The 144179-nt window shown below is 39.8% G+C and overlaps 6 protein-coding genes and 1 long non-coding RNA gene across 13 annotated transcripts in view; 6 read left to right on the top strand and 1 right to left on the bottom strand.

Moving 5' to 3' along the window:
- Window positions 1-14638, top strand: part of LOC114573744 (triadin) — a 15112-nt gene extending 474 nt beyond the window's left edge. The window contains exons 2-6 of the mRNA XM_028606064.1: window positions 7503-7701; window positions 9891-9932; window positions 13371-13418; window positions 13574-13735; window positions 14394-14638. Coding sequence (XP_028461865.1) covers window positions 7515-7701; window positions 9891-9932; window positions 13371-13418; window positions 13574-13735; window positions 14394-14416 — 462 coding nt within the window. The 5' untranslated portion in view covers window positions 7503-7514 and the 3' untranslated portion in view covers window positions 14417-14638. The remainder of the gene's footprint in view (window positions 1-7502; window positions 7702-9890; window positions 9933-13370; window positions 13419-13573; window positions 13736-14393) is intronic.
- A 13542-nt stretch (window positions 14639-28180) lies between these two features.
- LOC114573323 (uncharacterized) lies at window positions 28181-33105 on the top strand. Of its 4 annotated transcripts, none has more exons than XM_028605458.1 (8): window positions 28181-28409; window positions 28516-28584; window positions 28787-28908; window positions 29041-29098; window positions 29236-29445; window positions 29617-29694; window positions 31461-31658; window positions 31912-33105. In XM_028605458.1, the coding sequence occupies exons 2-8, from the start codon at window positions 28524-28526 to the stop codon at window positions 32283-32285; spliced, it is 1101 nt and encodes a 366-aa protein (XP_028461259.1). In that variant the 5' UTR covers window positions 28181-28409; window positions 28516-28523; the 3' UTR covers window positions 32286-33105. The 4 variants fall into 4 exon arrangements, with proteins under 4 accessions (XP_028461259.1, XP_028461260.1, XP_028461258.1 ...); XM_028605459.1 differs by having other exon boundaries at window positions 29038-29098; window positions 29617-29685; XM_028605457.1 differs by having other exon boundaries at window positions 29038-29098.
- Window positions 33106-33779: 674 nt separating this feature from the next.
- On the top strand, window positions 33780-74134 carry akap7 (A-kinase anchoring protein 7). Of its 2 annotated transcripts, XM_028605681.1 has the most exons (11): window positions 33780-34418; window positions 34535-34781; window positions 35515-35673; window positions 35781-35932; window positions 36940-37076; window positions 38587-38747; window positions 41032-41144; window positions 41801-41847; window positions 42317-42417; window positions 67102-67131; window positions 71675-74134. In XM_028605681.1, exons 1-11 carry the CDS (start codon window positions 34245-34247, stop codon window positions 71893-71895), a joined length of 1542 nt encoding a protein of 513 aa, XP_028461482.1. In that variant the 5' UTR covers window positions 33780-34244; the 3' UTR covers window positions 71896-74134. The 2 variants fall into 2 exon arrangements, with proteins under 2 accessions (XP_028461482.1, XP_028461483.1); XM_028605682.1 differs by lacking the exon at window positions 67102-67131.
- A 2097-nt stretch (window positions 74135-76231) lies between these two features.
- LOC114573047 (uncharacterized) lies at window positions 76232-100016 on the top strand. The gene is made up of 3 exons (XR_003694856.1): window positions 76232-76417; window positions 78224-78304; window positions 99634-100016. It is a non-coding gene; the product is annotated as an uncharacterized LOC114573047 (long non-coding RNA).
- On the bottom strand, window positions 99178-116244 carry med23 (mediator complex subunit 23). Its single transcript, XM_028604939.1, has 30 exons — window positions 116021-116244; window positions 115522-115553; window positions 115308-115395; window positions 115091-115215; window positions 114593-114704; window positions 114219-114317; window positions 114025-114126; window positions 113854-113923; window positions 113522-113634; window positions 113335-113430; window positions 107911-108117; window positions 107322-107465; window positions 106985-107130; window positions 106591-106836; window positions 106247-106389; window positions 105781-105955; window positions 105164-105327; window positions 104876-105000; window positions 104573-104778; window positions 103915-104095; window positions 103660-103830; window positions 103264-103480; window positions 102983-103092; window positions 102651-102777; window positions 102014-102179; window positions 101783-101855; window positions 101458-101672; window positions 101111-101231; window positions 100463-100594; window positions 99178-99835 (listed from the first exon to the last, which is right to left on the bottom strand). Exons 1-30 carry the CDS (start codon window positions 116069-116071, stop codon window positions 99626-99628), a joined length of 4167 nt encoding a protein of 1388 aa, XP_028460740.1. The 5' UTR covers window positions 116072-116244; the 3' UTR covers window positions 99178-99625.
- A 706-nt stretch (window positions 116245-116950) lies between these two features.
- On the top strand, window positions 116951-123263 carry il20ra (interleukin 20 receptor, alpha). 3 transcript variants are annotated; one of them, XM_028605306.1, is made up of 7 exons: window positions 116951-117314; window positions 118305-118409; window positions 118827-119026; window positions 119171-119346; window positions 119463-119607; window positions 119862-119998; window positions 120517-123263. In XM_028605306.1, exons 1-7 carry the CDS (start codon window positions 117247-117249, stop codon window positions 121486-121488), a joined length of 1803 nt encoding a protein of 600 aa, XP_028461107.1. In that variant the 5' UTR covers window positions 116951-117246; the 3' UTR covers window positions 121489-123263. The 3 variants fall into 3 exon arrangements, with proteins under 3 accessions (XP_028461107.1, XP_028461108.1, XP_028461106.1); XM_028605307.1 differs by having other exon boundaries at window positions 118286-118409; window positions 119207-119346; XM_028605305.1 differs by having other exon boundaries at window positions 118286-118409.
- Window positions 123264-125248: 1985 nt separating this feature from the next.
- Window positions 125249-142877, top strand: ehd3 (EH-domain containing 3). The gene is made up of 8 exons (XM_028605033.1): window positions 125249-126644; window positions 129818-129994; window positions 130584-130681; window positions 138947-139088; window positions 139250-139349; window positions 139872-140042; window positions 141226-141390; window positions 141492-142877. Exons 1-8 carry the CDS (start codon window positions 126418-126420, stop codon window positions 142017-142019), a joined length of 1608 nt encoding a protein of 535 aa, XP_028460834.1. The 5' UTR covers window positions 125249-126417; the 3' UTR covers window positions 142020-142877.
- Window positions 142878-144179: the final 1302 nt, after the last annotated feature.

Raw genomic sequence — 144179 nt, 5'->3', positions numbered from 1 at the left:
GTCGCTCTGGCTGAACTTTCTAATAATGATCTGATACTGCATGCTGGAGGTCTACGTAGTTATTCCTTCTTATTCCCATCTAAAATATCTACTAAAGGTTAGCTGCTAAGGATATACTGCCAAACTTTATAAGGTGGAAAACAGCAACTTTAATGGTGTTTAAGGACTTTTAATGATATGGTCAAATAAATCAAAACTAATGAACATTTGTGTTATAATCTACATGTTAGCTACAATGTCTTTTCTCCCTTGGGTGTGCTGTACACATTACTTAAAGGGGCGCTATGCAGTTTTGGCCATTTCTTTCGCATTTCTTTCGCTTTTTGCGCGCTAGTTTCTCTATAGAGCTCCCCCTACAGCTTCGGAATAGATATTTGGCAGCTCCTATGTTTACTTGTGTCTGACTCCTCGCACGGTCAGTCTGCCGTTTCCTCTTTCTCTGTTCCTCCGACAATGCTGTCCTAGCTTTCTGCTTCATTTTTGCCGGCTCAGCCATGACAATAGTGTGAAAAACTCCATCGCTACCTTGTTGTTCCTGAATGGGTGTATGTGTGCAGTGTCGTGAAGCAATTCGTTACATCGCAAGACCTGATATCACGCGATACTTCCTGACGCCGAGGCTGGCGGCTCGCCGGCCGAAAGTTGCAAGGGTGGTTTTTCCGCTCACAGGCGCTAGGGGGGAGCGAGATGACCACCATTCAACGCAAAAAAAAGTCATATAACCATTCCAATGACCCCGAAGTTGTTCAGTTAAGGTAAATTAACCTAAAAAAATCTGCATAGTTCCCTTTTAAGTCTCATTAATGTATCCTTAAGTTGTGATTTTTTTTTTTTTTTAGAATAAATAAACTGGCAACACAGTGTCAGTGTAGCTGTTTCAGCGGGTTCAGACAGGATGCTGAAACTATCGCTGCAGATCGCGATGAATGGCCTAATTGGTTAACATGGTTAACATACAGTAGATCCAGAAAGCTTCTCAGTGCTTCCGCCTCCTGTCTGAACCTGCCGTGAGACTCTAACAGGTATGGCTGAATCTCTCCAGTGTTTCTATTATAAGTAGTAATAGTGCTTCCAGCCCCTTTTCAGAGTTTTTAAAAACTTTTATGTGGGAAAACCATGTTAAACAACATTTAACATTTAACAACAAGCAGATATATATTTGCTTATTGTTATGACTACAAGCATATCAAGTGTGCACATGAGATAAAACATTTTTAAATGATCAGTTGAACATTTTTGCTCATAGACTCACTCTTCATTCTCGTACGCACCTGTTAAACCGATGGCTTCCAACCTGACCTGTACAGTACTTGTGCTTCCTTAACACAGATTAGGGCACGTGGGCATGATTTATGAGCCGTCCAATCAAACACTAGCCTAATTGTTTCAAGTTTTTAGAGGCTTGAAGAATTGAAAGTATTCAGTATTTCATGAGAAAGAAATGTTATATTTTTTCTTTCTTTTCCCTTGTATCATCCTGGGATCTCTCAGGTGTGTCTTGGGATCCCCCAGGTTGGGAACAATTGCATTTGAAAAAAAAACTTGCTTTGATGTGATCTTTTGATGATCGATTACCTATTTTCTCTCTTTTTTATTCTTCTGACAGTGCCATATGTAATTTTTCAAATATAAGGAAGAGACATGGTTGGTATGTAATTCCCTGCTTTCATTATCTGTGCCCATAAGCTAAGAATTCTTTTATCCGCTTATTCTGTAACAAAAAACCTGCTTCATTGATTTTAATTTAATGCCCAGCTGATATTGTACTCTCAAGTAATGAAGAAGTATTTTTATCATCAAGAAAAAGTATCAATAAAACAATGCAAAAATAAAAAAAAAAGTAAAAAATCTTGCATTCAGAATCCTACTTCGGGAGAAGTATATAGGTACTGTAAGCAAAATGTACTTAAAGGTCCCATGACATGGTGCTCTTTGGATGTTTTTATATAGACCTTAGTGGTCCCCTAATACTGTATCTGAAGTCTCTTTCCTGAAATTCAGCCTTGGGGCAGAATTACAGCTACTAGAGCCAGTCCCACAATGAGCTTTCCTTTGGATGTGCCATTTCTGTGTCTGTAACTACTGAGGAGGAGAGGGGGGGGTAAGGTGGAGAGTGGGGGTGTGGCCTTGACCAACTGCCACTTTGCTCGTTTGAAAGCCATGATGTCTCTCTCTCATGGGTGGGCCAAATTCTCTGGGCGGGCAAAGCAGAGAAAGGAGAGGTAACTTTCTAAAGATTCCAGATCGGCCCATCTGAGCTTTCATTTTCTCAAAGGCAGAGCAGGATACCCAGGGCTCGGTTCACACCTATCACCAATTTCTAGCCACTGGGGGACCATAGGCAGGCTGGGCGAATTCATATTAATGTTAAAAAACCTCATAAAGTGAGATTTTCATGCCATGGGACCTTTAATGTATCAAAAGTATTTCACTGTTGTAGTTGGTCGAGGTGGAGCTCCTTTCATTACTCTACAGTATATACAGTTTGTAGTTCACAGTGGTTCCCAACCTAGGGGTCGGGGCCCTCAACAGGGTCTCAAGATAAATCTAAAGGGTCGTAACAGGAAACGAAAGAAGAAGAAAAAAGATGTGCGGCAGTAAATAGAACGGTCATATGTGGCGTTTTTGGGAGTCTTTAGAAATCAACCTATGATGTGGTTTAGGTATAAGGATGTGTTGAATGACTCACACTCTCCACACTGCCTTTGTCGCCTTTCATTTGCCCTCAAACACCAGATAGTAGCCTGCGCCCACATCGTTCTAATTCTGTTCATTCCTTTGGTGTGGAGGAGGCAGCAGCAGCAGTTGGTGTCCTTGTGGTGTGTGTGTGTGTGTGTGTGTGTGTGTGTGTGTGTGTGTGTGAAGATCAGCTCAGCACTTAACAACAGGTGGTTTGGGTCATCAGGACAAATAAATACGTACTGCGAGGGGGAAATGTTTGCAGACTGTGACTCAAGCTACGACAGTTACTATAAAACATGGGCTATGGAAGAGAACTATACTGTAATTAGATGCTTTGGAGAATCGTGGCGAAGTGGATGATAGCAGCTTTTTCCTCTTCGCTCTGCTGTATGACATTCAGACTGTGCTCCGACCTTCTGTCATTGGAACATCGTGACTGTTTTACCTGCTGTGGATCAATGTGTCGGCCTGACCAGCCGTTGCCAGGCCTTCACTAGATCAATGCTCAGCACACACACACACACACACACACACACACACACACACACACACACGCTCACTCACTCACTCAGCTCTACTTCTGAAATGACACACGCCTGCTGTTGTTCACCAGATCAATGGTTAGCTTTCTTGACTCGAATGCACATTCGAGTGTGCGTGGGCAGAATTATGTTAAATTGATTTTGTAGTTTATCTGAATGCAGCAATAGAAAGGTCAGCCTGAGACAACCTGCTGAATCAAAACACATCAATTGTTCTCAATATACAACATATACAATATACAACCATCCTGGATCACATTGTACAGTCGATGGATAGATTTTTTGCAGTTCGTATACAAGAAATCAAAAACTAACAGAAAGTGATGCAATACATGTGCCATGGGATGTCAATCAAACTGGAAGGCTTCTGCCAATTAAGCAAACTCTACAAATAAGAGGCACTTTTTTTCACGTGAGTTTCCTCTTTGCATTGCATTGTGGGACACTAGAGGACTAAATATTTACATATTTCAAACCTCGCTGCATTAATTTTCCATTCTTTCTCTCTCTCTCTTTCTCTCTCTCTCTCTCTCTCTCTCTCCCTAAGTCCCCAACTTTATGAAAGTATTGTAACAGTGACGTCTTGTCAAAAATGAGCAGAGAAAAGTTTAGAGGCATCCATTACTGAATATCAGCTATATCACTTAATATTACTTGTGCTCTGAAGAAGGCAGAGTGATGCCAAAAATATATAATTTATTAACTAATCTTGTGGTCCTGTCTTGTCAAGGGGCCCTATTTCAAAATCTTGTTGTAAGACTTTATTATTTTAATTTATATTGTGCTCATTAGGCCATTAATGAATAGTGTAGTTTAGTAGTCATCCACTACTCCCCAAAAGTCGACGAACAGCAATCTTGCCAAAAACATGAATGTCCACAGATTTCATGAAGTTTATGAATGTTATTTGTTTATTGAAAAACATCAATAGTGGCTGACACACAATGGAACAAGCTGTCATAAGAACACATCTTATAAGAAAATAGGCTATAAACAGTGCAAACTAAATTAGAAAAATTAGACTATTCACCACAATGAAATGCCATAATGAAAGTGCAAAAAGAGAAATAATCCAACGTCTGTGTGTCCCTGATACACAGACTGATACACTGACAGTTACTCACTGTCGCTACAGCTAACCCCAATTTGCACTCCTGATTAGCATTCTAGAAAATGTCCGCTGCTTTACCGCTGCTTTACCACCTTGCACTGCAGTGTCTTCAGTCACACAGAACAACTATGACTTGTTTACCCACACCGTCCACTGCTGCATATCTGATGTAATTACATGCATATCTGAGACATTGCCTGTACATCATTACTGCACCAAATTAAAACCACAGATGAACCATCATGCGACAGTAATGCGCGTGTGTCGAATAGTAGTTTTGATAGTCGAATATTTGAATAGTCGACTATTCTGGAGTACAGTACTAGTCTCAGGGCATATAATTTAGCTGCCATGTTTAGTCTCATCCATGCTCCGTCATTGATGGGAACTTGGAGGTATACATGCATAGAGGGCTGGTTGTGGGTTGATGGAGGGTTTAACCCTTGTTAACCCTCCAAAATTGAAAATTAACAGTTTTTTTACGTTTTTTTGTCGTTTCTTTCCAGATGCTTTTGAGACCTTTTTTAAACCTTTTTGTCACTTAAATGCAACACTAACACTAACTTCTTACCACAAGTTTTACACTTAAAACTTAACACTTAAATTTATGGTCAACAAACCTCATTTATATGAAATTATATCAAATTTTTTTGTTAAAAAAGCAGAAATTATACATTTTTTGGACTAATAGTTAAAATCAGAAGATGTTCAGTGGCTAATCACTGACTGGTATATGTCAAATATTAGCCAGGATATTTTTTTGAAACCATTAAAACATTTTTTTTTTTTAAACGCTACAAAATTTAATAGAAGACCCAACATCTTATGAAGGTAATCATTGATTTTACCTGAAGAACTTATAGAACCATCCATGTTATTTTGGGGCAATTTGGTTCAAAGGAAACCCATATTTCTGTATTAAAAAACTTTGAAAACGGGTCAAATTTGACCCAAGGACAATACAAGGGTTAATAGGGGTCCAACATCGACGCTTTGCCATTGGGCCCTCTAACGGGTTATTCCAGCCAAGCCAAAGTACTCTTGCTTTTTGCATCTAGCTCTTATACTTGCTGCATTCACGGTTTAATAGTCTTGTGCAGTTGAGCACACCGCCTGGGTTTGAGTGCACAGGCTACATAATAGGCTATAATGTGGGCAATTTACTCATCGAAGCATTGAGAGTAAGTCTGTATAAGTATAATGAAGAACGAGGGGTACATTGTTACCAGTCTACACTCGGCTATTAATTGACAGTGAAGATGAGAACCATTAGAGGCCCAACCGCCACCTAATTGTGTCAACGAGATTGTCATAATGACTGCTGTTAAATGCCTCAGCTGGACCAGCACGGAGCACACAGGACTCACGTGGATCTGCATCCTTCAGGGCCTCATTAATAATATGGAGAGGGGCATATATATCAGTCCCTATTTGAATTCCAATCTCCACAACAGTGTAGCTATCACTTTGTAGTTGCAGATACGCTGTGTGTGAGGCAGGCAGAGAAACAGAAGGAAAAATAAATCATCTCAGGCGTTTGTCGCAGCACGCCGTATAATGAACACAAACAACCTAACGCAGGCACATAATCATGTTATGGCGCACGGCCCCGCCGCCATACAATGATGAAAACTTTCTTTGGAGAAGTAATTTGTCTTGTAGAGCAGATTTTTCAAAGTGAGATGGAAATTAATCTCCTCATCACCTCGGGTATCTCTCTCTGTCTCTTTCTCTTCATATCTCTCATCCTCATCCTCACATAAAGAAAAACATACTTGAATTATTCACTGAGCACAGCTGTTGCTGTGGGCATTAATCAAAAAGACATGCTAAGATGAGTGCAACAGACAGGCATGTTGTACATACTGTAGATGCTACTCACATTAAGCACAGATTACAGTTACACAAATTGGGTTTAGTGGTGAATCTGGTGGGAAGATATCAATATCAGGACATTAGTATCAATACCACCATTGGCTGTAACCTTGTGTTTTCATACCAAAGACCTCATGGCAAAGTAGACCTTCCAACCCCACAATTTCTCTCATTTATTTAGAATTTTTCAGGTTTGTTTTAATGCTAAAGACAATTTTAATAGTGAGATTGGCAATTTTTTAGAGAACTTGGAAAACTTAGAGACATTGCAGAACTCAGAGAACAGTCATAGTGACAAACAAACAGAAAATGATCCACCGACCAAGCTCTACGTAGCTTTTTTAGTGTTGCTCCAATCATTACTTTGGTTTTCAGGTTGGTAACTTAACTGTTTTGGTTAGCTCCCACCGCAGCAGGCAGCTGTTTTCAGCAAAAAAATGAATGCTGATTGGTTGCTCTGCATGTGCTAGATGTCTAAGTTCGCCATATCAAGTTTAAAGGTGATAATATGTTAAAGTAGTGTTGCCTTGATCAACTACCACTTTGCTCCTTTGAAAGCCATGATGCCTCTCTCTCATGGGTGGGCCAAATTCTCTGGGCGGGCAAAGCAGAGAAAGGGGAGGTAACCTTGTAACCTCGTAATTTTCTCAGAGGCAGAGCAGGATACCCAGAGCTCGGCACTGCCAGGTGCTCTTGAGCAAGGCACCGTACCCCCAACCGCTCAGGGCGCTGGTCCAGCACTGGCAGCCCACTCACTCTGACTCACTCTGACATCTCTACATTTGTGCATGAATAGGTCCTGAGCATGTCTGTGTGTATTTCAGGCCTGTGTGTAGTGATTTCTAACAGAGTGTAAATTGTAATTTCCCCACTGGGGATCAATAAACAGTATAAATTATTATTATTATTATTTACACCTATCGCCATTTCTAGCCACTGGGGGACCACAGGCAGGCTGGGGAACTCATATTAATGTTAAAAAAACCTCAGAAAGTGAAATTTTCATGCCATGGGAAATTAATGACATAAGTGTTATGTCATAAACGTTTACGACTTGTTTATAATGTTTGTGACACGTTCATGACAGTGTCATGTCACTCTTATGTAGATACCTTCAAGTAAAGTGTAACCCACTTTTCTTTATGGCCCTCTTCCTTGCTCTCTTCATTATCTTCCTTTCTTTTTCGTTGTTGAGTCCTGCTGTTTCAAACTTCCCTCCCTTCTCTCTCTCTCTCTCTCTCTCTCTCCCTCTCCTTCTCTCTCTCTGCCCCGACCCCTCTTCCTGTCCTCAGCTCTCTTCACCAATGAACAGTCAAGCCAACGGCAGGGAGGCGGTCCCTCCAGCTCGGACCAATCAGAAGACATTTTTGGATGATGTCATTTTGACCTTTAGTTCACCGATGGCCTGGCTGCTGGTTGTGGCTCTGGTCATCACATGGTCGGGAGTCGCCATTGTTCTTTTTGATTTGCTCGACTATAAAACTCTGACAGGTAACGACTCATTGTTGATTATTTCAGTTTTTATTGTCTTTTTAATCTTTTTATAGATTCTTTGCATTTCAAGTGAAGGTTTGCTATCAATTTTACCATTCCAAGATGATTATTATTCCATCATAATGTGATTGTAATATGCTTGTTATGTTTTATTATGCCTAATGACACTTTCCTTCAACTCATTTATACCCATTCTTCACATATCATATATTAAACATCCAAATTGCATCTGAGCATTTTTCAACAACCTTTCAGGCATTTTTGAAGCAGACTTCAAAAGTGGACGTGCTCTAATGAAGGTCGTCATTTTCAACGTCCGTGTGTCAAGTTAGGGGAAACACACGGCTTATTTTTCCTTTCAGCACATAACATAATAATAACATGGTGATGCTGGTTGTATTTAAAGTGGTGTGTTGTGTGTTTTCCTTCACTTGACAGACGGATTAATTAAAAATGACACACTGTTTTAAGAGTTATCACACTCACATCTTCACCTAGACTCTAAAATTAGCCTACCAGTTGATAGTTTATGTACAAGTGTAGAAATACAGCTGTGTACATACCGAGGTCTATCCACTCACTCCCATTTTCAATGTCATCACCGGTAGAATGGATTGAAAGGGCACTTCCTGTTGTTAACATGCATACTAATAACACAGTCACAGGGAGTTATCAGTCATCATTTAAAAAAAAAAAGAAAAATTTAGTTATCTAATTTAAAGTTATGATTTCTCTGGTTGACATGTACTACTTTAAAATGACATACGTTGCCTGCTGCACTACAAAAATGAGAGCAGCTTTGTTTCGTCATATATTTCCTATCTTATCTCCAGCCCATAAGTTAATTGTCTTGAGTGATCAAGTTTCATTTTCTGTGATCACACTTAATTCCTTCATTGTCATGAGATATCAGAAGATACATTTCCCTGAGAACGCAACTATGTTACTGATTAATTAAAGTAAATGCAGCAGTCAAGATCTCCTTCAAACATTTTCCATTCTGCTTAAGACTGCCTACTCACTGGCATTGTGATCAGGCTTACAAGGCTCTGCTCACCCATTAATTTATATCTTGAGATAAAGAGAAACGTCTGATTGCAGCACAACAGGAGAAATCAAGAGAGAACAAACGTGCTGCACTCTTCAGCATGCATTTTGTTCAGCAGCCCAAAATCTGGGACGCTAACTAGCCAAAGAAATGAAACCCCTAACTATTTTTTTTTATTTAGGCGACTTTACACCTAAAGCAAAAGTTGATTGTCAGTTCTAGCTCAGAGGATGTTTCCCAAATCAACCGGAGTTTAGAATTTCAAAATAAAGAAAGCGGAAGGTGAGGGACCTAAAATGAGGGACATCTGGCAAAACTTGGGGCGTAGCACACAATTCTGGGCCCTGTAGAAAGGTTCTCTCCTCACATGAGGGCCCTGGGCACCCATTTCCACCCCCAGTGTGTGACACCCCTGGGAGGAACTTCCGGCGGCACCGGAACAATAACCGTACATAAAATGTCGTTGATGTAGACTATTCGGCACTAATTCTAGAAGAATATAGACAGTGTTCAATCGCTATAGACACAATTATTTTCCGACGTGTCAGATAGAAAATGTGTCTTCATGCAAGCATTGAACATTTACAGTACAGGGAAATAAGGTTTTCAATAATGAACGAATTGTTATATAAATTAAGCTTTTCTTCAGGGACATCCCTACTTTCTCTATATTTAGTAACAAATTCCATTGCTCTATTTGTTGGAAATGATAGGAAAATGTTTTAGAAAAATGGATTTGTAAAATAGAGCATTGGCTTATAGTCGCATAAGCATAATGGTAAAGCATTAACATTGTAGTGATCTTAACAGACCGAACACACAAAGGTCAAACTGCCTCCGATCTTCCAACCACACAACAGGAAATCAATCCCTTAAATTTTTTTGTGAATTCCAGTGTGTGGTTAATTTACTGTGATAATGACCTCTCTATCAATTCTACTGCTCCTTATCACCCCCACCACTACTACACATCAACATGTAGGCTGTTTGGACTATCCTACAGTGTAAGGATAGTCCTGCCTCACACATCCAACACACCCATCTTTAACTCCTCTCCTGACTCTCCTCCTTCCTTCAACCCCACCCTTCACCTCTTCTCCATCCTCATGCTGTCCATCACCTGCCATCCCATCCAAAGAATACACATCATACTGTGACGACCCCGTGTGTTTATCTTCTGGTAAAAACAACAACAGCAAAACCACTAACAGTTTGACTGCACTGCTTGCTTGTACTAGAGCGTTGCTTGCCCCAGACCAGGGATGATGAAGTTATACATGATCGTTGTCTAGTATGTGTCCAGTATGTCAAACACGAGCCTCTGTTTGTAACATTTTAAAGGGTAAATCAACACTAAAGCAGCACATATAGCCTGGTGATCTCTATTGGTTGAAACGTATCATCAGCACGTTTTCCACCAGCTGTCAACTTGTGTTCAGGGATGATTTACCCTTGAGCATTGTTACCTGATGTAAAACTTTTGTTAACTTAGTTACTGACATGTTTGATCTTGCCTGCTGTTAAAATGCAAACTGTTTATAAGCCTATCAGCTACAGATGGATGGCATATTAAAGGAAAAAAGAGTGCGCTGTCTGACATTATATTCCTCAAAAATCTCCCATAGGTTCACAATTGGGTAAATTGGCATCTGTGTGACTGTTCCGTTTCACTCATTTATTCGGGTTTTCCTTTAATTTGTTAGCAGTCTGTGTATTCTCCATCCCTGTCTTTAGGTGCATGACAACTCAAAATGTGTGTCTGCGTTACTAGCGGGAAATTGCATGTAGGCTACATCTGTGTTTCCTCTACCTGCTACATGACTAAGAAGCTGTGTGATACACAGGCTTGAAATAGACATAGGTAGTGGGTTACGACTATTGTGTCTAATGACGACATAAATCTGTCGGCCTGTTGGGATTGAGTCACTCAATGACATTTTATTTATTTCATGCAGAGATATCAACAGTAAGAGTAAGAAACGTTTCTCCCAGGGGATCTCCCTAAGGATAGTGCTGAGCTGAGGAGTAAAAGCCCACAAAAAGCAACGCGTCCCCTATACGTTGTAGTTATCTTCCATTTTCTGAAGCAAATGTGCAAGTTGACAATGACAAAATGCTGGGCTGCATTTTTAATCACAAGGCTTTACTCCCATCATGACATTTCAATAAAGGCCAGTGTGTGTAAATGAAACAGCAAGGAGACATTCTTGGACAATAAAGAAGTGCAATTCTCCCTGTTGTGAAAGAGCTTGTGTGTTTGTTTGTGTGTGTGTGTGTGTGTGTGTGTGTGGAGAGAGAAAAAGAATAGACAACATAGCATCAGAAAAGAATAGAAATGGTGAGAGAGAGACACACACACTAGGCCAATTAAATCAGTTTAATCAGTCATCTCATCAAACTCCTGTTCCTTCTTTATCTGACAGAGAGGCATGAGGCAACTTCTTACATAATGTATGTGATTATTCTAAAATGGGAACCTACTTAGATTGAGACAGATGGAAATGTTACAACCATCCAGTGTTTATTTACTCCAAAACAATCAAACAAAACTCTGCATCATTTAGCTTTTCTTATCCAGCTCAGATGCATCTCTTCCAGCTACTTTATGCTCTTTTCTTCTGAGAGGTTTTTCAGAAGCCCCCTGGTTTTTTTTTTTAATCTCTGCGACACAATTTGTATATTTAATCTCTTTTCTTTGTGTTTTATCATTTTGATGTGGCTGCTAAACTGCACAAAAATAAAAGGTAGAGAGAAGTAGGCAGACGAAAAAGAGACACAGGATGAGATCATGGAATAAGACTGAGACAGAAAATAGATTTTTTTAGAAAGAAGAGAGAAGAAGATACATGAATAAGAGGGATAAACAAAAGAGGACAGAAGGTAGAAAGGTAAAGCGGAAGAGAGACTGAATGAATAAGTAACGGCAATGAAAGGACAACAGAGAGTTAGCGGGGGGGGGAAAGCTGGCCTTCTATTCCTGGTGTCTCGGTCTGGAGTGCCAATCAAAAGAAATGTCAGTGCATTAATCAGCTGTTTATGAGGATCATTTATACGACTCCTCCACATTGGGCAACAAACAGGCGCAAAGCGTCTTCCACCTGGGAGAGGGAATATAAAAAAGATAGATTAATGAGAGCAGCCGCTGGGACAAAGCCGTTGTGAATAGCAAAGAAGTGTCCATGTAGAAAAATTAAATAATCATAATAGTTTTAGATATAATTGTGTAGCTCGGTTCTGAAATGCCTCCTTAAAGATGCAGTAGGTAAGACTTATAAAACTAACTTTCTGTCATATTTGCTGAAACTGATCCTATGTTCCAGTAGAACTACATGAAATAGGTCATTAAAAAAAAATCCAGCTCCTCTGGCACCACCTACAGCCTGTAGTGCAATTTGCAAAAATCCACCGCTCCCTGTTCAGATGCAGCAATTAGGGCCAGGGGGGGTGTCTACCTGCGTGTCAATCACTGCTCATGCACACGCATTCATTCTCCCTTGTGGGGGGAGGGGCTTAGGAGACCGTTTTGGGCTTTAGCGGACAGGGGGGAAGTACTGAGAAGTTGTTGATGTTCGAATTTTTTGGCTAAGTCCTGGATCTTTGCAATCCTACCTACGGCACCTTTAACCGTTGAACCCTGACCTTACCCACTGTTTCCCTTTATGAAGGATTCACAAGTTGTAGTTGACAGCTGTATTACTAATTAATAAAGCATTTATTAATGCTGTAAAGATCAGTCATAAGCCATTAAAAAGGAAGAATGTTTGGGTTTGTTTTAAAAATCTCCATGCCTGGTTAGACATTCATTGTCAAGTTATTATTTAATTGTTAAGGTTAACTTTTGAAGACAGCATTGAGTCTAAGTTATTATTTAATTGTTAAGGTTAACTTTTGAAGACAGCATTGAGTCTGTAGTTGTTAATGGTGTTCTAAGTCATCAATTAGTATTACAGGTTTCAACAACAAAGCATTTGTAATTATTAAAGTTATTAAGTTAATGAATACATTTGTATGATTAGCCATTAAGTCTGCACTTTTAAATTGTAATAATTCATATAGCTGTTGGGGGAGGAAGAACACAAACCTGGCAACCCCAAATCCATTCTTAATATTGTCTTATAACTGATTTATAAAGCATTTGCATTTTTAATTAATGATTAATAAAGGTATTATTTCCAACTTATAAACCTTTACAGAGGGTGTGAGTTATTAGAAATAGTGTGTTTTTTTGGGCACGTGTTTGAGGTCGCAATTTCAGACTACTGAAGTTATATATAAATGCTGCTGAAAACTTGGTTGAGTTGTTGCCGTTTCTTGCCGTGTTCTCATCCAGCATGTCCTCCGCCTCATCGAGAGATACAGTAAGTTCTGTAAGTTGGAGTGTGTGTTGTGTGTGATGTTTATTTATTCCTTTTTTTTATCATGTTTGTTATAATAGCAGCAAAACACATCTAAAGCTGTAGGTGGCTGCGAATGATTGAAAATATGAAGCTTGTTCTTCTGTGTGACTGTATCTATCTTTATGGATTCTCTCGCCTGTGTGACTTTTCCCTCTTTGCATCTTTTTCTTTGTCCCATCATCATGATGTCTCTGAAAACGTTTTGTGTCTCTCCCCCTCAGGTCTCCCTCCTCCGTCTGCCATCGCTAAGAGAGGTTTGAAGGTTAAAGGCAAGCAGAGAGTTCACGTTTACTTTCTCGAGTTCAATTTTACTCGTTAAAATATCTTCTATCTAAATATTTCATTATATCCCACTATACTCCGCTTTACAATATATTAGTTTTTTGTTTTCTGATCTATTGTTCTATTTCTTTATTCATTTTAGGTGTTTTTCGTCCAATAAAATCAAGCCCTGCTGGAGTCCCAGTTGATGTCACGGCTCAGGAGAGCACCGATTGGTTGGAGATGATATGGACTTTTGCAGCCAGTTTGGTAGCTCCTGATGAGGAGGAGGAAGGTATTCACCAGCTAACTGAAACCATCACATGTAAGAAAACATCCCCTCATACTAATTAACCATTTCATGACAAAGACGATTCATTGTGAATAAGATGCTTATCTCCCTGACATCTTATTTGAGACAAATAATACATAAAACATTTTAATATTCTGAATTAGGACTGTTAATCAGCATGGAAATGTATTGAAAAGCAAATGATATGCCCATCATTATAATCCAGGCCGTGCAGTTAGATGATGGAGCTGTCAGAACGTAATCACTCACTGACTAACAGTTATAATGAATGTGACGCCCTTTTAACCCGCTTAATTGTGGAAATATATTAGGCATAAAAATAAACTTCCAGTCTCATCTTCTTCATTCAATTATCAGAACCAACGGCCCATTAAAAATACTGCTAATTAACTGTAGTGAAAACTTGAACTGGAGCGCTAATGTAGTTCACAATACTTCAACAACACCTAATAGCTCTTATTCAGATTGAGTAGCAGAAAGATATGTTAGTCACAGTTATTTTAAACTTACAGAGGTACAAGGTCAAAACAACAGCAGAAAGACAGAAGAAAAGATAATTATGTTACGCGGGCAACTTAATAGTTATTGCTTCCTACAGGTTTGGGGTTTAATATTCATACCTGCAGTAACAGGGCCTGATGCACACGTCGTTCTCTTTTCTGAACTTCAGCTTTCCACTCCGAGGAGCTCTGAACAAGAGGAGCGTGAAGGAAGGACAATAATTGACGAGTACTGTATGAAGAGCCGGAGAAAGGAAGAGAGAGCCAAAAGAGAGGAGTGTCTGACTTAAGTGGAAGGGAGGATGTAAAGAACTGGAGGAGGAAGAGAATGTATAGTTTGTCACAGTTATGTTTCTTTATGTCTGTCGTTGTTAACTGGAATGTGATCAATAAAAACTGACCATTTAAAAACGTAGCTTTGGTTTCTATCTGAATGTAACACCATTATGGTCTTTAACCATATCTGTTTTCTGCACACGGTTTTGGGATTTTCTTAAAAAAAAAAAAAAAAAGTACTTATCTTTTAAATCAACAGTGTGATAATAATGCACATTACAGTGTTCCATTCTGTATACTGTTAACTACTGTGGAGCCCTGAAACTAACACAATATCAAAAGAAATGTATAAGATAAGTAAATTCTCTTGTTAGTTAGATGATAAAAAAAAAAGATACATCTTTATGTTTATCTTTTTTCTTTACTAATCAGTTAATAAAAAAAATTGAAGCTTGATTGATTTTAGTCTTGTTTTTTGTATTTTTTTAATCTTTCCCAGGCTCATTTTATTTTTACACTCATTTTCTTCACACATTTAATTCTATATTCTCCCCATGCTCCATTTTCCTCACCTTGTTTCAGATTTTCCCAATGGGAAATGAGTTCAAAAGAAACATAAATCATTATTTGTATTATTATTTAATTATAGAGTGTGGTCTAGACCTACTCTATCTGTAAAGTGTCTCGAGATAACTATTGTTATGATTTGATACTATGAATAAAATTGAATTGAATTATTTAGAATCAGTAAAAATCATTATTTTCTCTTTTTACACACCATTTTTAATTATTTTAATAACAATATGATTCATTAATGTAATACTTTGTATACAGTTACACTTTTTGTCTTGTCTGGTCCTTTTACTACATTTTGCCAGTTTAGGTGCTCCATACATACACTGCATTGAACATTACTTAACAGTAACTTAACAGTAAGAGTCTGAATGGATTTTTTTTTGTTATGCTTATGCATTTGCATATACTGTAACCTACCAAACATACAAACACATAAAATCACAAATACACACACACACACACACATTCTTATTGTTCCTTTAAAAGACTACATTCATCCCCTTGATACTTAACTCTAACTCTAATTTTAACCAAACCCTCAACCATAATCATAAATTAAACAAGTCTTCACCCTAAAATGTCAATTATTAATATGTTTGTCCCTGAATAGGACACATACGTACATACACATGACACATCATTTTTGAGCTAGGCTTTTCCATGCGGGCCCTTTAGCGCACACTGTGGCATCCCTTCATTTCCCGTCCTCCCTCTGTCCCGCTCCAGTCTTTCTATCTGTCTGCACACGAGGTGGTCTGAATTGGAGATGACCAATGAATAACAAGCTCCCAAGTTGACACCAGGCAAGTGATGAGGTACAGTAACAGCAAGAACCTTCCGGGAAGAAAGACAAACGCATAGATATAGAACAAAACAAACGGTTATGCCAGGAGGAGATGAGGATCAACTCCCCTGCAGTGACCCCCTCCGGCCTCAGACAGCAGGGAGCTAGAACATTAGAAGAAGAGGACGGTGGGCGACAGAGAGAAAACACAGAACTGCAAATTCATAATTCCTTTTGAGATAAAGAGGACAGTGAAATGTAGTTTAAAGAAAACAGAACTAAATAAAGGAGGTGAGAACATATAAAAATGGACTGTAAGCCTGAGCATGAGATCACCACCAAGATATACCCCTGGATAACCTCACATACTGCAACCTCAGAATGCTCCATCTTGATGTTATATTATTATATTATTGAATCATTATTATTGATGTATTACCATGCAAGCAGCACTTCACTGTTGTAATTTTACATCTTTTGGGTAGTTTGTTTAATGCTAGTCAACTGGTCATATGTTTTATATTCACGCAGACAGTCTGACTGTACTGGAATAAAAATGGATGATAACTGTAGTAAATTGTCGTAATTTCCTAAACAAATATATTTCTGCATCTGCCTCTTCATTCCTGATCATCATTATCTTTGTCTGCAACCTTAAATGCAAGCATTTGTATAATTTACAAAATGTAAATAGGAAACATTCACGTTCAATTAAAATGAGGCGGCTTGCAATCACTATTCTGGGAATGTGTTTCAGGTGTAATGAAATCATAATGAAATCATAACTTTATCACAGCTTGAATGGATTTTAACCACATTTTAGTGAACATATCAGTGTAGCAGAAAATCTCCATGACTGTTCAGGTTATGCTTCTCAGTGGAGATGTTAGTGAAGGGCCAAGATTCGTCAAAGCAAACAGAGCATCCTCTCCAATACACGCTGTCTCATCAATGTTTAAGTAAATGAACGGCAAATGAACGCCGCTTTCCCCAGGTAATGGGTTGTTTGGGAGCTGAGCAGCATCCAGGAGATGATTTAGCACAAAACTATGAATTATTTTTAATTAAATTGTGTGGTTTTATACCATAAACAAAATTAAACAAAGGATATAACATGGGGAACCGTATTGCATTTGTTTAGACTACTGTAATAATCAGACAGACAGTTAAATGAGAAGAATGATATCACTTGACAGCACTCTTGTGTAGCTACTGTATGAAGCCACTGCCATCTGCCGCTTAGCTTAGCTTAGCACAAACACTGTGGGCAGTGAGAAACAGCTAGCCTATTAACTTCCTGGAGTCTTGCAGCCTTTTTACACTTCACACAGATTAAACAAATAGGTTGTAATGTGTTTGGAGGTGTTGGACGGCAGATTTTGTCACCTGCAGAGAAAGCCAGACTTCCTGCTGTAACAGTTAGCTTCATATGTACCTGATAGACACAAGAGTGGAATTGATCTCCTCAACTTACTCTTGGCAAAAAATGCAAATAAACATATTTCCCAAAATGCAGAAGTATTCTTTTCGAGTAGAAGCTTAGGAAATATAGCCTACTACGGAGCCCCTAAAGAGACATGGGGAATTGTTTTTCATTTTCTGTTGCGCACAACATACTTGTGAGCATGCAAAGGTATCTTATGCTCACAAGAAACCAATCTAAGGCTAGCAAAATGATACTAACAAAGTACTGTTAACGTTATGTGGCTAATATTTCACATTCACAGAATGAAATTGGTTAGCAGGCGAAAGCTGCCTCATCATCTTAAAGCTAGAGTGCGCAGTTTCTGTCGCCCCTATGAGGAATTATAAGTACTGACAACAACACATGATACAAGCCTTATGTGATCGCGCACACGCCCCCACCCCTTCTCGATGCAGTTGCTAGCAGCTAAGGAGGACACGGAGGATTAAAAAACATGATGGACTCTTCAGGAGAGGTAATTATCTTCACTTGAGTTTCTGCGTGGGAAAGACACTGGACGACACAATCTTCTGAACATAGCCATACTGAGAAATACAGGCGGAGTTGTGTGGAGCTGATAGTCTTAATTAGCTTTGTAGCAACTCATTTGGCAATGGCTTGAATGTAACGGACATTCATTAATATGTAAAAGTTACGCACTGAAGCTTTAAGTTTGTTGATGACACTATCAGGTTCAGGTTGTTATTTGAGGAAGATGAATACGTTCTCCTCGGCAGCCATTCCAACTGTTACTCAGATTGGTTTCTCGTGAGCACGAGATGGTTTACATATGAATATTTTCATTTCAATATTGAATTTACAGCAGTAGAGTGACTCACAGTGGAGAAGAGGAGAGCCAGGATGGTGTGGTCATGTGTAAAGAAGGTTCCTGTTGGAGATGTACTAACTACATGCTGGGCGAGATCCTCGTACTGACTTGCTGCCAGAATTATAACTCAGCTGACCTAGAAAAGATTGTTGCAGCTCTCCTCTGCAGAGCGTTTCATCTCAAATAGCATTTAACCTTAAGAAAAATCTTAAAATCAGATTTAACAGAAATTATTGGTTTCTCGAATATTTAAAAGATATTCTGCTAGAAATAATTTCTACCCCCCCCACCCCCGCATGCTGTCTTCCTTTGTTTACTGAAAGGTGATTGCTGATGAAAGGGAAAATTGCTGTGTCAGCTTTCAAATGTTTCTCACACAAGAATCTCTCCATTTATGCCACGAAGAAACTTGTTGTGGTTTCCATTAGTGGTATCAAAATGTAATTGGTATTCAGTTTCCTCAACAAGATAATGTGATGGGGTAAGGGTGGTTAATCTTTGAATAATTGAAAAAAAAATACTGGCACAAGCATACACACACACACACACACACACACACACACACACACACACACACACACATATACACACACACACACACACACACACACACACACACACACACACACACACACACCTGCCTTTAGATTCCCGGCAGTAAAAGCCATGAATAATGGATCTTAGTTTTCCCTGGCCTGAGGGAGAAGCTTTTAAACATAATTTGTTGCTTTAATTTATTTACACAACCTGGCAACCCTGGCCTTCAGGCTAGGTGCATTACACACAACTGAACTACCTTGGGAGGGGTATGGCAAATGCACACGTGCACACACACACACACACACACACACACACACACACCCACACACACACACACACACACACACACACACACACACACAACATGCTCAAGTGCAACATGAGTTGATCCAAAACATCTGAGGATAAGAACCAGCGTTCTGATTAGAAGATCACACAAGCTGATGAGACTGCAGCTACAGTAAAAGCCATATTAATAGTCCATCCATCCATCCATCTTCGTCCGCTTATCCGGTGTCGGGTCGCGGGGGGAGCAGCTCCAGCAGGGGACCCCAAACTTCCCTTTCCCGAGCAACATTAACCAGCTCCGACTGGGGGATCCCGAGGCGTTCCCAGGCCAGGTTGGAGATATAATCCCTCCACCTAGTCCTGGGTCTTCCCGAGGCCTCCTCCCAGCTGGGCGTGCCTGAACACCTCCCTAGGGAGGCGCCCAGGGGGCATCCTTACCAGATGCCCGAACCACCTCAACTGGCTCCTTTCGACGCAAAGGAGCAGCGGCTCTACTCCGAGCTCCTCACGGATGACTGAGCTTCTCACCCTATCTCTAAGGGAGACGCCAGCCACCCTCCTGAGGAAACCCATTTCGGCCGCTTGTACCCTGGATCTCGTTCTTTCGGTCATGACCCAGCCTTCATGACCATAGGTGAGGGTAGGAAATTAATAGTGTGCAGTGCATATTGGCGAAATGCAGCTGTCACTCAAAAAGTGTCAGTATTTGTCAGTAAGGGGAACATTGTATCTTAAACAGCCTCAGCAGCATACCTCCTCCTCCTTTTTCATTCTTGAAAAAAAAAAACAATTTTACATACAGGATATATCATGAAACCACACAGGTCTCTAGTTATGTTTTGAGACATCAGCCTTTTTAACGTCTGATATCTTCCATCCCGGGCGTGCCATAAATCCAAAACAGATTTCAGGATCAGCAGTGCCACCAACCTTTGATTACACTCACTCCATGATGAGTTTCATGTTGCCAAAAGTCCAGAGTGTGTTTACAGACAGTGTTTACAGCACTCCATGTCTCTCATGATCCCGCTGACTAATAATCATAATCACAATAAGCTGTTTACTGTGCTGTACACGCATCTTCAGATCCCCACCATTAATCATTCTTGAAACCGTAATATTACACAGAAATCAAGCACCAAGCACAAAAGCCAACATTTGACTGGATCATGAGTTTGCAGGAGCCTACAAGCTGGCCAATGTTACAGTAGCACACCTCTGCTACTGTTATTTCTTACCCAGCAGGAATCTAAGAGCTTTTCAGAATTGGATATGGCCTTTACCAGGTTATTGCACAAACTTATTAAAACCGTATATATCATTCTTGAAATCCCAAATTCAATTTTAATATTAATGTAAGTGTAAATTCCCATGGTTCTTTTGTGCAATTGCTTTTGCCCATGCTGTGACACAAGAGAGGAAGGGTCATATATTCCGCCATCAGAAACAACGTTCTAGTAAATCACAGCACAGAATGGGAAAGCATTGAATACAACTCTGAATCACTCAATAAAATGAGCTAAACTGAATATTACTCAATACAACAATCTATCAAACCACAGACTCTGCTGCATATGCAAAATAAAGCATTTTCAAAAAAGTGTTTGTTCCATCTGTTTCTGTGGTTATTTTAATTTGAAGGGATTGACATTGCCTGGTAGTATCATATAATCAGCATCCTTGTAGTTGATTATAATTTCGCTGCCAGAAATTCTTGTGCTATGTCAATAGTTTGGGGATTCATTTTAATCTTCTCTCAGCTGAATTTAACGTAGTGGCAATTTTTTTTCTTCAAAACACAACAAAGCCCACAGCACTGTATTCTCTATTTTAAAAAAATGGAATAATAAGACCGATATTGTCAAATTATTTAGCATTATAGTCACAAACAAATTCAATTCAGCTCCCCATACAACTCCCAGTGTTTGTCTGTGAAATGAGAAGGATATTAAATTTACTGGTGAGGTTTGTCAACCTGAGAGAGCGCTTTTTCAGCCACAGCAGCTGTGAAAGGTAATCTGTTTCTCCATGCCGCTGTCATGATCAAAAGGATCACACTCCCATGACTATCACACACAACAACCCACACAGACACGTGCAAAGACACAATATGGATACACACCGACACATATGTGCACGCAGCAACAAACACCCCTACAGACATATAAAGGCACACACTAAATTCAAACGCATGAGCACAAACACAAACACAGCGACTTACATTCACACACACAAAGCAAATCTCACTACCGCTTGATGTTGTGTATTTTCTTTAAGAAGCTTGTCTTGTGCTGTGAAGATGGCAGTGTGGGAATGGACACACACACACACACACACACACACACACACACACACACACACACACACACACACACAAACACACTCTCTCGCAGCACCAACACTCAAAGCAACAAAAGAGTAAATGATCAGTAGAAGCTCCCACAGCCACACATAGACTTGTAACTCTAATGCTGCTTTTAATGTTCCTTTACTTGAAATAAATGAAGATGTGGCTCATGCTATGGCTCCAATATGGCGTCAAAAAGTGCACAGCTGACAGCCTGAAATATTCAGTATTTCCACAAACGCTGGATTTTTTGAAAGCAGAAGGATTTTATTCACCAGCGAGGCATTTCAATGTTCTGAAGGCTGCAGCTAAGCCATAGAAAATATGAGACGAATACAGAAGGTGGTTGTATGTTGGTGGTTGTTTCATGGATGTTTTCGACCAGCACACTATTGTAGATGTGCTGCTGCAGGTTTGCAGTCTACACCATCCACTGTATCACACCCCCACCCTTTCCCTGTCGCAAGGGACTCTACCCGACCCTCCTTTCATGCTTTAGTCATCCCGCCTGGGCTGCAGCAACATCCCTCCTGGCTCGACTCCCAAAGCACTCTTTAGCCCTTACATCCAGAATTCCCGACACACACACAACACGCACGCACGCACTCACACAACACACACACACACACACACACACACACACACACACACACACACACACACACACACACACACACACACACACACACACACACACATCCTGCAGTCCCTGCACTGGCTTCACAAGGCTGTTTGCATTGAATACAAAACTCTGTTGCTCAAACCTCCAGGCCACAGTGTAGTAGCGCACGTCGGCCTGTGATCTGCATTCTGTCGTTAGCTGCCACTTAGCTTTTCTCTCCCTGCGGCAGGCTGGTTATCGCTCACCCTCCACTCCCCTCTACCTTCTCCTCCTCCTCTTAAAGGTGGAACTATAACTTTACTCCAGTCAGATCAGCAGAGTGACTCCCTATGTTCCATCATAAACCAAACCAAACCAAACCTGTGTCTTCAATATATATATCATATAACACCTTTGACTTACATCTCCTTAAATATATATATTTTTATCCTCTCTGCTACCTCCCTCTTATATTTTACCTACGTGCATTGGCATGAGGGGATTGTGCACTGAAAGGAGGTGAGACCATAGACAGTACAATTAATGGACAAATCGACGCCGTAGGCTTGCAACAGAGAGCAGTGAAGTCTATTAGAAGCATTTGTCGGTGATGGCTGAGCGTTACTGCGCAGCCTCCAACTGAGCTTGAAGACGTATATGTGACGTGAACGTCTTCTGGTAGCTGTGCCAAGAGAAATCTCAATCATTCCCAATCTTGCAGAGACGGAGAGCGTATATGTATATGTAAGGAGATAACATAGGCACAGGCTAATTATTGCTAACTAAAATGCTAGTTAACATTAGTAATTAAACTTAAACAGCTAATGTAAGTCAAAACTGCCTGCAAGCTTCTCCTGTACTGTACGGTAATGTGTCTATTATGCAACAGAAGGTCGCGCAGTTATGACACAATCGTTAGCCTATTTTTACAACAACGTCTGCTACGGAGCCATAACGTGAGATACAAGGTAATGGAGCCTTTTATACATTGTTGTGTTTCTTAAGAAACAAACAATGGACAAATAGAGTCTTTAAACGCATCAGATGTAAAGTTATTCGCTGTCAAAGTGATGGATGGCAGTCAATGGAATGCTAACGGCAGGTGATGGCTTGATAGCATCAAAATGGCTCCGTAGGAGGTACACTTTGTGGAGGTTCGTTTACCCCCTTGGGTAAGACTGAAGTCATTTAACTCTTCTTCCTCTCCTTCCCTTCCTTTCCTGGTGACTTCAATCAAGAGAAATGCGTGGTGTGACTGTTTCTCCTAACTCCTCATGAGAGCAGGTGACGAACGCTGCAGGGCGAGCGAGAAATACTGTCGGCAGAGCTACAGACTGAGCAGTTTGATGTTTTCTGTTCAACCAACCAGGTGCAGAAGTACCTCAAATAGAAGAAAATAAAAACCGCAAAGCCTGCATTTACTGTCAGCAGGCTTTCAGTGTGAAATTTCCATTTTACAAATTGTTCAAAATGTAAGTGATTTATGTGGAAATAAAACAAAACTTATCTTTAAGGAAAAGGTTAGTGACCCCTTGATTTATTTTATATTATATTAGATTTTCAATGTGTCCAATACTTTGGTTTATGACTAGAGCAGAACTAGTGAAATTCCAGTCAGCCTCTGCTGTAGGCTTTTGTGTCTGGTGCTAATTAGCAAATGTTAGCATGCTACTGTAACATGCTACAGTAAATTGGTCACAATGGCATTCTGATGTTAGCAATAAACTCAAAGCACTTATTCTCAATGCGTTTGGATCACAGAAAGAATGCATAATTAAACATACTTAAAAAGGTATTGCTGCATTGTGTAGTGTGTAAACAAAAAAATGAAGTGAGAATGAAACCCCACTGTTTCTATGCTGTTGCCTGATCCATCCTTCAGCCCCGACTCAGTTAGCGAGGGGAGGGGGTTGCTATTTAATCAAAAAAAGTGTCACATTAATTCAGACAAATTCAAGCAATCTAGTTTTCTAATAAAGCTGTCATATTTGCATCCGGTGACTTACACTCGCCATCGTTTTAGATTAATTCCCGTCACAACCTTTTGATTTATGAATGCATAATAACTGAGGGCAATGTCTGTAACTGTGAGCAAGTATGTGTGTGTGTGTGTGTGTGTGTGTGTGTGTGTGTGTGTGTGTGTGTGTGTGTGTGTGTGTGTGTGTGTGAATTTGTGTCTACAAAGCCCTGACTTTTAATCTAACATGTTGCTTGTGCCTCGATGAGAGAAAATCACATTTTGCGATAATTGAGCAAGTTAAGAGGGAAAGATGAGACTCCTGGTGTGAAGGAGCATGAGTTGCATCATCGGTTCCCTGTTTTACAGCAGCAGCTTCTCATCTTTCCTTATCTCACTGCCGTTCATATCAAAGGACCTAATGCGTTCCCATTTCTTCTTCTTCTTTTTCTTCTTCTCCACTTAACTTTGTCTTTCCATTCCTTGCGTAAAACATCCAAAGGTATGCACACACAGGAATAGGAATTGATTTCTGTAATTTCCGATAGTATTGTCTCTTGTTTTGGCAGCTGTGTGGTGAAATTGCAAGGTAATCTCTAATTTGCACAACTGTAGAGGAATGGCAATGTTATTCATAAGTCACATTTTTAATTATCTTTTGGATTTGTATTTCTTTAGTTGTTTGTTGTTTTGCTATCCTGCAACTTGTTTCCACCTCCCTGAAGGAATATTATAAACATTTGACTACTCCACTTTGTCATCTCAGGGAACGCTACGGACAAACACCCACACCTGTTACATTGTTTGCCTCCATACTGCTGTTTTCACTTCACTGCTGCAGAGTAGAGTTACTGAAGTGCACACAAGGGGCTTCACAATGTATATCATGTTGTTATCATGACTCAATCCAAACTACACAGGAGTCCTCTGATCATACTGTCGGATTCTAAGCTCATCCACAAACATTTCTGCCAGTGTCAATTTTGCTTGGTATTTACATTTGTGTTCCAGCATCCAAAACCAACTCTGCACAGTAGAACAGATGATGCAAGCAGAGGTTTTGATATTAACTGAACAAACAGAGTTTTGCCAGCGAATCTGCTCTCTGTATGTCGCTGTTTGTGTCACCTCATGAGAGTCATGGCAGATTTGAGATAATACGAGTCTTGACAATGTTAACCAGGCACTACATGGTGAGGTCTCTGAGTGCATTTCTGAATAGTTAAAATGATAATTGTACGTTACTATCTTTGCCCCACATCTTGGTGTTTTGTAGATGGTAATTTAAGTTTTGAGCAGCGTACGACAAAGCTTGTTCAATCTTGTTTTTATCATCTTAGAAATATTTATAAAAATATCCAATCCATCTGAAGTTTTAAAGACCCAGATATCATCCGAATGCTTTTATCTCCTCACACTTTGATTATGGCAACTGACTTTTTAACGTTCTGAATCGAAACCCATCCAGATGCAAAACGTGACCACATCACACCTGTTTCAGCCTCCTTGCACTGGCTTTCAACTAGGGCTGGGCGATATGGAGAAAATCAAATATCACGATTTCGATATCGATACCGCAACGATATTGTAGTGTTGACTATTGGTGCTTTCACAAAATATTTACACAATGAGATTTTAGATAAATAATCATCAGTAATGTGGATATAATGACTAAGTGGGTAAAGGCAAATAATAGAACAGTTACAACAGTCTTAAGTTCAGAAAATGACATCACTTTACTGTAATGCAGCCTTTTTAAAACCAGGAAAAGACAACACTTATGGCATATTACGATATTCAAAATCTAAGACGATATCTATTCTCATATTACGACATCGATATAATATCGATATATTGCCCAGCTCTACTTTCAATGTCAAGAAGAATTGATTTTAAGATCTTATTTATTGCTGTTAAAGCTCTTCGTGGCCTCACCTTTATTTCTGACCTTTTAGAACTATTCACATCGGAACATTGAGATTCTCAGACAGACGTCTTTTGTTGCAGACACTCAGCTTAAATCTCTTCTCTTCTTAAATCAAACTTTTATCAAGGAACTTATACTGACTTTGAAGTTTTTTTAGTTGACCCAATTTGTCTTTTTATTTCTTTTATCTTGCTGGAATTGGGTTACTTTTTTTATTTAGGATTTTTGTTTTATTATTTGTTGATTGTAATGTGTGAAGCACTTTGTAACTTGGGTTTGGAAAAGTGGTCTGTTATTATAAATCTTGCAATAGTTTACTTCTCACTGTTATATTATCCTATTCAGATGGCTTTAGCTTTGTTTCATTTTGTTGCTATAATGTTTGTAACTATCCTGCCGGCTTGATATTTTGTTCTGAATGTTTTTATTGTGAAGCACTTTGCTCCATGAATAAATCTTTAGCCTCTTACTCAGAATCAACCATGTTAAATATAATCTTGATAAAATGAGATCAGCAAGTAGGACGAAGACATCTGCTTGTGTTAACTGTTGGCTCTGTCCTTAACTCTGCACTGCAGAGCTGGCATGATCTAAAGATCAGGCTGGAGGCCAAATCACTTCCTGAAACAGACGGACTTCTGATATGTGATTACCATCTTCTGGCTGATGTTAGTCACTGCTTGTAAAAAAAAATGGTGAAGACCACTAAACCAACAGTTACGGTTATGTAACTTTGTATTTATTTATTTATTAAAGCCAAAAAGCCTGAAAATATTGAAACACTTTAGCTGTAAACATTGTAAATAAAGCTTTAATCCCTCTATTGACATGATTAATGTTCAAAGATTCCACTGAACTGGCTTCAAACGACTGCAACACGACTGTCATATCAAATCCATCTCGGTTGCCTCTCTTAAGCTGTTGAAGGATAAGTCGCACATGTTCACTGTCTCCAACCGACTTTGCATGTCATTACACAGAGAGTGCTATGGTACACAGTCAGAGCCGCACAAAAATGTCTTTTCTTCCACCGTCATACATGAAGGAGACTAAGCAGAGCCACCAGGAGCTGTCTCGCCCTCTGCAAAAAGGCACACGACAAAGAAAACCACTTCACCTACTGTCAGTGTCTGCCAACAGTTTCTGCTCCCAGACTAGACTCAGCTTCCAACACCTGCAGACAAACTGCTGAATGACATTGGACACCACAGGTGAACACACAGTATACTTTTCTTTATATTTCAGCTTGTCTGAGGGGAGAACGTTGTGTAAATTCAAACTGAACTACCGTGTTGTTTGTGTTTGTGTCACACACACACACACACACACACACACACACACACACACACACACACACACAGACTGTGGAGAAGGCAACATGCTTAGATTGTAACTTTTGTTCCACATACCAAATACCTGTCTACTTTATTCATGACTATGCAGCACAAGAAAGTTCTTGATTTTGAATTTGATTTTTTTTATTCAAATCATAATGATATTGTGCATAGCAGCAGTTGGAGTTGTGGTGAGCTTTAATAGACCTAATACCCAACCACATCCTCTCGTCCTCATTAACCCTTTAAAAGCAGAATAATATTTAATGAGCTGAGAGTATCTATATCCATAATAGGTACTACACAGCTGCCGGATTTAATTGAATTAAATGAAACTGAGTTTTGTCCTCTGATTCTAACTTCAGATAACGTCTTACTGCTGATATCCTGTGGCATCCAAACTATTGATACGCCCATACAGAACAGAGAAGATCATGTTACCAAATGTAGAATGTCTTCATGTAACTGAAGTGGTATGAATTACAGTAAGTTACAGTAAGATGTTGCAGTGTGGTGATAAAAGCTGTATAGTGCTGCTCCCTGCTGGCTTGAACATGCTGTGGTACTGAAACATGACGCCACTTTTTAGGCTGTGACGCACAGCTGGAAGGCTCTATAATGATAAACCACTGCTCCATTTAGCAGCATCCTGGAGTTCAAAGGAACTGAACTAAACAAAAACTTGGTCGCATCTGGCAGGCAAAATAAACACTTATTCTGCTATAAATAAAGTTTGACATAGATGATAAGCATTATAGTTAATTGTGTGTGAGTCTGTGTTTATGGACCAAGCACATGCATAAGCTATATGATGGAAAATATAGTTTATATAGGCCTATGTAATAAATAAATAAATAAATACATAATAAAAAGCGTTATATTCTTTTTTCTTTTTTTTTTATCTACCGGGTGCGTGAGCAGGGCGGGACTACAGATGTGTCACAACCAGATCTGCTCCAGCGACCAATGATCGTTTGAAGAGCCCTCTACGTCACCTCTTGATTAAACAACTCTTTTTTTTAAGTTTCACTTTCTGTTTTCTGTAAACGTAGACTACTGGATTTACGAAAGTAAAGCGGAAATACGGTCTCGAAGGTTTTTGTTTTATTTCGGTTAGGTACTTGACAGCTATAACTGCAGCAACTAATTTACCATAGTATTGACTCTTTTCATTTCAGTCATCTATCTTGTGTTCGATCAGATCAAAGATCTCTTTCTCTTTCCTTCCTTCCATCTTCGCGCTCAGCTTGTCCACACAGCAGGTTTGTTCCAAATCTTTCACACGGCATGTCAAACCAACAACAAGAAGATATATACAGTGCAGTATATATATTGAAGTCCATGTTATAACTGTGCCTTTTTCTACAGGAGACGTCATGTCACGATTATTGGATGAAATAAGGCGCAGCAACAAAACAGCCGCTGACGTGTTGGAAAGTAAGTAAGCAGTTTTAGAGAAGGTGATTAGTGCAAAAAAGAAGAAGCCTTCAACACCGTTACAGTATGTGGCTTCAGGTTTATAAGCAGGTCACTGTTAAGCTGTCATATTGGCGCTGGGAACTTAAAAAACAACTGTCTAAAAATGTGTCAAACAGAAAATGTTCCCAGTGCTTACCCAACACCACGTCTGTTGTTGCAGAGGCAGACTTACGCACTGACGCTGACATCCAGTCACTGACTCGAGAAGAACTGCACGAACTGTTTCCTGAAAATAAGAATTTCAAACTGAGAAGGACCATCTTTGACATAATACATAAACAGGTGAGCTACTGTAACAAGTTGAAATGTGATTGGAGAGAGATTTAAATATAGATAAATAGCACGGATCAAACCGTATCGTTAGGAAAGTCAAAATTGAAATAATGCTGTAATATAATATGTTTGTTTCAGAAGCCAATTGATGTGATCCTAAGAGAACTGAAAGAGTTCATCCCACATGAATCTTTCAGGAGTATGTACAGCCTTTGCTAGTATTACTTTCACTTTCACATGTGACAGCTATTTGGTCTTGGAAGTAAATTCTAACACATGCACAACCTGATTCTCTCTCTCTCTCTCTCTCTCTCTCTCTCTCTCTCTCTCTTCCAGCTGCTCTAACCAACAACGGGGTCTTGGTTGATTACCTCCATATCATGAAGGATATTAAGACCCAAATAAATAATGTCCAAAATGTCCTTGATGCTCACATCGCTATTCTGGAAGAATTCAGCAAAAATCCACCAGATCAGGAACCAGTCTCCTGTAATCCTGTGAAGCTCCCCAATGGCCAGCCTGATGGCCGTTCACAAGGAGCACGAGGTGAATCTCACTCTCTTCCATTTCACACTCTCATGACATGTTAATGAGGAGTATTCAGTTTGCCGTTGAGTTATAACTTAAAATGTCACTTTTGAAGTTGATTGTTTAAATGACATACTGTAGGATTTGGAGTCAGTAAGTGCATTGATGCCATTTCATGTGACTTGCCAGGTACAGGTACCTCGGACACCAGTGGTCAATTGATGCTCCATACTGGCCAAACTGGTGGCCATCTACAAGTTCCTCAAAGTAAACCTAACTTTTTTTTTTCTCTTCACACTCAAAGCAGATTCAAAGCCTTGACATATTTTTTATCTGTACACTTGTGTTGTTGATGTACACATAGCAAAAATGCAGAGATCAGACCTGAGCCCAGTGATTCCTTCTGTGGAAACCCACATCTGTTTCAAAATATTCAAAACTCAGGGTTCACTTACCAGCTTTTTGTTCTGGAGCTTTTAACCATATGCCACTGCCTTATCCAGCATACAGTATGTAACTTGCTCAGTTGCCATCTAAAAACTCACTGCAGTGAGAACATCTAGCCAATAAGCACTCACCACTAACCATTCAACACATACAACCAGCTGTTATCATCACAAGACTGAGATCCTGTACTTCTGGCTAAAGAAGGCTGTTTGATACAGTCAAAAGCTCTAGAAAAAGCTAGTCAGCGAATCTTGAGTTTAGAATATCTCATTACAGACTGTGGCCTTCTGGTTGCAGGGTAAACCTCTGTCCACTGTGGTTAATCAATTTTATATGTTTTTTTTAAAGTGCTCATATTATGCTTTTTGGCTTTTTCCCTTTCCTTTATTGTGTTATATATCTTTTTTGTGCACGTTGTAGGTTTACAAAGTGAAAAAGCCCAAAGTCCACCCAAAGGGACTTACCATCTCCAACAGAAAACACTGTTCACAAACTGCTCCAAACAGCTCTATTGTAGTCCAGCCTTTACTTCTGACGAACGTGCGTCACTTTGTAACGTTATAATGCTCACCTAGCTGCTAGCGTGGCACGCCCTCATACTCTGCTTCTGACTGGCTAGTAGTCCTTACCTAGCTACTGCGCATGTGCGACTCCTAACAAAGATGGAACAGAAGTGAGATGCCTCACTCTGTAGCAGAGAGCTCAACACACAGGGTGAAAAGAGGAGCTGCAGCAATGTGCAGTACAACAAAAATATGTTAATACAATTTATGAACCTGAAAATGAGCATAATATGAGCACTTTAATAATATTTGGTTGATTTTATGTGTTTTGTGTACAAAAATCTTAATTTGTAAAGTAACTAGTAACTAAAGCTATCAGATTAATGTAGTGTAAAAAGTATAATATTTCTCTCTGAAATGTAGCAGAGTAGAAAATGGCATAAAAAGAAAAAACTCAAGTAAAGTTCAAGTACCTTAACATTTGTACTTTAGTGCAGTATTTGAGTAAATGTACTTAGTTACATTCTTACTTTCCATGACCAGATTCACTCAAATCAACTAACGTTGCACGTGCAGCAGGACCGGCTATCAAAACAAAGAACAGAGAAACTCGTATTACAACACACGCAGAGGGAGCGTGACTTCTTTCTCTGCTCAGATTTGGAGTCAGTAAGAACATTTATGCCATTTTATGTTACAGACCCTTTGCCTGGTACGGGTATGTCAGGCCCCCGTGGTCAAATGGTGCACCATACTGCAATTGTCTGACTGAATCTGGTGTCATTCACTTTTATATTCTATTATAACTCAAAAAATTTAAAACTCTGCAGGAAACTGTGTCAGACCATATTGAGAACTAGGTTTTTACTCCATCTATCTCAGTGTGAGGATAATAGGTCTTGTGAGACATTGTCACCGTTTCTTTTTTTTTTTAAAGCTCTATCAAGTTTTTTTCTATCAGGATTTTTAGGAACCACATAGCAAGAGTTTTTTTTTAAAGAGTCATTTTATTAAACTGTTTGGTTCACCCAATTCTTGTAAATGTATAAATCTGATTTTGCACATCCATTTTTCGCTCTATAGACACATTGGAGTACAAGGTGATTGTTGGCGGTAAAACCTTTGGTGCACATCGACAGCTGATGGAGAAAGTTCGGGATCAAGTTCAGGATCAGGTTCAGCTCATTGAAAGCAGTCAGGATTACAAGCTCACTTTTGTCTTCTGCCCGATCTGTTCACGCGTTGCATCAGATATTGAGGCAGCCATGACTTATGTTACAGGTAAGGGAAACAAATTTGTGAGATACAAGTTTCTTTCTGACATATATAATCAAAGTTAAGACACACCAATATGTTGGGAAAAGAGAACATTTTGGTATTCATACAATTAAACAACAAATATATATCTTTTGATTATCATTTATGTTCAGTCTCTGAGAGTCGCCTTCCACACTGAACCTTACTGTTTAAGCTCCAACCTACAATATTCCTTCCTAACTATCTCATTGTCCGTCCTCCCTTTTGGTGTCCTCAGATGATAAACCTGTCATTCTGGTGTTGATGCACCACGCACGGGAGGTCAGGTACACAACATCTATGAGAACATGGTCTGACCACGCTAACGTTGTGTTGCATGTCAACGTTTTCTACCATGAGACAGTGCATGGATTACTGAAGGATCAACAAAATGATGCTGCTGTTACCCAGATACAAAACAAATTACTGGAGTGTTTTGTTCCAAAAAGTGAATATTCCAGTGGAAATGCTCAGGGTGGGTATGCTGCAAGTGGTTTGACTTGTAGTACTTCTGTTAGAGGTGGTGGTAACAACAGGGCTTCTGAAACTGACGGTTATAGCGGTGTTAGTACACAAAAAGGTGGTAAATCTCGTTGGTGGCAATTGAGTTGAATGTGATGTGAATTGAAGTTCACATCACAAGTAAAACAATATTTAATGGATTGCATCAACAGCAAAAATAAATCAATAAAAAAATATAGATTTAGACCATTTACTGTTTGCAGAAAACATGTAATCCTCCTTGGTAAAATAAGATAATGTAAGATAAGATATACTTTATTGTCCCCAGAGGGAAATTTGTTTTGGACTCTGTTCCGCAGCTTTACAAAAACAACACAAAATACAGAAATAAGCATCTCTCAACACTAAATAAGATCAGCTACTGATTGTGGTCTAATGGTGTCATGTATTCATGTTAATCATGGGTGTAAATACTGTAGCTAAACACAGTTCTCTGTCCATTTCCTGCTATTGTGTTTCTAAAGCTACATCATGTGACTTGTGGTTTGGTAACTGTTGATGCAAAAAGTCAACACTTAAAAAAACTTTGACTTATTTAAAATGAGTCATACTTTATACTGTAGATGTGCTGTAGAAAAGAAAAATGTTGACTTGAGTATTTGAGCTGTTGTTAACCATTAGACATTTTGGAGAGTAAGTTCAAATGTGACCATATAATAAAACAGAATTTCTATAATCAAATGTCCAGTGTTCAGTTCTCCAGCTGCGACTGTTGTTTGTGTATACTAGTAAGACTTGAATGTATGTTAAAATAAAGAATAAACATTAAGAATTTTTTTTGCATTAAAGCATGAATGTGCATTTTTGCTTTACCTTATTGCAAAATCATGTTGCAGGAAGCGTATGTAAGATGTGATGATTACTATACCTAACACTTACATGTAACAATAAACTGCAAGTATGGGTGTAATCATATTGTCAGTGATCCTTTATTAATAGTCTTTCAATATATATTTTTGGATGGCATAAATATGACTAAACAACATAAACTTGGCTCCTGTATCTTTTCAACGTACATACTGTTAAAAATAGTTTGGCTCCAAATTTACTTTGATTTTATTATTATTTATACTAAACTAAAGTTTAGTCATCAAGGCACAGTTCATCTCACTATAGTGTCTCGTATTGCAAGACCTATTTTCACAGCACTACACTGAAGATTTTATGTCAAAACACTTTTGTACACAGCATTTGGACCAAAAGATTTTTAGAACCACCATGCATTATCAAATTAGTAATTAAGACTGTTTTGCTGTATGGCTGATCGACGAGGGCCTACAATCTTATTCAACTTGGCTTGAAGATGTCAAAAAAGGTGAAATAGGAATGTTTTGACGGACAGTATTCCATGCAGTAGAAATTACATTTGAAATGTTTAATGTTGAATTTGTGTAAATAACGTCCAACCTAGTGGGTTACATTTATTAGGCACATTTACCAAAACTTAATTGAATTCCTCAAATTAATAATTACTTGTGTGCTAATGTTTTAATAGATTAAAAAGTGACCGATATGCTTTTATTTTGGAAAGATAAAAATACTTTTGCTCTGAAAAACCGTGCCGGAAAATTGACATTGTTTACAAATAGTAGCTGCTTCCAGTCTGCAGTCCGTGTTAGCGCGTTCTGTGGAGCTAAATGTTATTCTAATTATTCGTTTGGATTTTTTTCTGACAAGGACTGCCAGCGGTGACAATTTTGCACCAACGACATAATGACAAGTTATCATAAATGACATTCCGGTTATTTTTGTTAATTAGCTGCACAACAGTTAGCTAACAGTTAGCTAGCTCAACAGATGTTCTGCAGTATGGCTGTTTGATTCATTTCAACAGGTGTTAGCTACAGGAAGGCAAAGTCTGTCTCAAGAGGTTTCTCATCGGTAACTATCCCGAGGAGAGTTGTAAACTAATATTCTCTGTTGCGGCTAGTTTAGCTTAACCGTAATGTCTGTTCAACTCATCGACGTTCAACTGGGTAGCTGTTAACGTCAGTTGTACGTTAGCTAAAGTTGGTCAAACTTAGTTGTGAGATGAGCTAACTGTGTGTCATGCTTATCGGTCGTGTCCTGTTGAGTCCGATCAGATCGACGTGTTCAAAAATCGTGTGTTTACAGAGGGTTGTTGCCTTCACTGAACTATCATTTCGGCTGCATGCCATATCAACCAGTCACTGTTGTAACGTAAGCGCACTGAAGCCATCTGCACACCGGTCCAGACTTAAGGTAATGAAAAGAACGTCTTGAAAAGAAAAGGAACTCATGCTATCCTCAGCCACGTTTACAGAAAGTGCAATAAGATGATGGCTGTGACCCGTTTATATCATTCTTCTCTGTTTTAGGAACAGTCCTGTCTGTATAAGCTATACGTTTGTGATATGCAGCAAGCCGATATCTCATCTGGCAAAGAGACCACTGCTAATGCCTCAGATGATGACGATGAGGAGGAGGAGGGTGGCGGTGAATGTGTGGTTGTACAGGAGAGTGGGGCAGAAAATAAGGAGTTGAAGAATCAGGTGATGATTCCAGGTCAGGTGGATGCAGTCACCATGGAGGTCCAACAAGACCCTGGAGCCTCCACAGTGTCAGGTGACTACAACTGACTGCCTGAGATGCTCAAGTGATCACTGTGATCACTGGGTTTGACAAAATTAGATTCAGCACCTAAACTGGGTACGCTTGAAAAACCCAACTGACACAGTGCCACATTGTTACACAAGTGATGGGTGGATGAACCCTATGAAGCTTAGGTAATCTCTCCCTCATTTGTGTGGAAAAAAGATTTAAAGTTCAGGGCTTTGTGGCCAGGTTGGCTCAGTGGGTAGAGCAGGCGCACATATACTGAGAGGTTTATGCCTTGACACAGAGGTCCAGGGTTCAAATCGGACCTGTGACGGTTTCCTGCATGTCTTCCCCCCTCTCTCTCCCCTTTTTCATATAGCTGTCCTGTCAAATTAAAGGTGGAAAAGCCCCCCCCAAAAAAAAATCTTTAAAAAAGGCCTTCAAATAAAACGCATACAGTGACATCTGGTGGCTTGCAAAACTTATAGCAGCGCCAAGACTGGGCCCGGAGCACTACAACAACTCTCTGTTTTTAATGGTTTTAAACTTATGTATGGATGTTTTTATGCAATATGTTATTAAAATAATGAACTAAGTGAATCAATATTATAAGGAATAGACGTGGAGAGTAAGGAGGTTTACTGTGTTTCTGAACCATGTACTGTACATGTATGACTGTTCTCCTGAGTGTGTTTTTGTATTCATGTTCATACATTTACAGTATGCGTGTTGTATCATAATTTATTTATTTTCTTGGCAGCTCCAGCAGGATCGAGTGAGAAGAAGAACAAGAGGAAGATGAGGAGGGAGAAGAGGAAACTGATGAAGAAACAGCTCAAGTCTGCTGATACTTCAGACAATTTCATGTCAGAGCTTCCATTTTCTCTGACCAGCCCCTCTACATGGAAAGAGCTAGGATGTGTGTACATTTTTGAATCTTTGACTGATTGAATATTTGAATGATTTTTTTAATTATAACTTTCACTTCTTTTTGTAATGTAACGTATGCTATCCCTTTCTCTCTAGTCTCCAGCCCAGAGTCAATCCAGAAGAGGAAGAGGAAGAGAGGAGACATTGAAGGGCGAGTGGACAGTGAAGAGGATGCAGAGAACAAGAAGAAAAAGAAAGAGACCAAGCGACCCAACTACTTTATCTCCATCCCCATCACTAACACACAGGTAAAACATTGCAGAACTATTCACTTACTTGTGTACTTTAGGAATCATGCTGGAGTTTGTGCACATTGAATCCCATTTATAACAAAATTGCAGATTCTCTATCAAGATTTTTGCCAACTAATTTTCATTCAATCAATGTTATCGATTAATCGCTCAAGTGTTTCATCTCTAATTAGGTACTTAATTCACACTATCATTTTTGCAACATTCATGTTTGTTTGCAATTCAGCCAACTTCTCAGAAGACTTATGAAAACAATCTGTGCTTCGATCTCCATAACAAAATCGTTGCAAAACAAATTCAACCTATCATCAATTTTTAATGTGATGGATTGTCTTCAGTAGGTTTCAAGTCTGTGCAAGTTCATCTCCACGCTGCTAAAGTAGATGGACATTTGTGGCTGCATGGAAGGTTGTAAATGGCATTTAAAAGACTAAAGCTATGATATGCTTTGGACAGTAGGCAGTAAATTGATAAAGATTTGTAGTACATTGACTTAAGAAATACAAAAACCACTGGCATGATCCTTTGTGGGTTAACTATAGTAGTAGTACGTAGTAAAATGAACTATTTCAGAAACCCTTTTAACTCTCTGATTGTAGAGAAGACTTTATTCTGTTCTTTCCAGATTAATAATAATTGTAGTCTTTGACACTTGGTCACGGTCAGTGTAGCTCAATCTATACCGGGAGACAGATACAAAGTTCAAGATTTAATTACCTGACGGATGATGACACTGAAATCTTAATGAGTATTGACCAAAAAGCTCCTCTGAATAAACATTGATTTACCCCATGGTCATCATGTGTTGACGCCTCATCTGTGTCATTTTGAACTGCGATCGTTTCCCCAGTGTCTCATCCTTCTAATCGTCCCCCATGCATACCAAGCTAGTTCTCGGAAAGAGAGGAGGAGTGGTGGTGAAGGACGAGAGAGAACAAGCAGTGACTGTATGTGACGGCATCTGCCGGCTGCTGCTGATTGACCGTGAATTTATCCAATGACAGATCAGTTCAACCGTGATCGCGGTCCAAGAGGCGGTGCTTCAGCAGGAGCGCCGATTGGCCAAAGCCATGATCCCTGTCCCAACTCTCCACATCACACTATTAGTCACTCATCTCGCCAGTCAGGAGCAAGTAGACCTGTGAGTGGATGCACATGCACACGTAAACACAAACATAAAAAACAAACCCAGCATACACACAGAATGTTGAACTGAAGAGGAAAATGTCTCCTGTCATTTGCATAAATCATGCATGATGAAGAGCTTTCAGTGTTAACTGATTTTTCAAGCCAGCTGAGATGAAACATGGAAGCATGGAATTTGTTCCCAACACACGAAAAATGTGTCATTATTTGAATGCCAAAATGCTCAATAACTAAGGCTTAAGGCTGAGCCGCCATTAAGCAGAACAGTTAAAAGTTTAAATATTCATACAAAATCTATTCCAATACCGGTGCTAGTGCATCAATAAAAAGAATTGCAGAAAACCATATATATTGCAATATGGATTTGTCCCTCCCCTAACGTACACACAAATGTGGATGGATACTGATCAGCTTTTTTGACGTACACACACAGACCTGTGCTGCACATTATGTATTTCAGAAGTCACTGTTCGTTATGTGTAAAATGTGATTTAGGATAGAATTAAATAAAATCTCTTTTGTCAACTCTTTTTTTTTTTTTCAATTTTCCATATTGCTCTCCCAGGATTTAACACACACTAAAGCTAAAATACTGCACTTCAATCATACAGAGCACCCCTCAAATTAGTTTACTGCCACAACCATATTTTCACACCCATTCATTCTCTATGATGCTGCTCATTATCACAACATCAAATAACCAAACAAGGTCTCCTTCATGTTTGTTGTAGTAATACAGTTTCAGGCAGAAGTTACTGCTTGGGATGCAGGGTTCTGAAATGACTAATTACCAACATGTCACGTTAGATGCTGCTTCCTTCTTATCTCTTCCTCTCAGCACTTCCAGGAAAACTGGTTGATAGGCCTATAACGTTTTTAAGGTTTAGATTCCAATATGAGCCTTAAAAACGCTGTAGAAGGACGGCAGTCCCTGAAGCTATAATAAAGTCTGACGCTTTTTATTCCAATTAATAATCAGAATAAGACGTTAATCAGAATAAAATGTTTTGTTTAAACAGGCTTTCCATTGCAATATCAAAAATATGTGTCATGTGTCCAGTTAAGTTAAGCATCACATTGTTTTCATTTGTAAGGTTCAAATGGCCCATATAACGACAGACATTGATAAACCAATGTCATCAGTGAAGGGAAAAATGTTGGAGTATTTTAGGTTGACTAAAATAAACAAAACAAAAAACAACTATTTCCCACATTGAATATGTGGTTCAGATAAGTACATTTCATATTCTGAAGTTCTCATTCTAACATTTCATGACCAGGGCTTTTAAGTGACCCAACTTCATGCAGCTCTGGAACGTGCCAGTCATGTTATGTGATGATACTGATGCTTAATCTACATCAAGTAAAAGATTGTGTGTCATTAGTAATCACTAGATTCTCTTGTTATGTAATATGAGAGGGAGAGAGAGGATTAAGTGTGTGTGTGTGTGTGTGTGTGTGTGTGTGTGTGTGTGTGTGATACTCATGTGTATATTTCCTTATAGGGCGGCAACCGTTCTGGCTCAGGTCGAGCCGTCATTGGCTGAGCTGCTGGGTGGGCGGGATCTGGTGCTGCCCTTCTCAGGGATCAGTCATTTCAGGAAGGAGGTGGTGTTTGTTGGGCTGACCCCCGGACAACACAGGCACACACTGGACAGTCTGGCAGGTCGGTGACAAACATTTAGCTTTTCATTCTCTTTGTCATTTTGTCATCTTTTCTTCTTCTGTCCTCCTTCAACACTTCTGACTGTCTTTATCATGTAGTTTATCCAAAATGCGTCTCGTGCAGTGTTTTTTTACAAGGGGATACATTTCATTACAGTGTGTTAATGTGATACAGTACTTTCTCTGTGGCCTTTGTGTCCCTGTGGAGGGATTTCTGAACTTGGGGTCCCTGGAGCTGATTGGAGGATTTGTTGTCTTTCATAAGGACACTTTAACAGGGTCGATGCTTGCTGTCGTGGGGGCTTTGCTATGGGAGATCAGAGGTTAGACAGCTTTTGGGAACGTAGGGTATAATCCGGGGGGATTGTTATTGGTAAACTAAGTGTGCTAACTCTCACATTCAAAGTTCATAAGCGGTCTAAGCCTGACTTTTGTTGTGGAGTGACCTGGGGAGCAGCTTTAACAGTAGACTTCTCTAACTTGCCATTAGGCCCTGCAGTGGGGCACAAAATGTAGCGTTTAAAAATGTGGTTTTGATTAAAAATAAAACACCGTAAGAACACATCGTGTGTCAATGGATGTAAGTTCTAGTTCTGAGTAGTCCACTACTTTGCACTGATTTAATATTCAGTGCAACCACATCCTTTTTCTTAAAACTGTGTAAGTGGATTTAATCGAACAATATGGTATTTGTTTGATTTTTCTCTGTGTGTGTGTAGCTGCATATTGTATTCACGCAAGCATCTGGGGTTGTGCGTGTGATGCGTCTTCATTTATTTTACATTTGTCATTTTGCATCTGTGTACAAGTGTGGGGGTGTATGCAGAAGCATTTGCGTGTATGTTTTTGTGTTGTGCCTTTGGCAACAACACTAGGCCAACATTCCTAAGAGGATTCTCGCTCCATTTGCCTTGCGACACTTACACATACACAAAGTAATAATTGGTTAATAATAAATATACAGTGATTTGTAAAAGTAGACACATGCATGTTTGCACAATCACACGACAGGAAATGATTGATTTTTTTCTCATTAATTTGCGTATGAGCCACAAGCTGGTTATTCTTTTGTGTGGATTTCCTAGCTGCTTGTGTATTAACTGCTCAGATCAGAGCAAATACTACATTCGGCATATTACTGATGGCCAAGCAGAGACAAATCCCAAAAGTAATTTCATCTGGGTGCTTGATATAAACAGGAAATGCAGTAAATGAATCCTTTAAAGAGAGAGAGCTACAAGGGCCTAGGTTGTACAAAATGACCTTGGCTAAGTTTTGTGTGTAATCTTCATCATTAGATGAGGAAGTAGTGATGAGCTTTTTATACCAAAAGACCAGAGAAGGATGTGGTAGTGATGATGGAGGGCGTGTGTTCTTGCTTAGACATATAACGTGCAGCTTCAAAATGTAAAAATTTGGATCAAACTGAGCCTCTAAGCTGACATAAATAGATCAGACCCTCCACAGTTGACCCCATCCTAACCATTAAACGGTTGAGTGTGTGCTGCAGCAAATGTTAAGCGTGTTGAGAAAGTATTAATAGGAAACGTTTTGCTCAATTTCTCGTTTCATCTTGGCGTTTGGGTATTGACATTTTGCCTTTACTGCCTCAGGTGAAGTATGGCAGTAGTTAGGCTTTAAAAAAAAAAAAAAAATACGCAAGAACACAGCAACACATTTGTGTATTCTGATCACAGTTAGAAAGTCCATATTATAGTTCTTGGAAACGCAGTATAAGGATGGAAGTCGGACTCTCCTGTCTTCTCGTCTGCTCCCTCCAACACTGTTATTGATTATATACTAACCTTTCTCTCTCTGTAGAGCTCCTCTTCTAAATATACTTCTATGGTTTCCCTCCAAACTGTGTGTGTGTGTGTGTGTGTGTGTGTGTGTGTGTGTGTGTGTGTGTGTGTGTGTGTGTGTACACATCTGTCCATCTGTCCTTGCAGAATGTCTACTGTATGTGTTCGTACCTTTGTTCATGTTATATGTTCAAATGACATAGGATAGGAAAACACTTTTTGTGTGTGTGTGTCTGCATCATTTTTTATAATTGGCTTTTCCAAAGACCATTAAAGAGATTGGAAAGGGTTAATTAGAAAGAAGTAGATGATATACAGCTTATTCATGATGTTGTGGGCTTCAGTCCATCTCTCTGCTGTCTGTTTATGGTAACGTTTTGCATTGTGTCAACTGACAAAATAACTGACATTCGTCTTTGGCCTCATCATTAGGTAGTATCCGGTTGCTTCTATAACTTTTGGTGTTGTGTATGTGTGTTGCAGAGTTGTTGCGGAGCCGTTTTGAGGAGCAGGGTCTTCTGCAAGAAGGAAATCGTGGGTTTGAACCCCACCTCACCATTATGAAGCTATCCAGAGTATCAAAACTACGATCCCAGGTATACACACATGTCCACTTTTTATGTAATTGATTTTCTAACTATAAGACCAAGTGGTGATTAAGTCACCATACAATTGAAATGTTAACTTCAACAATTGTTGTAGTTGCATAATAAATAACATTTTTAATGAATAAAATAAAAAAGCATAATGTTGTACTGGCACAGCATGGTTTTGTTTTTAATGGATAATCTCAACATAGATTTGCATTGTATTACTCACTCTAATTATACTTTAATATACATTCCTAAGTAGCTTGCTTTCTTTTAACAACTTTATGAACTATTATATTAGGATTGACTTGGGGGAGAAGTTAACCAGGAATTAAAGACTGGTATATGAGAATCGGAGAGAGAAAATGGTGGAGTGATTGACGGAATGGGTATGAAATGGATTAAGATATAAATAAGAGGGTGAAGGGGGTGAGGATGGAAAGATAAGCAGAGGTGAGCGGTAGTCAGGAGGGGAGAGACAGAGGAAGGACAGCATCTATCTTTTTTCTCCCCTTTGACACCTGATGACATCATATCCTGACTGGCGTCTGCTGTGCGGCGTCCTTGTCCTCCCTCAGTCTGTGTGTGTGCGTCAAGATGAATGTCCTAAAAAGCGTGATGAACATGTCATAAACAGTGTTTTCCCTTTGTTTACCTCACAGGGTATAAAGCGTGTGGACCCAGCCCTCTACTCCAACTATACAAACAAGTAAGGGCTTGTTTTTTACATACAACAAAGTATTCAGCCAACCAGGTACAGGATTATCTTTTTATGATCAATACTCCACGATATGTGCACTGCATTCTATGTAATATAATGTTTTGTGTCTATACTGCATGCTTACTGCTGATGTAAGCACAACATTTTTAGGCAACATATAACAGGAAAGAAGTTTGCACAAATCCAGTTCTAACTCAATTCTGTGACTTACTGGTGTTTTGATTTATATATTGTATAATGTTTTGTTTCCAGTTTTTTTTTTTGTGTTTATGATGAGAGTGGACACATTGGCCAAGTATATTGAACCATGGAGCTTAATTTGGTTGTCACTTTTAATTTAAGTGATCATTGCTGACAAGCAACTGTGCTGGCTGACATTGGCCTTTACTATCTGCTGGAGGCGTCACCCTCTTGCACTTTCTCACTGTCACTTTGGCTCTCTCACTGCAACACTCAGGTTTTTTGGAGACCAGACAGTCGAGCGGCTGGATCTTTGTTCCATGTTGAAAAAGAAGCAACAAGACGGATATTACCACACCGAGACTTCACTACAACTTGGTTAGTACGCACGTGCGCGCACACAAACAGAGCCTTGTTGTGTCTATACTGTTTTTTTTTTTTTTTTGGCTATCAGGTGCAATGTTAAGCCACCAGAGGGCGCTCGCTGCTCACAATCAGGGCAATGAGTTTCTCCACTTATCTTGTTTACATAGTTGTTGCAGTGGGGCACATTAAAATATTTTGGGGTAATACATTACTGTAATTTTTTTTTCTCTCTGCCAGTGATGTTGGATGAGAGATCTAAATGTTGTGTACATTTGAAAATGACTTTGGAAAGGTTAACTATTTTCATACCAGTTAACAAAACTGGGAGTGCTGGTGGTATTACTGGGAGGTCAGTTGTTTTATTATGTAAAGTAGCAACATCAGACTTAATGTGCTTACATAAGAGGCAAATGGGACTGTCAAACACCATGGGGATACTCAAGAGCTCATTTCCATTTAAGTCATGGCTGCCCAGTTTAGACATTACCACCCTGCCAGTTCTTTCTAAAGTTGGCAGCGTTGTAGAATCGCAGCTCTGTAATGGCTGCTGAATGAATGCAATGCTGATTGGCCTGAATATGTTGCAGTAATTAGTGAAAACAATTGAATGTGAGTGGAACATGTATTATGTTCTGATGTGCATTACCTATCTAGTAGATATTGTTACTATGTCTAGCCCCACATGGACTCCAGACGGCACTGTGTTGACCACTGTAGGACTTGGGTTGAAGTCAGACTGGCAGTATCGATGTGCTCTTAATGTCGCTGGAGGCTGAACAGCATACCTGGAGCTAACTGAGCACATTAGCTCTCAAAGAAAGAGGATTGATTTTGTTAATGTATGTCCACAGATAAATCAATTTGTCAGAATCAGATTTTGAGCAGCCAGCCACTCTTTGTTCCACAGCATCTCATCCAGTTTTGCCACAGCAAAATCAACAGAGCTCCCAAGGATGTGAGATGCAACAAGTGCTGGGGCTTTGTGACTGTTGTAAGCCAAGATCGATAGGCAGTGATGATAACAAATGCGATGTCTACTGTTTCCTAATGAGAAGTGTCTGGAAGCGATGCAAAACTCATTGTTGTTTATTAAATTGTTAAAGTGCTTTGTCATGATTCAAAGAGGCATGCCCCCGCAGGACCTACGTCGAATTTTGAAGATAAGAAGGATGCATTGTTCATTTCTGAGACTGCACAGTAACCGAATATATTAAAACCTGATCAGTCTCTGCTCCCAGTAAAATAGCATATTACTGCTGAAATAGCCGAGCAATAGTGTAACAAGGTGCGCTTAGATTGGAGGGAAAAGTGATGGCTTTTTCAGGGTCTGTTATTCAGGTGCTTTTTGCAAAACTGTTAGAAGACAGGAACCATGTCATCTATTTTCAATTGAGTGTAATGACATGAAATCAGTGGTTCTGTCTGCCCCGGAAAAAGGGTAACTTGTAGACTCCTGCTTTGAACTACTAGTTAGCGTGGTCTGTGGTTATATTCAAATCAGCCTTCTGATGATCGTAACCCTATAAGCCGACAGCCAAACTAAAATGAAAAAGATTTTCACATCTACCTTTAGCCAAAAGAAAGCTTGATGTTGTGCTATTATGGCTTACATTAAATTAAAGAGAACCTTTTATAATATTTGTTTTAAAATTAGCAGTGTCAAAGGAAAAACCACAAAAAAAATCATAGTGACTGTGTCATGTAGGATACTGGCTTTATGTGCATTTGTCTTTCAGGATCACCAATATCCACGTACACAAGAATGAAATAGTCACACTGTTACCATGGAGTTAACAGGATTATTGTATACCTCCAAGTACACATAAGCTACTTGACAGGGACTCCCTATATCCCGCTGTAAAGTAGCGACAGTGATTGCATGCGTGCGTGCGTGCATCCATCTGTGCGTGCGTGCGTGCGTCTGTGTCAGCATCAGTGGAACTAGGCTGTCACAATGTTTTGTGGATCACTGAGCTGTCTGTGAGAGACAAAGAGAGACAGTGTGTGTGAGTGGGAGTTAGTGACAGAGCAGTACAATGTTTACCTCACTCTTCTCATCATCCAAAAGCTTGTGTTTTTGTCAAGTGTTTTTTTCACAACAATATATACATATTTATAAATGCACGAAAGGCAAAACTGAGCACTACATCTAGTTCTCTGATATTATAGTGCTCTGTCGACCGCACCGTGTTGCTATAATCCTCGCTGTCTGAGAGTGAAGTGGTAGGGATTGAGTATCTGCCTCCCCCAGGCTCATATGTTACATCAACTTTTAAAACCAAGACTGTACATTTGGAAAGAAGAAATGGACAGCAGGCCAAACTATACAACAAGGTGCCTTCTGCAGCACTGGACTTATCAAACTGTGATGATACCTCAGGAAAAATGCTGTGGAGTTTTGAATTGAATTAAGCATTGTCTGGCATTTATAGAGCATGTATGTGCGTAATGTAGACATGCCAGCTGTCTCTATATATCTCCCCACCCAGTTCTTTTTCCTATGCTTGTCTGATTGTTTCTGTGTAGGGAGAGTTCAGGCTTTGTAGTTTATCATATAATAAAGAAATCATCTTTTTAGTGCTGAATATAGACTTAAGACAAAGATTCAGTTTATCCGGTTCTGAGGTGGTAACTCTGGGCGTCACCAGGTCATAGCAGATGGGAAATAAGACATAACACAAGGTGTTGCCATGCACACACAGCATCTATCTAATAAAGTGAGACGTATCTGTATGTATGCGTGTGTGTCCGTGTTTGGGGGGGAACCTGCACGTCACATGCAGACGCCACATGAACGCTTTACAACAGCGGGGGAAGGCGGGGGGCAGGGGCACTAGGCACTAGGCTACATGATTGCTGGATATACCAAACTTACTTTTCTTCACTTTCCTGGAGCACGAGCAGATAGCTGAAAGGAACATCGCGACTGTTGGCGAAAAAGAGGCGCTGCGCTTTTCAGTGTCTATTGATTTTGCTAAGAGGAAACTCAACAAAAAGCCATTCATTCACCACTTCTAACCAGAGGCAGAACATAATGTAATCTCACAGATTATTCCTTCACAGCGCTGTGCAATGCAAGAGAATCTTAGAGCTGAACCAGGCAGACACAGCTGGTAATTTACAACACTAATAACATTACCGTCGCCAAAATCCCCCCGCAAATCAAATCCCCTACTTCACCGTTAACCGCCAAGCCACTAAACCTGAATGGAATTTAATACCTCTGCTGAAGTGTTGAATTTGTTAACGATCATACGACACAGGACAACATCTCTCTCTCTCTCTCTCTCTCTCTCTCTCTTTCTCTCTCTCACACACACACACACACACACACACACACACACACACACACACACACACACACACACACACACACACATAAATCTGCAATCTGAATGGAAATTAACACCTGCTGAAGTGTTAAATTTGTTAACGATCATACGACACAAGACCACACCATCTCTCTCTCTCTTTCTGCACACACACACACACACACACACACACACACACAAACAAACAGTCCGGTTCTGGTGGTTGATTAACGCAGATAGGTGCTGATTAGCTCTCATAACGGGCCAGTTGGGTAGCGCACCGCCATGAGTCCATGAGGCTAATGTCTGATTACTCCACATTTTCATTTTGATATTTTGTGATTAAATTCTGAATCTGCAACGTTCTCTGTCAGGTAAATAAAGAAGTACAGTGTATTCCTCTGATGTAGGCTATACAGTTGCATATTAAGTGGTTCGGGGTCCGTCTGTAAGTAATTTTGGGGTACAATTTGGTTTTGAAGAATTCTACAAGCAGCAATACCACAGGCCAAGCAATCGGCCCGTTCCAAACAGGCACATTTTCAACGAGCACTGTACTAGTGTTATTAAATCATTGCAGAATAATTTAAGTCTTTGAGGTGTTTCATGGGACACGCAGACACACGCAGGTGTAGTGGCCACAGTGTCAGAGCATAGCTTTGCTGACACATGAGGCAGAATAGAAATCTATAAGGAGAGCTGAAGCAAGGTGGAAAAAAACACACCAGCAGGATAGACAATCTCCTAGACCTAGATGTTTTTATAACTGACCTAGTAATTGCAACACTGACAACATGAAGAAACACCGGCAGTACTTCCAAAGCATGCAGTAGTTCTTAGATTGATAGACCTTTCAAACGAATGGAAAACAGCGGCTGCATGAAAGGTAGGGAAGCCCATTAATCAATCTCGAAAACCTATGGTTTAAGAATGGTAGAGCTTTAAATTAATTAAAATAGTATAATGCCATGATGAGCAGAACATCGCTGCAGTGCCAGCACTCAACACATTCATGGGTTTATGTAGACAATGATGCACGGGGAATTAACATTTAGCAAATTGTATAAATTACAGCAGAGAAAGTAACCTCTCTTGGTTAGTTATTGCAGGGTTTATCCTCCTCTACGTCAGACTGAGGTTCAGTGTGCATTTTCCGGTGGTGCACAGTGTGATTATGTATGTATGTGTTAATCCCATAATCCACAGAACAACATAATCCACAACAGAGCCTCTGATATGCAGGCTGTGTGGGATGGGGGAGGGGGTCAGAATATACTGTATATAAGACAGCGAGAAAAGAAAGGGTAAACAAAACCAAGAAGGGAGTTTTCTTTGGATATATTGTATGTGATCTTCTCATTAAAGTTATATTCCCTAAAACTTCAATACTGGCGGATTTGGCAACACCCATAGTTACCGTGGTAACAGATGTGGTTTAATACGATGGGTCCCAGAGTTCTGGGGGCAGCAAACACTCCTCGAGCACAATGCCAAATCATGTTGTTGTTTTTTTAAAGATTATTTTGGGGTTTTCCCTTTTATTGACAGTGGATAGACCGAAAAGTGGGAGAGAGATGGGGGATGACACGCAGCAAAGGGCAGCAGGTCGGATTCAAACCCGTGCCGCTGCAGGACTCTGCCAACATGGGGCGAACGCTCTTACTGGTTGAGCTAGAGCCCCCCAAATCATGTTTTAACACAAACCGCGAAGTGAAAAGGAAAAAAGTGAGTTTAATATCAGTAAAATATAATAATCCTGGATTATATCCTGCATCGTTTTTCTGTGACTCCCTCGTGTATAGAAAGGTCATTTTGATCCAGTGCTGAAATGGCGGACTCCGCCACTAACAATGAAAACTACTAATGACGTAATTACAGAATGGAAATGCATTAAATGGCAGTTTCTGGTGGCCAGGTTGGGTCAGTGGTAGAGCAGGCGCACATGTACTGAGAGGTTAATGCCTCGATGCAGAGGTCCAGGGTTCGAGTCCGACCTGTGACTATTTCCTACATGTCTTCCCCCCTCTCTCCCCTTTCTCACCTAGCTGGCCTGTCAAGAAATAATAATAATTAAAGGCGGAAAAGCCCAAAAATAATCTTAAAAAAAAAGAGATATATATATATATATATATCTATCGTAAAGCAACACTGTGGTTGTGAATTAGGATTACAACTGTTTTGACAGGTGTGATGTTTAGACAGGGGCATGAAAATGTATATCTTGGAACGAAAACACACGCTTGAGTCCCATCTCATTCTTTTTTCACACACTGCTCTGTCTGATGGTAGTGTAAGCATAAGAATTGAGGTATTTAAAAAAAAAGAAGTGTGTCTTTGTGAGATAGATAAAAAAGATCCGCGCTGCGGTGAAAAGTCTCCTTATCACTTGTCATGCCACTTTAGAAAGGTACTTCAGGGAAAGTGAGTAATGTTTAAAATCCTTTCAGTTATTCGTGAAAAGCCAGTTTGCAGCAAGCGGGTAGTTGAATGATCCAAAACAAACAAAAAAAAAATGTTGAGAGAAAATGTGGTGACTTTAGTAGCACATCCATACTTGTTTGTGCTTTTTCATACTCCAAAAATAGGTCAGAGTGACATTTCCAGTTTATCTGTAAAGTGGAGATACTGCTCTTTCAGTAGACTGGTGAAGCGCCCGTCGTGGCCTTTTGGTATTTACAGTATCACCCACGGCTTTACAATCTACAATATACAGGCCTAAATATATGCACACACAGAAGCCCACAGACGCAAACACAAATGCACAGCACTCCAACAGCAAGGTAGTCTGTTGCACTGTGACCTTTTTGTTATTTTATCCAGATAAAGTCACTCACTTCTGTACAGACTGTGCTGCTGGGCTTTTCCTACAAAACAAGTCTTTGGCAGTGCTTGTTTTCCAGTCGCCAGCCACGAGGGCCAAATGATGCAATTTGCTTATTTACATGTAAGTGGGCTAACAGCTCTGTGGAGGAAAATTAAAACAGGAAACTGCAGCGTTTAAAACACCAATATTGAGGAGTTCCGGCTGTTGAACAGCATTTAGGGATTATTGAGGCCTTCACTGTAATAAACCATGTCTAGTTGAAGAGGGTTGGATTTGTTCAGAGTAAATACTACTTTATTTTGCTTTGCTTTCGAAACTGAAAGAAACATGGCAGGGGTGAAAATTGTATTAAATTGACAAAATTAATTGGATTAATAAAAATCTGTGTGAAAAATGGATTTCTTTAAAAAAAATACAATTTCTCTTTCCTTTGTATGAATAACAGCATTTTCTGAGCTGTGATTGTTATATGAGGACCTCTTTTACTGTGAACAGCAGTAAAAGTCCAAGTGCTTTTTCAGCAGGAAGTACAACAACCGCAGTGTGCATTGGGACAAAAACTGGTAAAAAGCCATCCCTCATGAAAAGATTGGCACGGTCTCTGTTTCTAATAATTAATTGAATAGAAAAAAGACTCTAAAACTCCCTCTAGAGGCATAGTGAGAGAAACAAAGTGTCTCCCCTTTGCTTTCTGACCACGGTGGGAAAGTTAACCCTCTCCTTGATTTCATGTTGTTTATGGAGAAGGAGAACCAGGTAATGAGTTACTCAATCTGAGTAACGTATTCTGAATACTTGGATTACTTCCACATTGAATTGCGTTTTAGTGTAGGAATGCGGCTATCACATCCAGCTTACTAAACAGGCCTATAATGGTGTGTTCTTTTTATTCCAACTAGCTGAATGTGTACCTGAACAAGCAGATAGATTATTGTATTGGTAGTCCCAAACTGCCTACTACAAAAATCTAACCGCGGTCTAAGCTACCACGAGCTAATTTTAGCTAACGTTAGTTAGCATGTCAAACGGGGCTAGTCAGTCTTTAAATGGCTCCGGAGCTAGTAAATCAGCACCTAGGAGAATGTAAAGTCGCACGTCAATGTTAAAATAGCAAGGTGACCAGTAAAACTACAGCAGACGACTACCCTTGGCTAATTAAAAAAATAATTTACTTTAAGATGCTTCTTTAGGTTGGAGGTGGAGTAATTTGGACGCTGAAAGGAGGTTGGTTGCTGGCAAGCAGAGGCTGCACGGCACAGTTAGCTGTATTTCATTCTCCCTGTTCGTTCTTTAACTTGCAATGCTGTTTGAATTTCCAAGATAGAAACTTATTGCTGCCCTGCTCGGTCATGCCCGTTCCTACTCCACTGTGACTGATCACGCAAATAGCAATTTTTTTCTATTTCATATCGGGGCTTCTGGAAAATGCCTTAAGTTGCCTTAATTTATTCAGAGTGAATAAACTCGTGAAACAGAGAAGAATTGTCATGTAATCCACATTTTAACAATGTAACTGTATTCTAAATACCAACTATTTAAATTGTAACTGTAACGGAATACAGTTACTCATAATTTGTATTCTGAATACGTAATGCCGTTACATGTATTCCGTTACTCTCCAACACTGCGTATAATTGATTCAGAGAAGCTTTATCGACCTAAACAGCTGGGATGAGCAAATAAAATTACCACGGAGCCGTGATATTCCAGCCAACAACTAACTGAATGTTAGTTTGTTCGCTGGAGTGAACACTGCAGGAGCATGAATGCATGTTCTGTCTGTCTGTCTGTCTGTCTGTCTGTCTGTCTGTCTCTGAGAGGGAAGTGTTAATTTAAAGAAAAAAACAGGCTTTTCATGATACTTGCATGATACTTTTCCCACCCAAAGCTACAGCTATAGTCTAACTAAAATAACAATGGTATTCTTGTTGCCCAGGTAATTTAATGCTAAACATTAGTACCAATTTATAATGCAATTGGAAAAACATACCTTTTGCTGAGTTGAACAATGGAACCACCACATTGTGTACTATAATGTGTATAGTTATTTACCAGTTCCATTTGGTTTTGTGTTAAATCCAGGCTGAAATGTGTGATGCACATAAATAATCTTTTCCTTTGCCACTTGGATCAAGTGTCCTATGATTTCATATCATGAGAAATGCTACTACTCCTACTCTTGGCAACACCCAGAGAAGAGCAGTAACCTGTATGGAAAATCTGCACCTCTTTGACAACTAATTATCATTTGCTCAAATCTGAGCCTCTGAAGTAGGAAATAAAGATGGAAAAATAAAAGTAAAGCAGTTGTAATTACATTGGGAGTTTCCTATAGCTTCAACAAACACGTGTGGTTTATCATACTAGTAATCAGAATAACCTTCAGGTGTGTATATGGTGATAGACGCGCCTTGGTTTGATTTGTGTCAGTTGGAATATTAAAATACATGTCCCGGTACCAGTACTAAAAAAATATCACATGTAGCAAAGGTAAACCGTAACTGGTGTACATGCAGTTCTGTGAAGTTAAAAGTGTTTGTAAATACCAATGGCATATCTGAAAAAAAGTCTAGTAGAAATGCTAAAATGACAGGCATGTCACACACAGTCTAAACATTATTTATAACACACACACACATATACACACACACACACACACACACACACACACACACACACACACACACACACACACACACACAGCTTGTTTTTGTTCTTGTACATCATGGTGTGTGCATTTATGTGCATATAAGTATTCTGATAAACAGTAAGCCAAATACACCAGAGCTGACTGTAGCTGTTATCTGCAGCATGCAGCTATCTCATTCTCTGTGTGCTAAGTCTTATGACTTAGTACTGAGGTACTATGTGTCGACCTTCAGCTAAACAAAGTCAACAATGTTGCAGTGTTTTCTTCAGCAGTCTCTCACTCTCTCTCTCTCTTTGCATTGTAAAGCCTTTTATGAAAGTGTGCTGAATGTGGCTCCTAAACGTGTTCACCAACTTGCACATTACACCATATAACATAAATTCCTAATGTGTTAATTAGTCCCCGAGCTGTTTTATAGTTGAACTTGCATGAAAGAAATGTGCACGAGAGAGATCAAATATCTACAAATTACATGTTGTTTATAAAAGCGCTACCTGGTTCTGATTAATGGGTTTGGATATTAACAATAACTTGAATTGTACCTATACCACTAATAAGCACAAATCAGTTAGATTCTGTCTGTCCCTGTTTACACAGGGTGATGTGTTCATGTACACATGTGGGTATAGTCTAGTGACCATAGCAATTTTGGCCTTGTCACGGCCTAACACTTAGGCCCCACAAATAACGTGTGTGTGTGTGTGTGTGTGTGTGTGTGTGTGTGTGTGTGTGTGTGTGTGTGTGTGTGTGTGTGTGTGTGTGTGTGTGTGTGTGTGTGTGTGTGTGTGTGTGTGTGTGTGTGTAAAGAGGCAGCTGTGAGCTAAATGCTACTGTGGGAGACAGGCCTCTACTGTCTACTCACACAGCTGAGCTCAGTGCATGATGCACTTCAATGTATTTGACGTGCTTTTGTATTCACTCTTCACAATCCCATCCCCTTATCCCATGTTTGTAATCCTCAATTAGCCCTGGAGAGTAGAGTACGTGTTTTTTAAACAGGCCTCTTTGAGGGTGGTGCACACAGCTAAAACAAAAAGCATCCCTGGAACTGGTGGAGATCTGTTGTTTTGTTTATCAGCAGAGTTGCTGAAGGTGGGTGTGTTGAAAATCAGTGTCTTTCATTAGCTTTCTACCTGCATCCTCATCATTTGATACGTTGCTACCATAGCCTGTTAATATTAATGGACAAAGCATCCGGTTCGGCGAAGTGCTGCAAATGCGGAAGTGCCTTAAACCTGCATTCTATCTGAATTCCACCAGGGGGCGACACATGCAGTTGGAGTTCCGTTTCTGTAGAAGTCTATGAGAAAGTGACCCACTTCTCACTTGATTTATTACCTCAGTAAACCTTTTCATAATGACTTTATGGTCTCAATCGCTAGTTTTAAGTCTTCTGCAACACAGAATGATGTTCATTTTTTGAATTATGGTCTCGTTGATTTTAAAAACGGCGATAAAGCAGGGGGGTTTTTAGGGCGTGGCTATGATGTGATTGCCAGTGAAAGTGTGTAACGTAACGTAGAGTGTAAGGGTTCTTCCCTCACTCCTCCCTACCGTCTAAAATCGTCACATCTGCAACCAGGATGGCTGCGCCCGTAACGGCAAACTCGTCGATTCATTGCAGATCTCCACAAACCAATGGGTGACATCACACATGCTCTGTCCACTAATATTAACAGTCTGTGGTTGCTACACATTGAAACATAATAAGTGTCCTGTATATATCTGATTTTTAAAATGTATCTGTATTTTTAGTTGGATGTTGTTTTTCTTTATATCAGTTGTTCCAACATTTGCTCACATTGGGATTATAGCCTGGACCAATAGAATTTTTTTAGGCCAATCTTGATATTTGAGAGTTTCAAAACTCTAACAATGATACATTTTTATAGCTTGTGTAAAGAAAATTACACAACTCATAACATAAATAAACCTATTTGATGAGGTTCCTTGAATTATCTTTTTTTTTTTTCAACAGTTATAACCAAGAAATAACTGGCCAGGATGTTCCAGTTGAAAAATAATGGTTTCACTGTTTCAAAACATATCTTTGGGGCATTTCTGTACTACATTTATCAGCTGACACATATGCTGATACTGATATATATCAGCAATGAGCTAATAGCTAACTGGCATAATTTTATTATAAATTGAATAATTTTACATAAGACAAAAAAAAATGCCTTCTTATACAAAAGGCATGTGATAATTCATTTATGACTAGTAATGCTTGTACATTTAACATAGTTAACCCATCCAGATAGGACATTGTGTGTGTGGCTAGAATGTGAATGTGGAGCTGGGCAGTAACAAGTTGTTTTGTTCTCAGTTTCATGTGCTTGAGTAACTTTATTGAATAAATTGTCGCTACTTTATTTTGTTTTTTTTTTAATCAATGCAAACTCACAGACTGATGGTCTCTATGGAGTCCTAGTTAGCTACCATCATAACTAAACAATGGTAGAATAATGGATGAAGCTTAGCATTTTTTTTTTACGTTCCTCTGTCAGAATAGGGCTTTCAATCAGTGCTAACAACTAATGCTGCCAGACTAAACCCACGCTCTGACGGTTAACGCTTGTTTGAGGCCGTTATGTCACTGAGTTAAGTGAGATCAGGGAAGTAAATTTTTTTAAAGCACCACAAGATACATCACATCAAAATTGCTTTATGCAAATAACAAAGCAATACTGCCAACACGGTGCAGTGGGATTAAACATCATTCGAGGTATGATGATATGAAAAACTGCTCATGACTAGTCAGTTCTGGGTTTGTGGTGTGTATGGCTGCACTAAAACCCTGAATTATTCGCTGTTTATTTGTAACACAGTGCCATTCCTGTGATTTAACTAAATGTGATGAGGCATTTTTGAAAGGTGGTGTAATTGGACCAATCGATTAATCAATTATTAAGTGTTGCCGAAGCATTTTCTGTCAATCGACCAATCGTTTCAGCATTAAGAAATATTTTTAAAGCTTCAACAGCAAACTAAGAAGTCACTAAACACAGGCACGTGGTGAGAAGAATATTTTCCATTATTCACGTGAGTAAAAAGGAAACCAGAGCTCATTCAAGGCAGGCGGAATTACAGAAATAGTCTCAACTGGCGCAAGGCTCAGTTAAACTCACAATGTAAATACTACACTGGAGTATCTGTTATAAATTCACATTTGCATCATTTTTTAAATGACTGCAGCATACAAGATAATATGAAATATACTGAATCTAAATGTGAAACTGCTGACAACGAGTCTCTGTATTCCCTTCGCCTTGGGATATTCATCTTCTCCCGGGCATCATTTTAACCAAAATCCATACATAACCATGAAATTGACCTATTTTTAATATGGCATTTTAACAGGGTCTTTTTCTTTGGGGATATTTGGCCAACACTTACTGGTCTCATAAATAACACAGATACATGCAGGAGCAGGCAGCAGCTGCTGACTTTTCCACAACCATTATTTAAGCTCCGTTGACGAGGGGGGTGGAGCCTGGCCACCCGCCCCTCCCCCACCCCTTCCCCACACACACACACACACACACACACACACACACACACACACACACACACACACACACATATATATACACGCAACACACACAGTAGTGTCTGCTGACTCCTTGTGTATAGCGCTCCATTTTCCTCTTCCACACACTTGCCACACTCGTAAGCATGCTCACTCTGTCTTGGATGTACAGTTACTGAAGCTTGCTCACACATCACACCCCTCCCACTCTGTCCCCTTTCAGTCTCACACACACACACACACACACACACACACACACACACACACACACACACACACACACACACACACACACACACACACACACACACATAAATGCACACGCACCATTTTTATCTTATACATACCCCTCCTCTGCTTTCCCCACTTCAAACACATGAAAGAATTACACTCTTTTTGTTTTCTCCTGCACACACACACACACTCCAGCTCTCCCATTTTCTCTCTCTCTCTCTCTCTCTCTCTCTCTCTCTCTCTCTCTCTCTCTCTATCTCTATCTCGCTCTCGCTCTCTCTCTGACACACACACCCCTCCTCCCTGTGTCAGTGCAAAGTAGAACGAGAGCAAGGAGCCACTCGTTTAATTTTTTTCCTCGTCTGCTGACTTGCTCGGTCTTCCTTGGGCTGCACGGAGGGGAAGGGAGGGAGTTTTTTTTTATTCCCTCCATCCTCACCGGGTCCGTTTGCCCTTTGAGGGGGGGGAGAAAGAAAGACACGGAAAGGGAGATAAAGAGTGGGAGAGACAGAGGGAGGAAGCAGGACTCTCGCTCCATTAATCTGCCTTAGAACAAGGGGGAGAGGAAAAAGAGGGGCAACAGCGGGGAGAGGGGAACAGGAGGAGAGGGAAGGAGGCGCCATGGGTCAACTGTGCTGCTTCCCATTCTCCCAAGCGGAGGAGAAAATCAGTAAGTGTCTCCAGCTCCGGTCTCCATGCGTGGGTGTGTATTGTTAGAGAAACCAACTGGATTGATGTACTCAGTGGTGCTGTCTATGGAGAAGCACTGTATGCATGTAGTGTGGGAACATACTGTATACTGTGTGTGTGTGTGTGTGTGTGTGTGTGTGTGTGTGTGTGTGTGTGTGTGTGTGTGTGTGTGTGTGTGTGTGTGTGTGCGTGTGTGTGCGTGTGCGTGTGTGCGCACACAGCTAGCTACATCCATGATTGTCTGTGACCTACAGATGGACAAGGAGTGTTCGCGTGAGAGAGTGTGACCATGCGATTCCCTGTTCCTTGTGTGCAGTCTAGTATTGTGTATGTCTATTTGTAGACAAACGGTCATATTCCAGCTGTGTAATTCTTCTTTCATTGCTGAGTGTCTGGCTTATGATTCCTGAGCTTCTGCAACGAGATAAATCAGTTGCCGTGTTAAGAGCCCTAATTTAAAGTATGTTCTTAAACCTTCTACTAAATTAGCCCCCAGGCAACAAAAACTGAAGGTGCTCTTTGGAGTTTTCTTGAAAACAAACAAACGTGTGTACATTCAGTGTTTCTCACCAACAACACTGTGTATCCTTGAGGTCTAACAAACCCTGTAAAGCGTTTTATCATAAAACATTTGTAAAGCCAATTTTCAAAATAATTTAAGCCATCTATCATGTTTGCTAGCTTTTCTTCTTCTCTGCCTTTGTTGATGCATTGCTACGCTGCTTCGCGTGTTACTGGCGCTGAACGTCGATCAGCGGAGTAGCGTTAAACCGGCAGGTTGTGAATTGCATTTGCGCGTACGTGCACAACCTTGTGTTCGTGATGCAAACAAAAAAAGGGATTCACTCCTAAAGACATTACGCTGTAGCGCTTCTAGTGGTCAAGAACTTCACAGGGGAACTTTAAATCACACGTGAGTGGCCTTTTTAAAGAACGAAAATGATTAACGGGCAACATGCAAAACTGAAACTTGAAAGCAACTTTCTGTTTTTGGTTTTGTGCATGTTGATCCAGTCAGTGTTAGTATCCTTAGTCTGATTAACAGTATGATAAAGTAGTATTTTCTTTGTTTGTGTATGTTTGGAGAACTACTTTCTTTATCAGGTCTTGCTGTGTTGCTCCAGCATTTACACTAAATGGGCTAAAAGCTACAGGATCCTCTCCAGACACGTTTTTAAGATAATCAGCTTTCAATAATAATCTGACATGGTTACTGTTGATTTCAAAAAGTTTAATGTCTGGACACAAGATGTCTCCTACATTAGTGTCTGTGTGCTGAAAGCTTCAAGTTTCAACGTCGTATTAGACCATGACTGGCTTCCAAACTAGTCCTGATGTCACAAAATCCTCTTCATACGAACATGTCTTAGATGCAGAGTATGCATACAAATGAGCACTGAGAAACGTTCCTCGTTCAACAGATGAATGTGAAAACAGCCTTCTAGTGTCAAACATAGTAAAGCTCAAACATCAAACCAGTGAAGTGACAATAATCGGAACACATTTTTGAGTGGAGGGGGACTTTAAAATGACTTGTAAATGGCTCCTCATGGCTTGTCACACTACTCTCCTTTGGTACATGACCATGCGGCACAGTTAAGCCAGATATCTCCACATATCTCTACAACCACTACATTTTCTGGATAAGTGTTGTTTGAGCACTGATGTAAGGAACAGGCTGCTCTGCTTCAGCTCACATGACGTGAGCTCTAGAGGATCATTTCTGATGCTGCTTGTGGTTCGATTACAGCTTTAAGCAGCGATTTCTCTTTCATTATTGTGTAGCTGCGGAAGTCTGGTTTCATTTGGGTTTTGGGTAAATGTTTGGGTAAAGTAAACTTACTTACTTACTGCTCTGATGTTGTCGTAAAAAAACAAGATGATTCATTTTATTTTCATCCATAAGTGTAAGTTAGAACAATTTAACATTTTAATCACGTTCATTACTAGCAACTTATCCTATTATTAAAGTAATTAGACTCACATGTCGACTGCTGCTGCTACAGTGTGGTATTAGCTTTAGTGAAAGGGAAGGCCTCGGTCGATTGGGATAGAATTCAGTTTCCCTTGTAATTTCTGAAGGGAAGTAAATTGGATTAGTTGTGTCCCAGTTTTCATTCTAGTGCAAGACATTGCTCTTGTTAGATACCTAAACCAATAAGAAATCTGCCTGATTGCCATGCAACTGCCATGAAACAGTGTTTTTTTTTAAGTGTCAAACAACCTAAATGCTAGTTTTCTAATCTGTTATTTAACCTGTTAATTAAAGGTTTAAAAAAAAAAAAAAAAATCCAGTTTCTTTGTATTAACACTGCTGCTAACCTGTTGGTTGGATTATTGATTAACAGTGAGACAAAGTAATAAAAGGATCCCATGATTGGTGGCCTGCACAGTGCATGCTATAAATAAGATCTTGATAATGCTGATCATCCTGTCATAGACGCAGACTTTGACACTGGCTGTGTGTTTGTGTGTGTGGGTGCCTGTGTGCTCTTTTGAAGCACTGTACTGGTAAAGAGAGAAATATTAAACTGGGCTACACCTTACTGTGTGCACTCTCTTCCTGCTTCTCTCTGCTTCTCTTCCTCCTGTGTTTTCCCTCATGTCTCTCTCTCTCTCTCTGTCTCTCTCTCTCTCTCTGTTTTTCTTTCTTTCTTTCTTTCTTTCTCTCTCTCTCAATTTCAATTTGCTTTTATTTGCATGACAAAATCAATACATCTGTGTTGCCAAAGCATAGGAACAAACAAATAACAAATAGTAAATACATCTGATATTATTATTATTATTATTATTATTATAATAATAATAATAATAATAATAATAATAATAATAATAATAATAATAATAATAATAAAAGTAAACCGAATAATGATGATATAACTGCATATAATAAACAAATAACGTGCATGTCTCTGGGGACATGTACATAAGAAATGCAATTCTGTTTCGATGTCCTGGTGGCAGTGTAAATGTCGACCTCTTTCAATTTACAGCTCATGGTCACTGACTGTATTTTCTTAAAATTTGTTTTTATTTAGGATTTTTTGTTTAGAGATATTTGGCCAATTTGATATCTCTGTTCTCGCTCTCTCTCTCTCTCTCTCTCTCTCTCTCTCTCTCTCTCTCTCTGTTCTCTCTCTCTTTCTGCCTCTCGCCGCTTGCAGCTGCATTGCTATAAACAGTCGAGCCACTGTGCCCTACTTCTGATTTGAGAGAGATGGAGGGAGAAGGGGGAAAGAGCGATGCAGGGAATGAAGACTAATGAGGGTAAAATGAGGGAATGGGCTCTAAAAGAAATGCTAATATTTAGACAAAAGCAGAGGCAAGGACAGAGGAGGCAGACAAAGAGGAGGAGTGTGTGTAGGTCAGCTACTACCCCCGTGATGTGGTGACAGACCTTCTCGTGAGCACAGCAAGACGTCTCTGTGTGTCTGTGTTTCTGTGTGTCTGTGTCTCTGTGTATCTGTGTGTCTGTGTGTGTCTGTGACTTCAACTATAACCAATATGACAAGGTGTCACAGTGGTGTTAGAGGTCACTGTGGGTGAAAGACACGCTCAAGCCCACTACTTGTCACAACCAAGTACTTGCACTCACTTTTATTATCCACTTATATGACAAACTAGTTGCAGATGACCGTTTTGGAAATGGTGTTTAAAGTGTTGGAAAGTCTGAGAAAGTGGTAGTGTGGTAGTTGTGTTGTGCCAAAAAAAATCTGCTTCTCATGTAGGTCTGCAGCTAACTGTTATTTTTCGTTATTAATTAATCTGTTGATTATTTGTCGGATTAATTATTTAGTCTCCAGAATGTCCAAAAAAAGTGAAAAATCTCTTTCCCAAGTTCTGAAATCCCAAAGCGATGTCTGTAGATATCTTTTCTTGTCCAAACAGTCCAAAATTCCAAAGATATGCAATTTAAAATTATATAAAAAGCATAAAAGCAACATATCTTCACATTTAAGGAGCTGAAACCAGAGAATATTTGGTTGATTAAACTGCTGTAACAAATCTCCTTTTAAAAAAAAAAAAAAAAAAAAAAAAAAAAAAAAAAAAAGCTGATGATGATTTTCTCCTAACAGTTGAGGAATTATTCAGAAAAACAAAGTGCTTCATAAATGAACATGGGGCGTGATCTGCATTAAAACATTTTGAAAAAAAAATGGATTTGTACCGGGTTTAATTGAAATATGTTGAGCACCTTTTGAGATTGCATGCCAACTATCAGGCTAATAAAGTGGCAAATGGGACTTAATACATTATAATTATTCTGTTCCATCATTAAGCTACATAAACAGTCCAGTCACTAAATTGTGATGTGTCTTGTCCCTCCCTCACTGTTCCTCTCCTCATATTACCTCGGTCAGTAGGATCTCCGTTGACTGAACAGATTTTAAACATTTTGCTTGGAAGGAATATTATTAATAATTTGTGCTAATGCACAGTGTACCCTGCTGATCTTTGTGGGTTACCTTTTTTTAACAAATGTACAGTCCTTTCATAGCATTGGCTTTTATTCACACTCTTATCACTATATATTTTGCCCTTCTACAACAGTTAGATAAAGGCAGCTTTGCCCCTCACAGAGTGACACAGCTTGCTTGGAATATGCAAATGAAGGGCGGCTCAGCCTCTGGTTGGCCAGGCATGAGCTGTTTACCTGCATTACAGTACAGCGTGTAGCAACAGAACAGACATGACCTCAATCAGGCAGGAATAATTTTTTTCCTTTTGGCTGTCAAGGTTTGCGCGATCGCGGTATCACAAAATAAATATAGTTTAAAAATTCAGCTATATGGCTCACAAATACACACAGAAAAGAGTAGGGAGAGTGCTGCACAAAGAGAGAGAGAGAGAGAGCTGGTGAAGACAGCAGAGTCCACATGGAAGGAAGAGAGGGAGAAAGATGAGAAGAGTACAGGGAGGAGGAGATATAGACGAGGAGGGAGCAGAGCGAGAGGAGATTCATGCAGCACTGCTTCAATTCATCCTTTTTATTTCTCCCATTCAGTTCTCTCTGCCGAGTTTTCTTCTTTCAATACGGTGACTCTCCGTGTTCCTTTCATTACCATGCAGTCTCTCTTTATTTTTTTTTTTAAATATATAAAAACACTGGAATGTTCACATTCTTTGTCCGTGCTCTAAAATTCCAAAAGGGGTGTGTCTGTCTGTCTGTCTGTCTGTATAAGTGTGAGTCTGACAGTCAGCTAGAGCTCAGTGAGCGGGGTCAGTAAGCAGCCAAACTTGAATACTGACTGCTTTCGACACAAGGACCTGGCACAGAGGAGGGCAGGCACAGCTGGGTTTAAATTACGGCCCATATGCGTGATGCTTGGCCAAGGGGAACAAGAGACTAAGGTCTCGTTGTGCGAAGACAAATGGAAACAGCGCTGTGTCTGCTTTTAAAAGGTCCAATCAATAAGAGACCTCTTTAATGCTTGGTCTCCACACTATTTGATGGTGCCAAGGTCTCATGGATTACAGTCAGTGCTGACCACCAGACACTGTTCAAGCTAGACATACTTTAGAATGAGGCCAGAAACAGCCAGTGCTCTTTATAAAGATATACAGCACATAATAAAGCTGCAGTAGGTAGCGGTTATAAAAAAGAAAAAGAAAAAAAAGAGGGGTGATGCTAGGAGGGAGAGGCATGTGATCCCTTGTGCTGCTTTGATTTTCTGAAATGATTAAGAGATGAAAACCCACCGGGCCCTGTACAGAAACCACACTATTTCACATTTAGTCACAGTGGGGCTTTACTGAGCTGATAGAGCCAAGTTATGCTTTGTTATGCTTTTGTAAATTAGCTAACAGACTAGGTTGCTGTGACGCTTTGTTCTGTGACACCAGAGGAGAGGAGCGAAATATGTCAAATCAAAGCTCAGTTTTTCAGCCTCTTGACCATTCGCAGTAGAAAGGTCGAGCCAGTAGTTTGAGCCACGGTCAAGCAGCGTTCACAGGCGACACACCTGTCCGGCTGCACAGCTTTAGCCAAATAACCAAATGTTCATCATGTGGCACGTTTTTTTTTTTTTTTTTTTCTTTAATTGAAAGAAGCAATGCTGAAACCATTACTTGTTTTAGCCTTTTAGCTGCATGGCTCTAGGGATGGCAGTGTTGGCTGATCAGTCTCCCACTTTGGTCCAGATTGAATTATCTCAGCATCTATTAGATGACATTTTGTACAGACATTCTTATTCCTGTCAACTTCCTCCATAGCACCTCCATCAGGTGGTTCAGAGTGAAATGTCTCGATAATTCAATTATTGGATTGTTTTCTACAATGTTTGGTACACACATTCAGGTTCTCCTCAGGATGGATCGTAATCACTTTGGTGATCCTCCATCTTTTCATCTAGCAACACCATCAGGACAAATATGACCAAATTCTTGCAGAACTAATGATATTGCCATAAGCCTCAGCTGTACTTTGTGTTTTGTGCTAATTAGTAAAAGTTAGCAAGCTGACCCGCTCAACTAATTTCCACCTAAGAAAGTTAAAGATATGTTGTACTTTGTACATCAGTCAAGGAATAATTGGACTGCACTAGTAGGTACAATTTCTCTGAAATCGCTTTTAAAGCAAATCAGACTCAAATAGTTATCTTTTCTTATTCCAAATTAGGGTACCTTTTTTTTCGGTACCTTCCCTCTGTAATAACAAAAAATTAATTTCAGTTGTAAACATAATTCCAAAACTATTTACACTGGAACTTATTGTAGGCTATTTGTATCTTATTCTATTTTAGCCTGTATTTTTTTCTATCTTTTTTTAACTGTTCTTTCATGATTTATGTAAAGCACTTTGAATTGCCTTGTTGCTGAAGTGTGTGTGTGTGTGTGTGTGTGTGTGTGTGTGTGTGTGTGTGTGTGTGTGTGTGTGTGTGTGTGTGTGTGTGTGTGTGTGTGTGTGTGTGTGTGTGTGTGTGTGTGTGTGTGTGTGTGTGTGTGTGTGTGTGTGTGTGTGTGTGTGTGTGTGTCAGAGCTGAGCTCTGCTCTCAGTCAACATGCAGAGTGGACAGATTAGCGTTCTCAGTTACCGAAATTTGGTACTGATTGATTTAACACATATCGGTCCTCGGTAGAAAAAAAAAAGAAGAAAAAAAAAGAAAGAATTTTGAACCCAAATTTTTGAAAAATCCCTTTACTCTGTTGATTCTCTGTCAGTATCACATACAGGCACACTATTGGGTAGCACATCACCCTCTTATGGCTTCCAAGTGATATGCTGAGAACGATGAAGGCCTAAGGAGGGACCGAGGCTGGGTGTGAAATAGCATGAGTGCGACAAAAGAGCTTTGATGGTGTTCCCCATCTCAATGGAGGAGTTTATCGGCCATGAAATTGTCGGTCAGTGCACTGGTGGAGAGGAACAAACTCACACACTTAGGTGGACCGACACCCTGAATCTCATTGTTCTGGTAAAATGGAGAGATTGTCAGAAATGTCATTATTTTTTCTCTGTTGTAGAAATAACAATTAGGACACGTTGTAGAAAGATGAGATGTAGCTCAAAGGCCATTTGATGAGGACGATGTAGGTCCATCAGCTACTCTCCAGGATTACAGCTCAGGTTTATTTATCTGACTTTCTACTGTACCCTTAGCTGAATCTTTAATCAACTGGATTCATATCCATTATGTGTACTTGTAAACACAACAACATCCTGATGAGTTCAGCATTTAGGTGCATTTGTGTTTGTATTTAAACAGCACATGAGCTAGTCTTCCTGGCGTTCAGCCATTTACAGAACACGTCTGTTTTCCTGATCTCCATGAAGTCGATTTCTTTGGTAATGTAATGTTTATTCTTAATAATCCATAAACAGCTTATCCTTAGTAAGCCTGTAACCTGAATATGAGTTGAACTATCTTGTGTGTGAGAGAGTCTCTGGTATTTCCTCAGGAAACCACTTCACCATCAATGCTCTTTACAGTGCTTACCCCCCCCAACCCTGTCCTCGTCTTTTACTGCTTTTCCAAGGTCTGTTCTTCCTCATTTCTCCTCTCCATCAGCCTTCCCTCTCTGTCCTCACATGGCTCTTATTTTTTCCTTTTACTTCTCATCTTTCTGCGTTGAACCTCCATAAAAGGAGGTCTTCATGTTGCGCACATACGCCCTCCTCTTCTTCACATCACATACTGTAGTGTGGTCTTCCTCCTCCCCTTTCCCCCCTTTTCTCCAGCTTCTCCTCCTCTTCATCTACCCATTTCTCTCGCTTATGCTTTTTTTCTCGTCCTCTTAGTGGATTTGCTGCATTCAATTTCTGCCTAAACTGCTGCTCAAACTTTCAGGAAATCAGTTCATTTAGATTTAGAAGAAATGAGTCATAGCAGCAGATTATTAGGCTGGATATAAACATAATCAGTTAGGCTGCTGTATCTAGTAATTTTTGATTCAGGTCTTTAATTGGATTATTATGGGTCCCTTTGATTCTGCATGTAGATGTGAAGTGCTTGCATATGGGTAGCATCAACAGAGAAGCTACCTCAGCTGGAAACTGAACATTATAAAGTGCTTTTTCCATCATGGAAAGAACAAAGTGTTGAAGTCGGCTGGCTTAAACTTTTGCCAGACTTCAGCAGAACGTCAGCTCTGATCCAACCAGGAAGTGGACGCTGTTAGTTATCTAAAGGAACAAGATAAATAAGTGTGTCTGGGAGTCTGAAGTAATGGTGTTAAAAGTTTCTTACATAGCACAACATAAATCACAGCAGAGCAGAGGTCAGAGCCAAGTAAAGCAGGGCAGAGCGGTGACGCTGGGAGTCAATTAAAAACAAAGCAGACACAAAGTAGTTGTTACTTGACATTGTACAGACTGGCAGTCTGCTGACATTACAGAGTCATAATCCCAAACACAGCATCGGTTCACCAACAGCCTTTCAACCTTTTCTCCCGTCGGAGTAACTACAAAACCTAGATACAAAGTGGAAGCTCTGAGCTAAATGCTAATATCAGCATGCTCACAATGACAAAGCTAACGTTAGTACATAGTGAAGTAAAAGGGTTAGTAAAAGGGCTTTTCACTTGATAAATTATGGTGTAATATAATTAAGGCTGCAAATAATGATTATTACCTGATTGATAAATCAGGTAATTGTTTCAATACTATTTAAATTATAAACCAGACTAAGACGCTACAGCCATGCTAGCAGCTCTTTAGGCTGTACTTATGGCGTTTTTCCATTACATGGTACCTGCTCGACTCGCCTCGACTCTACTCGCCTCGACTCGCTGTGCGTCCGTTTTCCATTGCAGATTTTAGTATCGCCTCAGCGTGGCTGGTCGTCATAGCGACTGCCGTGGGCGTGGCTTAGTAGCTTGCTTTTCCCATTGACATATCCCCGACGCATTTCCTGGTTCTCCGTCTCCGTAAACAACATGATATCAAAGAGATAGTTAACGTTTTTTTCGTAATGGAAAACCAAAAAAGGCGAGTAGAGTCGAGGCGAGTAGGTACCATGTAATGGAAAAGCGCCATTAGACACAACAGTTCTTTAAGCTAAGTGCTAACGTCAGCATGCTAACATGTTGACTTCTAGCAGGTATAATGTTTACAATGTTTACAATCTTAGTTTAGCATGCTAACATTTGCTTATTGGCACTTCATGGAAATCAATGATACGAATGTCATTAGTTTTGCAGGCATTTAGTGATAAACCAATATTTTTTTTACGAACAATTAAACATTTAACTTCATTCTCAACCATCCTTTGGTTCCAGCTTCTTGCTGCTTTTCTCCATATAATGTAATTGTATATTAAATGTCTTTGGTTCTTGGAGTCTTATTTAAACAAGACATTTAAAGACGCTGTGGTTTCTGGAAAAGAAAGTGTTTCTTTTTAGTATTTTCTGAAGTTTTATAGACCAAACAGCTAATTGATAAATCAAGGTCATTGTCAGCAGATTAAACAATAAGAGCATTTTCATTAGTTGCAGCCCTAGTTAAGATATTTAAGTCTGGACTGAAGTGGTAGACCAATCAACAGACTTAGAGCCATGACCCTAGCATGGCTAAACACTTAATAGAGTAATGAAAACACAACCTGGCATGCTGTTGCTGTTGGAAAGAAGATAGCATTTTTAATCTGGACTAATCTCATTTCCACTAGAGGTTTATCCAGGCTCTACTAATTGCCTTGGTTTGCCCCATATGGGCTAGGAGGTTTAGTTTGGTTTATGTTTAGTTGAATGAGACAGAGACTTGAATGTAATGCATACTGATGAAGGAAGGAATACATCAGCCCACAGAGTAAGACCTCAAAAGTGATATTCAAAAATAGGTCTTGAGTCACACTAGTCAATAAATATGGGAAAGATAATCCTGAAAGAGAGAGGCAGCAAGGAAAAGAAGAAAGACATTCAGATGCGGAGAAAGAGACAAGGTGGAAGAAAAAGATGCGCACACCTAAAGACAAGATATTGTGAAACCTGCCTAAAAATGTACATAAGTCAATACAACCTCCTGTGTTGTTAAAAGTTGACGTGCCTCTGTGGTTCTTATCCCATCACCATGACAACACTGCCAGCAAAAAAGTAGTGAGAGAGTGGTTAGGAAAAGTAAAGACCGAAAGAGGCAGATAGGAGGTTGGTGGTAGATCCATAGAGATTGAGGGAGTATGAAGAGAAAAAGAGGAATATGAGAGTAAGGATATAAGCTTCAAGAAAGGGTGTGTGAGAGAGATATACGTTGAGAAAAGTGTGCGTGTGTGTGTGTGTGTGTGTGTGTGTTTGTGTGTGTGTGGGGTACAGAGGGCAGCTTTACTGCCATCATAAAGGTTTGTCAGATCAATATAGGCAGATAAAAAAAAACTCCTTTTCATAAACATACACCCCTTTAAAAAGACAGAACAGACATTTGACAAGCATGCAGAAGTCTGTTTATGTACGGTCAAAATTACAAGCTAATATTTTCTGGGTATTCATAACGACAGCAGCATCTGAAAAAGAGAGACAAGACGAAATGAGGGATTTAGTCCCCATATGTCGTTAATCTTGCCATCTTAAAAATATGCCAAAATCCACAGTTCATTTTTTCTGCACTGCCTCATCTGAAACACATTCATGCTTGTATTTCTTCCACCTTTGGAATAAAAAGGTCTAGCACAAGACAACGGTTTTCTTTTTCAGTGCACAGATTATTTTTTATGCCTTACACTAAATCCCAAAAAGTGCACACCTATTTATACACTGCGGAGTCTTGAAGCTTTTGACAGTGTGACAGTCAGTGGACTTGGAAAACAATATTTATTCAGATAGCCCAGGAGGCCACAGCTAATCTTTAAAAAAAATCATTACTGTCTAGCACTTAAAGTATCTCCCTTGTGTTAAAAAAGGGGCTTTTATGCATGTACTGCTTCCTGGGTGTATGAAATCCACGAGATAGCAAAATATCTCTTCTTTATTTTTATTTGTACATGTTTTCATTTAATCTTTTTATTTTTATTTGTTTGTGTTGCAGATTTGAACCCACTCCATGCCAAACGCTCAAGTATGTGTCTTTCCTTCATATCATATGTCCAGGTTCATTTAAAATCTAATCTACATCTAATTACAGGCTAAAGTTGTATAATGTAATGAAAATAATGTTATCAAATCGCTCAGATCATCAAACAATCAAATTCAGGATGATTAATGATGTGATTACTTTGAGCAACCTGTGGATTACCCTGATAATATTGATTACAAAAAAAAATAATCCAAGTGATCACTAGGAGCATATGTACTGTAGATGTCTTTTTTCAGAGTTATCCAATCACAACTGGTGTGTTGCTAATTAGCTCAACATTTTAGAAAAGGCACTGATTAAAAAAAAAAATCACATAAACAATCATTACAACAGTATCTGCCAGTATTTCCTTTCAGCTGATATCATATTTCTCATCTATAATTATTTCACCTCCCTCATCAGTTTAAATTCAGTTAACCTAAATGATCCAAGCTAAAGGAAGTGATTAAGGAGCCTGTCCATTAACCATGCCGCCTGGATTATGGCCTTGTGATAGCAAGCGTCCCCCCGCCCCACTGCCGTTGCTTCCTAGAACGAGGAAGTCTCTAAAGGGACAAATACAAGGATTTTCTTACAGAGATCAATACAGTATCAAATTATTTTTTACTTTATTAAGAAACTATATCCATAAGCTTGTGTCTACAGCACTGAACATTTAGAATCCAACACCATTACTTGCTGATATTTGATATTTTAGTATTTGCATACAAAGATCTTTATTAGTTGAGGCCTTAACCAACTGTCTGACTTTAGCATGTCTCATCCTTATGGAAGTTCCCATTGCACTCAGACACTTTAGTCTGTGGTGTGGACAAATCTACCACAACCTCACAAGAAGGTCTTCATAATGCATGAAAAAAAAAACACATAAAGCCGCAGTTCGCACTTTTTAAGTGATCAAACCTGCGTTCACTACAGTGTTTTTATTTCGAAATATAGGCCCCACATACAGTATCTTGACCGCATTCACAGAGATGGAACAAGGAGACTATAGACCATAATTAAACCAGCATTCACCTTGATGTTTGTTTTGAATATTTCCTACAGTGCACCTTCCAGTCGAAAGCAGATGAAGCAACATCAAAATCAGGCTCCCTAGATGAAAGAAAATTGTTCTGTGTGATCACCAGCTGATGAGCCAATCATAAACGATGAGCTCCAAGTAGTCTGCACGACTGACTTTTTTTTTTTTTTTTAAATGCCCCCACCGAAATTCCTTAATCACAGATGTTTGTGGCTGTGCGTGCCAAACCAAGAAGACTAGTGCAAAAATAATACAAGACCCTTAATATGTTTGGGTCACATCTCCACGACTCCATTTATGGCTGGCATTAACATGCAATCTGTATCTGGATATCCTATCTTGAAAAGGAGTAACACATGTTAATGCAGGTTTAAATCCACGCAGAACACATTGCGATGGGATTGGCCAGACCACATCTGGAGGTGGTCAAGCTCGGATTGTGATCGGATCCCAGCCAGGTCTAGATATAATCTGTACAGCATGACCACATTCTTTAGAAAAAAATCCGCCCAGCATTTTTGAAAGGTCACGTTAATCTGCCTTCTCGTGCTAGTTTAAGGTGCCCAGAAAAAATTAAGTAGCAATAGCTAGCAAGTCTTCCCTCGCAAAAAGTGCATTCATTACATCCCTTGACCTGGGACACGCCATGTTTGTTTTACAAATCCACAAGCCCCTCAGAAGTAATTTGCGTATTGACATCCGATTACAATGCAAGCAGAATCAAGATAACATGACACTTATTAATACCATGAGTAGGGCTGGGTATCATTTAAAAAATACCAGTACCCTTAAAGTGATACCAATACCCATAGAGTACTTCATTCGATACCCATCATGTGAATGGAAGCATTCAGTTGCATAAAATGCCAACACCACTTCAGCCCATCCAAATTATTTTTGCACAGATATATTTTGAAAGTATTCAAATTATTAAATTATTTATTAAATAACTGTACAAAACTGTACAACTCCATCAAATACACTGCGCTCACCCCACCACGGGCTGTAAGTGTTGTAGCTGGTGTGAGTAGGTGGACCAATCACATGTTGCATTAAATCGAAGAACACTTGCGGCGATTAGCTGCGAGCAAAACTATATAAATCTTTTTTTTTTCTAGATCTGGGTACAAAAAGGATTGAATGCAGGTATTGCGTGACTGGAGAAGTTTCGATACTACTTGGTACTGTGTTGTTGGAGTACCGATACCCTGACCAGATGTAAAGGCTGTGGATTGGATGCCATTTTCCAGATAATGCATTCAGATAAATTTAATACCAGGTGTAAATATATAGGTCCATAATTTAAATGTCTCAGAAATGGTCTGATAGTGCCAGAAGCGCCAGTTTGAGTTGATTCTGCTTAATTAGAAACGGCCAACATCCTGGTAGTTCCACATACAGATTTAAAATGAATTCAGTCAGCTGCAGTCCTGAGGTTAAAAATCCCTCATCAAACCGCAGTCAAAGGTGTGAGTCACTCAAACTGACAGGCAGGCTGCAGGTACATGTAATCAAGTAGGATCTCTACAACAGAAGCAGGGCTTCTCAGAACAGCACAACTCAATACACCATGAGTTAGATACTACAACAAAACACCATGTTCAAATCAATTTAGCAGAAAAAAGATGGGAGCACATGGGGACCATAATTTGATAAATGAAAAGTGTGCTCATCCTGGTTTCTGTTTGGCATGCTGTTAGCAGACACACATCCATGGATACATAATGCATGTGTCAACAATACAAGCTGTTAGTGCTGCGGTAACAGTGACTGGGATTTATTCCAGTGGCATGTACTGTATAGTAGACCTCAACCCAGCAGTATTGCTAGATGATAAAAGGGGAATATACATAAAATGTCCACAGCACGTTTGTGCCAACAATGGACTTAGTTCCATGCAGAGCAGTTGTACACCTTTTTAAGTTCATACATAGCAGCAGTATACCTAATACTGGTTAGGTGTGTCATGTATAGTGGCTGGCATTTCGCCAATATTAATACAAAACCAGAGACTACACCAAAGCTGAGGTCCAGCTTTCTTCTGCCCTCAACAAATCGTAATCTTCAACATTGGCTGTCTAACTCCTACTATATGAACAGTATCCTTCTATAATGAATAATAGATAATCACACTGCTTTCAAGTGTAAACAAACCTATGGGCCAAGCGGGATCTTGTGTTATAGAAGATAAACTTGGGGATTTTGCTATTGGCCTTGGTAATCGGGTGGTTATAGCATGTTTTCTGCAGTACTCAATTTCTGAATGGCTTATGGCCTTAACTGTCTTTCTACCATGAATTATTGACCTTCTCCCCGTCTCACTTTTTTCCTAACTGACTTTATGTCTGTCTGACTCTCCTTCTATCTCTATCTCATCTTTTCAAAATCAAAAGCAACTGTGTGGTAAAGAGCTTTTAGTCTCCCCAGGAGGTAGATTAAATCCAAAATGCATGTATAATAGAAGAGCTGAGAGAGTGATTTGTTTAACTCAGCTATTATTATCAACTCTGTCAAATATTGTTTATTGTCATCACATCCAATCTGTTGCTGGATGTGATGAGTGAGAATCGACTCATTCATCATTGTCAGATTAATAGTTATTTTCTGTTTTCATTTCAAACATGCTGAAATAAGAATGAAATCAGCCTTGCTATCATATGAAAATACGCCCAAACACCATGGGAGGCTTAAGCTAGATTCATGGTAGGTTTTGTGGCCTACAACTTTACTGTTAAACGTGGGGTATACTTGCCGCAGCCGGCCTGTCGAGCGCCAGTGTGACGTCATGGGAGCGCTGTAACTGTTTATACTTGTGCGTGGTGCTCGCGACATTAGTTGCAGTCTTCTCCTGAACAGAGGTGGCGCTAATGAGGAAAGGCTACTGACTTTGCTATTTCTACGACTACAACAAGAAGAAAAAGGTAAACAACGGAAGAACTGGCAGCAGCATTGAAGTCAATGCTTTGATTTGATTTGATGACCTACTTTGTCGGATCAAGCCTTTCATTCGCCATAAAAGAACTCATCTTAACCCAGTAAGTTTACAAGAGAGACTTGCAGTCACTCTGAGAGTCCTGGCATCCGGTTGCCCTCGGGTCGCGCACTCAAAATCCTGGCGCGCCAGCGAGATCTACGTCATTTTGACGTCACATTGGCGCGCGCAAGCTTGGCTGCAGCGACTGGAAAACGGCCCTTATGGTTCCCTCTCACTGCTCTCATCAGCGTCGTATTGAGCAGGAAAGCTCTGATAAACCATCTGTACACTACCTGTCAAAGTTACTACAGGCAAAGTTAGCGACTAGCTGGTGAACATAGTGGAGCATTCAGCAGCTAAAGAGAGTTGAAGACAAGAAAGGAGAGGTAGACAAGAGGTAAAAGAGAATGGAAGTTGGACTTCCATCCGTCAGGTGGCAAGAAACACGACTCCAATTGAATGCCTGTGTGACATGTTCTTGTGAATGATTATGATGATTTTGTTTTTGCTGTGCTTGTCCTACTCAGGTGGGCGTCGCCGGTCTGAGCCCGATGAGGCAGAGCTTCTAAGAGTCAGCAGGCGATTGGTCGAGGATGCCGTCAATCGCGCCTTGCAACAGTTCAAACAAGAAACGCTTCAAAACGGGGGCGGGCCTAATGCCACGGCACTACAGCCCCCTGGAAACACTGAAAACACTGCAACAAAGACGGACACTACAGCTAACTCCACCACAATCAACAGGAAGTGACCTCATCGGACTGAGGTACAGAGACTGATAAAACCAGCTGCCCAGAAAACATCAGCCAGGCCTGGCCTGCCAGGAGAAGAGTCAGTAAGCCCTGGGCACAAAGCCTGAACCAGCCTACCAGTCAGCCCAGTTTGCTGACTAGCTAACCCAGCTAGCCAACCGCAAACAGCTAGCCAGTCATGCTAGCTACCTGCCCTACCTACTGACCAAGCCTGACACAGTGCCAATATATAGATACTGTAGCTTGAGTTCAGTGCTAGGTGACGGTCCCAACAGGCCAGCTGGCTAAGCCTGTCCGTTAACTCACTACATCCAACAGCAAGGATATCGTCCCTCAATCCTCACTCAGCTGCGTTTGGACGTCAAACTCAAAACTCAGCAAACATGTGAAGCACTCCTCTAAGACACACATGCACACGTAGGGTTCACTTTAACCTGTCACTCACAAACTGCCCCTTTTAAGAATACGATTAATCAGGTTTTGTAGACAGTTTGCTTTACTTATGCAAGTTGTTAGCTCTTTAAAATAAAATAACACTCCAACAATACACTACAAGTTGCCAAGAAAGCAATTTTACTCCATTAACGCCAAAACCTCTATTAATGACCTGGGTGTTTGTGTGTGGCAGGCTATTATTACTATTACACACAGCAAGTAACTCTGCTTCCTGCCTGATCATATATAAATGTCATTATTTCTTTGTTCACATATTGTCTGTTCTGTTCTGTGAAATTAATTTGAAGCAGCAGCAAAATGCACACATGCTTCCAAGTGTTTAATCCATTCATACATGTTTGTGGTGTTTAAGTCTATAACACAGACTGAAGCCTCGCTGTTTGTGGCTCAGTGTTCATTTGGAGTATTTATGCTGATCCATAGAGCTTTTATTCTGCACGTTAAATCATTTACAGCCAAGCAAGTTCTTCAGATGGTGATGCTGATGTCGGGGAGGTTAACTCAGACAATTACTGCTGTCGGCTGAAAACCCTCCGGCTCTTTATTTCAGCATCTCCATCCATTTTTTGTTGTTGTTAAACTTGAAAATGAAATTGGCCTTTCGTGCTTTGCATAACCCCCCACCACGGCTCAATCCATTCAGAAACACTCAGGCATCGGTGTGAAATTAAGGGGGATTGTCGTTCATTTTTTTTAAGCTTGACTTCCTGGAGATGAGGTTTTCGACTGACAGCAAGATGATGATGATGATACAGCTATTCAAAAAGTGATTTGTTTACCCTCTGACATTAAATGTTATTTTATCCTTTCTAACTATTATTTATAATGCTTCGCTGTCCCTGTTAGAGAAATTAATTTCATGTGAAAAGATGAGAAGCTATTTCATTTTGAAATGAGAAAAAGAGCATTCAGTTTGCATTGAAAGGTGGAAAAGCACAAAATGATGAATTTGTTTTTTAATAGTCAATAGTTAGGTTTTAGTTTTTAAAGAGCAGGTAAATAGATACATGCTGTTAAATCCAATCAACTCTGTAAAAAGTCACTAAAACAAATCGATGTTTCTGCAAGTGCTGAAGTAGGTGAGATTTTGAGCCATTGTGGGGTGATTGGGTGATAAGTCTCTTAAATGTAAACCTGTTGCTAAAGATTTGGATTTTTGAGTTAATGTAACAATAAATTGTCCACCGTGAAACACAGTTCATCTCATTTCTATTATAAGATAAATATAATTTCTGAGGAAAAGAGAGACAGTTTACCAGCTCAGATTTTCAGCCATGTGAGGTTTATTACCCTCGAGTGAAAACAGGTGTGAGCTGGAAAATGTGCTCTCATCCCTGTGAAATCCACTTAAGTCCTGTCACTGTGGGCTCATTCAGACATCAATAACAAAAGGTGAATTCTGTCTTTAGGTGGACTTTGAAAGTTTTTTAGTTTTGATCTTTATTGTCACCGGATCCTTAATCTCCTTAAAATCCCCTTTAATACACAAGTTGTCGTGTGTGTGTGTGTGTGTGTGTGTGTGTGTGTGTGTGTGTGTGTGTGTGTGTGTGTGTGTGTGTGTGTGTGTGTGTGTGTGTGTACACAGTGACCGTAGGATGTTTGACCAGCAGTTTCCCAGAGAAATTCTTGTCTATCAATTATGACAACTCAGAGCTGACTGTGTGGGAAAATCTATACATGTTTGTCTTTCCATTTGTACGTCTGACTGCGTGGTTGTACTGTGTTGTATATCTTGTTCTGCCATATTTGAACAATAAAACAGGATATGAGATTCAAAACCAATATCCCTCTGTGTCCTGATTTCAGTCTGGGTGTACGTGTCGGTCCACAGTGGTTACATAATGTTAATGTGCGTAGGATACCTACAGTATGTTTACATCAAGACAGAGATAATTTAAGGGTTGCCATTGCCCCCATAAGTCTTCTAATGCTGTATTATAGGGCTTTATGAGAAGTGTGATGGTGGATTTTTATGGAAGCATTTGTTTTCTAAGTGTCATATCCATTTTGGGGGAAATAGCAGACTAAATTCACCAGCCAGTATTTGAAAAACTAATTATAGTCCTCAAAAATGAGCCGTTTCATGAGCAAATGCTTTAAGGTGCTTAATGCTTTTAATCCTATCTATTAACACCAGGTACAGTACTTTAATGTCAGAGAGTGCACATTTTGATTATCCCATTGTGTTACAAATAAAGAGCATCCAGTCTATTTAATTTAGGCATTTTATCATGATTTTATAGAATGTAAAAACCCACAGCTCCACATTTTTCCTCTTTTTTTATCCCTCTCAGCATTTTTGGTGCATGCCTTATTTAAGAGGAAAATGTTTTGTCTTTTGGTCATTTAAACCAATAATTACCCATAGATATAAATATATAGTATACGCTCTCTCCTAGTACTATAACTATTTCAAATATTACTTACCTCAATGGAATAGAAGACCCGTCCTTTACTTAAAACAGGCTTTAAACAATTTAGTCTTTCATTCATAATTGGTTAATGCAAACTCAACACTTCCTCCCTGTTTACCGGCCCTGTTTACACGTACATGGTTATTTTGAAAAACTGAGACATTTCCCTTCGTTTGTGCCCTTCGTTTATACGCAAACTAAGAATTTGCCCCTGAAAACGAGTCTTTCTAATGCTACGTTTACACGTGGCCGGCTATTTTCATAAATGGACATTTCAACCTCTCCGTTTTCAGAAAAGTGTTCGTTTATATGTACCCGTGTATATATGCCGTCAATAGCATGCCAAACTTGTAGATGGCAGTGTAACGAGAAGCTCAAGCCCACGTTAGCCAATCCGAATCCCGACAATAGCAACAACAGCAACCAATCATGTCCTCTTTCTTTCTCTCGGCTGCCTAAACCTCTGTTTGTCTCAGTTTACATGCAAACGTGCAAACGAAGATTTCCAAAATCTCCACTCTGACCAGAGTTTTTAGAAAGACTCGGTTTCAGAGGCAAATTCTCCGTTTGCGTGTAAATGAAGGGCACAAACGAAGGGAAATGTCTCTGTTTGTAAAAATAGCCATGTATGTGTAAACAGGGTCTAAAACCTCCAGCCAGAGTGGAGATTTTGGAAAACTTTGTTTGCATATTTGCATTTAAACAAACAAACGGTGTAAACAAACACTTTTCTGGAAACTGACAGCTGTGCACGATGTTATTTTTGAAAACGGAGAGGTTGAAATGTCTGTTTATGAAAATAGCCGGCCACGTGTAAACGTAGCACCATTTAATGTGAAATATCTGCAGGAAGTCAAGGAATTAACTGACATCAGCTTTGGAGAAAAAAAATGGCAGAGTGGGATGATTAGACTTATGCTACGTTTACACGTGGCCAGCTATTTTCATAAACGGACATTTCAACCTCTCCGTTTTCAGAAAAGTGTTCGTTTATATGTACCCGTGTATATATGCCGTCAAGAGCATGCCAAACCTGTAGGTGGCAGTGTAACGAGAAGCTCAAGCCCACGTTAGCCAACAGCAACCAATCACGTCCTTTTTCTCTCTCTTGGTTGCCTAAACCTCCGTTTGTCTCAGTTTACATGCAAACGTGCAAAAAAAGTTTTCCAAAATCTCCACTTTGGCCGGAGTTTTTAGAAATAATCGTTTTCTGTGATAAAAACGGGGTTTTCGTGTAAATGAGAGGCCAAAACGCAGGAAAATATCTGCATCTTCCCTTCGTGTAAACGGGGCCTGAATTGGTGAAAAGAAAAAGGAAAGAGAAGCTCGGTGTAATGAGTATGACATGAATTATCTGTGGAATTAGTGCATGTGAATTCCCCAGGTGTGCTGTTGCCATAGGTAACAGGTGATTCCACCTCCCTTAATGTGTTTTTTTTGTTACACACAGGTGATTTCCCTTTGCCTGATTAGACCTGTCCTTGATTGACAGCTCCATCGCTCTCCTGTTGCACATGTTAGGGTGGGACAAACTCCTGAAGGACTTGTCACCTGTATTTTCCCTGTGGGTCATTCGTTTCACAGGAATTCTAAAACAAGGACGGTGTCACACGAAGCTCCCCACGCAGAAAGCGTCATTTACTGAGAGGAGGTGAGTTAATGACCCTGGCGCGGTGTGTCCTCTGTAGGCAACGTCATGACTCCTAATGGCCAGCGGGGGAGGACAGCTGTTTCACATCTGAAAACAAAAACAACAGGACAGACAGCAAACAGGGGCCTGTTTCACAAAAGCAGAATATATAAATCCAGGATAACTGATAAAGCGAGGCTTGACCTAGTCTAATCTGTGCATCCTGGCTTGGTGCGTTTCACGAAGGCCAAGCCAGGCTGAGGAGGAGCGACTAGGTCGAGCCAGGCTGAACTAATTCAGATAGATGCGCGTCCACGGATTTCCTCAAAAGACCGCGAGGTCGATCACAGATTTACTGATGCCAAAATGGAGAATACGCATTGTACATACTTTATACAGAGTGAGCAGCAGCTTCTTGTGGAAGTATGATGACGTGAAATACATTATTTGAATAAAAAGAAAATAACACGGCTGCTGTAACGAAACGGCAAGAGAAAGTGTAGCAGACGATCACGGACCGACTGAATGCGTAATTGTAGCCTAAACATATACATTAACTGACCACTGCTCTGAATGGAAACCGTCATAATCCTACCATTCAATGATTAGGCTACTAATCATTTGCACAAATTAACAATTGTACTCTTTGCCTTAAAAGTAAGCAGAAGATAACTCAGGAAATTTACCATGAAGATCCATTTTCTATAACGCTAGAATATGAAGCGTAAATATCTCTTTCACTCTGTTCCTCCCTCTCTCTCATTGGCTAAAATATTAATTTCCTAAGTCATATTAACTTCCACTACCCGCTTTTAATGCAAAGTGTACAGGTGTTCGTTTTTGCAAATGACAAGTGACATATTGAATGGTTTCATTTAAGAGCAGTAGTTCATAAATGTATATTTTTAGACTATCATTTAGTCGGTCCGCTATTATCTGTCACGCTTTTTTTCGCGTTTTTTTTTTTTTTATAGAGGACGAGTTTCCTTCTCTACATATTATATGCCTTGCTCCCTGGTATATATGGACATAGAAAATAAAGACACTGAAGAAATTGCACTGTAAATTCTAGAAACTATAAAGATAATAAAGTGATAAATTCCATGCACACTATAAACATGAATGGAACAGAGTATATTCATCAATTATTTCCCCCCAGGCAAAATATAAGGTCAAAAACCATGAAGGTGCCCTCTCCCTATTGTTACATGAATGTACAGTAGCCTACATCACTAGATAGTTACTGGTCCAGTGAACTAAGTCTATAATTTGGGAGGATTGTACAGTTAGGATATGTTCTTAAAATTGTACAATCCTCCCAAATTATAGTCCCAGTTTACTTTTTTTTTGAAATTTTATCAGCCTTTTCTAATCATCTCAACAACTGCCATAATATATTCATCAAACTTCTTACAACAATATGAACAGCAGTCTTCATACAGCAATATAACAGTAGCAATGACAAATTTATAATTATAAAAAAAAATAATGGTCACAACTTTAAATAATAACAGTACTCAAATGAACAGCAATATGCACCTGTTGTATTTTAATCCAGGCTGATAAGAAAAGGGTAAAACCACTGCTGAGTGAACAGAAAAGGTTCCAGGATTAAATAAATCTCCATGGTGATTTATGTGCCTCTGCTTTCGTGAAACAGAGTCAAGTCTAAATTCATCCAGGATAACCAGGAAATCCCAGTTTAATCCCTTATCTTGGTTTTGTGAAACAGGCCCCAGGTTGACAGACATGATGCATGAGTTTCAGGCAAGCAGCATAATGAGACATTTGACAAACAATAATGGCCTTATTTCTGCTGACATTTAGGAGGTCTAAAGCAGAAGTGATGAAGGCAGCCTCATACAGTACCTGTTTCAGCGGCAGCACTGAGACTCACAGTATAAGTAAGTAAGTGAACATGCAGCACATACAGTACATGTAAGTGAAGAGCAGAGTGTTGCTGTGTTTGTATCTTCCCTTGAGCGTTCTTCCCTCTATCAAGATCACCTTTTAAATAAATGTGGAAAAAGTCAGTGTGAACTGTGTGAAACGGGGTCATTAAGGTGTTACCAACGTGAAACCCAGCCAGCTCTTTTTTTAATTTTTTTTTTTTATTTCACAGCTTTCCTCAAAATGTGATAATCTGTTGAATCAGAAGAATGCTGCATAGCTGATACTGTGACTTAGTCATCAGTTGACCTGTATGTGATACCGTGGCATGATGGGTGCAGAGAGAGTGATTAATGTAGGAGAACTCGTGGAGAATTCACAGCTTGCCAACTGTGACTGTCAAAGGCATCATGATGTAACCAGAGACTGGGCTGAGGCTGGACAAAGGCCACATTTGTAATCACCTGTCCTAGTAAATGAAATTATCTTAGGATAGATAGCGTCGTTTTGGTGCGTGTCCTCTTGGAATTTGCTCTCTGAATCACATCTCTCGGGTTAATGTGTGTATTTGTTCTGCTGTGTCACAAGTTAGATTAGATTTCAACCATTAATATTAATGACGTCAGATTTCATAGCAAAGACGACACCCCACTTTGGAACTCCGGATTTCTTCACCTTACAAATTCTGGCATCCCTCAGCAGTCCACTGTAGGATTATCTGCGTAGAAATGTAGATTTTTCACTTTTGCTAAGGAGGTTTTGTTTTCATCAATTTGTCTGTCAGACAGCATATCTAAAAACTGTAGTAAAATTAAACCAAGACACAGTAGAATTTTACCCCAGTAGATGAATGTCATCTTATCAATAGGAGACTAATGGAGATACAGTAGGAGACATTATCCCAACTCTAAAGTCAGAAAAATATGGTTTAAGGGCTGATACATCAATTAATGTGCTACAGTTTTACCACATAATGCATTTTTTCACAATTCATTTCTGGGTTGTCAGTTTGATGGCTGACACTGCAGCCGCTTTGCTGTGAAATATGAATTTGTCGCATCAATTACAGCATCTTATAGGAGTTATTTGCCCTTCATACCTGCTGTGTCTCATCATAAATGGAAATCGTGCTGAATATCCATGAAGCCCATGATAGGACCTTAGTTTCTGTGAATTAGAAAATCTATATTAAATCATAATATTCCAGGTGTCTACTGTCCATTTAACCTTTAAATGTTTTATCATAAGAGCTTCTTCCAGTTTACTGGACAGTATGAAAGCCAGAAAACCGAGTATGTCACCTCAAACTTATGTCACCTCAAATTAGTTTGTGAAAAATCATTGAAAAACTAGGAAGTCAGAATACAATTAAAGGTGCACTCCACCAATTTTGCACATGAAGTGTGTATTACTATTCAGCCTTGGAAAACTGGTACAATGCCATCTGTTGACTGGACGGTGTCTGAGAGGAAAAAAAACAACTTCATAATGTAATTTAGTATTATCTAAATTTACCAAAGCAGAAGGATATTATTGAGTTGCATTATGGGAAGTGTAGGATGCAGGGTTTTGAGGGTGTGACCTATACAAGGAATACCCCCCTTTTTTTATAGCTTACTTTTATCATACTAGTTTTCTTGTTTTTTTTTGTTCAGTTTTTTGTAAGTGGACACTGCTGCTAGCCCAGCTTGAATTTCAAAAAGCACAACCACTGAGAAGCAGAAACACTGATCACATTATGACTGTAATAATTCAGACAATCTAATGTAAATTTTTCAGTATAAAACGATTGAACGAAAATACAAGAATGTAACAGAACTGTGTGTGTGTGTGTGTGTGTGTGTGTGTGTGTGTGTGTGTGTGTGTGGCGTAGCTTGTGTGCGTGCGCTCTCTGAAGCCCACAGGGTTGTTCTCTGCTCTGAAAGACAAAATATCCTTTTTTTATCCTCCTTTTCTATTTTTGACTCCGTTCCATCTGGCACCATCTGCCCTAATGAACCCATGTATTTGTGTGAATATGTGTGTGCTTTGAAAAACAAAGTAGGTGAGTAGGCTCTATATTTTGCATATGCGTGTCTGGCCAGCTTTACTATACTTATCGCCTCATGGATCTCACTTTTTTTCTCCCCATAAGTTCCAAATTTGCAAAAACACATTCTGTTATAATAAAACATGGGAATCATCTCGCTGACGGTGTGGGCTGAAGCTGGCAATTATCACAATAATCATTTTTAAGAAAGTGAAGGACAGGCAGAGGGGGGGGCGGCATTATTTGTGTTGAAGAGCCTTGGCTGCAAGGTGACTCAAACATGACTGGAATATGAACAAGCTAACCCTTCCTCCCTCCCTCTGCTCACCCACACAGAATGTATTAGGAAGAATGAGGCTCTTTCTGTCATTCACCAAGGAAAGTACAAATTACAGCTCTCTCTTTAAACGCCAATATGAAGCCACATTATTTTCAACTGAAAAAATGGGTTTAGTTCCTCTGTTGATATAATACATTAATTAGAAACTGAGTGAAACGTTGGCAATGTGTTTCTCACTTCAGGCATGTTCATTAAATGTGTACTGTATTAAACACTGAAGTATTATCTTATGTCCTTGAGTATTTTCATTTTATGCTAATTTATACTTCAACTTCCCTACATATTGGAGCCAAACATTGCACTTCTTACAACACTACATTTATCAATGGCTACATCTATATTTACTATTAGTTCAGAAGGTGTGTGTGTGTAGAGGGGGAAGGGTCTTTTTAAATCCTTCCTGCACCTCCTAATTTTTTTTTTTTTCAGATTAACTTGTATTTAATTTGTTCAACCCATAGTTAAACAGAAATGTGAATAACACCAATATCAATTGCATTGAGATTTTGTCACATTCAGACAAGCTTGCTGTTTCCAGTCTTTATGCTAATGCTAACCAGCTGCTGGCTCTAGTTTAAGACAGTTTGCCGATACCATAAAATGTATGTACTTTTACTTAACTAACATTTCAAATTTGGTTCATTTTCTTGTAATGGGGTCATTTTATGACAAATGCGTGTTACTACAGATTAGGTGTTGGAACAATTAGCCTCACAGCCTGCAGCTGTGATAAACTACTCTTGTCACCTCGCACATATGGCACAGCATTGCAAACTCGGGACTATGTTTGACAAACTGTAATAACACTTCCTGAATTACCTCAAAAGCCATTTTCTGTAAATGTGCTGTGATAAACACAGTGTCAGCTGGGTCTGAAACATGAGCACTGATTCACGGTTTGTAATTTATGCTTTAAATAATGTGTCTGGCTAGTAAGCATGGGGTAGCAAGAACAACAATGGGCAAGCCAAAAAAGGAGCAGCAGTTGGTTATATAACTGTGCATGTCACCTCCAGCCATAGTTGTTTACTATCTGAGTTCCCTGACGTGGACTCTTTCTGGTTTTCTTATCCCAGCAGACTGGTCTGTCAGACTTTGGTGTATACGGTATGTTGGTAAATTGTTACATTCCCCCCAGAAAAAAATTAGAGGCGACCAGGGTTTCCATTAGCATGACAATTTAAGTTCAGGTTTTAGTGATGACATAGTACAGACACAGCTAGTGCAGTTTTCTCTCGGTACAGCCTTTTAATCAGTTCATTTTCAGTGGACCAACACAAACCCATTATACACATGAGCAGTCCATTATACACTCAGTAAATTAAGCATAAAAAAAAGCACATCAGTGGGCCAAAGTGCATAAATGTACAGTAGGTACTGACAAGCGGCGCTCATTTGAATGAATTAAATATCCAGTGGTGGGAAAAGGCTGTTTTTGAAGCAAGTTGTATGAATAAGGGAAAGCTTATTTGTTTTAAACTGAGGATGTGGGATGTTCTCGTTGATGACTGTATAACAATAACAGAAGGAGAAGGTTTTGACTTTTTTTTTTTTTTTTTTTTTTTTTTTATCCAACTGAGGAAAGTAATGCCAGCCAGAAGTGGTAAAATGTAGATTGCAAACTGCAATTCATGACCTTTGCTGCATGTTTCTTTCTGTATTTCCTGTCATCTCTCTAATGTTAAACTAAGGCATAAAAAAAGTCCTATCGAATAATGTCTGTCCTTCTAATAACGTGGTTTGTTTTGCTTTACTGAAAACGGATAAATGAGTTGCTCCTTCTGTTGCATTTTTGATGGTGTAGCCAGTCAAGGAGTGTTTACTTCCATCAGTGTTCAAAACACGTGTCATTTCGGACGTGACTCTGGGACCATTTTATTGAACACTCTTGCTGTAACTATACGAATCTACCGTGACTGAAATCTTTATTATAAATGAAAATAGTTGTTTGTGTTCCTAGAAGGAGAAGACCCTTTAATGTACTTATGTAGCTACTGTAGGTTAGATCACAGAATAAACTGAACAATTGAGATCTGCGTACAGACAAACTACTCAAATTATGGCCTGATTTCTGATTAACTAGTTTACTCAGTAAAGTTGAGATTGGATAATTGGTGTGCATGTAAAGACAGTGAGAAAAACCAGACTCCATGCAGTGTCTTATTGAGCCATGAGAACAGATTAAAAGGACCTTTTTAATGAAGGTTTTGTTTCAGCCCATCAACTACAATTTGAGTGTAATTAACATAACACTCTCACAACTCTTGATTTTCTACCTTTGGGCTGTCTTGGTTTCAGTTCACGGTAGTACATTAAGATCAACTAGCAGATAAAATCCATCACCTGAACATAGTGATTCCTCTTATTTTTTATTAAGGAAACTAATTAATACAGGATAACGTTTTGAAAGCACTTCTTTGTTGGTGTTTTCAGATGCTCATGGGAAGCTCTTTTTGTTTTGAAATTATCCCTGCAGCCACAGCAATAAATCATGATGCAACACTGTAAAACACATTTGAAAGGAATTAGGAATTGTTCATTACAATGGATTGTTATTCAAAGCAAGTTTCAAAACTTAGCAGGGTCATTTTCATGGCACTGCCTGGGAGGTAGAGATCCTATTATAAAAACCTGTGCTATGATGTGGGAAATGATTTGGTAGTAATTTTAAACTGAGTGATTTTCAATAAATTGCATAAGAAACTGCTTGTATGTATTGAGCCTGAGCTATGACATAAATGATTGTGGTGTATGGTCATTGTGGTCAATGTGTCATTCTAGAAACAGGAAGATGGTGACATACAAAGAGGAGGTGTGTGTGTGTGTGTGTGTGTGTGTGTGTGTGTGTGTGTGTGTGTGTGTGTGTGTGTGTGTGTGTGTGTGTGTGTGTGTGTGTGTGTGTGTGTGTGTGTGTGTGTGTGTGTGTGTGTGTGTGTGTGTGTGTGTGTCATTAGATAGTTGCATGCAGTATGGACGCCACCTTAAAGCTACTCAAGATGGGCTTCTCTCCCTGATCTCATCAGAGATGGCTCTTCTTCCCCCCCTCCTCGTTGTTATCCCCTGTCTCTTCCTCCTACTCCTCTTACTCTCTGTCTATTGTTGGCATCCATTGTTCAAAACAGGTAATCTGACCTTTGTATAGGCCTATACTAAAGCAATGATTGGTTAGTGTTCAGTTATGACATAATGTGTTTGCAAATGTGAGGAGTGTGTGTGTGCCCTGGTAAATAAGTGTAGCATTTTGATTGGTTGTGTTTAGAAATGGATAGCAAGTCACTTCCTGTTAGATTTTTGTGTTTTAGGTAGAGAATTGTGTGTAATGTTTTGAAAAAAGTGTTTTATGCAATTGAAAACTGAGTGAAAGGCTGAGAACTAGCTTCTGGTTTTGGAGATTTGCTGTGTAGTTTTACACTTTGAGTGAGAGGTTTCAAAAATCGTGTGATATGAAAAGATTTTGTGTGTAAGCAGTTGGAAAAAACTGTAAGAGAGACATAAGTCCTACATTTGACAGCATCTTTAAAAACTGTACAACCACTAACTACTACAAAATACAACCATATGCAGGATACCGCCTTATCTGTCATGTTATTAAATTTTTACTTGTTATGCTTTGACAAATGAAAAATGTCAGATGTGAAAATTGTCTATTTACTTACAGTGGAGTGGGAAGGAAATCAGTTCAAGTCCCTGTTATTCTTCTACTTCTGTGGTTTCCTCAACCCCAAAAAGTGGCGGGTTCTTGTCCAGGTAGAAGTCTTGTTTTTTTTTGTTTTTTTTTCTCTGGGAGCGTTTCCTCAGAGACTTCAGCCTCCATGGGTCCGGGAGCCTCCATGGGTCCGGGAGCCTCCATGGGTCCGGGAGCGGGTACATGGGTAGGAAGAGACTCCTGCTTATATGGCTCATCCTCAGGCTGCTCCTCACGCTTGGCCCTTTTCCTCCGGGGAGGCGTATAGTCCTCTCTCTCAGCCTTGAGCTCTGTGGAAAGCTTGTGGTTGAGCGAGATCTGAGCGTTGAGCTGAGTTTCCAGCTCTCTCCAAAGAAATGTCTCATTGGCAAAGGTGTTTTGCTGAAGGGTTTTGATCTCTCATCTTTTCTCGCACAGTGTCCTGCTCAGTCCTGAGGTTCTGGATCAACTGCAGGTCTCCTGACACCCAGTCTGAGTGAGACTTCATTTCATTGTCGAGCTCACGTTGAAGAAAGTCGGCCTGCTGTCTGACAGCTAGGACATCGGTTTCAAACCTTAGGCTGATCTCATGGTGTGAAACTCTGGTCCTCTCAACTTCTCCTTGGAGAAGCCTGTTCTTCTCCTTCTCCACATGGAGTTTGGCCATAAACTTTTCCTGTCTGATTATGTGTGCCACTTGCAGCTCGTCATAATCTTTTTAAAGACATTTCTTCTGCTTCCTCTTGATGGTCTCCATCACCTGAGTGGCAATCTTTGAAGTGCTGAGTTTCTCCATCACTGTATTTGCGCAACCTCTCTAGCTCCCTTCTCTTGTTTCTTTTTTGCCATTACTTATTTTTCTTCTTCTGCATCTTTTATAAAATCAAAAAATTCTAAATTTCTATCTCACTAAATCTGCGATTCAAATGTAAACACAAGGGCTGCCCCATTATCGGTTTAAAACCTGCTTTCGATGTTTGATAGGTCAACACCTTTCAGTTGTGATCCACAAAACGGGCCTTTTTCAGTTCAACTCTGTTAAATTCTCCAAAACAAACTAGATTAAATAGCATGAATCTTTGTTTATTCCTGTGTTTCCATTTTATTCATGAGATGTTTGATTCCACCAATGTTAAAGTCTTAGCTTTATGATTGAAAAAATGTACTATTATGTTTTTACACCAGATTCAATGAATATGATTTGTTTTCACTTAACATGTTCAGGTTCTTTGGTCATTATCACAGAACTAGCCCAATTCAATACTAACATTATAGAGGGCTATGTATATTGTAAACTTAGTCATAAGTTGGATTTTATTTTTAGCCTAGAAACCCTAGAAATTCCAGTGAGAAATGGCTGTGACGGTCTCAAAACAACAACAGCCTTCACAGGTGTTACGCTGCTAAGCTAACCAGGCTCTTGGTAGCTCCAAAATGGCTAGCAAGCCTGTAAACCAGTGCCTCTTCTTATGTGTTTCCTTAGACATAAAACGATGTGACTCATTGTGTCAGTCCATTACATAAATACAGCTTTCCTTTTGTTCTTGAATGACTATTCTACTGTATCGGATTCCTAATTAGAAACGGCATTTAAAGCAGCATCCGTTCACTGATAACTTGTGTGTGTGTGTGTGTGTGTGTGTGTGTGTGTGTGTGTGTGTGTGTGTGTGTGTGTGTGTGTGTGTGTGTGTGTGTGTGTGTGTGTGTGTGTGTGTGTGTGTGTGTGTGTGTGTGTGTGTGTGTGTGTGTGTGTGTGTGTGTGTGTGTGTGTGTGTGTGTGTGTGTGTGTGTGTGTGTGTGTGTGTGTGTGTGTGTGTGTGTAATGGGTTTAAAGTTTTTGCAAAATAGCAGCTCTAATCAGCTGGAGACACTGCTGACAGTTTCAGTTGGAATACAGGTGCAAGTGCATTTGCATATAAATGGTTTCTGTGGCTGCACTGCTTTTGAATATTTAGTGTTTGTACAGTCAAAAACAGTCAAACAGAATCTGCAATGGTACTGCTGAGATTTATTAAAATGGAAAAGGGAAAACCTGCTTTCTCAAACAGCTTCTTCCTGAGCGACGTGGTTCTATATGAACACATTATTCCAAAGTTTGAACAATTTTGCATGAAAGATTTCTGTATTTTGGGTTTTTGTCTAAGCTTCACCGGTCTGAACTAGGCAGGACTCGTATAGATTAGATAAAACATGGATGGATAACAACTCTAGGATTCTTTATTTAATTATTCATATGTAATGTGATACAAGATTTAAAACAAAGTTTTGATTACCTTTTTTTAATATGTATTGAGTACTGTCTGTAAACATACAGCACCCTGAAAGAAGAGTAACTTCTAATATAAATATCTTCAAATGGCATCTATCTATCTATCTATCTATCTATTGCATTTAACTACTTAACCTAATGCTGCTCTCTATGTCCTTGTCCATCTGTCTCTGTCCTTCACAGTAATCCTAATTACTGTGCGGTTAATGACAATTATGTCAGTAATTGCTTCCTCTCTGGCTTAATTACACTCCATACTGCATGCTCCAAACACACACACATACTCTTGCAGCTTGATTTTTAAGAAGAATCTCATCTTAACCTGATTTCTGCTCTGATTTGAGTGCGGCTCCAACATGGTGCAGTTGTGTTTCAACTGTGTGCCAGGAAGGACAACACCCAACACCTTCTTCTGTTGTTTTTTTGTCAATCTATCACTTCTCCTTTGCTTTTCTCTCCTTCTCTTCTCACCTGTTCTTCCCTCATCACCCTCCCATCCCTCCTGCTCCTTGTCAGATATAATATTGTCGGACGAGATTCAGAATGATAGGGTCAGGAGATCATCACGCTCACACACACCCTGATCTATACTTCCAAGGTGTGTGTGTGTGTGTGTGTGTGTGTGTGTGTGTGTGTGTGTGTGTGTGTGTGTGTGTGTGTGTGTGTGTGTGTGTGTGTGTGTGTGTGTGTGTGTGTGTGTGTGTGTGTGTGTGTGTGTGTGTGTGTGTGTGTGTGTGTGTGTGTGTGTGTGTGTGTGTGTGTGTGTGTGTGTGTGTGTGTGTGTCTTTTTAACATAGAACAATATATTCTAAAAGCAGCAGAAAGATGAATATTCTTGATAAATCTTTTTATAAGAAAGATGGCCATCATATTTCACAAATTGTTTATTGATACAACCACAGTAAACTCAACTGGAAGCACGATGTTGGTGTTCACTTACAATAGTAGTAAACTAGACTTGAACATTCTATACTATCACTTTTTAATGGCTTTTTCAACTTACTAAGCTATGACTATTTTCAACATATTTTATTTGGTGGCACGGTGGCTCAGTTGGTAGCGTTGCTCCAACTAGCACCAGCAAATGGGCACTGCAGACTCTGACCCTTGGTTTGACCCCCAGTCTGGGCAGTGGAGTTTGCATGTTCTTCCAGACTTCTTTGACATATTATGACTTTTATTCAACATACTATACTATGACTTTTTATAGACTTACTATACTATCACTTTTTATCACTTCTTTTGACATACTATACTATGACTTTTTAATAACTTTTTCGACTTACTTTTTTCAATATACTAATAACTATCGCTTTTTTTCAATATACTATGAATTTTTTTTTTTATCAATTTATTCGACATTGAATACTATGACCTTGTCGACATACTATACTATGACTTTTTTTTTTTTTTTTTAGACTTACTATACTATCACTTTTTATCACTTTTTTCAACATACTATGACTTTTATCACTTTTTTCATAACATTTTAGGGCTGATCTTAAGTGAAGATAACGGAAGAAAGATGTCTTAGGGACCTCAAAGCTAGCTCTCAGGTCTTCAAAACTTAACATACCTTCATTGAATAGGTGGTCTAGAGCATAAATACCTCTGTCACTCCACTGGTTATAAACAAAAGGTTTGTTACCAGACATTAAGTGTATGTTTTGCCAAATGGGGTGTTCAAATGCCACTGTTCAAAGTTGGTCAATGTGTTGGTGATAATAGGGCCATAGGCTAGCATGCACTTTTTTGGACACGCACCTGTAAAGGCGAGGTCCTGCAGTTTTAGACTTCCAGTGAGGTTTTGCTCTATTTCTCTCCATGGGACTGTAGATGAGGGGTCCATCCACACTCTGAGGGCCCGTACCCAAAAGGCTCTGTGGTACACTTTAAGGTTGGGGTTTACTGTACTATGACTTTTTTAAATATACTATGACTTTTTTTTTTTTTTTTTTTTTTAACAATTTCTTCGACATCGAATGCTATGACCTTTTCGACATGCTATACTATGAATTTTTAATGGCTTTTTCGACATACTACACAATTATTTTTTTGTCACTTTTTTCAACCTAATATTACTTTTTGTATCACTTTTTTAACATTCTATACTATAATTTTTTGACATACTATACTATGACTTTTTATCACTTTTTTTGACATATTGTACTGACTTGTTTATTTTTTCTGTATACTATACTATTACTTTTTTTCTGTATACTATACTATGACAGTTTATCACTTTTTTCAATATAATTAGGGCCCGAGCGCCGACAGCGGCGAAGGCCCTATTGAAACTGAAGGAATTATTGTTTCTTTTTCTTTCTTTCTTTCTTTCTTTCTTTCTATTATTTTTTTCCCATCAAATGAATTGGCTTTTTGAGGGGCTTAATATATTCAAAAACTCACCAATTTGGCGGTTGCATCAAGTCTGGTGAAAATTTACGTATTTTAAGGGTTTCGGGAATAGGTGCACAAAAATGGCTTGCTAGCGCCCCCTAGAAAGTTAAGAAAATTGAGCCCCTGCAGTGCATTTAACATAGACTCACGAAACTTGGTACACATATGTAACATGTCAAGATGTACAAAAAACTTCATTAGAGCCATACCCTAAACCTAACAGGAAGTCCGCCATTTTGATTTCAAAGTTCGAAATTAGTGCGATTTTGGCCATTTCCACATGTCGCACTTTAACGACTCCTCCTAGAGATTTCATCCGATCAACTTCAAACTCGGTCTGTGCCATCTTAAGGTGTCAAAGATGAAAAGTTGTTAAAAGAAAAACTTTTCGTCATAGGGCGTGGCCGTGGTGGGGCGGCCATTTTGTGCGTTTCGCCGCCAAAACAGGAAGTGGGTGTAACTCGAGTGGACATTGTCCGATTACCTCGAAACTTTTCAGGATTCATAAGAGTCCAACCCTGAGGACAAATGAAGGCCGATATTTACTTAAAGTCATAGCGCCCTCTAGTGGCAAAAGGAAGTAGGTCTAAAAGTCAAGGTGCTATACTTTAACGAACTCCTCCTACAGATTTCATCCGATGGACTTCAAACTTGGTCTGTACCATCCCAACACCTTAACGATGAAAAGTGATTAAAAGAAAAACTTTTTGTCAGACGGTGTGGGCGTGGCGTGGCGGCCATTTTGAGTGTTTAGCGATGAACAAAGAAGTTGTTGTAACTTGAGTGTACGTTGTCGTATCTGACCGAAATTTCTCACGATTGACAAGGGTCCAGGCCTGAGGACAGCTACAGGCCAAAATTGACTTTTGGTCATAGCGCCCCCTGCTGGCAACATGAAATGCGCCTTATATGACAAACATCATCCGATTTGCATGAAACTCAGAATGTGTGGTCTACATGTGATACTGAGCCGCCCCCCATAATATGACCACGCCCACTTACTCAGGCCCGCCATTAAATTTTAAGTTTAAGGTATACCCTTGTGTGAGGTGTCATTGAACTCCGCACAGACTTCTTCTTCATCGGTGATGGTTTGACCCGCCCCCTAAGATTAAGCCACGCCCCCTTTCATAACATTTGAACCATTTAAGGTTGACCTTTGTGTGAGGTATCAATGAACTCAACAGAGAGTTCCTTTTTTAATTGGTGTTGGTTTGGCCCGCCCCCTATGATTTAGCCACGCCCCCTTTTATAACTAATGACCCGTTTGATGTAGACCCTTGTGTGAGATATCATTGAACTCAGCAGAGACGTCCTTATTCATTGGTAATGGTTTGGCCCGCCCCCTTTCACAGCTGATGAACCGTATGACGTAGAGTCCTGTGTGAGGTATCATGGTATCATTGAACTCGCCAAGGAGTTCCCTTTTCATTGGTTGTGGTGTCTAAGTGGCAAGCGACTGAACGGTCGCAAGGAGCGGCGTCCGCCAGTAACCGCGACGTGCGGAGAGGCGCGAGGGCCCGTCCATCGCTGCTCGCAGCTTTAATGTACTATGAATTTTTAATCACTTTTTTTGATATACTATACTTTGACTATTTTATTGCTTTTTTTCAACCCTTTGACTGAACCCTTTTTTAACCCTAACCCTTATGCCAGCAATCCAGTTTAACTTTAGCAATTTAGCTTTTCAACATTCCCAAGCATTTTCTGCAGGAAATGCATTTGACTCTCATGAATTTTTTTCACAATACTATACTAACTTTTTTTTACCACTTTTTTCAACATACCATACTGACATTTAGATCACTTTTTTCCACATACTATACTAGGAATATTTCATAAATTTCTTCAACATCGAAAACTATGACTTTTTCAACATACACTGACTTTTTTTATAACTTTTTTCAACGTATTATACTATGACTTTTTAATGGCTTTATACTATGACTTGTTTTCTTGCCAGACTGATTTCACCCCAGGGTGATAGCATACACATCCATTAATGTCCCTGTGCATTTTCGGAGCATTCTGATGAAGGATTTTAAAATTAAAGGCTTAAATGTCCACTTAAAGCTATATTTCAACTCTTTTTCAGGCTGCTAATTAAAGCCATATTGTAAGTCTTATTCAGGCTGCTCTAGAAACCAAACCTCCATATTAGCCAGACTCATTTCACCCCAGAGTGATAGTATACACATTCCTTAATGTCCCTGTGCATTGTCGGAGCATTCTGATGAAGGATTTAAAAAATAAAGGCTTAAATGTCCATTTAAAGCTATATTTCAACTCTGTTTGAGGCTGCTATTTAAAGCCATATTGTAACTCTATTTCAGGCTGCTCTAAAAACCAAACCTCCATCGTAGCCAGACTGATTTCAACCCAGGGTGATAGTATACACATCCCTTAATGTCCCTGTGCGTTTGTGGAGCATTCTGATGAAGGATTTTAAAAATAAAAGAAATTAAATTGTAAGTCATTCAGGCTGCAAATTAAAGCTATTGTAAGTTTATTCAACTGCTCTTTTCCATATTAGCCAGGCTGCTAATCCCTAAATTTTCGCCATGAAGGATTTTAAAAATAAAGGATTAAATGTCTTATTCAACTGCAGGCTGCTAATTAAAGCCATATTGAAATTCCATAGAAACCATACACATACACATCCTTTTTCAGGCTGGTAATTGATGCCATATTGTAAGTCTTGTTCAGGCTGTTCTAGAAACCAAACCTCCAGCTTAGCCAGACTGATTTTACCCCAGGGTGAAAGTATACACATCCCTTAATGTCCTTGGGCATTTTCGGAGTATTCTGATGAAGGATTTTAAAATTAAAGGCTTAAATGTCAACTGTCCAACTTTTTGGCTGGTAAATGCCATTTCAAGTCTTGTTCAGGCTGATCTAGAAACCAAACCTCCAGCTTAAACTGATTTCACCCCAGGGTATTCACATCCCTTAATGTCCTTATTTTCAGGCTGAAGGATTTTAAAATTAAAGAAACCAAAAGCCAACTCTTTTTCAGGCTGCTAATTAAAGCCATATTCTAAGTCTTATTCAGGCTGCTCTAGAAACCAAACCTCCAGCTTAGCCAGACTCTTTTCACCCCAGAGTGATAGTATACACATCATTTAATGTCCCTGTGCATTTTCAGAGCATTCTGATGAAGGATTATAAAATAAAGGCTTTCGACATGAACAGATCTTTTTTTTTTCTCACTTTTTTTTTTTTTTTACATACTATACTATGACTTTTTTGACATACTATACTACAACTTTTTATCACTTTTTTCGACATATTAAACTGACTTTTTCGACATACTGTACGGACTTATTTTTTTTTGACATACTATTACTTTTTTTTTATCACTTTTTCGATATAATATGATTTTTTTTTTTTCACATACTATGACTTTTTTCGACTTACTGTACTATCACTTTTTATCACTTTTTTTCAACATAATATACTCTGACTTTATAATAACTTTTTCGACATACTATGACTGTTTCAACCCATGTTATTTGGTGGCACGGTGGCTCAGGGGTTAGCACAGAAGTAAATAGACAATGCAGACTCTGACACTTTGTTCAATCCCCAGTCTGGGCTCAGGAGTTTGCATGAGTTTCCAGGATTTCTATGACATACTATAATATCACTTTTTTTTATCACTTTTTTCAACATACTGAACTATGACTTTTTAATCACTTTTTTTCTACATACTATACTGTGACTTTTATCAATATACAGTACAGCCCAAAAGTTTGGACACACCTTCTCATTCAAAATTTTGAAACACTTTGAATGTGTCCCCAAGTGCAGTCACATAAACCATCAAGCGCTACAACGAAACTGGCTCACATGAGGACCGCCCCAGGAAAGGAAGACCAAGAGTCACCTCTGCTGCTGAGGATAAGTTCATCCGAGTCACCAGCCTCAGAAATCGCAAGTTAACAGCAGCTCAGATTAGAGACCAGATTAATGCCACACAGAGTTCTAGCAGCAGACACATCTCTAGAATAACTGTTAAGAGGAGTCTGCGCTGCGTGAATCAGGCCTTCATGGTCAAGTAGCTGCTAGGAAACCACTGCTAAGGAGAGGTAACAAGCAGAAGAGATTTGTTTGGGCCAAGAAACACAAGGACCGCCGTGTCTTTTTGCGACACAGAAAAGGTGAACGGATGGATTCTACATGCCTGGTTCCCACCATGAAGCATGGAGGACGAGGTGTGATGGTGTCGGGGTGCTTTGCTGGGGACACTGTTGGGGATTTATTCCAAATTGAAGGCCTACTGAACCAGCATGGCTACCACAGCATCCTGCAGCGACATGCCATCCCATCCGGTTTGCGTTTAGTTGGACCATCATTTATTTATTACAGGACAATGACCCCAAACACACCTCCAGGCTGTGTAAGGGCTATTTGACTAAGAAGTAGAGTGATGGAGTGCTGCGCCAGATGACCTGGCCTCCACAGTCACCGGACCTGAACCCAATCAAGATGGTTTGGGGTGAGATGGACCGCAGAGTGAAGGAAAAAGAGCCAACAAGTGCTAAGCATCTCTGGGAACTCCTTCAAGACGGTTAGAAAACCATTTCAGGTGACTACCTCTTGAAGCTCAAGAGAATGCCAAGAGTGTGCAAAGCAGTAATCAGAGCAAAGGGTGGCTACTTTGAAGAAACTAGAATATAAGACATGTTCTCAGTTATTTCACACTGTTTTGTTAAGTACATAATTCCATATGTGTTCATTCATAGTTTTGATGCCTTCAGTGAGACTCTACAATGTAAATAGTCATGAAAATAAAAAGGAAACACATTGAATGAGAAGGTGTGTCCAAACTTTTGGCCTGTACTATACTATACTGACTTTTTTATAACTTTTTTTGACATTATACTATGACTTTTATGACTTTTTGTTGACCTGCTTTACTATTACTATTTTTAACATGCTATAATATGACTTTTTATCAGTTTATGCAACATAATATCACTTTTTTCGACATACAATACTATGACTTTTTTCGATATTCAATTAAATTTTATTTATAGTATCAAATCATAACCGAGTTATCTCGAGACACTTTACAGATAGAGTAGGTCTAGACGACACTCTACAATTTCCAAAGCCCCAAAAATTACAGTAATTCCCTCAAGAGCAAGCATTAGCAGTGGCTATTGCGACAGTGGCGAGGAAAAACTCCCTTCCAGGAAGAAACCTCGGCAGACCCAGACTCTTGTTAGGCGGTGTCTGACGGGGCCAGTTGGGGGTGTGATGAACAGTGGCAAATAATAGTCACATTAAAGATAATGGAACAGTGACTTCAAAGGTAGTCATTGTAGTTCATGTCATAGCAGGGCACATCGTGTCATACTGAGTAGTGCAGTCTCCTATTCCAGATCCTGACTACTCTGTGCATATAAACATCACAGCAGGGCGTTGCGGGATATAACGTGGCACTGCAGAGCACGGGTGGATGCAGTGGACGCAGCAGGACGCAGCCGGGCATTGCAGGGGAGTAAACGGGAGGGGAGACAAGCAGTTCTGGGACAGGATGCATACAAAAGGAAACAAATGAAAACATTGATGAGAGAGCAGCTCAGTGTGTCATAGGAAGGAAGGAGCTTCCCCGGTAGTCTAGAATTATAATAGCATAACTAAGAGATGCAGGTTAGCTTAGAGAGAGGTGCCGGATCGGGCTTGAACTCTCCCCTGCCGTGTCGGGCTGTACTGGCCTGCCTCCCTCTACTCTCACTATATTATTGATTATATGATAAATAAATCAGATGACTACGAAGAGAAGCAGGTGGGCCGGGTTAGGTGGACGCTACAACTCCTCACTCCTTAACTATAAGCTTTATCGAAGAGGAGAGTTTTCAGTTTACTCTTAAATGTGGTGACTGTGTCTGCCCCCCGAACCCAGACTGGGAGCTGGTTCCACAGGAAAGGAGCCTGGTAGCTACTTTTAGAGACCCTAGGAACCACAAGTAACTCTGCATTCTGGGAGCGTAGTGCTCTAGTGGGACAATAAGGTACTAAGAACTGTTCTAGATAGGATGGTGCTTGACCATTTAGGGCTTTTTAGGTCAGGAGAAGGATTTTAAAGTCAATCCAAGAGGGAGTTTTTCCTCGCCACTGTCGCAATAGCCATTTATAATGCTTGCTCTTGAGGGAATTACTGTAATTGTTGGGGCTTTGTAAATTGTAGAGTGTCGTCTAGACCTACTCTATCTGTAAAGTATCTTGAGATAACTCTGTTATGATTTGATACTATAAATAAAATTGAATTGAAAGTGCACAGGTGTTCAGAACAACAATCAGGTAGCACAGTATTGTCCAGAAGTAATGTAGGCCACTGAGCAACACCGTATGTCCACTAACTGTACTGTGAACATGGATGCATACTTACTTGCACATACTCGTAACGTAGGTCTTTGTGTCGCGCAGAGTTGCGCTCAAAGGGAACCCTATAGACCTGTTTCATCCGCATCTTTTGGCGCCAGAGAACTCTGTCTATTGTGGCCAAGCTGACATAATCAATGCTCTCAAAGTTGACATCGGCAATGACTTTGTCTCTGATCTCCTGGAGTCTGATGAGGTTGTTCTCATGAACCATATCCACAATGAGGGTTTCTTGTGCCGCTGTAAATATGGCAACCCTCCCACCTCTATGTGGCATTCTTTCAACTCTAAAGAAAGAAACGTGTTGTCAATTGACATGTTTTACAATACAGTAACAACTGATTTGAAACCAATAGACTACTTTCACAGGCTTGTAAAATTGTATTGTGACAAAGAAAGCAATAGAGTAGAATACCTGTGGTGAACCTACTCAGTCCTGCTTCAGCCATTGTCATGCCATGGACAATGACCTGGTCAATGACTGTTGCTCGCATCTCGTCCGTAATGATGGTGCGAGGTTGTCTTGCTCTCCCTCCTGGACCTTCTCCTCTCCCTTGTTGGCCTCCTCCTCTCCCTTGTTGGCCTGCTCCTCTTCCTCCTCTGATTTTAACTCCTCTTCCTCGTTGGCCTGCTCCTCTTCTTCCATGGCCAGCTCTTCTCCCTCCTCTGACTCAAATTCCTCTTCCCCTGACTCTGCCTTCATCCATTGTTTGTTTGGAATCTTCAGCAAACTGTGCACTCTGAACTTGCTTTTATACATGTGGTCACAGCATTAGCAACAAGTGTCTTCAATTTTGAGTCGTTGTGTGTAATGAATGACGCCAGGTGTGTTCATTCAGCTCACCAAACATTTTCTCTATCTGTGAATGTAGTTTAGTATTAGGATGATGATGATTTAGATAGATATAGATGTCGGTCTGTCTGTCCCACAACGCCAGCGGAGTTGAAAGCAAAACACACATTGAATGACAGCTTCACTCGACCGTGCTGTGATATGAATTCTCCCTGTGTATGCGCATCCCACAGGCCTACATGTTGCCACATCACATTTAGGGCCACAGTTTAGTGGGTGAGCCAAGGGCCCAGCAGCACATAAGATGGCCTACATCTCTGCTGGGCCTTATAGAGATAGCGTGCAATGACTCACACGCAGAAAGGGATAAATGCCCAGAGTACATAGCATTAGTTGTGATGTGATCAAGTCACGGTTGACCTAGTATGAATATTTAATGAAGAGGAATAATGAAATTAAGCTCCATGTCCTGTAAACTAAAATCAATATTTCTTTACATGAAGCTGCTCTCCTTTTAAAGCCACAAGCAAGGACGACTAAGAGTTAAATTTGCACTGTCATCACAATGGAAATCACGAGATGTTCAGGCCTCTAATGTTAATAACAGCTTGCATAATGTTCATGTAATTCAGTTAAAACTGACCCTGAAGATGTAATGTAATTGAGAGTGGATAAGTAGGAATGACTGATCATCTGTCTTAACCTTATTGTTTTTTCTTCTACGTAGAGTTTCATCAGGATTCAATTGCTGTACCCTAACTCTAACCAATCACAACTCTGCATGCCTAAACCTAACTATGTCGGCCAGTCTAGCAGATCCAATTTAGGATTTACTCTTAACTTTGACTTGTCACCGTCAGAGAACACAGAGTGAGCAGCCTTTAACTTTTTTAGGGCCTCTCCCCTAAATTTATACTTTTATGATTTGATGGCAATTTTTTGGCAACACTGACACATATTATCACCCATTAAAGTTGATATGGTAAACCACTACATATTTACACATCTAGCAGTTGTGGAGCAAAATTATCATTTCTCTCGTGATATTATATATCGCACGAAAATCCATCTCGTCAGGCTTCAGGTAATGAGTTTGTGTCCGAACAGCAGTGAACCGAACCAATCAGTGGCCAGTGAGGAGCTGCCGGCATGGTTTAGGTGTGTGTGACGGCCGCGACTGTTCAATTAAAACGACAATGGCGAACATGATATGGTTCATCCAATCACCTGCCACGCCAGGTATATTTTTTGTCTTCCCTTTTCCAAACAGTTTGCAATAACAGCTTCACAGATGGTTCTATGTTAACAAACCATCTGGCGTGTCAGGTTAGTGTTTTTGGTCATCTGGCAAATATAAGTCCAACATTTACTTTTTTGGTCTACACCAACTGGCTCTTTAGCTGCGAAATGCTCCACTATTTTTTTTACCAGCGCCAGTCGCTAACTGTGTCTGTCTGCTGTTTGGTGCGACCCTTTTTACATTGGTACATTATTATGAAAATATTGACTATAGCTGCTTTAAAGAGCAACACTTCACCAGTCCAAAATTGCTGACCTCCAGTGGTTTAACTACTCTCATTGCTGCAGTGACCAAGTTAGTGCGTCAATATGTGTGACATCATTGCTGTGTGGTTATAGGCTGCGCTCCCATTTGGCTGTGCTGGAAATGCTAAGCTAAATTTGATCCTCCCACAACTTCTATATGTACAGTACTTTTTTCTATTTGGATTTGACCAATTATGTCATGTTTGGTGCTAATTAGTAGATGTGATGGTAAAAATTGTAAACATGTAACCTGTTAGGCAACAGCATTTAGCTCACAGAACCCAACATCACTGACCGACTATACAGACTATAAAGAACTATAAACTGCAGGGCAGTAAAATGTTAACCCATCCATGAGTAAAACCCTGCTCTTCAGGTACTCTGGAATGAAATGACTACTTAAACAGCATTTTTTTGTCTTTGTTGCAAAATACAAACCATGATTCTTGCTGCTACAGTGGTGGCTGCTCGAGCAAAATTGTACAGTCTAATTTATTCTAGACATCTGACACTCCAACTGGTTTTAGAAAAATAAGCAGTTTTGAATTCTAACTGGCAGAATGAGATTGAATAACCTCATCAATGCCTCAATTGTCCAGCTTGCTGTTGAAACACAGGCACCATTCTAATTATATTTGATTTACTTCCCAATGAATATACCCCCAGGTTTTGGATTCAGATCCTTCTCTCACTATTAGTTTTATTGCCAATTGTCAAATGGCAAAAATCCCAGAGTCAAACACCTAAGTGTTCTTGGCTCAAAGCTCCGCGTTCCACCAAATTTGATGGATATCTGTTCATGTTTTAGAGATATATCCCTCAGGCAGAAAGACAGGAAACCAATCGAATGGGGCCAAGTAGGGTCAATGTCTCTCGCTCTGTGCTCCAGTCATAAAAAGTACACTGAAGGGAAATGTAAATGTTGGACTCCCCCTACTGGTGTCAGGCTATGTTGTTCTATTATCATCTGTATGACACAGAGCTTAGCTCAGTGTTCTCAGAGATCAGATCTGTCGGAGCGCGAATCGCCTAAAGAAAAGGTTCTCCACAGTGTGAGAGATAAGGGTAGGCTGAACAGCTAAAGTTACGAGTCCAGGACAACACAAACAAAATAGCATTTTGAAATGACATGAGCAAAGAAAAGACAACCACGTTAAAGATCTATCTATCTATCTATCTATCTATCTATCTATCTATCTATCTATCGATCGATAACATGGTTGGCTTTTCTTTGCTCTTGATTTTCTTTGCTCATGATTCTTGCTGCTACAGTGGTGGCTGCTCGAGCAAAATTGTACAGTCTAAGCACTCCTGAGTCAATGATTTTCTTTGCAAATAATCGATCGTTCATTTCGGCTTTGTAAAATGCTAACATGGAATGACAAAGGCTGCGCAGACAATATATGAAATCAGGTGATGGAAAGTGGTAGACAGAAGCATCAATAAAAGGCTGAACCCATATTACCAAAACATTTTTAATGAACTAAAAATGTACAATATAAAAAATTGACTACAAAGAGAAAAATACAAAAGATGCCATAATCTTAACAAGAAATATTGTGTCCTCGTGACCCTCCTTAATGCAGCAAATACAGAGAGGGGCATATTAGTTTTTTGCTTGAGATTCTTCACTTCTGAGATACTCTCAAAATCAGTACCTCTGAATTCTGTCAAAGTGATTCATTCTGAGAGTTTCCTAGACAGGAAACCAGCTGGGGTTTTTCACTTTTGAAAAATTAAAATTTTGGAAATAGGATGTTTTTATGCACTTATGAAGGGTGGGGGAATACAATCAGCTCTCCAGGTTTCTTGTTATAAAAGTACAATAATAAACATTTTTATCCCCTTACTTTAAGCAAAATTTTAGATGTGTGTGAAAGTCCATTGTCAGAATTGTAACTGTGTTTACCTATATAGGTGTGTGCGCGTGCTGTGCGGAGGAGGGGGAGGCGACGGCAGAGGACGAAGACAGTGAGGAGGTGGGGGGCTGAGGGGTGGAGGAGGAGGAAGTGGAGGCAACGGTGGCAGCTGCTGATGAAGTCTCGATCTTGCTGCTGTGTGTGATGAAGCGCAGTCGCAGCTTCATGGCCGGACGTAAGGTCATGATGATTTTCTCCACCTGGAGAAAGAGAAACCGAGAGAAAGTGAAGAACAGATGTGTATACACAAATGTAGTTGGGCAGCAATGTATTGATAACTACAAAAAAAAAGAGTAAAAGTAAGGTAGAGAAAGAAACCGTTTAAGAAAATCTACTAAATGCATGATTCTGATTTTGATTTAAACTGACCTCTACAGTTAATTTCCTGAAGCAGTGGTATAATTACAGTACAGTAATTACCAGGTCAATACGTATCCCATTCATTATGTAACCTCTCTTGTTTTGAATTGCATCACCCAAAATACAACACACATAGCTTGAGTTAAGACTTGTCAGTGTTGAACGGCAGCTTTGTCTATTAAATTAATTACTTAAAGTCCATTTAAATACACATGCCCAAGCCTAAAGCCCAAGTGGAGCTACAGTTTCATCTTTAATTAACTGTGGTGTCAGGAGGTCTGGACACGGCTGGGGAGCCAGCTTGTCTTGCTGCACAGGAGGTGACAGATTCAAGCTAAAAATGGAAGATGAAAACAAAACCGTCTCATCAGTTTATTTTATTGTATTAACTTGTTAGTGTCTAAATTTTGAAATGTTTGGTCAAATTTACGGTTAATTTTCCATTTTAATAGGAGACACATTGTCACCTGCTCCTTCACGCTGTCTCCAGTGTACATGTATTTGATGTGATAGAGGAAGTCACAGATTGGGTCCATGTAGCTGAGATGTTGGCAGTGTTGGTCCACCGCCTGGAGCATCTCATAGAAGGCCACGCCAATCTGAAACACAAGGATACATTAAAAAAAAAAAAAAAAAAAAAAACTAGAAGGGCACTCAAGGCATGCCCCATCTCGCAATGTTAACATTTCGACTTGAGGGGGCGCTGACGTGAATTTCCCCAGTCGGGACCTACATTTTCAGATTATTCAGACACCACATGAATGCAGCACAAATGCCCTATCTTGCATGGTGACTGTATACTGTATGTGTGTGTTTTTCAAAATTATAATTTGTATCAGCCCCGTAATTTGGATTCGCTGCAAAGTTTAATGGGTTCTTCCTTGCCCATGCTACACCCTTCTACCAAGTTTAATGAAAATCGGGCCGTGTTTTTATTTCGTAATCCTGCTGAGGGACAAACAATCAAATGGACAAACTAAGCCCAATACTTGACCTTAAACCGAAAACATGACCTTACTTACATAAGGTAAGTTAAAAGTAACATTATTGTGCAGCCTTTGTGATTTAATCATAATAATTACACTTGTCATCTATGGTTAAACGTTTGTGTGTACCTCCAACATGCATCGTGTCCTCTCTTGCTGGAAGCGCTGCAGGAACGGCCCCACCAGGTGATACACGTAGAGTAACTGGAACTCTGTCTGGACGACGGGCTTCAGTGTCTCTGACAGGAATCTACACACACACACACACACACACACACACACACACACACACACACACACACACACACACACACACACACACACACACACACACACACACACACACACACACACACACACACACACACACACACACACACACACACACACACACACAAATTCTATGTGTGCTGAAGAGCAAACAGAAGGATGAGAGGGTGGGAGTGAAAAAAAAAAAGGGAGGAAGACTTCGTTACTTGGGAATCAGAGACAGCTGTCCGATGGATGAGTGATGCCACACTGCGTGCGCTAATGCTAGCACGTAGCTGCAGTTCATTTCGCTGTAGCTCTGGTGGCAGGCTGTGAAGTCCAGCAAGGCGAAGGGATAACCTGCCCACTCTGTCTCTGATGTCAGTGCCGGAGAACCCATCACAGACACGATGCGGTCGTGGAGAACGATCCAGTAGGGCTCCTGGAAGAGGGGAGACGGAGACAGGTGGTCACGGTGGAAGATCAATGTGATCAATGAATTCATCTAATAGTTGAGGACTGTGATGATCTTTTGTGAGAGTGTTTTCTTACAGGAAGTGCGGTTATCACAAGTCCAATTGCATTCATCCAAGCTGTGATGTTCTCTCTGGGGACCAGAGGTTGGCTAAAAGGTTGAAAGAAAACATGGTCAATAATTCACATCAAACTCTTATTTCACCAGAACACATAACATTAGTATGACACACTGCTATCAAAATGGGAAAAATAACCTTTATTGCAATAAAGCAATTTGAGCCATTAACTGTCTGAAGTCTGTTGTACCTCTTCAACACAACATTGAGCAGAGCGTTGCCAACATCTTTTCCCGGCACGGCCAAAGCCATCAGCTCTACGCAGGTGACGTGCAGGGCGTGGGCCGCAGGGTTGGGAAACTCGTTGAACCTCCAGTCGCAGTTTGGGAAGGGACCAGGTGACTTGCCAGCCATGGGTGAGAGAGAGTTAAGGAGGCTAAAATTCACTGGAGGAGCAAACAAGGTTTAACAGGGGCATCAATGTGTGATGTGTTTGAATTACATGCTTATACTCTGGCTACTAAACCATGACACACTCCAGCCACTTCCTACTACTTCTTGTTTTCTCTGTTGCAACAGCTACATTGACTGCAATCAAATGAGCCCAGATAAAATTAACTACAGATGTAAAAGTACTAGCTGTCTGTTTAAAGCAAAGAGGCATTAAGGGACACTAGAAGTATAGGCAGTAAGGTAAAATGTATTATTTAGGTACCCCAGAGGCCCATGACTTTTTATTAGCCAGTATTAGGATCAGTTAGAGAGAGCATGTGACAGATCCATCTATAGATATAAAACAATGAGATAAAACAATATATAAAAATAGATCTATTTTTTTACATTTATGGCTCAATCTACCACCAAGGGGGGAGATAAATGAAGGATATTGTCCACCAGGCGTCCAATCAGCTTGCAGTAGTAGGTGTCATCAGGGATCCACACGTTGTCCTCTCTGGGGTTCATGCCAAACTTCAGATAGGTTTCACTAAGGCACCATCCTGGGGTACGGTTGTCCTATAAAAAGAAAAAACACTGGAAATATAACTGGTGCCAATAAAAATGAAAAACAGTTACACATATAAAATGAGAACCAACCAGTACTGATCACATGCCACACAGATATATGGTTTTAATAAATGATACACCCCACAGTTGTTACATAATGAGGTATTGTCTTAAGTGTGTGTGCGTTTTTCTTCCTTCATCTCCCTCTGCCTACCTTCAGTGAAGACATGATGGCATGCACCAGTTTTCTCTTCAGATTGGTTCTGTCTCTCAGATGTCGCTCATAGTAGTGAAGTGTGTTGTACAGGTATGTGACTGGGCGGTCTGCACACAAACACAGCAGTAAACACATCAGTGTGCACAAACAATGGCCGACATTACATTCACATCCCAGGCCCTTCTTCCTCTTTTCATCCATTTGGTTTATTGCTGTTGCTCTATTTCCTCATTCCAAACCTCTTTCATCCACACATTACATAAGACAACCATACTCACCATGGAACTTGTACAGCCCTCCCAGATGGTCCAGCAGCGTTTCCAGAGACTTGGAGACAGGAAGAAGCTCCAGGAAGCGGTGAATGACGATGTCAAAGACGGGCAGGAAGCGCAGGCACACGTTGCCAAAATAGATGGGCAGGTACTGAGACTGGAGTTGCATGGGAGGGTTGACTTGGTCTGCAAGTCCCTCAAAGTACAGCTTCTCTGGGTATTTCTGGTGAAGGAACAACAAACATTGTTGACTTCAGACCTGGGTTTCGGTCTACATTTCCCTGTTTATGCTGAGGTGTTGTCCGAATCAGATGGATCTTCTGTGGTAAGGACGTAACATTACATTTTATTTTCTGAAAAAAGAAGAAGAAAAAAACAAAACACAAGTGAGTTTTTGTGTACCTTGTGGTAGCTCATGTGCTTGTTGTGCCAGTCACTCTGCAGCCAGTGCTCAGGAGCGTTCTCCTTGACAAAATCATTGACGCGGTTCCTGAAGTCGTTGGGCTTCAGCAGCAGCAGCTGGATTATGAAGTAGCAAACCTGAGCCTCGTTGCCCTCATGGCTACGCATCGCCTGGACGCACAGGAGAAGAGAAGTGAGACACAGAGAGCTTGTCATATAGTATACATATTTCTCTAAATGCAAGTTCCTCCTCACCAGACACAGGATGAGTCTGTCCAGGGTGACTATGTTGTACTTCCAGACCATGTCGTTGAGTATTTCAATGCACTTGTTGAGCTGCTGCCCGCCGGCTGATGTTGAGAACTCATAGACAAGGAAGTCTGCAAACGTTCGCACATGAGCCACCAGTGCACGAGCCCCGATGCGCTCTAAGACCCTGAGAGACACAAAATTAGGCTGCAGTTAGATCATCATCCGGAAGCAACACTGTATACTCCCACTGGATCAATTAGCCACAGATGTACCCCCCCTCGCCCCAATTAGTATACAGACTGCCGGACATCAGTGGTGAGATGCATCATTACCACAACATGCTTCATAAAAACACACTCTACGGTGTCAGTGACACTGAATGTAACACATGTAAAAAAATGAAGTGGTGGGAACTTGGAATGTGCTATGTATTTGTAATTAATTTAAGTCCATTTACAGAGATTTGGTTTTAATTTAACGTTTTTCTGTTGATCAGTATCAACCCTAATTACTTACAGGTGTTCAAAAATAAAACATCAGAAAGTATATTTATATATGCTCTGTATGTACAATGTGTGCGCTTTTGACTGTATATATTAAATACGTGTGTGTGTGTGGATTCTGTGAAAGTATATCTGTAGACAAAATAATGACACCAAACCTGAAGCCTATCTGGTTAATGTGGTCCGTCTCCAGCAGCATCTTCCACAGCAGACAGAGGAAGAGTGGGGGTGAGCCCTGCATGGAGAAGTGGGTAATGATGTCATTCTCGTTGGCCATGGACTTCCATTTCCTGTACTCCTCTTCAACGTTCTTCTTCAGGTTGAATCGAGACTCCTGAGGAACATTGTTCTGTTTGAAGAACGCCTGAGAGGAAGAGAGAGGTGGGATTAATGCGTATGATTTAAGAGGAAATCAAAATGAATTTGTCAGTGTCATTCATTACTAGGTGACCATAGTGCACCTGTAGTGGAGCAGGGAAGCAGGACAGTGTGTGTGAGGCCCAGTTATGAGGCGTGAAGTTCATGATGGTCTGGAGGATGTCTTTACACCAAGTCCCATGGATGGAGTCGGACCCTGTGAAAAAATCTACACACAGACACAAAGCAGGCAACTTAAAACGTTTATAATTAAGATATGGGAACAATTTAAATTTACAGGTAATTAATGAGAAAAGAAGGGAAAAAAAAGAAGACAACAGGGACAACAAGAAAAGAAAGATCTAAAGAAGTAAATGCAGAGTGAGTGCTACCTGTGACGTGTGTGGCTCTGGCCAGAGTGAGGATTAAGGCTCGGTTCAGCTCTTCAGACTCAGCTGACAGAACTGTCTTTGGGTCGTTGAGGAAGCGAGTGAACTGGGGCTGCACCTCTGAACTCCCCAAGGCTGTGATCAACCGCAGAGCTGTGCTCTCAACACTGGGGACAGAGACACAAAGACAGCAAGACAGACGACGAGAGAGAGACCATTACACTCCTGATGATCATCCTTGTGTCTTTTAAATACCTTCAGTGGAGGTAGGCACAATAAAAACAAAACATGTACAATGTTATACAATATCTTTGCAGTAAATAATGTTGTGACGCATAGGTTTGTAAATTATATTGTAATGTTCATATATAACTGGTTCAAAAAAAAGACAATGTTGTGCACATCCATGTAGTTGCTCGTGCAGGACAAAAAAGTAAATAAGGTAAAGTCCACACAACAGTTAAATGTTCAGAAAAAATATTTAATAGTGCAGGATCAGGCCTATTTTTTTTGAGCATTTAACTGATGTGCCGACTTTACCTTTAGTAGTAATAGTAGCGATAGTATCAGTAACCTTGTAGTGAGTTATAGTAAATGTGTTGAATATATGATCACATTACCATAGATGAAGCTGGTTCTGGTTGGTCTGGGGCACAGCAGCCAGACTGTGCAGATGACTCAGTAGCTGGACTCTGTAGTGTGGCTGAATGTGGTGCATCCTGTAGCTGAACATCTCCAATAATGTGTGAAGGATTCCCCACGCATGAGACTTAAAAACGTTAGGCAGCAACTGGCCTGAACAGACAGAAAGTTTCACATTGTTCAACATGCGTCAACTGGCCTGAAGAGACATTCATGTTGAACACAATGTTCTGAGCCAGTCTTCTCAAAATGCAACCCAGTGGACAAGCAGTGATGATTGAATATAAATCAGACTAGGACATGCTGGAAGAGTTAGAACATGCATACAAATTTAAAAAAATATTTTTTCTTCAGGGAACATAGTGGTATGCAAATTACATGTTGTGCTTTCTGCATCTGCAGTTAACTTTTCAACACAGTGATGAAAATGTTTCTTTAACTCACTGATGAATCCTTTGATGCCCAATGACTCGATCTCCATGTAGACCAACAGTCTGCTGTATGTTTCTACCAGTGCTGGGGCCAGGGCGATGCTGGATTTGGCATGGGCCAACTTTATTACCCGTGTGGCAATACTGTGGATCAGACTGGAAGCAGACAAGCAAAGAGACCGTTAAATGCATTTTTTTTTTTAAATGATCTGTGAAGCTCTCTGTATAATTAAGTGTGTAGCTCTATATATCATTAATTGTTTGGCTCACTATATAATTAAATGAGTAGCTCTCTATATAATTAATTGTCTATCTATATAAATTTTTTTTATCTGTACATCCTTTGTTTTCCCGTACCTCATCTTTGCATGCACTGTAAGTGAATCCAGCAGGTTCATGGGCAGCGGGGTGACAGACCCTGACGCCATGCAGTTGATGCCAGGTAGGTTGATCCTCATAGATCCGTTTCCATAGATAGTCTCTACCAGGACGCCCATCGGCAGAGTGAAGCACTCGGAGTTGGTGCTGTAGGCGTTACACAGCAGGGCTATCTTGTAGTCGGACATGCCAAGAGTCTTGCTACGCAGCGACTGCTGGAGAAACCTAACAAACAGGAGGGAGGGGAGCAGAAACATGTTGTATGTTTGCTTGGGTTTTATTCATGACTGGGTACACTGTTTTAGTGTACACTTAAGGTATGTATTCATGTAAAGTACATATTTCAGTCTCCAGTATTTTTAAAGATGCTCACTCATGGTGTAGTTTCAGAGAGTGTGGTATGGGTATTTGTAGTTTGGAGTTGTCGTTCTGAGCTTTGCGGTTCAGGTGGATCCAAATGCAGGTCATCGCAAAGGAATGAGTGGACTGGGGTTTGTTAATGTCTGGAACTGGAATGCACTGGAGTGGGAGAGAAAACACGGATTAATCTGATGGTACTGCCTATCAAGTGGGTCACTACCACTACCACTTCTACTCTTAGCAAAACTTCTACTACTACTCCTACAGCACTACAGCTAATAAAAACTCTCAAATGGGCACAAGTAATAATGATCGTAGTAAACCAAAATCATTTCTTGGCAGGTGTGTACCTCTTTTTCTGGGTAAAGCAGGTCAAAGAGCTTCATGACGGGCAGGAAGTCAGCTAAAGCGTTCTTCTGAATACTTCCTGATATGAATTGCAGCAAAACCCACATCAGGTGGTCTCTCCCTTTAATGAGACCTCTACCTGCAAGCTAGAGAGAGAGAGAGAGAGAGAGAGAGAGAGAGAGAGAGAGAGAGAGAGAGAGAGAGAGAGAAACTCAACAAGGGTCACATCAGTTCATACCTGTTTAATCATTTAAACACCCACTCTTAAATGCTTTGTGCCTTGTTAATGATGCTTCAAATAGTTTTTACCTACATTTCTTAGGAGCCACAAAGACCAACGAGCTGATACTGGCTTACTCCTTATAATTGATCGATTTTTGCATCTTGAGCTAAAGTATGTGATTTATTTATTTTTTTTTACTTGTTTGCTTTCTGACAAAAACATGTTTTCCCTGACAAAGTCTAATAGGTTTTCTTTTATAAATATATATGTAAGAATATTACCAATAAACCAGATCAAATCAAGCCAAAATCCAATTACCCATTATCAGGATGGTTAACTCTCCTCCTCAGCCACCTCCCTCCTCTTACCTTTTGATGTAATGACAGCACCATGTGAGGGAAGCTTGCAAACTGAAACAACACAAAGAAGATGAGCTGGGAGGACAGGTGCTGCCACAGCAACTGGCTAGTTCCTCCGACGTCAGCGTCAAAGTGTTCTTCGGTCTCGGAGCGCTCCATAGCGTACACCACGAGATCCACCAGCTGCTCCTCCAGCACTGGGCAACGCTGCTTATGCTGATGGGGGAGGACGGGTGTGTTAAAGGATAAAGAAAGTAGTGGGCAGGAGAGCGAGGAAGTTAAACAGAGAAAGGGAGGGAAAGACGTCCAAGGACAGAAAGAGACAGAAAAAGAAAAGGGGTGAAGGTGGGGAGAAGAAAGACAAACAGAGGGAGGGAGAGAACATCGTTAAATTACTTCACATAAACGTTTTAATGTTATTAGGTTCTCCAACAATCGTTGGAAATTGACTTATAAAACCTTTTCCCATCCCTTTTATGCAGGACGGCATCTCCTTCCTGCCTCTGTCAGCTGGGTAAACCTTCCTGTGGCCCCTTTTCCATATTTACCTTTATCCAAATATATTGTGGTAATTTTCCTGTGATGTTATTATGTAGGAACAGGGGCTATACTTAGTTGTCCACATAGCTCCAGTAATTTGCCAAGTTGTAATCTGGACCTAGAAAGATTTTTGTCAAATCTTTTGCTTCAGCTCCAGTGCACGCAAAAGGTTGCAACAATTTTACATGAAGGTTTTACGTGAAGTGAGGACAATCACAAAAAGGTTTGTGTGCTTGTGGGTAGTTATGATATTTGAGGCTAAACAAATGGCAGCCAATTAGCACTGAACTACCAAGCTAATCCAAAGTAAATATAAACATGGACATTACGAGAAGGTAACTGGTTTTAGGACTGCAGTTGGTAATTAGCTGGCTGGCTAACACTGCCACACTTACATATTGATTAATGTCCGTTGCCCATATAAATAAAGAAAGTAAGAAATTAAGAAATTAAATCAAAATAATGTAAATGCTGTTAATCCAAACATATAACATTAACAAAACTAAGACTGGGCTGAGCAGAAGTCTTTGTGCAAGTATTACTGTTTTTCTGGGATGATCATATCCTGTAAGAAAATTTTACATATAGAACTGCATAATATGTGAATTGGGGTATCTGAACCAACAATGTTGAGACTTCCATATGTGAAGGGGACTTTTGATGAAAGAGGGGGAAAAAGAGGGACGGAGGGAAGGGAATCAAGAGAAAGTCAGAAAAATGGCTGAGGGGAGAGAACGGAGAGAGGGGGAGACAGGGTGGCGAATCGTGACGGGATGGCAGGTTTACCAAATCTTTAAGCCCCAATCGGTAAATGGTTAACTGCACAGTTTCTACTTAACAGTACAAATGCTGACTTCAGGCCAAATAGTAGAAGCACAAGGTGCGTGTTCAAACGTGGGCCAAGTGGACTCTTCTGCATAAGCTAGAGTTGGCGTACCATGCGGATAACTGTGTAGACATGGCACCATTAAACCAATAATGGATTGAAGCATTATCCACAAACCTTCATTGTTGTGGAGTTGCATGAAAACCTTCATAGTCCCTGACATTACAGACATAATTTAATGCCAAAGCAAGACACTGGTCTTGACATTTTTCAAAGACTTGGAAAAATTAAAAACTACCAATAAAATGTCCCTATTAACCCAGGGTGGGAAACTTAACTGTCCCACCAGACAGACAGAAGGAGGGTGGATATCTGCAGTGGCTACCACTGTAGGACTTACGTAACAGAGCTTTTTTCACACTACTGGGACACAACATAGCAAGGAACTAAACCACACAGCACAGCACAGCACAGCACAGCGCAGCACAATAGGACACAGCAGCACAGCACTAAACACCAAACTGTGCAAAATGTTCCTGCATGCAGGCTAACAGGTTTGGGAAGGTGGGGAGATTGGGAAGAAGAAGAGGAGCTGTGAGGCTGACCATCACTTCTCTTCCTCTGCCACACGCACACGCGCACACACGCACACACACACACACACACAGCGAGCAAGAGAAAAACAAAGAAAAAGAGAGAAGGATCCACATTCATATCTTCTGTCTACTGTACAAATAAATCAGACCAATGGCTTACCTAGCTACATCCCAAATCCAGTGTCCTAGCAACAGTAAAACCATACCAGTGGCTGGTCTATAATCCACCTCCCCTACAAACATACCAACTCAACCAATGGCAAACTGATGTGTATCTAGAGCAAATCAATTTTAAAGTCTGTCTCTTAGTCTCAAAGACATTTTTTCCCAAAATGAGTGTTTTATCTGCCACCGATAGTGATCACCACTGGTTATCAACCGTTAAACAAGTAAAGATGTCACTTATCTGCCACTGAGAGATCATTTCAGACTGTGTTTTGAAGCGTCATACTTTTTGCTAAATGAATGGCTGACCATCGCGGCTTGAAATACGGCTCTTAGTAGTTGTTTCTGTAGATTTTATCTAAATTATTACTAAATTATGTAACCCAATTATCAGAGGAGCTGAAAACAATAACATGTTTTAAGGAAATATAATAGCAACTAATTTAAACTGGAGTCATTTTGTCAACCTTTTAAAATTATTCTCTGAAAAAGGAGAGCTTTCTATTTAGGACCACTTCAATCATTTTGATCATTTAGTGATCGGCATATAAAAGTCTAGTTTAAAATAAATGAGCAGCTCAGTACCATTAATCACGTAATGTAAAACTACATACGCAGGTACAAACTGGAGAAAAACAAACAAAAGTCAACCACGCATCAACCAATGAAAAGCACACAACACAGGTCAGAGTTCACTCATCCACTCAGACAGCCAATCAGATTCACTCATCAGCCGACCTGGGCAAAACACTGATCAAAAAACTACAAATTAGCCTAAGGAGTGTTTAGCTTCATAATCCACTTTGCCATGTCTTCTATTTTGAAGCTGCCTGTGCAAATGCAATTTAAATGTTTACGCTGCTATCCAAGTGAACTTTGTAAATACAAATCACGTATCACTCCATCTCTAACCTGGAAAGACAAGCGGTACTCTTTGGAGAATGGATACATTTATAAAGGAATGAAAAGTAAAGTTAGCAGAGCATGAACGTTACCAATTGTAAGCCACTAATTTAAGAACCCTTTATTATTTTTCGCAAATGCAATTATATGACAGGATGGTACAAGTTGCATAGGAATAAGGTTCACTAATGTACTGCAGCATCAAAGTGTCAAAAGTTAATTCACACTGGAAGAAGAAGACATGACAATAAGAAACTCATTCCACCAACTCCAAATGCCTACCTAAAAAATAAATCCACTGATAACGAAATAGTAGTAGAGCTGGTCTTCCTGTGATTATTGGCTATTGCAGTGCACTTGAGTTTCAAAGCATAAGAAACTATATTGCGGTATGAGTCAAGACCATGGTTTAGTCTAAATAGAGTCGTTCTGCCCAGGTCAGCACAACAGAAAGCAGCATAAGGTCAGAGACGAGAGGACCTCGCTAACGACAGGCAAGACTACATTCATACATGCAGTGCAGCAGGACTTGAAATGTCAACAGCAGGGTTTGAATCAGAAATATTATTGTCAGACTATGCACTGGAACAACAGACATGGCTGAGACTAAATACACTGTTTTCTGATGACAAAAACTACAGTCCAGAGAATCTAGATGGGTCTCAGTCTGGAAAAAAAACGGTATGATGAGTGTCACTTGGCTAAATTGACATTAAGGACAATCCAGGGCTGTAAAATAAAATCTTAAATGATCAATGTATGGAAATTGGGCATGGACCGCAGCACGGCAAATATACAGTACATAAGAATATAGGGAATGAGCTATATAAAATAGATGATAAAATGAGAATGTTAAACATTAACATAAAGACAAATTCCAATATTGCAAAAACATTACAGAGTATAAATCTAAGTGGTACGACATCAACTGACAGCTGACTTACTATTCCCTCTCTTTGAACATTAATGGGGACCAGTTAGTAATGGCTTATTTTCCTTTATAAAAGCCTGCACTATTATAATAATCCAGGAATTCTATTTTGGGAGAGATTACTTGTTTTGCCTAGAATATTGTCTAATATACAGCTACTGGATATTAACAGAACATATTGGCCATCTGTGGCTTTAATCAACCCATGTTATTGTATTGTGCACTTATTCTGCAGTATTAAAAGCAGATTAGGCAGCACATGCAGCAAACTGATGTTATTAAAAACAATTGACCTTGCACACAATCCTATTAAATGAACAAGCCATCCGTGGTTAATGCACCATACACATCAATCATCCTGCTGCTGCATATTTGATGTACCTGCTTGTCTGACTGCCCAGTATTTATTTGGCCACATCGGTCTCTTTCTACCGTATACAGTATCTCTATGAAGCCCTGCTGTGACCATCTCAAGCTCTGTAGCATTTCTCTTCACTCCATCTCAAGTTTCTTTTTTGTTGTTGTCCTGTTTCCCATTTATACAACATCAGCGTGCCTATAAAAGCTAAGCGTCCAATGGGCTGGTTAGTTGGTAGGTCAGTTGACCAGGAAGAGGAACAACGACATACCTGGGCAATGTTCAGAGTCTAGAGAGCGCATGGCAGAGAGACAGACAAACACAACACACAACCAGAGGACAAGAGAGAGAGAAACAAAGAAAAAAGGAGAAAGAAACAGAGAGGGAAAAAGGAGACACAGAGTGAGACAGAGAGAGAGAAAGAGAGAGAGAGAGAGAGAGAGAAAAGTGGTGACTAAGGAGATAGGTTGTTCACGGTCTGTTCAGCACAGTTAGCATCAACTCAGCCAATTCAAACAAACAAACTGGATTCTGGGTAATTTGTTCACATTCGAAATATGCAGAAAAAAAAAAATCAAAATCAGAGCTCTGGCCAGTGTTGATTATTGCTTTCTGTCTGCAACCATCTGAGACAGAGCTGGTCAAACTGTGTCTATGGTGCTCAATGAGCTGGGCTGAGTTGACACTGCATGAACCCAACAGGGAAAACTAACCAGTGCATTATGGGTCAAGCACACAGCATTGGCTTGCTTAACATATGGTCTTACATAGCTGTGTTACCAGGGCAATAAGGGAGGAGTCGGGTGTCAATAGAGAAAAGGGTGAGGAGGAGAAACAAGAAATCAAAAAAGAAAGGAATATGAAGAAACAGGTAAAAACAAACAGAAAGAGCAGAATAGGATGAGGTTGAAGAGAAAAAGAACAAGAGAAAGAATGAACATGGAGAACAAGGGAAAAGGAACAGCAGGCACAGGTAGGAGAAGGAAGAGTGAGGTGGCAAAAATTATAAAGTAAGGGGAGTTCAATAAAGAGAGTCAGAAGGAAAGGAAAAGTAAGGGCAGGTGGAGAGCATAATATAGAAGCAACGGAGCAAAAGTAGAAGAAAAGGTCATACCTGCTTGTTGAGTCCTAACATGTTGCACACCATTTCTCTTGAATATGGCTGTTCTAACACATAGCGCAGCAAGCCTGTCTGTGGCTCAAACAGGTCCTACATACAAAAAAAACATGCATTGTGTTACTGGTTTTGTTTGTGTATGTGTGTGTAAATAGTTGTGTACGTGCATATGTTAATATGATACCTTGTCAAACGGCAGCATGCCTCTCAGAGGGAAGCGCAGAGTAGTAGGGTCTAACTTCCAGGAGTTACAGATGGCCCCGCTGTTATTCACTACTGGTAACAAGCTGCACCGACCTGTGGACACATTGCACATTGAATGACTAAACAGGCACACTGCACATTAGATTAGATATATATAATAATATATACTTCACTTAAGGAATACAAGTCAGTGTTAAGTTAATCACAAAGTGTTCAATATAAACTGCAAGCGGCAAAGCAAGAAGAAGAGTTTGCCAAAAACAAGAACCCTTGAGAACAAAAAAAAACCCTCAGAAAACTTGAACTCCTTACCACAGATAGAGTTGATTCTGGCTGTGGGTCTGAAACTGTCCACAAAGTCTGATATTAAACTTCCTAGAAGCTAAAAACAGAGACCAAATGAAAGAGAGATAAACAGAAATATTTGTTAGATAGGACATAAGACATGACATAGCTGCACACAAACAAGAAACTCACACTTACCCAGTGTGATAGCTGTCCCTCTGGATACAGTTTTCGGATTTCTGTAACGGCAAAGTAGGCTGGCAGGAGGCAGGCATTTCTGTCTAGGGTATACTCTACCACCTGGAATACACACAATTTTCAAACAAGCCATCAGAGTGAAAGATAAATCACAAATAATGGCATTTAATAAGTTAAAGACAGACAGAAAATACCTCTCTGGCAGCCAGAAGCTGTTGGACTATAGCTGAGCTGACAGTGGTAGGAATGGTTTGAATTTTATCCAGTACAGCTTTCAACAGGTCTCGAACACCCTGAAACACACACACTTAACATGAAAACATTTGCTAATGTTTAAGATGCCTGGTAACGTCATTGAGTCTCTTGTAATAGCTTGAAACATGTCTAAATGTGCCAGAGGCCAGATCTCAGTGAGTCAGCATACTGTAGATCACAAGAAGACATTGTAGATGAATTGTCTGAGCTGAGCTGTGCTGTGTGTGTGTGTGTGTGTGTGTGTGTGTGTGTGTGTGTGTGTGTGTGTGTGTGTGTGTGTGTGTGTGTGTGTGTGTGTGTGTGTGTGTGTGACCTTGTAGTCCACCCCTCCAATGATCTTGCGAATCAGTTTGAAAGTTAATGCCCACAACTGAGTCCTCTCCCATTCTAAACTGTCCGAGCTTATCAGAGCGCCACACACCATCCTTCAGACAGACAAAGACATTCATTAGATGGACGATTAAGACAAATAATAGACATAATAGATAAGACTGCACACAATGTGCTTGTGTTATGTCACAGCTTTAAACAGATTAACTATAGATACATGTTAATGAGGCTTCATGTATCATACAAATTATGAAAAGCAATACTTTCAATTATGGTATTATTATCATAAACCATAAGGGTGATTCATCTATTTAAATTATATCTTAAGGCAAAAGCTGACAGTCATATTGTGGCCTCAAAAAAAAAAAATCAATAACACTAAATGATTATAACATTAGATAACATTAGATGATGTCAAGCCCCAGAGTGTAAATTCCTGCAGGCCTTAAGTGTGTACGAGTGCGTTTGTGCATGTGTGTACCTGGGCGGTAACAGACTGGTCTCCACAGCCATTGCTAGACAGTCGTGGAGAAAGGAGATCCTTTTGGGACTGTGCTGGCTGTGTATAAACCGAACTATCCACTGCACACATTGTTCATGGGACTCCTGCAGAAAGACAGTCGGGGAATTGAAAACATCCAGCCAATCATTCTACATCTCATGTGCAAGCATGTGTCTGTCTCTGTGTGTTTAGATACCTGTGGTAGTGTCCCCCAGTATTGTCTGAAGGCTCCCAGACAACTGATCAGTTTAGTCCTCTCATCCTCTGGAGTGTCCATAAACATCCTAAAATACAACACAGTTTGTATTTTTGTATTACTATTTATTTTTTTAACGTTTATACAACTAGTCAGACCTGCTTTAACCACATAATAACAAAACAACAGGGGAGTGGGTTTGAAGCCATCTTACCCAGCAAAGGCCTCTTCTATCATCTCAGTTTTCTAAGGAGAGGAGCAGAAAAAAAATAGAAAATATTATATGGGAGAAAAATATGTTTTCATTTTGTATCTACCTTCTGTAATTTTTACTAACAGCTTCCCACGTCTTTCATAATGATAGTTCCCAATAATAACAAACCTCTGCTCTGTTGCCTCAGTATACACAAGAGCAATGAATGATCAATTAACGTTAACTAACCTTACTTGTATAGCTACACAATGCAGAAAGTCTGAACAACTGTTCAACTGAAGTGAACATTCATTTAATTACGGTTAGCTACGACGTAACTATAACGTAACACTAACTGTAGCGTTAAAAGCATTTGCTATATGACGTTAGCTAGCTATGGTGTGGGAATTATTCATTTGCACAGCAGGTTCATGATTCAACATAAAATGGAAAAGGCTAACATTGTCTGAAATGCTAACTAATGTTAGCTTTAAAACCAGTTAATGAAGATGCACATTACCACAACATCCTCAAAGATGCTCTGGAGCTGCGTTTCCATCGAAAGTGCCATGTTTGCATCAAAAAGTGTCAACTTTTAGCGAACCATCACACAAATCAATAGGTTAATGTTACTCCTTTCGTGCAGACAATGCTACCTACAAGCTAACTGCTAACATGCACCGAAATGAATGCGCCGCGAGACGCGCAACTTCAAAAACAATCCGGAGACACATCAGAGACACTAGCTGCACAGTTCCGCTTCATTTTTGTCATCATGATGTATCGGATAAGCCTCTATTATTATAACTTATGGATAATTATAATAGCCTGTTTGATTGGCAGTTTTCACAAATATGTACTATACCGCTTACAGTCGGCATGTGTTTTTAAAATCGACATTTAGTTAAGTCTGGCAAACCTACTCTAATGTAGGCCTATAAATTTGCAAATAAAAAATAGGCTACAATTATAAAAAATATGACGTAGGCCTACACAAAAGCTTCCACATATATTGCCTACAGACTGACTTTGATCTACATATACTCAGATATTAATTTAAAATAAACAAAAGCTTGTGCTGGAGTGATAGGAAGATAAACACTTCTAAAAGCGCAAGATAAACGCGACTACATTAAATAAAAGTAATGAGTAACGGAAATGAAAATAATATAGGCCTACTATAGGATCAACGTCTAAAATATATTGCATTAATAGAGATCAAACTGAACTCAACACTATAAACCAATGTAAAAAAATTAAAAAAAATAAGGACTATTGGTCCAACACAACATCCACATGCTTATGTTGATTAATCAATAATGATAATAATCCAATAACATAGGGGCCATTTTTGTATTTTTTTTACTTTGTATTACCAATTCCTATGGCACTCCTAGAAGTAGTCTATGCAAGTATGTTGTAACACACGTTGCACATGTGTGTGCACAAACAAGTGAGGTCACATTCCATCCTAGGAAACCTACACGGAAACCGGACGCAAGCCCTGTTTACTCGTGGTTTTACTGGTCGTCGGTCACCAATATCTAACCATGATTCTATACGCTCTTAATTCTCACTGATCATGTGCGCTTCTCTTTATTTAATCTGATTTCTTTTAATCTTGTGGAGAAACATCGGGCCACTGACAGGTGTTCTGTCGGACAGGTGACGGTGCCTACAGAGCACGCCGGCCGGTGGAGGGGCTAGCGCCGGAAGGTTGGAATTATTGGTATTTTTTGTGAAAACATGACCGTTCCATGCAGAGATGTGGATAGTGTTATTTTTTCTGAGCGTGGGAGCTCTGCAATGTACAGGTATGTCTACATTTAATTCACATTAAAAGTACTTTGTTTTTCGCATACTTCCTTTTCTTTACTAATACTTTACGTTAGACCTATTCCTATATGGGAACGACTAGAAGTAGCATATGAAGAGTACACTATTATTAGGCTTTGAATATGGCATCAACTTAGTGAAATGTTCAGTCATTAAATCAGACTGTCACTGACCCAAATCTCACTGTTGAACAGATCTGATTTTATAGGGCTCTCTTTTTGTCAGGTGGTTTTATGATGTTGACCCAAGTTAGATAGGCAATCGTAATGCAAACTGTTGCAACATTACAACCTGCATTGGAACCATTGTGCAAATATTATTAGCAGACATATTAATTCATGGTGTCTTCTAAGCGCATGCAGCCAGGATGGTCATAGTTGCAGGTATGGCACAATAATAAAAACTTTTATATAGCAAACATCAAGTATTAAAATAGAAACTGTTCTAGAACTAGTTCCTCCTGTACATGGCGTTTCTGTGTGATGGGGTGTCACAGGCCTGTCATTGGGTGTGTACATGGCTTGAAAATTAGTAATGTGTGAAGTTCAAGTTCAATTTATCATGTGTTCAGATGTCTGTAACTACAAACCTGGTTCTCAGGATGAATCTAACTTTGACCAATGTGTGGCCCATGCACAAATAGTTTAATTAACTCTGGTTTTCCTTTTTATAATATGCCATGTACAAAGTACATAGAGAAGTTAAATCAGTTCAATTTTAATACATTGGTTATATTTTATAGTTTTTTATGAGCAGCCACACAGCACAACAATATGAGGAATAAAAGAGGTACTTTTGTGGTAAATACAAGAGGACGTTTTTTTTCACAGTCAACCCCGCTCCAAAAATAATGTTGCATTACTTAATCAAAAACTGATAGAAATTCTAATGATAGGCATGAGTTCACGTTAAATGTGCCTCTTATTATTCTCAATCCCTTTCTTCTCAGTGTCCTCCTCTCCCCCCAGCCCCAGCAATGTGAGCTTCTCTTCAGTAAATCTGAGGAATGTTCTGCAATGGTTACCAGAAAGGGGCACACCGGACGACACACACTTTATCGTGCAGTATGCTATGTAAGTAAGGATTTTAGAGTTTAAATTAAAGAAATGTGTTTATTTAACTAAAATGGCCCTAAAAAATAACAAAATAAATAATTTAAGTTCTTTCCTTTATGGCGCATTGGTCATACTGTAACAACATTGGACTTTCCCTGGTTAAAGCTGAAGTTAAAATACCTTTCTTTAGCAAGTTTTAAAGGAATTTACAAACAAAAAAGCAGAGAAAAGAGAGGAAGACAGAAAAATAAGAAACACGTAACTAGATCTAACGCACAGCTGGTGTAAGATTAAGTTTCTTGCTTGAGGGGTTATTGCACAAAGAGAGAAAAGGTGTGTTACAAGCTCAGTCCCTCCATTGTTATTGTCCCAGCTTGTGTGGGGATTCAGAACTGTCTTCCTCTTATCTGTGTGGTTCTACTCCGTCTTTCCCAGCTATGGTGACAGGGTTGAGGGCAATAAACGTGCGAACTGGAGGGCGGTGCGGCAGTGTACGGATATAGTGCGGAGCTGGTGTGATCTGAGCAATGAGACGTGGGATCTGGAGGAGGGATACTATGCCAGGGTTCGTGCTGTGAGCCGGAGAGCATCCTCCAAATGGGCCATGACGAAGAGATTCGATCCAAAGACGGACAGTAAGTTAAAGTGGTATTCTGTCTAAAAATGTCAGCAGAGACAGAAATACTAATAGACACACGGGACAGCTGGCAACTTAGTTCAAATTTCAACTTCAAATATTTCAAATCTACCTTAACTAAATATTTGATCCATCTGTATAGCTACTTTTGGTCCTCCACTGGTTTCTGTGAAAATAGAGGACAACAACGCCACCATCACTCTGAAGGGACCAATGAGATATCAGCCGGACAACCACACCCCAGCGGTTTCCATGACAACACTCTACCCGCAGATGACTTACAACCTCTCCATTGAGAATACACGTCGCGGCCAGATGGTGAGTAACAATATAGCCTATGGCTTGTCCCACCCTCCTGGCACAGACAGGCTGTTAAATCAAGCACACCTAAAGTTCTATTGCACTGAATAATCTGTGTGTGTGTATGTTTGTAGCACCATTTCCCAGTGAGCTCCAGTTCATACAAATATCGACTGATGCAGTACGATACAGAGTACTGCTTCTCTGCCAAGACGAAATTCTTCTCCATGCCCATCCAATGCGAGTCTTCAGCATGGCACTGCATAACCACGCCTCAAGGTAGACAACCACATTGCTTGTGTATGAGAAAGAGAGAAAATATTTCACTACCTGTTTGACAGGTAGAAAGGAATGTGACTAAACATCATACAGAAGCGAAACAGAAGTTGGTGTTTGTGCCTGAGACGTCTTTTATGTTTGTGTTTGAGTTTTGCAAAATGTCAGTCAAGGAAAAAAGTCTCGTTTTTAGGTTGATATGGCTTATCCTTATATGTACCTTTACACAAATGTTCCTGATTCCCCTCTCCCTCCAGACCCTGTGATTGGCCAGCTGAAGAGGGTGGTTGTGGGTATTGTTGTTCCATCTGTGTGCATGTGTATGCTAGTGGTGGTTGGCTACCATCTCTATCGCTACATGTCAGGGAAAGGACAGAAAAGCCCATATATACTGGTAATGCAAACACACACTTAACTTATTTTTTCTTCATTTTTATCCCTAATGTAATGAAAACTTAACGTTAAAGAGTTAAATGGGCACCCCACTGATCTTACATATGATCAGTTTACTTGTCATGGCTATGACAACAGCTATAAAATGTCTTCTGTGGCTCTGAAAGGAGCTTTGTCAAATCTAGAAAATATCTTCTTGGATTTGGAGACATCACATTTTTAAGGAAAAGCCTGCATTACTAATGTGGCCGTGGAGTTTGAAATATGTGGCCTCTACCATGCAGGGAGGGTCTAAAAAAAAGGTGCATTATAGGAAAAGTGATATGCAGTGATTTTGGAGTTTGACCCATGCTAGGGACTGAAAGTCATAATTATTTTGCCTCTGCTGATACAATTTTGACCTTTAGGCTCTGACTTAATTTTAGTGTCTAATTGGTATGTGATAAATAAGTAATACAGACTATTGTGTGGTATCTCACAATGTCAATAATGTCATGTTTATTTCAAAACTTCCTCCAGAACCCACCTACTTTCCATCTGCCTCCTCTGACGTTCCCCCCTGAGAGTCCCAACCTCATCATCACCATCATCAAAGACCTACAACCAGGAAGTGGCATATCAGGCCCTGCATGGCCCAAGCCGCTGCAAAACATCGCACATCCCCCACCAGGATATGCCTCCCAGGGGCCCGAAATACCGCCAGAGGTTGAGGAACCCTGGGATGATTTGTCAGTCGACTATGGGTTTATAGACGTAGCGCCCAAAATCGATGTCAGAGGGGAAGATGGGAATAATCAAAAAGGCGAACACCAGAAAAGCGCAGCGAGAAACAGTTACGAGAAGAAAGAGTGGAGAGTTAAGGACGGCCACTCCACTGGACACACGCAGACACATGCACAGACAGAGATGAGCACACTTATACAAGCACATGCAAGGTCACAGCCTGTGTTACTGACCCAAACTCAGGCCCCATTACTGTCTTTTCAGGGAGCAACTATGGGAGAGGTGGATAGAGAGAAGGAGGATAGAGAGTTTCCAGGTTTACTTATAAACACAACCCCACAAACTGGCCTTTTCCGTATGCCTTTAGATCTACAAACAGAGAAGATGGGAGGAAGGGGGGAAGGGATGGATGGAAAGGTAGAAGATAGAACAGATGGAAAGATGAATGGAGGTGTGGAAGAAAGTGGTGAATGTGAGCAAGTACCCCTTCTTTCTGCTTATGCCTCTCAGAACACCAATGCCATGCCTACCTCCACTGACCAATCAGATTTCCTTCCAGATGACTATGGTGTTCTGAGACTGGATACAGCACACAACATAGAGAAATGTAATGAGAAGGAGGAGGAAGAGGGGGGAACTATTTGTGTTCATTGGGATCCCCAGACCAGGAAACTAGTGTTGCCAGAGATTGCGATGGAGTTCAACAGGGAGGAAGGGTTGGATTGGTTGATGCAGGGAGATAAAGAGAGTGAGAACAGGATGGGATGAGAAGAGGAGGAGGAGGTGAATCCAATGAAGGGCGAGCTGAGGTTGGAAAATGTGTATGTAAGACAAGGGTCCGAGGAAAAGGCACAGAGAGAGATGGAGAGAGGTGAGGGAATAGAGTGGGAGGCAGATGATTTTTTCACCAGATGGAATTTGGTCATCTCGATGGACCAGTAGATGATATTTATCAACATATTTAGACCATTACTACCAAGGTAATGCTCTTCTTCTGCACTTTTAATTACACTTACACTTAAATTCAATAGCATGACCTCAGTTTTATTTACAATATACGTGACGATATCAAATTCTGGGGAGCACTTAGTACTGTAGTCGGGTTAGTTTTATACCTGCTTTATTATCATAACTTAAAGATCCTGAACTTTATCTGATTAACAGATCGCACTAATCAATGTGAATACATTTGAATAAGTCACACTGTGATCACTTCTGAAGGAAGTTCCCTGTGTTCACCTTAATTCTGGGCTACATATAGTACACTATCAGTGTTCTGTATTTATTTGTGCTAGATATGAAGATCTTTAAGATCACCATCATCCTGTAGCGCAGTATTCTACCTGATTAAATGCTGTGTGATGTCAGCCATGTACACCATGGTCACCACAGCATCAGATCTCAACCCAACAAAGCACTAATGGACTGTTCTGGTGTCTGACACATGATTTACCAAAAATACCAAATTACAAACAGATTGCAAAATATTTGTGAGTTCCGGTGATTTGGAAGTAGTTACTTTGGTGTTTTCTTTTACTTTTGCAGTATGTTCTGATGTGACCAAAGTTTACTGTGGATATTCCATGACTGTACATATTCATGTTTACTTAACGCTATCTAGCAATAGTAGTTGTGAGTAGTCTCTGGGTTTTAGTTTAGCATCAGTCTGTTGCGGTTTCAGTTCCAGGTAAAGCACTTGAACTTTTCCTGTTGAGACCCCTTGGGGAAGTATTTTTTGTACTGTATGTTTGTGGGAAATTGGCTGAATCACAATGTAAACAGTTCCACATTTCTCAGCCAGAGATTGCAGCATTCCTTTCAATACAAATCCACCATTGCTAAATAGGTTATATCAAGGAAATACTGATATTCAGAAGAATAAGACATGTATCTCTGTGATTAATGTGTTCATACATGAAGTCAAAACTATCGTAACATTAGAATTTATTCTATTTTTTGTACTTAATGTAGGGATTTTATTAATGAAGTTGCCTGACCTAAAGTATGTGTCAATATTATCTGAGCCTTTATTTTGCAATCATCGTTTTCTTTTTTTCTTCAAACTAATTACTGTCTGCCATGCAATATTACAGCATTATCACTCATCTCTTTTCATTTTTGGATGCTACATGTTTTTTGTATCGAGCTGAGACGTTCAGAAGCCTATCAGACTTTATAGTACTTCTGCATAAGGTTAACATGATAAGTAAACACATGTATGATTAAAGTACAGTACATACTTCAAATTGCACTATTGTACCTACCAGATGAACGCTACGTAGATTATGTTTCATTATGTAATAATGGAGGAAAACATTACACTCTAAATGAAGAAGCTTTGATTTTGATTGTCTTCACAGTGGTTACTTGCTTTCTGTTTCATTTGGGGAATTTCTGGCATTGAATTACTGTAAAATCTCTTCCTGTTCACTGGCCTTTATCCAAAACCACAGTAAGAGGAAACTTTGAAACTCTTCAAGTACATTTACAGTAATTCCAGATTCATCTGTTTTCAACTCAATGCAATATGATTAAAGTTTGATGCTGTGCATGATGTTGTATCCATTGTTTTAATGGTTTTACTCTACGACAGCTGCAGCTGATTCAGAACGCTGCTGCTCGAGTCCTCACTAAAACCAAGAAAGTGGATCACATCACTCCAGTACTGAAGTCTCTACACTGGCTTCCAGTACCTCAAAGAATTGATTTCAAAATACTTTTACTGGTTTATAAATCACTAAACGGTTTAGGGCCAAAATACATTTCTGATCTGCTACTACATTATGACCCACCCAGACCTCTCAGGTTGTCCCCAGAGTCAGAACTAAACAGGGGGAAGCAGCGTTGAGTTTTTATGCTCCACATATCTGGAACAAACTCCCAGAAACCTGTAGGTCCGCTGCAACTCTCAGTTCTTTTAAATCTAAGCTAAAGACCTATCTTTTTGATGTTGCTTTTCTTTAAATAATCTATTTTATTAACTTTAATTTCTTATACTGCACTGTAACTTTTATTCTTATACTGCACTATCAATTTTATTCTTGTCTTTTAATGTTTTTAATTTGTTTATTATTGTTTTTTAATTGTTTTCTAACTGCTCTTTAATGTTTTATATAAAGCACTTTGAATTGCCCTGTTGCTGAAATGTGCTATACAAATAAAGCTGCCTTGCCTTGCCTTGCCTTACGTCTGTGATATGGTTTCCATAGTTTTGTATGTTGCAAGACCAAATTATTGTATATGCAAATTAATGATAGGTTCTGCTATGTTTTTTAACAGTAAAGGCCACTTTTACCAGTATTGCTTTTTCATTTGCTAGATGTTTGTACTCTTACCAGCTTTAACATATTCTCAGAAAGAATCTACAGTTTCAGAGATTAACATACTTGAGGAAATGTACATGGTTAAACTTTAACTTTTGTTTCTGACACCTGCCAGCTACACAATTGAACAAGAAAGTGAATAGAGACATCTGCTGGTCAAACTGTAAACAGCATTAAATGTTGTGGAAAAGCAAGAGCAAGGCCTCTTGCAACAAACATACTATAAAAAAAAATCGAGGAAGGCACTAGGATTAGGCAATGGTTATGGTTAGGGTTAAGGTTAGGGTTAGGTGCCTTGAAGTCAACGGTTGCAGAGCTGCCTGGAAGGAGACGTTGGGGGCTTAAAACACCATCAAGCATTGAAAATCTTAATTCAGTAAAAGGCTACAAATATCATTATACTCAAAGTATTAAAAGTAAGTACTTGTTAGCAGGTTCAAGTGAAGCTACATTTAAAAGAACCTGGTAACTATAGCTGTCAAATAGAGTAGAGTAAAAAAAAAAAGAAACAAATACAATATTTGCCTCTGAAATGTAGTGAAACCCACAAAATGTTAATATTCAACAAACGTTTAATGTGTAAAGTACTTTCCATCACTGACCAGAAGTGGTGGAAAAGTACTCAGATCTTTTACAAGTAACAATACAACAGTGTGGAGAGCCATATTACAGCCATGCATTCAAATATTTTAAGTAAAAGCACAAAACTATTAGAAGTAAAGTAGCCTACTAAAGTACTCAAAGAATCAACATACTCATTTTGCAAAATGTTCCATTTCAGAATAATATATTATATTTTTATATATTATAATTATTGATGCATATATGTGTAACCCTAACTTTAATGTTCCAGCTGGTAAAAGTGGGGCTAATTTTGACACATGTATAGGCTGTCGTGTTGCTTAATCTGTTACATTCACATTTCATTTGTTTAAGTGCAATGGAGTAGGCCTATAAGGTGTACAAGGTAGGTAGCAATTAACCTCCAAATTATACTGAAGTATAGTAGCTATTGGCAATCTATCTAATTAATTGATAGATATTTTTGTTATAGATATTTTTAATGTACGCTCCTGACCTGTCTGTGGGCAGCAATATTTGGATAACATTTTTTGTAGTTTTGGGATAAGTGGTCAACAGAAAAGTAAAGGACACTGACTTGTAGTAGACAATAAACAAAATATGAACCTTAAGGTGGCGCGCTATCGTTCAACGGCAGCTCCCCCATCTCACCTCATCCATCATGGCGTCGTCCTGCCCAGCTTCAGCTCCCGCATCACTGGGCGGGCGGGACTGCAGTTTGTTAGACTGCCCACCGTTGGGCACTTCCGCCGGGCTCGGGTTTCCTTCGACTCGGCATTTAAATTGAGCTGCAGGACATCAGCTGCTGCTACATTCAGCGCAGTGCTATGACAGAAAATAACCCGTAGCACTAGCAAAACAGGCTCCTTTTATTTTAGAACACAAAAACGACAGAAATATTACTGTTGGTCCTGGGTTGTTTTGTGGGCAGAAGAGCGGTTGAACAATAACGCTGCTTGAGCCCTGACAGCAGCTCGGTGCATCATTTTTGGGATTCCTCTGCTAGCTGTTGGACAACATTGAATAGCGGTAACGTGATTTTGTGCATGAGCGGAATGATTTAACTGACTAGCATAGATTGGTAAACAAAACCAAACTTATTGAATGCAGTGTTTTTTGGCCCAGGAGCACGAGTGGCCTGGCCTGGGACGACCGATGGACTAACGTTGAATGATGAGAGTGCATTTAAAGGGTCAGGTTTAAATTCTGATTACAATATACAACAGTTTGGATTTCTATTGTAGACATTAACGGAGACAAACCTCTTAAATTTGCCTCCAGCTGGGGTGGATCTAACATCCCTCAGTATCATCAATAACAACAGTCTTCACCTATTCTAGTGAAGCACGACAGACTGACTGACTTTAACTGTTATTTCATCTATTTTTTTTAGACTAATGTGTGATCTTTAGATTTTCCAAAACAAACTTTTTAAAGAGATTAAATCTTTTTTGCAACAACAGTATATATTTATTTTTAGGGTGTTGTAGGCTACTATAATTTTTCTTAGGATTCAAAGGGGGGTCTTAAGTTATTTGTTTTTTTTAAATAAATTAGATCTTTACTTGATCTTCTTCTTGTCTTAAATGTGAGGAAATCTGTCTTTCAGCTTGACCTTAATAGTATCAGACCGATACCTCAAGGACAAAACTAATTTGTAGACCTTTCAGGATAGACAATTGACAAAAGTCAGTCAACAACAAAATAAGCTGACACAAGTGACAAACAGCATCTTTGACCAGTTACACTTATCAAAGGCTTTAATAGCTTTAACTATAAGCAACCAGCAATCATGTTCAGCTGGCTTGGAAGCGATGACAGGAGGAAGAAGGATCCTGAGGTCTTTCAGACCGTCAGTGAGGGACTGAAGAAGCTCTACAAAACCAAACTCCTGCCGCTGGAGGAGTGCTACAAGTTTCATGAGTTTCACTCTCCGGCTCTGGAGGATGCAGACTTTGACAACAAGCCCATGGTCTTACTGGTGGGACAGTACTCCACAGGCAAGACGAGCTTCATACGGTGAGAAAAACAGAACACACACTCGTACACAAAGGGGAATCGCACACGAACACATGAGGCCACCAGAAAGATAGAAAAGGAGAGGTTGACACACCCAAACTGACTTGTCCCTCTCTCAGCTTCAGCAGTCAAGCTGTTTGTCATTAAGAGTGAGGAAGAAGAGTTCATGCAATAGAAAACAATAAAAAAAGTACAATAACAAAAAATCAGCCACTCAAAAACACACACAGACTAGCTGCTAAGAGTCACACCTTTGCACGCTTTTTTGAATCCATAAAATGTTTATATGACAGCCAACATAACACACAGGCATGACAACTTACATATGGAGGCAGCCCGTGCCCTGCACTGCAGCCCTCCATGACAAGGTGTGTGCATATATCCATGTTTTGTGTGTCTACGTTAACGTCCTACACATCAGCTAACACATCTCGTTGTTTTAGTTAAGAATTAAGCAAAAGCAGAGTTTGCTTGCTTACAACTAACATAAGTATTCTTTCTTACCAGGACAGACATCCTGTCAGATCAGTCATATTTTCATCAATAATAGTTTTCAGTCATTTTGGACAAGGGTGCCAAATACATGCCTATGTTTACTTAAATTTAGATATAGGATAAACTTCTTTAGTTTAAAAATTATGTTCTGTATTTAGAGTTGTGTGAGAGCTGACCTGCAGTATCTCTGGGTATGTGTGACAGCGGGAGATATTAACAGCTGGGTGTTGGGCCTCTTTTGAACTGCAGGACTGCGACTAATGACTTGCCCCTCTGACACACACACACACACACACACACACACACACACACACACACACACACACACGCACACACACACACACGCACTTGCAGTGCATAGTGGGTAATTAGTGGGGAGCCTTTGAAAGCCAGAAAGAGGATGCTGTTAGTGACTTCCTGCTATAAGACAGGGCAGTACAGACATCCCTGCTCTCTCTTCTTCCTCTTCTGTCTCTCACTAATTATCTCTCTCTCTCTCTCTCTCTCTCTCTCTCTCTCTCTCTCTCTCTCTCTCTCTCTCTGTGTTACTCTTTTACCAATGTCAACACCCACCACTCAGCAGTCTAACCCAACAACCCCGACATTGTAACAGTAAGATGCAGAATGTACAAAATGCTGAGTAACCCTTAGTCAGCATCTCTTTCATTTCATATCAGAGGGTCTCAGACTTCAGATGTGGGAGCCGTGCAGGTCTTTGAAACGTCACAAGGAAAAGTTGCAATAATGATTTTTATGAAATCATATTTTGCTTGATGTGAAATAGAAAAGTCATAACATGTGAATAAGTGTGGCACCTAAAAGGTAAGGGTAATCTAGTCCCTCTTCTTTGGCGGTTATTCAGAGGTCCATAATCTGAACCTGTCTGAAATGTATTGATTTTCCACTTTTGTCCCAAACTTTTCTTTCGGAGTCTTTTTAAAGAGCAAATCATTCCAAGCAAACCTCATGAACTGTAACTTTTGAGGTTGTGGGTTGGTGATGCCTGTGAACTTTCAAACTTTTATCTCTCTGACAACAGGCTGTAGAGAATGTGAGAGATGAGATGGTATGTGAGCTGACATGGGGATTGCACACACACACACACACACACACACAGTATGTATGATATGGAATTTACAATCTGCTAGATGAACATGGTTGTGCACATGCATTGCACAACCTCCCCACAGACTAAATACACAGACCTGAGTGCAGGGATAGCTCTACCAGGCACTGCTGACTTGCTTGACAAGGTGTGTGTGTGTTTGTAGAGAAGATGTATAAGTGAACCATCCTTACATCTGGTAGCAGTTAAAAACGCATACACATCCAACACTCACACTTAAAATTGATGGTCCTTTTTTAGCTGTAAATCTTTGCCTTAATCTCTTTTGTATGGCCTGCGTTTACATTGTTGGGATTGTGAAACTCAACAGAAACACACTTATCTTCATTTGTGATGTTTGATGTCACTGAATTAACAGATGAGGACCTTTCACACCTCCAAAACATATGAGATGTAAGTCAGCTGTGTTGCCATAGCAACAGTTACAGATAAGGTCAAAAGTTTGCATCAGTTGTAGTATGATACCCATTTGCAGCAATAAACATTTACAAATTTGAGTTTTTGGGGGAAGTTATTATACCGTAGGTCTCCTGAAAAAAACATACATGCATAAACTCTTATGTTTAGTTGTCTGTCCCTTTAACCTTTTTCACCTCATTCAACTGTTTTTAATCATCAGTAAGCAAAACAAGCACCTGGCAAGCTGGTCTATTTCTTCTTCTCACCACTGGTAGAGCTCAACCAAATTCTTGTTCAGACTTGTCTTCTTAGACATGTGTTTTAGGTAATTGTCCTTTTAGGAACACTTGAGTGAGTCCAAGATTTACGGCTGTGGCTGATGGCTACACTTTCTTCTTTATTATTCTGTCCATTCTCATCAGTTTGCAGCATGTCAGTCCCAGAGCAGGATGCTGTAATCTCTACTACTGACAGTAGTAACCATGCTATTGGGGTTAAATACCTCACTGTCTCTCCTGCAAACAGATTTTTGGTTATTTAACTCGCTATTAGGCCACATACCTCCTATCTCTGTTTCAACTATCCACACAACAGCACACTTAAATCAAATTTCATGCTGCTGAGTTTGGAGCTTCTTTTGTGCTCAGCAGCCATCCAGCCCATGATGATGTAAAATTCCCCTAATCTTTGTTCCAGCAGCTTCTAATTCAAGGCAGACCTGTTTTATGGTGAATTTTTATTTATTTTTTTTACCTCCCAGACCAAAAGGCCTTGAAACACTTTCAAATTGGAGCCTGCAGATGTAACGCACATCTGTCCTGCTGGCTACAGTAGGGATCCAGCAAACTCATAGAAATTATCATATAACTGATATTAGGCCAACTACAAGCAGTTGTGGAAGTGGAGAATTGCCCATATTTGACTCGTTAACCCATGATTGAAGAACTTGTATCATGAATGCTTAATACATTTTCCTCCCAGTCAAATATTTGTATGAAATGTTTGTAATACTAGTCATATTAATCTGTTGTGGTGTTGCCTTACAGTATGCTAGCTACACAATGCCCTGTGCACTATTGTTATTATCAAAAGCATCTCATCTCTTGCCTTGTTTTGTGTAACGCTATGTCATACTATCCCACCTACTGTACAGCTACCTGTTGGAGCAGGATTTTCCCGGAATGCGGATTGGCCCCGAACCCACCACGGATTCCTTCATCGCGGTGATGCACGGCGACACAGAAGGAGTCATCCCTGGCAACGCTTTAGTGGTTGACCCCAAGAAGCCCTTCAGAAAGCTGAACGCATTTGGAAACGCATTCCTCAACAGGTTAACACACCTGCCCACTTTCACAAAGCGATAGATGACATGCACATTGATGGCAGATGCTATCAGATATCTTTTGGGGGGGTGGTGTACTAGAAACACAAAGTGGTGGAGTATTATGGATGTAGGGGGAAAAGAGTGGAGAAGAAAGGGAGAGTACTAGTGAGAATCCACACCACAGCTCTACATTCCTGTGTGATTGAATTTCCCTCTGCTCACTGGTCAGGCTTTTCTCTTTAATGGCTGCCTGTGTATGTGAGAGAGAAACAGAGAAAGAGAAAGCCAGTCATCTTTGCAGAGTCATCCTTCTGGAAAAGGAAAAGTGCCAAAAAAGTATTTACTCTTGCGATAGTGTCCTCGCTGTGAGGGCCAACCACATCTGAAAGGAGACAGAAGAAACGCTGGCTGTCAGTGTGGATTAGGGGGGTTCACAGCGAGGACGACCACTAACCTGTTAGTATTTATACAGCTGGAGATGGATGAGAGAGGGAGGTAGAGCTCTGGTGTTGGATGATGTTTGTTATTAAAACGTTTTACACTTCTGTCCGGTTTCTTTTAACTCTCATTGCCTTTTTGTGTGTGTGTGTATTAGATTTGTGTGTGCCCAACTGCCTAACCCAGTGCTGGAAAGCATCAGTGTGATTGACACACCAGGAATTCTGTCAGGAGAGAAACAGAGGATCAGTCGAGGTAGGATTTAAGGTTTATCTTTCACTGTTAATGTGTTAATGTTTGTGTGTGTGTGTGTGTGTCTCAATGTTTATTCACTGGACCCATTCAGCTTCAGCCCCCTACTGAACTACAATGTCAGCATTTCGTGTGTGTGTGTGTGTGTGTGTGTGTGTGTGTGTGTGTGTGTGTGTGTGTGTGTGTGTGTGTGTGTGTGTGTGTGTGTGTGTGTGTGTGTGTGTGTGTGTGTGTGTGTGTGTGTGTGTGTGTGTGTGTGTGTGTGTGTGTGTGTGTGTGTGTGTGTGTGTGTGTGTGTGTGTGTGTGTGTGTGTGTGTGTGTGTGTGTGTGTGTGTGTGTGTGTGTTTAGCCATCAGGAGGATTATGCTTCATTCATTTCAAAGAACAGGAAGCTGCGACAAATAGAAGAGCTTTGAATGTGCTCGCTCTCTCTCTCACGCATATGCATGCACACAGTTCAGATGTACTATTTTTAACACTGTACAGTTCAGTACAGATTTCAAAACATGAAAAAACACAATGCTCATTTGCTTGTCTGTGCAACAAACCGAGCTGGACATTTTAAGAGGAAACACACACACACACAGTTGCAAGTAGCCAAGGAGGACACGGAGGATTAAAAAAACATGGACTCTTATCCATCATGTGTAATTATCTTAACTCAAGCTTCTGCGTGGGAAAGTCACCGGACAACACAATCTTCTGAACATAGTCATACTGAGAAATACAGAGAGAGTTGTGTGGAGCTGGTAGTCTTAATTAGCTTTGTAGCAACTCATTTAGCAATGGCTTGAATGTAACTTATTAATATCAAAAGGTTAAGCACTAAAGCTTTAATCATGTTAACTAAACTGAGGTAACCAAAAAACTCTACCTATGGTCCAATTGGAAAGACAAACGGACGCTTTATTAATTTTATAAAATCTTTGCAAGAAAATACCAGAGTAATGTCTCTGACTGTGATTCAGGTTTGCATTTGTTGCACTACAAGAGGGAAATACACGTTTCTATATTCTTAGCTGGTGTCTTCATATAAATGAAGATGGCAAAATATAAGAAGCTGCAAGCTAAGGACCATTTCAAATGTAAAAGAGTGTCAAATCTAATTTGATGATACATTTTGTTTTTTTTATGCATCCCATCTATTTACCCCAAAACCCATTCATCTCACTGGTGCTTGTCTCTTGACACCCAGGTCAGCTAATAGGAATTTTATAAAACTTAGAACTTAAAACTTTTTATATATAAATATAAAGTAAAAGACTTGATGAAAGATCAAAAGATGAAATAATCACATAAAGCTATATTATTCTTAATCAAACTTCTTATCTACATTTTGAAATGAGTGAACCAGCAGTGGACAGATCCCAGTCGTGGTGTTGAAATAAATGCAGAGACTACAGGGTGAAGAAGAGTTTAGGTTTAAAAGGCTTACAAGAATTCCTCCCAACTTTCTTACAGTTTGATATGTGTCTGGCATGGCTGGCATTCCCAAAGCTTAATGCTGGTATTGCCATACCAACTGCTAACATGAACAAAAGAGCTGGGATAATAAAATACTGCTATAATTTACTCTTTCCAACATTCACCCTCTCCTTTCTCCCTCTGCTCTTCTGTCTGTTTCTCCCTTTGTTTGTACTCTAATGTTGCACTGTTTGGAGGTTTCTTATGCCAAGTGGGGCTCATATTGATTGGGTCTCTCCTACCAACTCGACTGGCTGTTTCCACACTACATTAATCATTGAATGCAGTATCACCAAGAAAGTAGGTTTTGTATGTTGAATGATTTAACAACACAAACTAAACATAAGGGTGCTGGCATTCATGCTTGATTCTACTGCTGAACACTAAATATGTTGTGTTGTAATGATGCTTTTATCAAAACACAATACTGTAACAGTGTGTAGAATTTGTGTAGAATTTACCTGCACTCAAAACAGATTTTACTGTCATATAAGTTTGGTTGTAAATGCCATGATAGGCATCACTATTCCCATTTTACTATAATGATGTAATGATACGTTTTTTCATACACTTTTATTTTTTTTAATTCCTGTCCCCACTCGAGGCAGTATTTCCTCTGTTGTTCCAAAAACATTGTGCATGGACAGTATCATGAAATTCAGTGTTGACATGATGAAATATATAAACATATTCATGAAACTCCAAATGCTAAATAAGAACACAAAACATTTTCTGGTTATTGAGTTCAGCACATGACTTCATAGCAGGGTTGGGTCTGGATTAATGTTTGTCAGAGAATGTTTCTCTCTGCAGCTTTTCTGTTGAGAAACAACAGAGCGTGAACTCTCTGTCAGCAGCAACAGAATTTCAGATTGTGTAGACGTTCTGAAGTAGTTTAATTGAAACAGACCCACATCCACTCTGTTCTACTTTTTATTTGTTCGGTCAAAGTGTCTCGATGAACGTGTTGTTAAACCAAATAAACAGCAGTGAGGTGTCACCCTGTCAATGTCTGTTGGATATATAAAAATACAGGTTAAACTTAAATTCTACTGTGTGCGAGTGTGTGCGAGTGTGTGCGCGTGTGTGCGCGTGTGTGCGCGTGTGTGCGCGTGTGTGTGTGTGTGTTTTGTCTTTTTTGTGTGTTCATTTTCTTTTCATCCAATTCATCCACTTGTTTATTGCATGTTGTGTATATACTATGGGCGTTTCTCAATACCAAGAATGCAAACTACGGACTTGTGTTCTTGGGGAGAACGTTCTTGCTGGTTGTTCTTGGAAGAATTAACTCGCAAGTTCACAAGCACAGAAAACGCTGTTAACAGTTTGAGACGATGCGTTCTTCCTGTTATTGCTCAACACCCCCCAGCACAGAGGCTACCTGCAAGGCTCCAAAATAACACCTAGAAATAAAAACCACAACAATATAACCACTTTGTATTAAAACAATCTCCGGACAAGAAAACCTCATAATGCTACAACTATTGCAATAATATTGAAAAATAAAACTAATTGAGCTTTAATTTTATTGTTTATGGTTTAGCTTAAACACCCCTTACTTATTCAAAAGAGTGGAACGCAATCCCTACTATTATTAGCATATAAGGCCGAGCAAGCGGCCCCGGCAGGCGCAAGCTGGCGGCCGCGTCATTTTATGGAGCTCCGAAAACTTTGGAGCAAATTGTCAACTAGGCAAAGATTTTCGCAAGACTGCCTATATTCGAAATATAAACCGTTCATTTCTTGCCTAAAATGTTCTCCGAAGTGAATTTAGTGATGAATAAGATGGCGAAAATTGTTAAAATTGTCCCGTTTTTGGGATGTCTATGTACTGGAAATCCAACCATCATTGAATGGCGAAATGAATGTTGGGATACAGGTGCTGCGAAGTTCATACAAGTTACCAACAGGTTACCAACAAGGGGGTAAGCTTCGCTTCAGAACGCGAACCTCCGATGGCGCCATTTTGTTGCTACAAAGGTATCACCTCTTGTTAGCATTCCACTGACCGCCATTTTTTTTTTTACGTCACTTTGACAGGGAATAACTTTACATCTGAAGCGTTTAAAGACTCTATTTGTCCATTGTTTAATTCTAAAGAAACACGACAATGTATAAAAGGCTCCATTACCTTGTACCTCACGTTATGGCTCCGTAGCAGACGTTTTTGTAAAAATACGCTAACGATTGTGTCATAACCAAGTGACTTACTGTCGCACAGTAGAGGAATTACCGTATAATACAGGAGAAGCTCGCAGGCAGTTTCGACTTACATTAGCTGTTTAGGTTTAATTACGAATGTTAACTAGCATGTTAGTTAGCAATAATTAGCCTGTGCTTATGTTATCACTCTCCGTCTCTGTAAGATTGGAAATTATTGAGATTTCTCTTGGCACAGCTACCAGAAGACTTACAACTTTCAGACACGTTGCTCACGTCACATTTACGCTGTCTCTGTCAGTTGGAGGCTGCGCAGTAGAGGAAGAGATCACCGGAAAAGTGCTTCTAATAGCCTTCACTGGTCTCCGTCCAGAGCAACGGGGTCTATTGGTCCATTATATATATGTCATATATGGTTACCAACCGATGTATCCTCGGTAAATGGGCGTGTCAAGAATACATCCGGGAATTTTTACTGTTCTTGGCGAAATGTGAACTTGTGTATTGGGACAGTACTTTAGCAACACGAGATGACGTTTCACAGGGACACAAGAACACAAGTCAATAGAAGAACACATATTGGGAAACGCCCTTTGTCTTCATGTTTCATTTGTATGTTGTGTCTCATTCTTCTTTATGCTATTATTCTTTTACCCTGTTGCATTGTTTAAACAATGTCTGTATTTATTTGTGTGTGTGCGTCCAGATGAGGAGGCAGGCTATAGCTGCCTACATAGATGCCATTATGGAGGTATTGTTGATATTAAAGCTGGGCATCAACCGGCTGCAAAAATGCTAATTAAAGCGATACTTTGAAGAATTTATGGACTGTTAACTGTTCTTCGGCCGACTCTTTTCACATGGTTTGGGGAGAAAAAAATGTTTGTCCTTGGATATTTTAGTCAGATATGTCATATGGACACATTTAGTCCGTGTGTCTCCTTCCTTCAGGTTTTTCCAGAGCAAGATATTTCAACAATAACTTTCCAGATGCAGTGATCCTCTGACCTTTCTTCTTTTGCCACCATCTGATGAATTCCCCCTTGACCAACACTTTTGTCCATGACATATCTCAAGAACTAATGGATCTGTTTTAGTGACTTTTTTTCTCCAGAGGATTTTATTTTTATTTATTTACCTATCTATCTCGAACAATCAACAGTATGTTTTAAAAAGGAGGAATCCTAAAGTTTTTGGCCCTGAGCATTCTACCAACATCAAACCAAAATTTCCACTTACAAAAATAATAATTTGGTGGAAATATTGAAACACATTTTCTTAGTCCTCTCAATTTAATAAAATTGATGACCAAGAGCATTACTCTAGTGTCATCCTCAGGCCCAAATATTAGCTGTGTACATAAGTTATACAAACAGAAAGATGAATTGTGGGTATTCATGAGCCATAGTGCAGCTTTAGACTTCTGTCTTGTTCTTCCCAGCGTCATGTGAAAAGTGCTTCATTTGAAGAATTCTCCACTAAAATTCAAAATATCAATGGACCTCATTCACCAACCGTTCTTACGAAGAAATGTGTTCTTAAACCCTTCTTACGAACTTTTTACGAAGATTCTGGCATTCACTAATGTTTTCTTAACTTGGATTTGTTCTTCGCTAAGAACAAAATCTACGAACACTGAAAAGCACTCTTACGCACATTTGAGTGATGACAATTTGCTCGAAATGATTGGTTACTGCATTTTATGTAATTCTACAGTCGTTTATGATAGTATTGTACTGTAATGTATTTCTGATCATTTGTTGAAAAAGAAATCCTATTATGCAAAAAAAACACTAACACTGCAATTTACATCAGCAATTAAACCTATTAAATCCTGCGTTATTTGGTGATTGATCGCTATTTATAGGGCCAAAATGCAGTGGTAGAATGTAACAAAGTACAAATTTGTCCTAACTGTACTTAAGTACATTTTTCACATATCTGTACTTTACTTAAGTAGACTCAATAGTGCATAGCCTAATTCTGACTTTTACTTTGTTACATTTTGCAGCAATTATCTAGACTTTCTACTCCACTACATTTCTACAATGTTCCGTTACATTTTCTGATCAGTTTCCCCCCTCTGCCAAAACGTCTTCCTGACTGTCACACGTTTGTCTCACCAGTAAAGTTTGGTTGCCGTAGATACTGTATACAGTACAGGCCAAAAGTTTGGACACACCTTCTCATTCAAAGTGTTTCTTTATTTTCATGATTATTTACATTGTAGATTCTCACTGAAGGCATCAAAACTATGAATGAACACATGGAATTATGTACTTAACAAAAAAGTGCAAAATAACTGAAAACATGTCTTATATTTTAGATTCTTCTAAGTAGCCACCCTTTGCTTTTTTTGATAACTCTGCAAACCCTTGGTGTTCTCTCAATGAGCTTCATGAGGTAGTGACCTGAAATGGGTTTTCACTTCACAGGTGTGCTTTGTTATGGTTAATTAGTGGAAGTTTTTCCCTTATTAATAAAAAAGCAAAGGGTGGCTACTTTGAAGAATCTAAAATATAAGACATATTTTCAGTTATTTCACACTTTTTTGTTAAGTACATAATTCCATGTGTTCATTCATAGTTTTGATGCCTTCAGTGAGAATTTATAATGTAAATAGTCATGAAAATAAAAAGGAAACTCATTGAATGAGAAGGTGTGTCCAAACTTTTGGCCTGTACTGTATATGGGGCACCGCTGATCCAAGCCGGCTCTGGTGCTGCAGAGCCCGGGCGCAGCGCCGCTGACCCTCGGAAATACAGCCTCTGGTAAAAGTGAAAATGAAAACGTTTGTTTTTCTTATTCCCGTTTTTAAATCAAAGTTGCTACAGTATATCTATTTCTCTCCACAGCGTCGTTTACTCCTCCGCCAGGCTGCGTTCATATCTTATTTATTTGGCTGGACCTCTTCACATCTCCCCATTTGCGCTGCTTCATACACTTTATTTGCTTACTTGCATGGTTAAAGAAAATAAAACTGTCTTAAAATACATCCATGAATAAAACCAACTGCATTCTGATTCTAACAACATTTTTCTGTTTAATGCTGGTTAGGATAGGAACTTTTTTTAAAAGCCAGGCCTTGTTGGTGTTAGTGGACACCTTATACTTTTACTAAAGTAAATATGTCTCCGGTTATTTGTACTTTTATTTAAGTACTGAGATACAGTACTTCCTCCACCTTTTCTTAGGAACCTTCTTAAGAACATATTTAAGAGAAAACTTAGGAAGATATTGGTGAATGAGGCCCAATGTATCTAACTCTCTCTCATAACCCTCCACAGCTTTGCTCAAGCAGCAGTGTGTCCTCTGTCTCTTCAGACAGAACGATGCAGCTAAAACCAGTTTCCACGTTTGACATACTCATTGCTACAGCTGCTAAACTTTTATTCTCATCCCAGGGAGGAATTATTGACACTCAAAAACATTTGTTCTGAAAGATGACCGGTTTCTAGAACTGTTAGTAAAGGAGCCTTTGAGGCATCATGTCAGCGTTACCATTTAACATGAGAATAAATATACACATAGCCATTGTGGAAATCATTCACCTTGAGTGTAAACTATTCCTCTTCTGGGAGAAGCAGCAGTGCAGCCACAGTAGTAATAGCAGCAGTTAGCAGTTAAAGTGGGAATTTGATCACAGCTATGTCTGTGTTGTGAGGCTGCCTCCTTGTGAGGAAGGAAGGTGGATCAGCGCGAGTCAGATTTAGATTCAAAGCTGTAATATGTGCACCACTTGTAGATTTAGTTTGTAATTTGAAGGCAGAAAACATTTCACACCATAGCTCTTTAGAAAATCTATTTGAAATTCACTTAACATCCAGCTAGTTCTTCCTACTGCCAATTGACAGCAAATGCCTTCTGTCCCATAATCTCAGCTGTAACAGGTTCACCATTGGCTACATCTCTTATGTGTCCTTCAGTGTTCGTTTGAAATATTAGCTCACTAATCCTTCGTTCTGTCCTTTTGTTCTTTGTTCTCCTCTCATATACTGTGGAATTTCTCCAGGTACGAGTCGGTTTTGTCCTTCAGTAAAATAGAAAGTCAAACAAGGCAATGATGTACTCCTGTTGTCAGACTTAATCGTTGATTCCTTCATTCACTATTCATGCATTACGGAGGGATTCACTCGTCCAATTATGCTTTAATTACTAGCATGATTGCATTTTACACAAAACAATCAGAGCCAAATAAGACAATAAAATATTAGTTATTTTAAAGCCACTTAGTTGATCCTTGGCAGGACTGCCTCCATCTGTAAACAGACATTCTTTTCTCTCAGCATGTTGTAATATGGGCATCCTTCTAATTACCTCCTCTATGGCCTGAAGCCATTGTAATAGTTTCCACTTGGGAATATTGCAACATCACAGTTGATGTTCATGGCTCCGGTCCAGGTGACCATCAACATAAAAAGTCCCTGACCTGTATACCTCAAAAGTTCAAGTGCTTCTCTTAAATGCTATTTTGATACGAGTATGGGATGGGAGCAAAGAAACAGGAAGTCAAAAGGATACACAATTAATTACCTCTTCTTCTTACATTCTCTTTTTTTATCTAAACCCTCCTGTCCCTCATCTGCATTATTCATTTTAATTTCCTTTTATTTTACACCCCAACCTCCTCCTCATTCTCTCAGGCTATGACTTTGCGGCTGTCTTGGAGTGGTTTGCAGAGCGAGTGGACAGGATCATATTACTGTTTGACGCTCACAAACTGGACATCTCTGATGAGTTCTCAGATGTGATAAAAGCCCTGAAGAACCATGAAGACAAGATCAGGTACTGTAGGGTTGCTTGACTTACAGACGTCCAATTCTAGACAACGGATGCGTGAATAGTTGCTCTTTTTGTAAATTTATATCAAAATTACAGGATATTTATGAAATGTTCAATTCAGTCAACATCAACACTGATCTTTCTTGTGCGTTTTTCTTTGCCAGAGTTGTGCTGAACAAGGCTGACCAGATAGAGACCCAGCAGTTGATGAGAGTGTACGGTGCCCTGATGTGGTCACTGGGGAAAATAGTCAACACCCCTGAGGTATAGTAAACAGGAGGTGTTTGTGGCCAGACAATCTAAATTTGGGCAAGTGAAGTTGTGTGCATGCCCACAAAATCTTGATTGATGCTGAATAATAATACAAAATATGAATGGAAATGCAGTATGCTGTAGAGATGACCTGAACACTGGAATCAAGGCTCCCTCAGGCTTTGTTGGCAAAGTTTCAACACCATGGTTGTCCTAAGGCTTGTTGTGGATACAATGCACCTCTTTGTATGCCTTGATATCATCTTTATAAAACAATACATTTTAAAATTATTGAATTGCCTGCTAAAATTTTATTTTATTTTGGGAGAGAAGTTTTCTTGGATTTGGTGTCTAATTTTCATCTAAAGGCCCATTAAGCTTATGTGTATTATTGGTTGTTGACTAACAAACTGATCAATGTGGTTGCTTGCTTGTTGCCTTAAATAGTCAAAAATAAGATGCTATTAGCTAGATTATTCCTTTTTATCGTTTCTGTCTTGTTGTTGGTTTTCTGTCGGTCTCTCTCACTCACAGGTGATCCGCGTCTACATTGGGTCATTTTGGTCCCACCCTCTGTTGATTCCAGACAACAGGAAGCTGTTTGAAGCGGAGGAACAGGACTTATTTAAGGACATTCAGTCTTTACCGAGAAATGCAGCGCTTAGAAAACTCAACGATCTGATTAAGAGGGCAAGACTAGCCAAGGTAAGTGGAAAAAGTACCCACACACTCACTGATTCTGCTAATGGCACAGCTGTAGCTGACATTAGAGCAAGAGATAATTATTATTATTATTATTATTATTATTATTATTATTATATTAATTCTTTTAAGTGTGTATGTGTGTGTGTGTGTGTGTGTGTGTGTGTGTGTGTGTGTGTGTGTGTGTGTGCTCCCTATTTATCACTCATCACTCACTCGCTCTCCCTTCCCCTTCCAGCTGTTAACCTTGACAGAAAAAGCTTGTCGCTGTCACAGAACAAATATTACCAGATAAATTGGCTATTCTCCTCTGAGTGAATTGTTTCCTGCTTCCTCTCCGGACAGGAAGTCAGGTATAAGCGGCGACAGTTTGCTGCATGTTGTAGTTCGAGGAAAAGTAGAGGATGTATGTGTACACACACACACACAAACACACACACACACGCACACACACCACACACACACACACACACACACACACACACACACACACACACCTGACTGCAGTTTTCCTGTTTGACAGCTGATAGGGTGTGTGTTTTGTGATGAGCTTCAAGGACACAAGGTGGATTCAGGGAAATGTACACATATCACCACAGCACCATAATAAATATGGGGTTTCCCATTACTTTTGCTATGTTTAGTATGTGTTAAATATTAAAAACGAAGGTAATCTGAGAGATTTACTATTTGACTAATCTGGTTTAAAGCAGTGTTAAGTGTCCCCAGACTCCAGGGTAGCAACAGTCTGCTGCTCATGAGGTTACATGTGAGCCATTTATCAAAAGCTCTTATCCCAAAAATATCTAGCACATTCACAGAAAATGGCGCGTGCAGGGATGGGATGAAATGCGTCGGTACAAGCATAGCTAAATTGATATATAAAGACATCAAAGTAACAATGTAAACAGATGCATGTGCTTGTCTTGTTCTGTTGTATTTCTGACTGCTCTAAATGCATTTCCCTCCCCCCCCCCCTCCAGAGATCAATAAGTAACATTTTCAAAAGTTAAAAAACTCTGGGACTTATTAAGACTTGTACCACCGGTAACCACAGGTGCCACCAACACAACCACAACTGAAATCTTGAAGATTCTAACTTTAAATACTGGATCTTTAAAGAGGTCAACTTGCTGTCCCAGTAAATTTGCTGTTGAGTAAATGAGCTTTCCCTCTCACAATGCAGGTCCATGCCTACATTATCAGCGCACTGAAGAAAGACATGCCCTCTGTGTTTGGGAAGGAGAACAAGAAGAAAGAACTGATCGGCAGCCTGGGAGATATTTACAAACGCATAGAGAGAGAGCATCAGATATCACCTGGAGATTTTCCTAATCTGAAGAAGATGCAGGTAAATGGCAAAGACCAAAGGAATGTAGATTTCTAGATAAAAGTTTAGATAGATGACACCTACACTTGTGATGTGGTTGTTTTCTGTATTATCTGTTCCAGGACCAACTCCAAGCTCAGGATCTCAACAAATTCCAGCCTCTGAAACCCAAACTCCTGGAAGCAGTGGAGGACATGCTGGCCCACGACATCGCTGGCTTAATGGTCCTGGTCCGACAAGAAGAAAACCAGCGTCCCAACCCAGTCGTGAAGGGCGGTGCATTCGACGGCACTATGGACGGCCCGTTTGGTCACGGGTATGGCGAAGGCGCCGGCGAAGGCATAGACGAAGCAGACTGGGTCGTCGCACGTGACAAACCTGCTTACGATGAGATTTTCTACACATTGTCTCCCGTCAATGGGAAGGTGACCGGAGCCAACGCCAAGAGGGAGATGGTGAAGTCAAAACTGCCCAATACGGTGCTGGGAAAGATCTGGAAGCTGGCCGACATCGATAAGGATGGGATGCTTGATGATGAGGAGTTTGCGTTGGCCAATCACCTGATAAAAGTGAAACTGGAGGGACATGAACTGCCATCGGACCTGCCTGCACACCTGGTGCCTCCTTCCAAGAGGAAAATACCTGAGTAAATGTAAGATTACATCATCCTCTAACCCCAAAACCTATAACTAGATCCACCCCCTCCACCCAGAAGAAACTTATCAAAATTCAAACATTATTATTTTTTGAAAAGATTTGAACAAAATTAGACCCCATTTCCAACTCTGTTGGATTCCAACCTGCTCTGTTGCTGTCATCCCCACATCTGCAGTATTTCCTTAGCTTCAAGAGGCAAATATTACTACAAAATATTCAGTCAAATAAAGAATGATAATGAATGATAATTGACTTAGCATTTGGATTTAAATGCTACATTATTGCAGTGCTGAAATGGCTTTTACCAGGGTAGAAAAACAGGATCTTTTTGAGTCCTTTAAGTATGAGATATTGGGAGCTGTTAGGTAGAACTGGGGTTTGAGATGTTAGGACAGCTGATATGGTAATTAATGAAGACAAACTATTTAAAAGTCTAAAACAAGAAACACTGGAATACAACAACATGTAAAGTGATCTAAACTACTGGAAGAAAATGGGAGAGATGTGAAAATGTGAAGACTAAAAGAAAGAAGTTTTGTTGGAAGTATCATTCTGGGAGAGGGGAACAATGGGATATAAATAAAAATATTGTATTATTATCGGTAACGAATACAGTAAACTCATGTTTGACTACAATATTCCACACGGCCGCCATACAGTCCTTGTATTTCGAGGTCCTGCATTGTTTTCGTTCTCCTGGCACGGCTGAGTATTCTGGCTTTTGTTTCACGGCGACATATTAAAGAGCTACAAAGGTTTCCTGCCAAGTCGCTTGAAATCCACACAAACAAATTTGTAGAAGCGCGCGCACACACACACACACACACACACACACACACACACACACACACACACACACACACACACACACACACACACACACACACACACACACACACACACACACAAAATTAACACACAAAATTAACACATTCTGGTTATATTGTTTATAACCAGAGGAGAGAATAGAAAGTGTGGAGCACCAATTATTATAACAAGAAAATGGCCTACATCAATTTAAAAAAAAAATTGATATTTGTTTAAATGACATCGTTTAACTGTAGCACCTGGATTGACCTAATGCAATGATGGAGGACAATGTTTTTCTAATGGGAAACAATCATGGGAGAAACTAAGGATGGCAAGTGTTTAGTCTATTTTATGATTTTTACATAGTTCTAAATATCATTAACATGTTTGGGAATACTGTGACTATGCTATGGAACTATATAGTGGGTCTTGTTTGGACACACAAGTGTCACAGTCTCAGTATAAATGTATTGTGAGGACTTGTGTTGAGTGTTGAATGTGCAGACGTTTACTGTTCTGTGTGGCCTCATCCTGACTATGTATGCATATGACCACATGTATTGGTGGTATTATTTGTAACGTATATGTACGTATAAGTCTTAAGCATCTCACAGGCTACTGAGTCGGGAGTATTCCAGTGGGCTGTTCATTGAAAATGGATGAATCCGTTTTTGTTCACCTAGAAAGTGATCTAACCTAACAGTCCAGAGAGTGAACACACAGCTGTTTGCTTTTTTTTGTGATGATAACAAAACACTAATCAACACATTTTTCAAATGTTTTTGAATAAAAATGTGGCTTTCCATTCCATGTGTTTAAATTGTATACATGTAATAAATGTAATCAGATTTACTCTAGCGATATGCCAGTATGTATGTTGTGTATATATTTTAATTAGGACCATATTTGTGGTTAATGATGTGTCTTGATTATAAGATTAAACAATAAACTAACTAAATGTGGGTTCCCATATGATAAGAAATGGGTTTTATGAGTCAGACAGTATTCACCCCAGGTTAAGCTGAAATGACTGAAATATTTCCAGTTTATGGACATATTGTGCCCCTCCCTGTGTGTCTGTGGTGTTACTGTGAATCTACTGTACATATTAAGACTGTTTTCATTCCATAAACACAGATTGAGAAATCATCCACATCATGCATACAGCACATGCATCACTTGTTCACATTTCACAGATGAGCCAGGTCAGATCATAAAAAAAGTTGTTGAATGTGGATTCCTTTGGAAAACCTTGAAATTGAGTTATCTTCATACCCTGACAAATTGCAACACAAGATCCTGTGTTCTGGTAAATACACTAAGTGGAAACACTGGCGTTATGG

Source organism: Perca flavescens, chromosome 18, assembly GCF_004354835.1.
Source record: "Perca flavescens isolate YP-PL-M2 chromosome 18, PFLA_1.0, whole genome shotgun sequence".
NCBI lineage: Eukaryota > Metazoa > Chordata > Actinopteri > Perciformes > Percidae > Perca > Perca flavescens.
Note: the sequence above shows the minus strand (reverse complement) of the source record. Positions and strands in the feature narration are given on the sequence as shown.

Bases quoted from the DNA above. Each gene is read 5' to 3' on its own strand.
- LOC114573323 (XM_028605457.1), top strand. From the start codon at position 28,524: ATGTCACGATTATTGGATGAAATAAGGCGCAGCAACAAAACAGCCGCT. The intron at 29,099-29,235 runs GTATGTACAGCC...TCTCTCTTCCAG, and splicing joins CCCACATGAATCTTTCAGGA to CTGCTCTAACCAACAACGGG. The intron at 31,659-31,911 runs GTAAGGGAAACA...TGGTGTCCTCAG, and splicing joins AGCCATGACTTATGTTACAG to ATGATAAACCTGTCATTCTG.
- akap7 (XM_028605681.1), top strand. From the start codon at position 34,245: ATGCTTATCGGTCGTGTCCTGTTGAGTCCGATCAGATCGACGTGTTCA. The intron at 38,748-41,031 runs GTCGGTGACAAA...TGTGTGTTGCAG, and splicing joins CACACTGGACAGTCTGGCAG to AGTTGTTGCGGAGCCGTTTT. The intron at 41,848-42,316 runs GTAAGGGCTTGT...TGCAACACTCAG, and splicing joins TACTCCAACTATACAAACAA to GTTTTTTGGAGACCAGACAG.
- med23 (XM_028604939.1), bottom strand. From the start codon at position 116,071: ATGGCACTTTCGATGGAAACGCAGCTCCAGAGCATCTTTGAGGATGTT. The intron at 114,705-115,090 runs GTACACACATGC...GTCTGTCTGAAG, and splicing joins ACCAGTCTGTTACCGCCCAG to GATGGTGTGTGGCGCTCTGA. The intron at 106,390-106,590 runs GTACGGGAAAAC...GTCTGCTTCCAG, and splicing joins ACAGTGCATGCAAAGATGAG to TCTGATCCACAGTATTGCCA.
- il20ra (XM_028605306.1), top strand. From the start codon at position 117,247: ATGACCGTTCCATGCAGAGATGTGGATAGTGTTATTTTTTCTGAGCGT. The intron at 118,410-118,826 runs GTAAGTAAGGAT...CGTCTTTCCCAG, and splicing joins TTTATCGTGCAGTATGCTAT to CTATGGTGACAGGGTTGAGG. The intron at 119,999-120,516 runs GTAATGCAAACA...AACTTCCTCCAG, and splicing joins AGAAAAGCCCATATATACTG to AACCCACCTACTTTCCATCT.
- ehd3 (XM_028605033.1), top strand. From the start codon at position 126,418: ATGTTCAGCTGGCTTGGAAGCGATGACAGGAGGAAGAAGGATCCTGAG. The intron at 126,645-129,817 runs GTGAGAAAAACA...CCTACTGTACAG, and splicing joins GGCAAGACGAGCTTCATACG to CTACCTGTTGGAGCAGGATT. The intron at 130,682-138,946 runs GTAGGATTTAAG...TCATTCTCTCAG, and splicing joins GAAACAGAGGATCAGTCGAG to GCTATGACTTTGCGGCTGTC.